Source organism: Bubalus kerabau, chromosome 14 (genome assembly GCF_029407905.1).
Source record: "Bubalus kerabau isolate K-KA32 ecotype Philippines breed swamp buffalo chromosome 14, PCC_UOA_SB_1v2, whole genome shotgun sequence".
Classification (NCBI taxonomy): domain Eukaryota; kingdom Metazoa; phylum Chordata; class Mammalia; order Artiodactyla; family Bovidae; genus Bubalus; species Bubalus kerabau.
In genome coordinates, this window is record NC_073637.1 from 72,757,522 (window position 1) to 72,901,700 (window position 144,179).

Genomic DNA, 144,179 nt, shown 5'->3' on the forward strand with positions numbered 1-144,179 from the left:
TTTTGACAATGAAAGGAAAGCAAAAGAAGGGACTGAGCTAAAACAATTTAAATTTTTTCTTAGGATAAGAAGAATATGTCTATAAGTGGAGAGGAAAGTAAAGGAGTAGTAGAAGAGAGATTCAAAATAAAGAAGGAATAATTGACTCTCTTGAGCTTCTGGGAAGTGGTCAAAGACTTAGATGTAAGACTGGGAGAAGGATCACGTAATAGGAAGAGAGTCATTCTTTCTCAGACTAGAAGAAAAGAGAAAGGTGAGTGAAGCCATCCAGAAATCTGGGACTAAGGATTAGAGAAGTTGAGTAAGATCAGTTTTTTAAGTAAAGAACATAGGTAAAAATAAGAAATTCTTTGAAAAGATAGAGTAGACAATTGGAAGGGAAATCATCTAGAGTTGAAAGTTGGCAGCAAGTCTAGATCTTACTTACCTACAAAGCTGAATCATGTCAGAGTGGGAGCAGACAGAGGGTAGGTTAGGAAGGTTCTAGGGTCAAAATGAATAGTTTATGGAGAAAATGAGTGTAGTTTGATTATGTTGAGCAAGTTGCCTACTCAGGTAGAGAGGTATAACAAAAATGGGTGTGATGGTCTCAGGCTTGATGAAGAGTTTGGAACCAGAAATGAAAATCATTTTGAGTATCCCAGACTATTGTATATTTGAATCCTTAAACAGAGTTAAGAGAGGCAGAATCACAAGGGAAGAGAGCCTGGGGTGAGAAGTCAAAAGGCAGCTCTTCTTTGGTGGAGAATTTTCCAAACATGTGTTGAGCACTTCTCGGATCCCTGAGTCAGGAAGATCTCCTGGAGGAGGAAATAGCTACTAACTCCAGTATATTTGCCTAGAAAAATTCTATGGACAGAGGAGCCTGGTGGGCTACAGTCCACAGGGTCACATAGAGTCTGGACACAACCAAGTGACTGAGCGTACACATACACGAGTAGACACTTGGGGACAAGAGCTATCCCTGGTGCTTTCACTCAGCGGCTTCATAACCTTGTACAGAAGCAGACACAGAAACAATTACTTTGAGACAAATGCTGTCTTTGAGACTGTGAAACTGGCAGATGTTATTACCCTTGCCTTACTGGGCAGGAGGGAGATCAGTGAAGATACAAAGGACAGGACAGGTCGCAGCTCCACCAGAGCAGAACCAGAGGCACCAGTGAGCAGGCACACCGGCAGATGACACGTATGTCAGCGTGCCTGAGGTGTGGGGAGTGTGTGGTCAATGGCAGGAGATGAAGCTAGAAAGGTAAGAAGAAATAAAAATGAAGGTTCTTAAATGCTTGTTATTTGTCTTCTACTGTTGATCAGATTTGCATTTTAGAAAATATCCTAGGGAAAAAGCATATGGAAACCTCTAGACGTAGAGATGCCTTGGAAGGTTAAAGCAGAAATCTAGGGTCTAAGGGCAGGGGAAGAAGGGAGAAGCAGGAGAAGATAAATGAAAGAGCTCTTTTAGGAGGAATTATTGTGAGAATTTTAGGCTTGGATGGAGGAAGTAAAGAAACAGGAACAAGTACATTCCCAGGTTTCCTGATTTAGGTGGCTGGGTGTATGGTGACATTAAAGGAACATCGAAAATACTTGGGGCAGACAAAGGCTTTTCACCAAATGAAAAAAAAAAAAAATTAAAGTAGAAATTCAATTTACAGGAATTTTCTAGTATGTTGGTGAGAGTTAGGACCATGGATAATAATCGAAATAATTGATATTCATCGCTTGCTTTCAATGTGCCAGGCACTACAATATCTCATTTAATACTAAATTGGAACCATTATCATCACCTTTAGTTTACAATGAGAAAACCAAGGCATAGAAAGATTTGTGATTTTCTAGGGTCACACTCACACCATGATTCTAACCCTGGCAATTGACACCAGAGCCCATGCTTTTAACTCTGACTCTTTACTCATGCTTCTGAATCCCTGGGTGTGCTTTCCTGGGCATTAATAAACAAAAGGAAAAAGCAAGTGAGCCCGTGAGAGGATTAATGAATTAAAATATTGCAAAGAATGTGAAGACCAAATTCAAAGTGCAAAAGTGGAGGTTGTGGTCCGAAGAGAAATTAGGTCAAGATCCTTCAGTTGGGGCATCTTGTGTGGTGAGTCCTGCACTCTTTCCCAATCTCCAGACACTTATTTATAAACAAATAGATATAAACAACTGCTGCTTTGCATTCGGTATGTTCTAAACAGAACTTGACTTCCATGATAGAACACTCTTCTGGTTTTCCTCCAGGTTATTCCTAGAACAAACTTTCTGGTTATTCCTGCTCTCTGACTCTGTTACCTAGCCATTAGATATGGAATCCCTGGGATCTCAGCCGTAGACTTTTGACTCCTCTCATTCTTTGATTTTCCCCTCCTGGGGAAAGTTATGTCCAAGATTTAAATGACTACTTTTTGCAGATGACTCACATATGTATGTAAATTCAGGACAAATAACTTTTCTGAGCTCTGATTCAGTATTTCCACTGTTTTCTTGAAAAACTCCATTTGGGTGGAATGAAGCATTTTTAAACCCAGATGTCCAAAAACAGCTCGTGATCTCCACCCCGTTCCCCAGCCCCCAAACCTTCCCTCTTCTAAGTGTACTCCATCTCAGTTGATGGCAATCATCAAACTATAAAAAAGGCCAAAAATCTAGGGGTAGTTTTTGATGCTTTTCTTTCCTTCAACTTACCATATCGGTACACTGGCAAGACTTCTTGGTTTTTATCTTCTAAATATCTCCTGAATTTATTGTTCAAATATCCTTTGGAATCTTACTTTTCTTAATCTCTATCATCACTGCCACCCTAAGTGCAACCTTCTCCTCCTCTAAATTACTGCAGCAGCCTATTTTAAACTTAATTTTTCAGCCGTAGGCATTCCCCATTGTCTGCCTTCTATGAAAGATGAAGATTTGCTTTTTATCACGTTTTCTGAACCTCTCCATCTTTCTAATATATATATTATTTATTTTACATTTTCAGTTGGAGTAGTAATCACTTTTTACACTACTGTTACTACTTAAATGCTATTCACATTTGAGTCATGTACCATACCAGGGCTTCCCTGGTGGCTCAGACAGGAAAGCCTCTGTCTGCAATGCAAGAGACCCAGGTTCAATCCCTGGGTCAGGAAGATCCCCTGGAGAAGGAAATGGCAACTCAGTCCAGTACTCTTGCCTGGAAAATCCCATGACGGAGGAGCTTGGTGGGCTACAGTCCACGGGGTCACAAAGAGTCGGACACAACTGAGCGACTTCACCTCACCCACCATACCATGATGTTTATCGTCCTCTTATTTGAATAAGTGTCTTCTTTGCTTCTTTTGGAAAAGGAAATGGCAACCCACTCCAGTATTCTTGCCTGGAGAATCCCATGGACAGAGGAGCCTAGCGGGCTATAGTCCACGGGGTCGCAAAGAGTCGGACACAACTGAGCGACTTCATCTCACCCACCATACCATGATGTTTATCATTCTCTTATTTGAATAAGTATCTTCTTTGCTTCTTTAATGATCTTTTGCTTCATTAAAAAGTCCTCAATTCTTCCTCAGGACTATGATTCTCCTTTAAGTATATTCAGTACCTTTACTATGTGCCACATTCTCCTCCAGTGGTTTTGATCTTTATTAGTAGCCCTTTGAAGCAGGTCTTGTTATCCCCAATTTACAAATGAGGAAATTTAGGAACAGAGCAAGGCAATATCCAGGCATCTATATTCTTTTTCTTTTTTTAGGAAAATAAATTTATTTTATTTATTTATTTTTATCGAGGTATAACTGACATATAGCCTTAGATTAGTTTCAGGTGTACAACATAAGGATTCAATATTTATATATATTACAAAATGATCACCATAATAAGTTTAGTTAACATCTGTCACCACACAAAGGTACAATTTTTCTCTTGTGATGAGAACTTTTAAGATCTACTCTCTTTAGCAACTTTCAAATGTACAATACAGTATTATTAATTCTATTCACAATGCTATTGGAGAAGGGAATGGCAATGCAATCCAGTGTTCTTACCTGGAGAATCCCATGGACAGAGGAGCTTGGTGGGCTGCAGTCCATGGGGTCACAAAGAGTTGGACACAACTGAGTGACTCACACACACACACACAATACTATATATTATATCCACATGACTTATTTTACAACTGAAAGTTTGTACCTTTTGAAGCCTTCCACCCATTTTTCTCACCTCCTGCCTCTGGCAACCACCTATTTGTTCTTTGTATCTATGATCTCTGTTTTTTCTTAAGATTCCACACATAAGTGAAATCATACAATTATATGGTATTCTCTGTCAGACTTATCATTTAGTATAATGCCTTCAAGATCCATTCATGTTATTGCAGGTGGCAAGATTTCAGTCTTTTTGATGGCTGAGTGATATTCCATTATGAATAAATAAATAAATATCTATCTCCCAATTTCTTTATCCATTCATCTCTTGATGAATGCTTAGGTCATTTTTTATATCTTAGCTATTGTAAATTCTACAATGAACATAGAGGTGCATACATCTTTTTGAACTAGTATTTTCATTTTCTTCAGGTAAATACCCAGAAGTACAATTGCTGGATCATGCTGCTGCTGCTGCTAAGTCGCTTCAGTCGTGTCCGACTCTGTGCGACCCCATAGATGGCAGCCCACCAGGCTCCCCCGTCCCTGGGATTCTCCAGGCAAGAACACTGGAGTGGGTTGCCATTTCCTCCTCCAGTGCATGAAAGTGAAAAGTGCAAGTGAAGTCGCTCAGTCGTGTCCAACTCTAGCGACCCCATGGACTGCAGCCTACCAGGCTCCTCTGTCCGTGGTATTTTCCAGGCAAAAGTACTGGAGTGGGGTGCCATTGCCTTCTCCAGCTGGATCATATGACAGTTCTATTTTTAATTTTTTAGAAACTTCCATGCTGCTTTCCATAACGGCTCACCAATTTACATTTCCACCAACAGTGCACAAGGGTTCTCTTTTCTCTATATGCTGGCTAATGCTTCCTTCTTCTCTTTTTGACAATAACCATTCTCACAGATATTAGATGTTATCCCATTGTGATTTTGATTTGGATTTCCTGAATAATTAGAGATGCTGAGCTCCATTTCATGTGGCTGTTGGCCACCTGTATGTCTTCTTCGGGAAAATGTCTATTCAGATCTTATACCCATTTTTAAATCAGATTATTTGGGGGGTTTTGCTATTGAATTGTATGAGTAGTTTATATATTTTAGATACTCTTATTAGATATTTGTTGCTCAGTTGCTCAGTCATGTCTGACCCTGAGACCCCACGGACTGCAGCATGCCAGGCTTCCCTGTCCTTCACCATCTCCTGGAGCTTGCCCAAACTCATGCCCATTTAGTTGGTGATGCCATCCAACCATCTCATCCTCTGTCATCCCCTTCTCCTCCTGCCTTCAGTCTTTCCCAGCATCAGGGTCTTTTCTAACGAGTCAGTTCTTTGCTTCAGATGGCCAAAGTATTGGCGCTTCTACTTCAGCATCAGTCCTTCCAATGAATATTCAGGACTGATTTCTTTTAGAATTGACTGGTTTGATCTCCTTGCTGTCCGAGGGACTCTTAAGACTCAAGACTCCCAAGAATCAACACCATAACTCAAAAGCATCAGTTCTTCAGCACTCAGCCTACTTTATAGTCCAACTCTCACACCCATACATGACTACTGGAAAAACCATAGGTTTGACTAGACAGACCTTTGTTGGCAAAGTAATGTCTCTGCTTTTTGATATGCTGTCTAGGTTTGTCATAGCTTTTCTTCCAAGGAGCAAGCTTATTAGATACATGATTTGCAAATATTTTCTCCCATTTGGTAGGTTGCCTTTTCATTTTGTTTTATTGATGGTTCCCTTTGTTGTGCAGAAGACTTTTTAGCTTTATCTAGTCTCACTAGTTTATTTTTGCTTTTAGTGTCTCAGGCATCCCATGTTCTTAACCACTGTGTTATGTGATTCCTCCTCAAGGGAATAAACCAAGACTAAAGAGAATACACAATCTATTAGGCTGGAAGAGGAAAAGAGAGATCTCAAATTTAGTGGATTATATATATCCTCTCTTTTTTGGTCCACTTCCTTGTTTGGGCAAAGTACATACTTCAGCAGCTTCCTGAGAGGGTACATAGCATGTAAATTTTAGAGAACTTGCATGTCTGAAAACATCTTTACTCTTCCCCCACACTTGGTAGTTTCCCTGCTGTGTGCTGATCGAATTCCCCAGAAATAATCTCCTCCCTGAAGGATTTATGTCTGCCTGCTAGGTTTACTGGGGAAATAGAGTGTTTCATCATTCAATTTCATCACTGACATGATATCCTTTTTTCTATATCAAGCCCCTGATCTCATCTATACTCATTGTCCCCTAGTCGTACTCTCTCCAGAGAATAAACCTTCGATCTTCTGCTATAGTCTGGAGAGAGAGACAGGTTTCTTATAGGAAAGAGCCTTAGGAGTGTGTCTTCGGTGCTTTATAAATTATGTTCAATCAGCTATCTTCACCTCCTTCCCCAGCAGAAGATATTGAAGCCTCTTAAGCCTCTGAGAACTTATTTGCTGAATATCAGGTCATATCTTAGCTTCTCCACTGTCAATTCAGAATCCTCTTGGATTCACAAAAGAAATGATAATCTATCCATCTGCTTCCAGCTTGCAAAGTTTTATTGCTGCTGTCTCCTACCCTATCTTCTTCATTCTTGTCAGAAATCCTGTAAAACTTCCTTTCCTGATGTTTTATTAGGACTTCTGAAAGGAGTGAAAGTAAATACAGTTCAAACTGTCACCTTAAACTGGAAGTCAAAATAACCTGTTAACCTCTCTCTACATGTACGTACTCTTGCCTCTGTCTAAACCATTCTCGGGAACTCAGCGGGAGTCATCTTTTGAAATGCAACTCTAACGGTGTCACCTCTCTACTGAAAATAGTTCACTGGCTTTCCAGTGGGAAGCTCAAAGTCTTTACCATGAACCACAACCCCTAGCAGGGCCTGACTTCTTCCTGCAGCCTCTCATTGTCCTGGACACTGCGCACACTGGTCTCTTTCAGTTCTCTGCAGCCACTGAGCCTGTGCACTTCTCTGCCTGCATCACCCCTCCTCCTCTCTCCTTCCCAGCGAGTTCCCTTTACCGTATTAACTCATCCTTTTCTTCCAGCTCATCTACCGCCTCTCTTCCTGCCTTCCACCACCAGGCAAGGCCTTCTTATGAAATGCTCTTAGAAGAACATGTAGTTCCCTTTCGTAACTCTTATCCCTGTTGTAAATTTACATTTAGCTGAATAATTCTTTCATTAGTTTGTCTCTCTTCTCCTGGACTTACAGGATTCACGAGAGCAATGACCATGTCCATTTTTGTTCACCATTGTCTCGTGGAATTGGAGAAGGAAATGGCAACCTACTCCAGTATTCTTGCCTAGAGAATCCTGTGGACAGAGAAGCCTGGTGGGCTGCTGTCCATAGGGTTGCACAGAGTCGGACACGACTGAAGCGACTTAGCATGCATGCATGCACGTCTTGTGGAATTGTGTGTCATACATTATAAGCATTCAAAGCATGTTTGTTGAACTGAAAAAGAATAGATCAAAACTCGCTTCTTTTCCTCAGTCTCTAGTTTATTGTCACCTTCCAAACTCTAAGGGGAGCTCTGTGCTCTCTCCTCTCCTTTCATCCCTGGGAAGAGGCCAGAGGACCGACGTGGGTTAGACCTAGACCACCAGGCCTCTGGTCACAGTCCCTAGGGATAGAATTTTTGGTGTCCACACGGCATGGTGTCAAGCAGAGCACCGTGCCCTGGTGATGGATCCTAGGGGAAATCTCCAAACACTTCAGCCCCTTGAATCTCGGTATTGACTGGACTTTCCAAAAAAAGATACAATGCAGTCAAGCCCTAGATGGGACAGCATTTTAGTTACACAGAGAAGAGGCAGAACGAGATCAGCTTTAATAGTGGGCATCTGTACCCCATAGCTAGCGGGTCTTTCCCAGCTGCCAACACAGGGCAGTTAGCCAGGCACTGCACCCATTCATGCTCCAGTGAAAGGAACCCTGTTCCCTCACCTCAGAGGACGTCATAACAGTTAGGATTGGCCAGGTACCATGTGACACATGTGTTTTAAGCAGAGACGAGAGTACTCATTGAGATTAAAACAAGGAAAGATTTTCCCACACAGGTAATAAACCAGACATAGTCTATATGAGCTCTTTAGCAGTTGATAAGGAAGTGTTCCAGACCCAAGATTCATTTTATGCAGCTGAGTGGGGGTTCCATGAGACTGCCTTTTCCATTTAAAGTTCTTCTGGATTCTCTCTCTCTCTTTTATTTTTTGGTTTTCTCCTTATGTCCTCCCTTTGGAATTTCAATATAGACTCTTAGATCTTCCTCTTGTTTCTTCCTTTTGTTTTGCATTCTTAGGTCTGGATGGAATCCAGGGGAAGGAAGCCTAAGGAGAAGGAGACATCTTGTTTCACACATGGTTTTGCCTATTTACTAGAAATAGGTTCTACATTGAGATTCAGGGTTGAAGCTTCATCAGTAAACCCCAGAGATTTTATCCAGCACCCTTACTGCATGACTCCTTGCAGAGTTAAGCTATAGCATCTACGGACTATTCAGAACTCAGTCACCTCCATATTTCTACAGTGGAGACAAGACTCTCATTTACATCAGGCAAGAGCTTATCCAAATTAGAATGCAGGGGTTCTCCTCAATTCTGATTGACCACACATCATCCGTTGATTCTGTTAAGTCTTTCGAATCTGACTTCGGTCACACACAACTGAGCCACTTCCTTCATTGAACCAGTAGTGTCTAAACAGTGCTCCAGTGATCCCTAGATGTTGTGTAGATGTGCTTCTGAGAACCACAGCAGGGGGCAAACTGGAAAGGAACATGCAGGCCACCAAAGCGACATGTAAGATTTCATGTTATATGCTTTTCTTGGTGCTTTTATTTAGACAGCTACTCTACCCATTTTTATTGCCATCTTCATTTGATGGGTGAAGAAACTAGAGAGGTTTAGCAACTTAAATGATACAGTTAGCAAGTGTTGGATTTAGGCTTTGAACTGTGGTATTCTGATTTCTGAGCCTACCTTCTTGATATGTAAGTTATAGAGTTGGCCCTTTGTATCCATGGGTTTCACATCCATTGATTCAACCAACTGCAGACTGAAATTAATTGGGGGGAAATTCCAGAAAGTTCCCAAAAGCAAAACTTTAATTTGCCACATATTGGCAACTATTTAGCTTCCCTGGTGGTTCAGTGGTAAAGAATCTGTCAGCAAGGCAGGAGATGCAGGAGACTCAGACTTGATGCCTGGGTTGGGAAGATCCCTTGGAGGAGAAAATGGCAAGTCCAATATTCTTGCCTGGAGAATCCCAGGGACAGAGGAGCCTAGTGGGCTACAGTGACATGGGGTCGCAAAGAGTGGGACATGACTGAGCTACTGAATACATATGCATGGTGACTATTTGCATAGCATTCATACTGTATTAAGTGTTTTGAATAAATATCAATAACCTTAGATATGCAGATGATACCACCCTTATGGCAGAAAGTGAAGAAGAACTAAAGAGCCTCTTGATGAAAGTGAAAGAGGAGAGTGAAAAAGTTGGCTTAAAACTCAATATTCAGAAAACTAAGGTCATGGCATTTGGTCCCATCACTTCATGGCAAATAAATGGGCAAATAATGGAAACAGTGAGAAACTTTATTTTTGGGGGCTCCAAAATCACTGCAGATGGTGACTGCAGCCATGAAATTAAAAGACACTTGCTCCTTGGAAGAAAACCTATTACAAACCTAGACAGCATATTAAAAAGCAGAGACATTACTTTGCCAACAAAGGTCCATCTAGTCAAGGATATGGTTTCTCCTGTGGTCATGTATGGATGTGAGAGTTGGACTGTGAAGAAGGCTGAGCACCGAAGAATTGATGCTTTTGAACTGTGGTGTTGGAGAAGACTCTTGAGAGTCCCTTGGACTGCAAGGAGATCCAACCAGTCCATTCTGAAGGAGATCAGCCCTGGGATTTCTTTGGAAGGAATGATGCTAAAGCTGAAACTCCAGTACTTTGGCTACCTCATGCGAAGAGTTGACTCATTGGAAAAGACTCTGATGCTGGGAGGGATTGGGGGCAGGAGGAGAAGGGGAAGACAGAGGATGAGATGGTTGGATGGAATCATTGACTCAATGGACATGAGTTTGAGTAAACTCCGGAAGTTGGTGATGGACAGGGAGGCTTGGCATGCTGCAGTCCATGGGGTTGCAAAGAGTTAGACACAACTGAGAGACTGAACTGAATAGATAATTTAAAGTATACAGAAGGATGTGCATAGGTTATATGCAAATACCATGCCATTTCATATAAGGGACTTGACTATCACTGTATTAGGGCCTGGAACTAATCCCCTGAGGATACTGAGGGACAACTGTACTAGAGTTTACTGTGTGTTAGGGACTGTTCTTGGAGAAGGCAATGGCACCCCACTCCATGGCACCCCACTCCAGTAGTCTTGCCTGGAAAATCCCATGGATGGAGGAGCCTGGTAGGCTGAGGTCCATGGGGCCACTGAGAGTCGGACAGGACTGAGTGACTTCACTTTCACTTTTCACTTTCATGCATTGGAGAAGGAAATGGCAACCCACTCCAGTGTTCTTGCCTGGAGAATCCCAGGGACGGGGGAGCCTGGTGGGCTGCCGTCTATGGGGTCGCACAGAGTTGGACACGACTGAAGTGACTTAGCATAGCATAGCATAGGAACTGTTCTCGGAGAAGGCAATGGCATCCCACTCCAGTACTCTTGCCTGGAAAATCCCATGGACAGGGGAGTCTGGTAGGCTGCGGTCCATGGGGTCGCTAAGAGTTGGACATGACTGAGCGACTTCACTTTCACTTTTCACTTTCATGCATTGGAGAAGGAAATGGCAACCCACTCCAGTGTTCTTGCCTGGAGAATCCCAGGGATGGGGGAGCCTGGTGGGCCACTGTCTACGGAGTCGCACAGAGTCAGACATGACTGATACAACTTAGCAGCAGCAGGACTGTTCTAAGTGTTGTACAGGGATTATTTCATTCATTATTTCATAATGGCCTTGCATGGTCAGTACTATTAGCTTCCTGTACAAATGGAGAAGCTGAAGAATAAGGAATTTGTCCACAGTCTTGAAGCGGCAGAGCTGAGATTTTGACTTGGATCTGCGTCATCCAAGAGCCATGGCCTTGATAGTCTTATGCTCTCCACGTCCTCCTGATGACAGGCTGCCCATGTGGGCTTCCCTCTCCTGCTACAGTAAGAGCTGCTTGAGAAAAGAGGACTATGATTTATTCAGCTTTGTCTTTCAGGAACTGTGGCAGGATTCTTGACACACAGTCCATGCTCAATAAATATCAGTTGAATTGCATGGAAGTCAGGATTTGCAAGAGGGTCCGTGGAGTGTAGAAGATGGAGGAACTCTGGAGACCAAGTGATGCAAGGCTGTTCTTGTGGATGTTGAGAGCTAGGAGGGACAATTGAAAACTGTCTGATACTAAAACCAAGCAGGAGGGTAGGGAGAGCTGTCGTGGTGGCAACATGCTTAGCAAAGCTGACTAGTTGGCCAGGCAGAGCCCCAGAATGGCCATGCCTCTGTGTGCTTCCCATGTTTCAGGGGATAATTTCTTTCATTTTGTTGTTCCAGAACCGTCTTCTCTGTTCTCAAAAATGATTAGGTTTTCATGTTGATACACTAAAGGCTCATGGAACTGTTCAATAACCAGAGTCCCATATCAGTCAGTCAGTTCAGTTGCTCAGTCATGTCCGACTCTTTGCGACCCCATGAATTGCAGCATGCCAGGCCTCCCTGTCCATCACCGACTTCCAGAGTTCACTCAAACTCGTGTCCATCGAGACAGTGATGCCATCCAGCCATTTCATCCTCTGTCATCCCCTTCTCCTCCTGCCCCCAAATCCCTCCCAGCATCAGAGTCTTTTCCAATGAGTCAACTCTTTGCATCAGGTGGCCAAAGTATTGGAGTTTTTAGCTTTAGCATCAGTCCTTCCAATGAACACCCGGGACTGATCTCCTTCAGAATGGACTGGTTGGATCTCCTTGCAGTCCAAGGGACTCTCAAGAGTCTTCTCCAACACCACAGTTCAAAAGCATCAATTCTTCGGTGCTCAGCTTTCTTCACAGTCCAACTCTCACATCCATACATGACCACAGGAAAAACCATAGCCTTGACTAGATGGACCCTTGTTGGCAAAGTAATATCTCTGCTTTTGAATATGCTATCTAGGTTGGTCATAATTTTCCTTCCAAGGAGTAAGCATATTTTAATTTCATGGCTGCAATCACCATCTGCAGTGATTTTGGAGCCCAAAAAGATGAAGTCTGACACTGTTTCTAGTGTTTCCCCATCTATTTCCCATGAAGTGATGGGACCAGATGCCATGATCTTCGTTTTCTGAATGTTGAGCTTTAAGCCAACTTTTTCACTCTCCTCTTTCACTTTCATCAAGAGGCTTTTGAGTTCCTCTTCACTTTCTGCCATAAGGGTGGTGTCATCTGCATATCTGAGGTTATTGATATTTCTCCCAGCAATCTTGATTCCAGCTTGTGTTTCTTCCAGATCAGCGTTTCTCATGATGTACTCTGCATATAAGTTAAATAAGCAGGGTGACAATATACAGCCGTGACGTACTCCTTTTCCTACTTGGAACCAGTCTGTTGTTCCATGTCCAGTTCTAACTGTTGCTTCCTGACCTGCATACAGGTTTCTCAAGAGGCAGGTCAGGTGGTCTGGTATTCCCATGTCTTTCAGAATTTTCCACAGTTTATTGTGATCCACACAGTCAAAGGCTTTGACATAGTCAATAAAGCCAAAATAGATGTTTTTCTGGAACTCTCTTGCTTTTTCCATGATCCAGCGGATGTTGGTAATTTGATCTCTGGTTCCTCTTCCTTTTCTAAAACCAGTTTGAACATTTGGAATTTCACAGTTCACATTTTGCTGAAGCCTGGCTTGGAGAATTTTAAGGATTACTAGTAATAGCGTGTGAGATGAGTGCAATTGTGTGGTAGTTTGAACATTCTTTGGCATTGCCTTTCTTTGGGATTGAAATGAAAACTGACCTTTCTCAGTCCTGTGGCCACTGCTGAGTTTTCCAAATTTGCTGGCATATTGAGTGCAGCACTTCCACAGCATCATCTTTCAGGATTTGAAAGAGCTCAACTGGAATTCCATCACCTCCACTAGCTTTGTTTGTAGTGATGCTTTCTAAGGCCCACTTGACTTCACATTCCAGGATTTCTGCCTCTAGGTGAGTGCTCACACCATTGTGATTATCTGGGTCGTGAAGATCTTTTTTGTACAATTCTTCTGTGTACTCTTGCCACCTCTTCTTAATATCTTCTGCTTCTGTTAGGTCCATACCATTTCTGTCCTTTATTAAGCCCATCTTTGCATGAAATGTTCCCTTAGTATCTCTAATTTTCTTGAAGAGATCTCTAGTCTTTCCCATTCTGTTGTTTTCCTCTATTTCTTTGCATTGATCACTGAGGAAGGCTTTCTTATCTCTTCTTGCTATTCTTTGGAACTCTGCATTCAGATGCTTATCTTTCCTTTTCTCCTTTGCTTTTCACTTCTCTTCTTTTCACAGCTATTTGTAAGGCCTCCCCAGACAGCCATTTTGCTTTTTTGCATTTCTTTTCCATGGGGATGGTCTTGATCCCTGTCTCCTGTACAATGTCACGAACCTCATTCCATAGTTCATCAGGCACTCTGTCTATCAGATCTAGGCCCTTATATCTATTTCTCACTTCCACTGTATAATCATAAGGGATTTGATTTAAGTCATACCTGAATGGTCTAGTGGTTTTCCCTACTTTCTTCAATTTAAGTCTGAATTTGGCAATAATTAGTTCATAATCTTAGTCGTAGTCAACTCCGGGTCTTATTTTTGGTAACAGTATAGAGCTTCTCCATCTTTGGTTGCAAAGAATATAATCAATCTGATTTTGGTGTTGACCATCTGGTGATGTCCATGTGTAGAGTCTTCTCTTGTGTTGTTGGAAGAGGGTGTTTGCTATGACCAGTGCGTTCTCTTGGCAAAACTATTAGCCTTTGCCCTGTTTCTTTCTGTACTCCAAGGCCAAATTTGCCTGTTACCCCAGGTATTTCTTGACTTCCTACTTTTGCATTCCAGTCCCCTATAATGAAAAGGACATCTTTTTTGGGTGTTAGTTCTAAAAGGTCTTATTAAACTCAATTACCTTAACTGGAATTTTCTTCTTTTTATGGTAATGGTGCAGTCATCAGAGAGAGGCAGAAGGCAGACTAGAAAAGACAGGCAATCACTATACTGTTCTGTTTGGAGAAAATCTGTGTGGATAGAAAGGGGACAGTATTCTCCAAAAAGCAAAGGCAGCTGGCAATACCTGCCTAAGCATCTCCAAGGGAAGGAGTCTGATCTAAGCACACTTGTTTGGATGAGCCTTATACTAAGTGCTCATTAAAGGACAGTTGTTACTTTTGTTAAGATGGCTTTCTTAGGTACACTTAACTGAAAAACACTTTTTGACATTAGGCAACTCATGTTCTATTTTCATGCTTCGTAAACAACCCTCTCATCCTTTGACTTTATATAAGAAGTGTTTTGGGCTTCTCTGGTGGCTCAGATAGTAAAGAATCTGCCTGCAATGCAGGCGACTGGGTTCCATTTCTGGGCTTGGAAGATCCCCTGGAGAAAGGAATGGTTATCTGCTCCAGTATTCTTGCCTGGAGAATTCTATTGACTGAAGTGCCTGGTGGGCTACAGGCTATACTCCATGGAGTTGCAAAGAGTCAGACACGACTGAGCAACTAACGCAGAGAGTGTTTATGGGGCTTTCCCAGTGGTTCCAGTGGTAAAGAATCTGCCTACCAATACAGGAGACATAAGAGATGTGGGTTCAATCCCAGGGTCAGGAGGATCCCCTGGAGGAGGGCATGGCAACCCATTCCAGTATTCTTGCCTGGAGAATCCCATGGACAGAGGAGCCTGGGGGGCTACAGTCCATGGGGTCGCAAAGAGTCAGACACAACTGATGTAACTCAGCATGCACGCAGAGAGTGTTTACAGCCCATAAAGTGCTGGTCAGCCTGGCATGAGCTCAGGTTCACTTTACTAGTGTTTCTATTTGTGAATCAATATTGACAATATGGACTTTTGGAGCACTGTTTCTGTGTGCTTTTTAAAGACAGTCTGCCTCAGAAGAGAGAATCCTCTCCCAGTGTGAATCAGGGCAGTGTTCTCTGGAAACAAACCACTAGAGTTCAATTCCTTGTTTATACTATCTCTGTTACCTTGGGCAAACTATGCAATCCTTTATGCCTCAGTTTCTCTTGTTTGTAAGATAGGAAAAATAATAGTACCTACCTCCAAAAGTAGTCATAAGAATAAAATGAGATAATGCACAAGGGCTGGCACATAATAAAGCCTCAATAAATGCTGGCTTTTAAGTTCAGATTCTTGAGCTTGCTGGGCTAGGACCCAACCCTGGAGTTTTGGAAATAATCAAGGTAAATGCTGCCTAGTTCTTGAGCCTAACTCTCTGAGGTGATATTTTCTGCTTGTCTATGGGATCGCCTTGACATTTAAAACGAGTCACTCAGATAGTCTCAGATATTTACATATATTTGTTCATTCCACATTTCTGGCAGCCTTAAGAGAAAGGAACTCATATTCCCATTTTACAGACGAGGAGACTGAGGTGTAGAGAGGGTAAGTAATTTGCCCAAGTAAATGGTGGCTTTCACTTAGAGAACCACCTTTCATTCACATGTTAAACTATCTCTTCTTTCTCAAAGAGAATGGCTATTTTCCAGTGAGAGAAATTTTGAAAACTCATATTTTCCTCTATGTAACAGTGTTTTATGGAGAAGGCAATGGCACCCCACTCCAGTATTCTTGCCTAGAGAATCCCAGGGACAGAGGAGCCTGGTGGGCTGCCGTCTATGGGATCGCACAGAGTCAGACAGGACTGAAGCGACTTAGCAGCAGCAGCAGCGGCAACAGTGTTTTAAAGTTACACTTTCTCAGTAAGCTTTGAATACACTTGTAAATGTGTCATGTAACTATTAAACGTGATGGGCTGCTTTGTTACTTGCAAATAGTAGGACAGGTTGTTGCCCAGTTCTTACAAAGCAGGCGCCACAGAGCATGCCTGTAACTGTGCTTCTCTCTTCCCAATTTTCAAAATTGGCCTATGTGTTCTCATGTTTCAAAAAAAAAAAACCCCAAAAGGTAGAAAGAATAACTGTATAAAGGCACTTCTTCAAAAATGTCTATAAAGTTGCATATGCACATGCTTATTAAGCCCCTTGGGTGCTGGCCTTGTACCTGGAACATCTAAGGCAGTAACATTAATATTTCTCTGGCCTTTTAAGAGTATTTACAAAGAGGCTTTCCAAAGATGCTTAGAACTAATAACTGGAGCAATGAAAAGATAAAGTGTTGCCAAAATCTCAGCTTTCTGTGTACCAATGCCAAACAGAAAAACGGAGGCGGAGTTACGGAGGAGAGAGTGGCTTTATTACTTTGGCAGGCAAAGGGGGAACACAGTAGGCTAGTGCCTCAAGAACCTGTCCCCTCTTTCTGGTCAGTAGGGAGAGGTTATATAGACAGGCAGGAGTATGTGATAAGGAACAAGGCAGTAACAGCCTTGTATTTTCTTCTGCTGCTGACGAGATGAGGGTGTATGCAGGGTCTTAGGTGGTCCCGTCTTTTAATCTTGATGAGCCTCTTTGGTCTTTTAATCTCCAGGTAGTCTAGTTGCTGTTCCTACTTTGACTAGGAACTGTTCTGCTGTTTGGAATTGAGAGAATGTCATGGAGGCTGGAGAGCCTATAAGAAGTGAAAGTGAAAGTCACTCAGTCATGCCCGACACTTTTCGACTCCTATGGACTATACAGTCCATGGAATTCTCTAGGCCAGGTACTGGAGTGGGTAGCCTTTACCTCCTCCAGGGGATCTTCCCAACCCAGGGATTGAACCCAGGTCTCTCGAACTGCAGGCAGATTCTTTACCAGCTGAGCCACCAGGGAAGCCCCTGCCTATAAGAAATGAAGGACAAAAAGGCTTCCGTGTCCAGGAGTCCCACAGGGCCCTGCTCAGCGTCAATCCTGCCTTTTGTTTTGTCACATGAGTGTATGTTGTCTTGTCACAGCAAAGATTTGGAGCAACGGACATTAAAGCCCTTGGCTCGTCGCAGCTCTCGAGTCTTGAACAAAGCATGTTATAGCTCTTAGGCAAATCAGTGTTACAGCTCTATTTTATTTAAAAGATAGCAGGAGAATCCAAGACTCGAAGAGAAGAGAGTGGAGGAGAGAGTGGAGGAGGGCGTGGGGGAGGGAGGGAAGTGGGGGAGAGAAAGAGAGAGCGAGAGAGCGAGAGAGCGCGCGCACGCATGCATGTGAGAGAGAGGAAAGAGAGCAAGCCAGCGCGCGCTTTGGCTCCTCCTTTTATATGGTTTTTTCCTCCACCTGGGCCTGCCCTATGCAAATTGGGCTTAGCCAGGAGTGCTGTTTGTTCTGCCTGAAGTCTTCACTCTGGTCCTCGGACCTTCCTTTGACCTTCCTTGTCTTTTAGCCACCACCATTTTGGACTCCTTTTCCCTATTCTACCTACCTAACAGTTTGATACTCCTCAGTCTTGAGGAGCATAGAATCTTTTCCCTTTTTCTTCAAGTTGCTGCTCACACATTGTTCTTTTCCATAATTTCTGCAGTTCCCAGTCTCCTGCTTTGAAGGGATGTTAGGGAGCATCCAGGAAAGGGGGAGACCCATTGAACACAACCTCACGCATTCAGTTCAGTTCAGTCACTCAGTCGTATCCAACTCTTTGCGACCCCATGAATCACAGCACGCCAGGCCTCCCTGTCCATCACCAACTCCTGGAGTTCACTCAGACTCACGTCCAACGAGTCAGTGATGCCATCCAGCCATCTCATCCTCTGTCGTCCCCTTCTCCTCCTGCCCCCAATCCCTCCCAGCATCAGAGTCTTTTCCAATGAGTCAACTCTTCGCATGAGGTGGCCAAAGTACTGGAGTTTCAGCTTTAGCATCATTCCTTCCAAAGAACTCATGCATAGTGGTTAACAATTGTCCAATCTGTTGGAATACGCTGCTTAATTGTACCTCCCATGTTAGAAAGGTTTCTCTTCTTTATCCTGAATTTTTTTTTTACTATTTCTGTTAGCTCTAATCACATGCTTAAATTAGAATCTTCATCTCTTAAAACCGTAAATTCTTGTGAAAACTAAGAAGTAAGCAATTATGAACTATCGTCTCTATTAGTATGTTGTAGATTGGTAAGCAAACATCAGTGATAATTTCTAAAAACACACACACACACACACACACACACAACAAACTTGCTTTCTGATGGAGAACATCTCAGAATGGCACCTAACATTAATAATTCTATTTAATAATAATCTATAGTTTCTCTGTAAGAGGAAGCCAATGTACAGTCATTTATGTTTCAGTATCTTATTTTCTTTGAGAATGACCTGGCTTTTCAATTAATTTCCTTCACTTGATTTGCAACTCAAAAATTTCAAGCTACTAATATCTGGAGAGACAGACATTTCCAAAACATAAATATTCTTAACAGTTTATCTAAAAGCTCTTATCTCATTTAGGGATTCCCTGGTAGCTCAGATGGTAAAGTGTCTGTCTGCAACACAGAAGACCCAGGTTCGATCGCTGGGTCAGGAAGATCCCCTGGAGAAGGAAATAGCAACTCACTCCAGTGCTCTTGCCTGGAAAATTCTATGGACGGAGGAGCCTGGTGGGCTACCGTCCACGGGGTCACAAAGAGTTGGACACGACTGAGTGACTTCACTTTACTCACTTTATCCTTAAAAGTTTCTTTACATCACCACTCACTGGCAGCAGGTTACTTAGCTTGCTGATCTGTTACAAAGAGCAAGGACTAGTAAACTATTTTGGACCTACTTGCTTCTAATCAGTCTATGTCATGTCCTTAGGCTATGTCATTCCTTCAAAGTTTGTGCTCTCCCCCTCTGTCTTGCTTCATTTCCCTCTGAAGATATTTAACTCCCATATTCCTATGGGAAGCAGAGGGGTGATATCTGCCTTCTGTAACTGCTGCAAGGCTGAGTAGAGGCATCGATGCTGCCTGTCAGGGAATAAAAATCTCTGGATACCTGATTTAGGAGCCTGAGGCACAAGACAGCTCTTGAAGATCATGGCATCTGGTCCCATCACTTCACAGCAAATAGATGGGGAAGCAATGGGAACAGAGACTTTATATTCTTGGGCTCCAAAATCACTACAGATGGTGACTGCAGCCATGGAATTAAAAGACTCTTGCTCCTTGGAAGAAAAGCAATGACAAACCTAGACAGCATATTAAAAAGCAGAGACAATACTTTGCTGACAAAGGTCTGTCTAGTCAAAGCTATGGTTTTTCCAGTAGTCATGTACGAATGTGAGAGTTGGATCATAAAGAAAGCTGATGCAAAGAACTGACTCACTGGAGAAGACCCTGATGCTGGGAAAGATTGAAGGCGAGAGGAGAAGGGGACGACAGACGATGAGATGGTTGGATGGCAACACCAACTCGATGGACATGAGTTCGAGCAAGCTCTGGGAGTTGGTGATGGACAGGGAAGCCTGGTGTGTTGCAGTCCATGGGGTTGCAAAGAGCTGGACACGATGGAGCGACTGAACTGTAAAAAGAGGAAGTAGTAACAGATTTTATTTCTCCCAAATCACTATGGATGGTAACTGCAGCCATGAAATTAAAAGATGATTGCTCCTTGGAAGGAAAGCTATGATGAACCTTGCCAGCATACTAAAAAGTACATCACTTTGCTGACAAATGTCCAAGCTATGGTTTTTTCCAATAGTCAAGTATGGATGTGAGAGTTGGACCATAAAGAAGGCTGAGCACTGAAGAACAGATGCTTTCAAACTGTGGTGTTGGAGAAGGCTCTTGAGAGTTGGCTGGACTGCAAGGAAACTGAACCAGTCAGTCCTAAAATAAATCAGTCTTGAATATTTATTGGGAGGACTGATGCTGAAGCTGAAACTCCAATACTTTGGCCACCTGATGCAAAGAGCTGGCTCTATAATAATTCTAGGGAGCCTTCTAAAGTATCCCAAAGTTAGCGGGAACTGAAAAGAACATTAATTAAAATTTGATATTCGGGAAGTTTGTCAAAAGTTTTAAAACACTTGATCAAGATCAGTCATTGTGTAACAATACCCATTCCTTAACCAAAGTAACCAGGGATCTCAAAAGCAAATACTAATACAAATTCCTTAAAGGCAAAGAAACTCATCTCATACAGCCGTAGTCAACATCTCAAGAATACTAGAGGAAGAAACCAAAACCAGTCTTATTGCCCATTTCTAATAAAATCTATTTACCTAACTAAACAGTCCAATTTTACAAATTCTGATAATGCATAATTCAATCTTTTATTCCTTGCATCTTCTACTGAAAACATATATATTATTTTCCTTAAATTTTTTTTTCTTGCATTGAGCTGCTTTTATTGTTAACAAATATGTAACAGATGGAATAAGGTCTTATTTGACCTCTAGCAAATCTAGATTCAACAGAAACACTATACTTAACACTGAATACTCTAATGACATGTCTATATTAATCAAACCAACAAGCCTAAGCCACCTTCAATAGCAGATATCAGTTCAGTACAGAATATTTCCCAGATCATTAGTTCTAAAATTTATCTTGGCCAGTTCTCTATAGATTTAGATTCAATTTATAAGCACTTACTTTCAAGTCAGTTAAAATAGTTCATTTACAAGTTAACTTTTACATAAAGACCAATCCAGAAATCCCAGTTTTTTCCCACTTGAGTTCAAACAATGAAAGACCCCACACGAAGCAATGAAGATCCCACATGCTACAAGACCTGACATAGCCAAATACATAAACTAAAACAAAAAGATTAGGGGATGGAGTCCCTAGGACCCTCAGTTCACTTCAGTTCAGTCGCTCAGTTGTGTCTGACTCTTTGCAACCCCATGGACTGCAGCATGCCAGGCCTCTCGTCCATCACCAACTCCCGGAGCTTACTCAAACACATGAATTGGAAGGTTGGAAGATTTCTGTGAGGTCAGGCCCTCAGGGTTCCCCTGCTGTAGGGCTGTGCCAGGGTCACACCCTGTCTGGGCTACAGAACTACAAGTTTGCTGCAGAGAACAGGGGAGAGGTCGCCCTAGCAGCTTCCCAGGCTTTCTTTGCCTTTCTCTGAAGACTTCTACTCTGAGAAGACATTAACTTTTGGAGGATTAGAAAGAGTGCTTTTGGTACATTGCAACACACCTGCCAGCAATTTGGTAAGTCTCATGTAGTGTGCACCAGGACCTCTTTGACCTTGCCTCTTCTGGGGAATTTTGGTGGCAATCTGGCAAATCTTTGATTTCAACTGGGGGAGTTCTCCCTGTGAAGGGGAACTCCTTTTGTAAGGCACACCTTGGACAAGGTCACAGGTCTAGTGGGAATGGGAAATCATGTTTGGGGCATTCATGCCATTTGGCTTTGACTTATGAGCATCTCTTTGCCGTCCTCTTGGGGCATTTTTACTATTTGGCTTTTTGATTTCTGGGTATCTCTTTGCCATTTATTTTGAGTATGACTTCCAGCTGGTGAGGTTTCACTTTTGTTTGGTTGCTTTGGTTTGAGCCTGCCGATTGGTTTGAGTGCGCAGGCATCTGGTACAAACTGCTTGAGCTAAAATAGGAAGCGCTTCCTCTAAGATTCTACCCACCCCCTTACCTGGGAACCCCTTTGGAAAAATTTTAAATGACTGGTCAACCTATAGGCTTCCCTGGTGGCTCAGACAGTAGAGAAATCTGTCAGCAATGTGGGAGACCTGGGTCCGATCCCTGGGTTGGGAAGATTCCTTGAAGAAGTGAGGTCTCTGGGTTGGGTAGATCCCCTGGAGAACGGAATGGCTACCCATTCCAATTTCTGGCCTAGAGAATTCCATGGACAGAGGAGCCTGGCAGGCTAGAGTCCATGAGGTCGCAAAGAGTCAGACACAATTGAGCGACTTTTACTCACTCAAAGCCAAAAAATGGGTCTAAAACTAACAATTAGACCTTTACTAGCACATGATGTAAAATTGGACTGAAGTTTCTCTCCCCTTGTGCCCAGGCCCTTTGGGGAAAAAGTGGGAAGCAGGAAAAAGCGTTTAGAACTCAAGCATAAAAAACTGAGATTTCTGGTTTGGCCTTTATGTAAAATTTACTTTGTAAATGAACTATTCTAATTGACTTGAAAGTTGTTCAGTTGCTCAGCCATGTTTAACTCTTTGCGATCCCATGGACTGCAGCATGCCAGGCTTCCCTGTCCTTCACTATCTCCTGAAGTTTGCTCAAACTCATGTCCATTGATTGGGGGATGCCATCCAGCCATCTCATCGTCTGTGGCCCCCTTCTCCTGCTTTCGATCTTTCCCAGCATCAGGTTCTTTTCCAATGAGCTGGCTCTTTGCTTCAGGTAGCCAAAGTATTGGAGCTTCAGCATCAGTCCTTCCAATGAATATTCAGGGCTGATTTCTTTTAAGACTGACAACAACAAGGGCATTTGCCATCTGCCTCTGTGGACACTGAACCCTGTGTTGCTGCAGCTGTTGACCTTCAACACCCTCTGAAGGAGTTCAGGGTGGAGTGAGGCCCTCTGTGCTCCAGGGAATCTGGTGGAACAGGTCTTGAGATATTTTTAGGAACTGATCTCATGATCCCAATCTTTGCACCTCTTCAAATCTAGAAAATCACTTAATCCCTTCCAGGTGACATCAGCTCCTTGTGACAAAACTTTTGTAAACTAAGCCCTTGATTGCACTCAGCTCCCCCTTCACTGAAATCTTATATATTGACCTTCCCTGACTCCCTCTTTGGAGCAATCTCTCAGAGCTGAGGTGTTGCCTCCTGGGCTGCGGTCCTCATTTCACCCCAAATAAAACTTAACTCACAAATCTCAAGTTATATGTATTTTTGGTTGACAGTGGTATCATCTCCATATCTGAGGTTGTCAATATTTCTCCCAGCAATCTTGATTCCAGCTTGTGCTTCATCCAGCCTGGCATTGTGCACAATGTACTCTGCATCAAAGTTAAATAAGCAAGGTGACGATATACAGCCTTGTCATACTCCTTTTCCAGTTTTGAACCAGTCAGTTGTTCCATGTGTGTTTCTAACTGGTGCTTCTTAACCCTCATACAGATTTCTCAGGAGGCAGATAAGGTGGTCACCTGCCGGGAGCCGGCATATTGCATATTGAGTGAATATTGCATACTGAGTGCATATTGCATATTGAGTACAGCACTTTCCACAGCATCATCTTTCAGGATCTGGAATAGCTCAACTAGAATTCTATCACTGCCGGGAGCAAGCGTGAGGCACTCCGCCTGTGGCAAAGGTCATGAGGAAGGAGGCTCGGCATACGCAAAGGTGGGATCGAGCCACCGGAGTCCCCCTGGAAATTCTCGAGCATCTACCCCCAAAACCAGAGTCTGCCTACTTTCTGCTTTGTGCTTTCACCTACACCTCTGACTTGACGGGGGGGCTGTCCCCCACTACCTCTCTCTGAAAAAAGAGTTAGCTTACAGCTCCAGTTAATAATTCCTGGGTGTGACAGTGTTTCAACCTACAAACTCCTTTGGAAATCCTCTAGCCTGCCTGAATAGGTTTTTCCGGCCACATGTGATTGTTCAGAGCCTCCCAACTGTGAGAGGCAGGAGATGTTCTAAACTGTCTAAACACAGATTCCTTCGAGTAGTTAAAAGATTGATTAGAAATTGTATTGGTGAAGGGTTTTTCACTTACTGGGCCAATGTTTGCTGCTAAGTCTCCATACTCCTTACCTACTGTGTCCTTGGCAGTGTATTGATTGATATAATGGGTGTATAGAAATGTAAGTAGTAGCCTCAATGTTTGTAACCTTGGACCCTTGAGTTAATTCTTTTCTTGATTGAGCCCACCTCACCTTTGCCCTATAGGAATGCAGCTTTGTCCAATGCTTTTTTGGAGGCTGGTGCCTGACTTTGGAATAATCACCTTTAGAGAAAAATAAGTTTCTTAAAATGTTAACAGGCCTCCTGGCCGGAAGATGATGTAAATCACCTGAACTTTTGCATATGATAAGTTTGAAAGCCTGGCTTCATTAGAACCAGGAACTGCTGTCCTTGCATGACTCCACCCCTTCCCCCATTATCCTCTATGCACAACTTAAGGTATAAAACTACTTTGGAAAATAAAGTACGCCCCCTTTTTGTTCACCGAAATTTGGTCTCCCCATGTCGTTCTTTTTCTCACCTTCTGGCTGAATTATTCAGCCTCTTTTCTCCACTGAATTTCCTCACTGAGCTATCCTTATTCTATTACTCTTTATATCCTTAATTAACATTTAATTAAGCAGTTGTTTCCTGATCCTCGCCAATGCCATCTCTCCTTAGAATACCCTGGATCAGTGGGGGCTGGACCCTGGCAGTCACCCATCTCTTTAAACATTTTCCAGTTTGTTTTGATCCACACAGTCAAAGGCTTTAGCGTAGTCAATGAAGCAGGTTTTTCTGGAATTCTCTAGCTTTTTCTATGATCCAATGGATGTTTGTAATTGCATTGGTTCTTCTGGCTCCTCTGACTTTTCTAAATCCAGCTTGTACATCTGGAAGTTCTTAGTTCACATACTGTTGAAGCCTAGCTTGGAGGATTTTGAGCATGACCTTGCTAGCATGTGAAATAAGTGCAATTGTGCAGTAGTTGGAATATTCTTTGGCATTGCCTTCTTTGAGATTGGAATAAAAACTGACTTTTTCCAGTCCCATGGCCACTGCTAAGTTTTCCAGTTTGCTGGCATATTGAGTGCAGCACTTTAACAGCATCATCTTTTAGCTTTTTAAATAGTTCAGCTGGAATTTCATCACCTCCACTAACTTTGTTAACTTTTCTGCCCACTTAACTTCACACTGTAAGATGTCTGGCTCCAGGTGAGTGACTACACCATCCTGGCTATCCAGGTCATAAAGACATTTTTTGTACTGCTCTTCTGTGTATTCTTGCCATTCTTAATCTCTACGGAGTCTGTTAGCTCTTTTCCATTTCTGTCTTTATTTTGCTCATGTTTTCATTAAATATTTCCTCGGTATCTCTAAGTTCTAAATTTTGATACTTGAAAGCAAGCACTGAGAAATTAAATCTAAATATATAGAAAATTGGCCAAGAGAAATATTAGGACCTATATTCTGGGAGCTATTCAGTACTAAATTGATATCTGCTATTGAAGGTGGCTGAAGCTTGTTGGTATGATTAACATAGACATGTCCTTAGAGTTATCTATGTTAAGTTTAATTCTGTTGTACCTAAGTTTCAGATCAGATCAGATCAGATCAGTCACTCAGTCGTGTCCGACTCTTTGTGACCCCATGAACCGCAGCACGCCAGGCCTCCCTGTCTATCACCAACTCCCGGAGTTCACTCAAACTCATGTCCATCGAGTCAGTGATGCCATCCAGCCATCTCATCCTCTGTCATCCCCTTCTCCTCTTGCCCCCAATCCCTCCCAGCATCAGAGTCTTTTCCAATGAGTCAACTCTTTGCATGAGGTGGCCAAAGTACTGGAGTTTCAGCTTTAGCATCATTCCATCCAAAGAAATCCCAGGGCTGATCTCCTTCAGAATGGACTGGTTGGATCTCCTTGCAGTCCAAGGGACTCTCAAGAGTCTTCTCCAACACCACAGTTCAAAAGCATCAATTCTTCGGTGCTCAGCCTTCTTCACAGTCCAACTCTCACATCCATACATGACCACAGGAAAAACCATAGCCTTGACTAGATGAACCTTTGTCGGCAAAGTAATGTCTCTGCTTTTGAATATGCTATCTAGGTTGGTCATAACTTTCCTCCCAAGGAGTAAGCGTCTTTTAATTTCATGGCTGAAGTCACCATCTGCAGTGATTTTGGAGCCCAGAAAAATAAAGTCTGACACTGTTTCCACTGTTTCTCCATCTATTTCCCATGAAGTGATGGGACTGGATGCCATGATCTTCGTTTTCTGAATGTTGAGCTTTAAGCCAACTTTTTCACTCTCCACTTTCACCTTCATCAAGAGGCTTTTGAGTTCCTCTTCACTTTCTGCCATAAGGGTGGTGTCATCTGCATATCTGAGGTTATTGATATTTCTCCCGGCAATCTTGATTCCAGCTTGTGTTTCTTCCAGATCAGCGTTTCTCATGATGTACTCTGCATATAAGTTAAATAAACAGGGTGACAATATACAGCCTTGACGTACTCCTTTTCCTATTTGGAACCAGTCTGTTGTTCCATGTAGAGTTCTAACTGCTGCTTCCTGACCTGCATACAGGTTTCTCAAGAGGCAGATCAGTTGGTCTGGTATATCTATCTCTTTCAGAATTTTCCAGTTTATTGTGATCCACACAGTCAAAGGCTTTGGCATAGTCAGTAAAGTAGAAATAGATGTTTTTCTGAAACTCTCTTGCTTCTTCCATGATCCAGCGGATGTTGGCAATTTGATCTCTGGTTCCTCTGCCTTTTCTAAAACCAGCTTGAACATCAGGAAGTTCACGGTTCACATATTGCTGAAGCCTGGCTTGGAGAATTTTAAGCATTACTTTACTAGCATGTGAGATGAGTGCAATGGTGCGATAGTTTGAGCATTCTTTGGCATTGCCTTTCTTTGGGATTGATTGGAATAAAAACTGACCTTTTCCAGTCCTGTGGCCACTGCTGAGTTTTCCAAATTTGCTGATATATTGAGTGCAGCACTATCACAGCATCATCTTTCAGAATTTGGAATAGCTCAACTGGAATTCTATCACCTCCACTAGCTTTGTTCGTAGTGATGCTTTCTAAGGCCCACTTGACTTCACATTCCAGAATGTCTGGCTCTAGGTCAGTGATCACACCATCGTGATTATCTGGGTCATGAAGATCTTTTTTGTACAGTTCTTCTGTGTATTCTTGCCATCTCTTCTTAATATCTTCTGCTTCTGTTAGGTCCATACCATTTCTCTCCTTTACTGAGCCCATCTTTGCATGAAATGTTCCTTTGCTATCTCTGATTTTCTTGAAGAGATCTCTAGTCTTTCCCATTCTGTTGTTTTCCTCTATTTCTTTGCATTGATCGCTGAAGAAGGCTTTCTTATCTCTTCTTGCTATTCTTTGGAACTCTGCATTCAGATGTTTATATCTTTCCTTTTCTCCTTTGCTTTTCACTTCTTTTCACAGCTATTTGTAAGGCCTCCCCAGACAGCCATTTTGCTTTTTTGCATTTCTTTTCCATGGGGATGGTCTTGATCCCTGTCTCCTGTACAATGTCACGAACCTCCGTCCATAGTTCATCAGGCACTCTATCTATCAGATCTAGACCCTTATATCTATTTCTCACTTCCACTGTATAATCATAAGGTATTTGATTTAGGTCATACCTGAATGGTCTAGTGGTTTTCCCTACTTACTTCAATTTAAGTCTGAATTTGGCAGTAAGGAGTTCATGATCTGAGCCACAGTCAGCTCCTGGTCTTGTTTTTGTTGACTGTATAGAGCTTCTCCATCTTTGGCTGCAAAGAATATAATCAATCTGATTTCTAGATGTCAAATAAGACCTTATTCCATCTGTTACAGATTTGTCAACAAGAAAAGTATCTCAACGTAAAAAAATCCACAAAACTTAAGGAAAGCAAGATATGTGTTTTTGTTGCAGTCAGTTCAGTTGCTCAGTCCTGTCTGTTTCTTTGTGACCCTATGGACTGCAGCACACCAGGCCTCCCTGTCCATCACCAACTCCTGTAGTTCACCCAAACTCATGTCCCTTGAGTTGGTGATGCCATCCAATCATCTCATCCTTTGTTGTCCCCTATTCATCCTGCCCTCAATCTTTCCCAGCATCAGGGTCTTTTCCAATGAGTCAGCTCTTCACATCAGGTGGCCAAGGTATTGGAGTTTCAGCTTCAGCATCAGTCCATCCAATGACTATTCTGGACTGATTTCCTTTAGAATGGACTGGTTGGATATCCTGACAGTCTAAGGGGCTCTCAAGAGTCTTCTCCAACACCACAGTTCAAAAGCATCAATTCTTTGGCACTCAGCTTTCTTTATAGTCCAACTCTCACATCCACACGTGACTACTGGAAAAATCATAGCTTTAACTAGATGGACCTTTGTTGGCAAAGTAATGTCTCTGCTTTTTAATATGCTGTCTAGGTTTGTAATAGGTTTTCTTCCAAGGAGCAAGCGTCTTTTAATTTCATTGCTGCAGTCACCATCTGCAGTGATTTTGAAGCCCCCCCAAAATAAAGTCTGTCACTGTTTCCATTGTTTGCCCATCTATTTGCCATGAAGTGATCGGACCAGATGCCATGATTTTAGTTTTCTGAATGTTGAGTTTTAAGCCAGCTTTTTCTCTCTCCTCTTTCATCAAGAGGCTCTTTAGTTCTTCACTTTCTGCCATAAGTGTGGTGTCTTATCTGAGGTTATTGATAGTTCTCCCGGCAATCTTGATTCCAGCTTGTGCTTCTTCCAGCCCAGCGTTTCTCATGATGTACTCTGCATACAAGTTAAATAAGCAGTGACAATATACAGCCTTGACGTACTCCTTTTCCTTTTTGGAACCAGTCTGTTGTTCCATGTCGAGTTCTAACTGTTGCTTCCTGACCGGCATATAGGTTTCTCAAGAGGCAGGTCAGGTGGTCTGGTAGTTCCATCTCTTGCAGAATTTTCCACAGTTTGTTGTGATCCACACAGTCAAAGGCTTTGGCATAGTCAATAAAACAGAAGTAGATATTTGTCTGGAACTCTCTTGCTTTTTCAATGATCCAGTGGATGTTGGCAATTTGATCTCTGGTTCCTCTGCCTTTTCTAAATCCAGCTTGGACATCTGAAATTTCATGGTTCATGTATTGCTGAAGCCTGGCTTGGGGAATTTTGAGCATTTTTTTGCTAGCATGTGAGATGAGTACAATTGTGCGGTAGTTTGAACATTCTTTGACATTGCCTTTGTGTTTGGAATGAAAATGGACATTTTCCACAGTCCTGTGGCCACTGCTCAGTTTTCCAAATTTGCTGGCATATTGAGTGTAGCACTTTCACAGCATTATGTTTTAGGATTTGAAATAGTTCAACTGGAATTCCATCACCTCCACTAGCTTTGTTCATAGTGATGCTTCCTAAGGCCCACTTGACTTCATATTCCAGGATGTCTGGCTCTAGGTGAGTTTTTGTTGTAGGAAGCCAGTTCTGACTCCATGTTGGAAACTGTTCCTTTGACTTGCTTTTATTATTATAATGATACTTAGTGACTTGCCTGGAAGACGCTGACCTACTGCTTGACTGTAAGCCTAAAGTGCCTTTGTCCAGCTGATGGATAGATAGTTTGTCCCTGCCCACGTGTGAATAGAAGAAATTAACACACCCCTTCTGAAGGCTTGCCATTCCCTTGGAGTTGTTTTGTAGAACGAAGACCCTTTCACTTTAGTTGCCCACTGCATCTCCCTCTCTGTTCTGCCTTTTGTCTTTATTTCCTCATTGCTTCTTTCTCTGATTGATAAAAGAACTTGGCATCCACACCCTGATAAAAGTTATTTTGAGGTGCTAGCTGGCCATCTTCTTGGTCTGCTGATTCCCCAGTTAAAGTGTCTTCCTTGCCTCAACACCTCATCTTTAGGATTCATTGGCCTGTTGTGTGGTGAGCAGATCAAGCTTGGATTCCTTAACATTTTCAGTGGAAGGTATAAGGAATAAAAGATACCGAATTATGCATGATCAGGATTCTCTAAGACTGGATTGAGTTTAGTTGGTTAAATGGATTTTGCTAAAAATGGGCTGGAACAAGACTGGTTTTGTTACCAAGGTCAAGCTTGTTTCTCTCTTTCTCCTTGTCCCTGTTTTTTATCTCTGTCTTTTGATTTTCTGTCTTTCTATACATTTGCTCTGTCTCTGTATCTTTTTTAGCATTAGAATCAAACTGCAGTACATATTTTACTAATATTTATTACAAACCACTTGCATTTTTTCTCTTAACCTAAAAATCAAATAAATACATTATATAATTATCTTAAAACTTGCCAAATTATGAGGAAATTTTTCTTATATAACTTATATCAATTGATTATTTTTCTCTGAGTATTGGCCCTCAGTATTAAAAAATGTCCTCTCCACTGGGTAAGACTCCAAATATAATGCTGAATATAATGCTGTTTCCTCTTTCTGGTCTTCTTTATCTGCTCATAAGCCCTTGTAGCATTTCCTTCCAGTAAGGCCAGGGTCCCAGCTGGGTTTGAAGCCACCATGTCATTCATTCAGTCTTGGCTTCAGTGATCTTTCCTGCTAACAAGGATGCTCCCCAATTTCCCTCTCAAGTCACCCGATGTATGGAACATCTCACTACCCCTGCCTGGCCCCACTTCCGCCTGGGAAAAGATAAAGTGTGAGATACTATGGTCCCTCTACTCATGATGAAGCTGCCTACTTTTCTAACTTTTCTCCTTTGAGAACGCCATCAACCCTGAATCCCTGGTTCTGTCATTCTGTTACTGAGTTCAAGCTTGCTCTGCTTGCCGCATGATAGGCCAGTAAGTTTGAGAGATGAGGGGTTAAGACAAAGGAGCCAGCTGACCAAGAAGATGGCAGGTTATTGCCTCAAAATAACCATCTTATTGGGGTCTGGATGAGAGGTTCTTTTCATAGAGCGAAAGAGAAAGAAGCCAGGAGGAACTAAAGTCAAAAGACAGAATAGAGAGGGAGAGGCAGTGGGGAAGTAAAGTGAAAGGGTCTTCAGTCTAGCAAAACATCTCCTAGGGAATGACCAGCCTTCAGAAGTGTTAATCTCTTTTCATTCACGGGTGGGCAGGGTCAGATCATCTGAGAACTGAACAAAGGCACTTCAGTTTACCCTCAGGCGAGCAACAGAGTCCTCTGAAGCAGGCCCTTAGGTATGATCATAATAACAAAAGCAAGGAAAAGCAAGTCAAAGAAACGGTTCCAACATAGTCAGAATTGGCTTCTTCTGTAAAACAGTTTTGGTTTTTTCCTCCAGTATTGTTGAAACACTGCTTTTTACTACAGACTATGTAAATATCTTTGCCTTTATGGGATTTGCATTAATATTTGCTTTTGAGATCTCTGGTTACTTTGGCTAAGCAATGAGTATTGTCTTACAATGATTTAGTTTGACCAAGTGTTTTAAACTTTTTGACAAGCTTCCCAAATATCACATTGTAATTAAATTTCTTTTGAGTTCCAGCTAACTTTGGGATACTTTCAAGTGCCCTAAAGGTCTCTTACAGAGAAATATTTAACTAGAATTATTTTGTAGGTTAAATGTAATCATTCATAATTCTGGTTACTGTAACCAAGTTTCTTTATCTATCAGATGTTTACCATATCTTTTGTTATTTACATACACTTTTGTACTCTGATGCTGTTACAAAAAGGGATTCATTACTAAGGAGATTCAAGAGGGCTAAGGAAGCAGTCACAACATTTCCACATCACAATGATGGCTAGGAGAGGTTTCCGTCACCCCTCTGCTTCCCGTAAGAATGTGGGAGTAAATTATCTGAGAGTGGAAAATAAAACAGGAGGGGAGGGGGCAGGGCACAATTTTTGAAAGAAAGACATCACCCAAGGACCAAGAAGCAAATAGATCCAAGATGGTTGAGTAGTTCTAGAGCCTCAATGTATGCTCTTTGTAACAGATCAGCAAAATAAGCAACACACCCATTAGTTCTGTTCAGTTTAGTCGCTCAGTCGTGTCCGACTCTTTGTGACCCCATCGCAGCATGTCAGGCCTCCCTGTCCATCACTAACTCCCGGAGTTCACTCAGACTCATGTCCATCGAGTCAGTGATGCCATCCAGCCATCTCATCCTCCGTCGTCCCCTTCTCCTCCTGCCCCCAATCCCTCCCAGCATCAGAGTCTTTTCCAATGAGTCAACTCTTCGCATGAGGTGGCCAAAGTACTGGAGTTTCAGCTTTAGCATCATTCCCTCCAAAGAAATCCCAGGGCTGATCTCTTTCAGAATGGACTGGTTGGATCTCCTTGCAGTCCAAGGGACTCTCAAGAGTCTTCTCCAACACCACAGTTCAAAAGCATCAATTCTTTGGCGCTCAGCCTTCTTCACAGTCCAACTCTCACATCCATGCATGACCACAGGAAAAACCTTGACTAGATGGACCTTAGTTGGCAAAGTAATGTCTCTGCTTTTGAATATGCTATCTAGGTTAGATACCCATCAGCTGGTGGTGGCTCTGCGACTGCTGCTAAGTCGCTTCAGTCGTGTCCGACTCTGTGCGACCCCATAGATGGCAGCCCACCAGGCTCCTCGTCCCTGGGATTCTCCAGGCAAGAACACTGGAGTGGGTTGCCATTTCCTTCTCCAATGCATGAAAGTGAAAAGTGAAAGTAAAGTTGCTCAGTCGTGTCAGACTCTTCGCGACCCCATGGACTTCAGCCTACCAGGCTCCTCTGTCCATGGGATGTTCTAGGCAAGAGTACTGGAGTGGGGTGCCATCACCTTATTCAATATAAAGAAACTTTTAGGGATAGAAAATGTAAATGAGATTAGAACGTTTAGATAAACTGTTAAGAATGAATATGCTTCAGAAATCTCTAAAATAGTCTTTGCAATTTTGCTCACTTAAAATTCTGGAATTGCATTAAATTAAGTGAGGAAAGTTTATTGAATAGCTGGGTCATTCCCAAATAAGGTACTGAAACATTAACTACTGAACATTGACTTACTTTTACAGAGAAACTAAAGATATTTAAAACTATTAATGAATGTGTTTGGTGCCGCCCTGCGATGTTCTCAATCTGAAAGCATTTTTTTTTTTTTTTTTAGAAATTATAACGGTATTTGTTACTAGTCTCCAAAATACTAATGCAGAGGACATTAATTGCTTACTTCTTAGTTTTCACAGGAAATGAAGGTTTTAAGAGATGAGGATTCTAATTTAAGTATGTGATTAAAGCTAACAGAAATAAAAAATTTTCAGCAAACAATAGGAAACCAGGGTGTAAGTTATCAGTCAAGATGGCATGTGGAATGGAGTTGAATTTTATCGAGGGAAAAGGAAATCGCTCTGACTTACAGCTGACTGTTTGATTGGAAAAAATAAAGTTGTTGTACAGAAAGTGGTGAACAGTTTTGAGGAAAGCAGACCCCAAGAAAACAGCTTTGTGCATGATCAGGAGTGACGCGGGGCTTCCCTGGTGGTCAGCGGCAAAGAATCTGCCTGCCAATGAAGGACGCAGGAGGCACAGGTCCGAGCCAAAATATTCGTCTCCTAATCTTGGTGAGCTTCGCTGGTCCTTAAATCCTGCCTGTGGTGATTTCGTCGCTGTTCCTCCTTTGATTAGGAACTGTTCCTGCCTTTTACAGTGCAGGAGAAAGCAATCTGCCTGCAATGCAGGAGACCTGGGTTCCACCCCTGGCTTGGGAAGATCCTCTGGAGAAGGAAATGGCACCTCACTCCAGTACTCTTGCCTGGAGAATCCCATGGACAGAGGAGCTTGGTAGGCAGCAGTCCATTGGGTTGCAGAGTCAGACTCTACTCTTAACTGTTGACGTTGACGGCTGCCTTTTGGAAGTGAGAGATCATGGAGGCTGGAGTCTTGCCTATAAGAAACAAAGTGAAGTCGCTCAGTCATGTCTGACCCTTTGCGACCCCACGGACCGTATGTAGCCTGCCAGGCTTCTCTGTCCATGGGATTCTCCAGGCAAGAGTACTGGGGTGGGTTGGCATTTCTTTCCCCAGGGGATCTTCCCGACCCAGGGATCAAACCCGAGTCTCCCACATTGCGGGCAGACGCTTTACCGTATGAGCCACCAGGAAAGCCAAATAAACAAAAAAGGGACAAAAAGGCCTCCGCGCCCAGGAGTCCCATGGGGCGCTAGTCAGCATCCAAAAGTGTTTCCTCTGCTTTTGCGACTCTTTTCGTAGCCCTTGGGAATCACGAACGTTCGTCCAGTGTACTTCGGCTGTTACACACGTTTCCCATCACAACCGTGTGCTGACCGCAAACTCCTGTTAACGGAAGCTCTCCGCCGGCCCTGTGGAGTCCCACGCAGCGCGGGCTTTGAGCATGCGCAAGAGCTCGATCCCGCTGGGTCGCGGGCAAGCGCGCGCCCTGGCGCCTCCTCCCTCCCGCTTGACAACGGGAAGTCTGCGAACGTTAGGGCGCGTGCGCAGACGGGGCCGGGGCGGCGGGAGAGGGGGTGGGGGTGGGGGGGACGCCTGCAGAGCGCATGGGCAGAGCCACCGTACGTCCGTTTGTCCGGATCGGAGGGGAGAGAGTGGGCGCCATCTTCTTCTGGGTTCGCTGAGGGCTCTCCCGGCTCTGGGAGGCTGCTGCGGACGAGGAGTGCTCCCCGCCCCCAGCCTTGGGGTTCCGACTCGGCTGCAGCGGTGTGTGTTTGATCGCCCTAGTGCGAAGCAGTTACCGCAGGGGCGTCGGGCGTGGGGAGGGCTTGGCGGCCGGGACCGAAGCACAGGGAAAGGCGGGGCCGCGCCAGCAGCGAGCTTAGCTTCTGCCGTCAGGGCACCCTCTTTTCCCCTGCTAAACGCACCCGACTTCCCCGGCAGCCTCCATGTGGTGTTGTGCGTGCCCTTGTCAGTCGGCTTGAGAGAGTGGAGATCTGGAAGAATTCCATAGGTACTTGTTTTTCTTTGCTATGTCATCGTAGTCAGTGGTGGCAGGAAAAGCGCTTGGAGGCCCGGCTAGTTTTAGGCTTGAGGGGAGCCCAAGCGTTTAGATGTAGGGACAGCTCACCCTTGGGCGAGTCGGGGTGGAATGTTTGCCCTTGAGCCGGTGTAACGGAAAGGCACGGAGGTTGGGTGGTCCAGGTTGATTTGAAGGCTGATTTGGCTGAAGGTCTGCCAAGAGCATCGGATCCCACGTAGGAACTTTGGCCTGGAGCAAAAGAAGGAAGCTCTGACCCCTGGGAGTCTGGACAAAGGCTTTTTGAGCTATAGAAGCAATGCCTTCGGATGATCCCCATTTGAGGAGGATGGATGTTAATGGGAATTCCTGTGCCGTGTGGATTCGCCTTCATTTCCAGTTTCTACTGGGGACTTGGCTCTGTGTCGTCATGCCTTTGGCTTTTGATTTTAATCATCTACGTTATAAAAGGATAAAAAGCAAATCGTCATAAAGAATCCTTATGGAGTGGGGTAGATTATTTTCTGCAGGGTTCACTCTTGCATTTTAAATGCACTTCATCATAACTTTAGGTTTTAAGAAATAGCAGTTATCTCTCTCTCACCATGTCTGGAAAATGACTTGCTATTCTCTAGTTAAGATAAATGGATCGGAGATAATACCATTTCAAGTTAGCTTTTCTCCCTTTTCCCTCTAAGCCTTGATTAGAAAATAAGCATTTCATAGGGTTTTTGTGATAATGATTAAATGGGATGAATCCTTGGATAAAATCAGCTAAGTTATTTAAAATGAGCTTGTTCATTTCAGCCACTTACCCTTAAGTGAGCTTTTAAGGATTCAGTTCCTTTTTTTAAAAAATAAGTTAGAAGTTCTAATAGCTCACTGTCTTTAAATCAACACAGCTATAAAGATGGTTTTGTTGCATTCGTAAGAAGAAGCATTTTAAGTGTAGAGTAGGGTTTTTTGCTTTTTGTGTAGCGTTCTAAGAATAGAATTTCTGGGGTAATTTGCTTAGGAAAATCACGTGGAAACCACAGGAAAGTTGCTCATTTTGATATCTGGTTTCTTACAGGTGATCTCCTAAGTGTATTTCTGTAGAGGGATAAATAGTACATTACCCTTCTATTTCAAGGGCAAAAAAGTTTAAGCAATAGTTATGTTTCACTGTGGCAAATTAGAAAAATTTTTTTATATTCTTGAATTGGAATTCATGAATTTGTACTCATGAAACTACTTAGTTAAAATATTGTTTTCAAATTAGGATAAATTATAAGACTTCTTAAAATTTGACGCTAATTATTTTGTGAAATGTTCTCGACTATTTTTGTACATATGTTTCCTTTCACATTTTTAAAAGTTTAGCAGGGATAAAATGTTTTACACTACTTTCTAAAAATAACAGGAGCTAAGTCATTTTGCATAGTAAAGAGTCTTGGAATATTAATGTGAACATCCAGAAGCCATTTGTAGTTTTTATTAAAATGTTGGTGTGGGTTTGTTGAAGAAGTGAAGCTTATACTCATTTTTGGGGTGGTTGGGGGGTACCATGCAGATACTGTCTAATAGACTAAGTTTTAGAACTATTTTTTATGTTCACAGTAATATTGAGTGGAAACTACAAAGATTTTTTATATGTCCTATGTCCGCCCCACCATTTTCATGCATTAATATTATATAGTAAACCTCACTAATCGGAGAAGGTGATGGCACCCCACTCCAGTACTCTTGCCTGGAAAATCCCATGGACAGAGGAGCCTGGTAGGCTGCAGTCCATGGGGTCGCTAGGAGTCAGACAGGACTGAGCGACTTCACTTTCACTTTTTGCTTTCATGCATTGGAGAAGGGAATGGCAACCCACTCCAGTGTTCTTGCCTGGAGAATCCCAGGGACGGGGGAGCCTGCTGGGCTGGTGTCTATAGGGTCACACAGAGTTGGACACGACTGAAGCGACTTAGCAACAAACCTCAGTAATACTTTTAATATCAATTTGGCATTGATAATTCAAATGTGTAAAAAATGCCAGTTAATTTCTTGATATCATTGTTAGTTGTAGTTTGAAAAGTAGTCAATGGATCTTTTTCAAAGGAAAATAGACCTTGCAGACCTCAAAGACCATGTTTTCAGACAGCACTTTGTGGATGAGTGGTATTTAAGTGTAAGTACTGAATTAAAACATTTGTTCATTAAAGACATAATTTATAATCATTAATAGGTCTTAAAAAACATTTGGTAAGAATACTTAGTTTGGGTATCTCTGAAAGTATTTGATGTAAGTAATCTTGAGATTTTTCAATAGTTAATACTGATATCCCCAAATATTCCAAATTAATGTATTACTATGTTTCTACCTTCTGCATAGTCATTTGGGTTTCCCCAGAAGGCAGGACAGTTATTCAAAATGGGGTAAACTTACTAGCATAATAAAATTTGAGTTTAAGATACAGAGTAGCAATAGTTGAGTATAAGTAATTGAGATTTTAGATTTTAGGGATATTTTACTATTTGTCTTAGTGGAGTCAGGAAATTGGGTTCCATGTTTGGAAGTGTGAGGTGTTTATGTAGAACTTAAAATTGTGTCCAGATGGTAGCCATTGGTTTGGATTTATTGCTTTAAAAATGGTTTTCTTCATTTATTGTATCATTTATTAATTTGATTTGCTCTTATGATTTGAAAGATTTACAGGAGAGTTGGAAATGATGAATTAGATATTGGTTTTTTCAAGTGGAAGATAGGGTTTCGGGAATTTTTGGTGTTAAATTGTCATTTTTACTTGTAGAAAAGATTTTTAAAAATTGGTTGTAAAATTCACATACAGTCAAAGGCACAGACCTTACTTAAGGATAGGTTCATTTAGCCTTGATAAATTTACACTCCCAGGTAACCAATAGTCCACTCAGAATATATAACATTTCTATCACCTTTTTCTGGGGCCACTTTCAATTAAGGACCAGTTGTTAAGTTTTCAGGTTTTTTGTTTCTAAATAATTTGCAGAGGTCTCCTTGGAATTTCTACCTTTTTGCTAAAAGATGATTATTTTCCCCTTGGAACAAAGATAACCATTTTGTAATACCCTTAGCTATGCCTTTTTATATTGCTTCACTTTTAATAGGTAATTGTGAAGTGAATATCCTAATCTGGCGTTGTTTAAGGTCAATTACAGGGTCCAAGGATTAATTATATTTCATTTTCTTTCCACAGTTAAGTTGCTTTTACAGAATTAACAGGTCTGCAAGAAATAAAAAGGTAAGATATCCAGAGCTTAAGGCTTTTCACAGAGGCTTGACAAAAAAAAAAAGTAGAATAGTACACCTGGGTATGCATGGCTTCTGTACTTTATGTCTGGCCAGTAATGCACTAGTGGTAGGCAGTTTATTATCATGAGCAGAAATTATATACTGTCCATAGATGGCTTTTCTAAGTATGTAAAATTTGTTGTGGTTGGTAAAATTCTTTAATCCACAAAGCTCTCTCTCATGTTTCACTAGCAGATATGTCTGAAAATAGTTTGGTCTTGTTGTGAAGTAGCACTTGGCAGACGTACAGAGATGTGACCTTTTTTTTCTACTCAACACTGTATAGGATAGGTGATAGGAAATGTTTCTTCAAAGTAGCTGGTTTATTTGTATGTTTAGTTGGGAGAAAATTTATTCCATTTGTTTAAAGAATTAGATACAGTCAATATCGTTGTGAACGCATATCTTGTTTTCATTTATAAATGCTGAAGAAGGTAGGGACGAGTAATTATTAAGCTTAGTTTTGGATTAGGTACTTCAAAAATAAGACTTGCTATTATGTGTACCTTTCTGTCTGCAGGTCATTATTGCTGTGGTTTGCGCTCAGCATGGCTGTAGTCATCCGTTTACTGGGGCTTCCTTTTATTGCGGGGCCTGTGGATATCCGTCACTTCTTCACGGGATTGACTATTCCTGATGGAGGAGTGCATATAATTGGAGGGGAAATTGGGGAGGCTTTTATTATTTTTGCAACAGATGAAGATGCAAGACGTGCCGTAAGTCGTTCAGGAGGGTTTATCAAGGATTCATCTGTAGAGCTCTTTCTTAGTAGTAAAGCAGAAATGCAGAAGACTATAGAAATGAAAAGAACTGACCGCATGGGAAGAGAGAGACCAGGATCTGGGGCATCAGGGGTTGGCAGCTTATCTAATTTTGTTGAGGCTATTAAAGAAGAAGGAAGTAATTCTGGATATGGTTCTCCAATTAATCAAGATGCTGGGTTTCATACTAACGGTACAGGACATGGTGATTTAAGGCCAAGAAAGACACGGCCATTGACAGCTGAGAATCCTTACTTGTTTCTACGAGGCTTGCCTTACTTAGTAAATGAAGATGATGTACGTGTCTTTTTCTCTGGTTTATGTGTGGATGGAGTAATTTTTTTAAAGCATCATGATGGCCGAAATAATGGTGATGCCATAGTAAAATTTGCCTCATGTATCGATGCTTCAGGAGGTCTTAAATGTCATAGAAGTTTTATGGGTTCAAGATTTATTGAAGTAATGCAAGGCTCAGAAAAACAGTGGATTGATTTTGGAGGTAATTTAATTAAGGAAGGTGACATTTCTATGAGGACTGAAGAACATACACCACCAAGAGGAATTAATGATAGACATTTTCGGAAACGATCTCATTCAAAATCTCCCAGAAGAACATGTTCCCGTTCTCCTCTGGGATTTTATGTTCACTTAAAAAATCTGTCTGTAAGTATTAACAAAAGAGATTTAAGAAATTTTTTTAGAGATACTGATCTGACAAATGAACAGATTAGGTTTTTATATAAAGATGAAAGAAGAACAAGATATGCCTTTGTGATGTTCAAGACTCTGAAAGACTATAACACTGCTCTGGGTTTACATAAGACTGTTTTACAATATCGTCCAGTTTATATTGATCCAGTTTCTAGGGAACAGATGCTGAAGTTCATTGAATGTTATGAAAAGAAAAGACCAGCATCAACAGAGAAAGAGAGACTTGGACAGGTCTCACAAAAACACTCTCAAGAAGGCTACTCTGGCCAGAAATTGTGCATATATATAAGAAATTTCCCATTTGATGTTACAAAAGTTGAAGTGCAGAAGTTCTTTGCTGATTTTTCTCTTGCTGAGGATGACATCTGCTTGCTTTATGATGACAAAGGAGTTGGTCTAGGAGAAGCGTTGGTGAAATTCAAATCAGAAGAGCAGGCCGTGAAAGCTGAACGTTTGAACCGACGGAGATTCTTGGGGACAGAGGTGTTGTTAAGGCTCATATCTGAGGCACAAATGCAGGAGTTCGGTGTAAATTTTTCTTCAATGTCTAGTGAAAGAATGCATGACCATTCACAGTCTTGCGATAGAGATGATCATTCCCATTCGTTTGACTCAAATGATCCACCAGTATACCCTGGTGGCCCTTCGGAAAACTTTAGGCATCAGCAAGAGGACTTGAGGCAACTGGACAATTTCAAGCATCCTCAGGGGGATTTCCGACCACCTGAAAGACGCCCTCCAGAAGACTTTAGGCATTCCCCAGAGGATTTCAGGCGGTCCCCGGAAAACTTCAGGCGCCTTCAGGAGGAACACTTCAGGCGGCCTCCTGAGGAGGACTTCAGGCGCTCTCGGGAGGAGGATTTCCGGTACCCAAGGGAGGAGGACTGGAGGCGGCCACCTGAGGAGGATTTCAGGCGACCTCCCAAGGAAGACTTCAGGAGACCCCAGGAGGAGGACTGGAGGCGCCCCCCAGAGGGAGACTTAAGGAGGCCACCTGAGGAGGATTGGAGGCGGCCTCCTGAGGAAGACTTCAGGCGGCTTCCCCCAGGGGAATGGAGGCGACAACCTGAGGAAGACTTTAGGCGGCCCCCGGAGGAGGATTTCAGGCGCCCTCCTGAGGAGGACTTCCGGCGACCCCACCAGGAGGACTTCAGGCGGTCTCCTGAGGAGGATTTCCGAGGTTCTCCCGAGGACTTCAGGCGGCCCCCCCCGGAACACTTCCGGAGGCCCCCCCCAGAGCACTTCCGTCGGCCGCCCCCAGATCACTTCCGTCGGCTGCCCCCGGAGCACTTCCGGCGACCACCTCAGGAGCATTTCCGGAGGCCACCGCAGGAGCACTTCAGGCGGCCATCCCAGGAGCATTTTAGACGACCGCCTCAGGAGCTTTTCAGGCGGCCACCCCAGGAACATTTCAGGCGCCCCCGAGAGGAAGATTTTAGGCACCCACAGGATGAAGATTTCAGGGGCCCTCCGGATGAAGACTTTAGGCACCCTTCTGAAGAGGACTTCAGGAGTTCTCAGGAGGAAGATTTTAGAAGCCCTTCTGATGAGGACTTCAGGCGGCTCCCGGAGGAAGACCTCAGGGAAGCTCCAGAGGAGGACTCCAGAGTTCCTGACAGATTTAGACTTCCTGGTGAGGAGTTTAGGAGCCCCCCTGGTTTTAGAAGTCATCGCCCTTTTGTGAATTTTGGTCGCCCAGAAGGTGGCAAATTTGATTTTGGAAAGCGTAATATGGGAAGTTTTCCTGAGGGGAGATTTATGCCTGATCCAAAATTAAATTGTAATTCAGGTAGAGTAACACCTATTAAGATAATGAATCTTCCATTTAAAGCTAATGTTAATGAGATTTTAGACTTCTTCCATGGTTATAGAATCATACCTGATTCAGTTTCAATACAGTATAATGAGCAAGGATTACCCACAGGGGAAGCCATTGTTGCCATGATAAACTACAATGAAGCTATGGCTGCTATTAAAGACCTGAATGATAGACCAGTTGGCCCCCGCAAGGTTAAGTTAATTTTGCTCTAGAGAGCATTTCTAAATTGGTAATTATCTCCCCACAGTATTGATGCAGTAAAATGCATTTTTAAGTGTTTATTTTTAATTATCTAATGAAACATTTTAATTTTGACCTGTGAACAGAAGAAATGTAAATAGAATGTGAATCTGGTTTTCTTTTGCTTGCAAATTGCCATTCACTTTTTCTAACTTAAAAATATATATGCTTTTTTTTTGATGGGGGTGGGGTGGGTTGGGTTGGGGGGAGAACTAATTCCCTGAGTGCAGTAATTTTTGTTGATGTCATGGGTAAATGTCAAGACTTGTATAAAGTAGAAAACTGTGTTTGGGGAAGACAAGTTTTATGTTTACTTTTGTTTCCATTCTGTAGTCTACATTTCTACTCCAATTGTATAAGGAAATGGTCAGTGACTGATTGTTCAGGGTTAGCATTTTTATTGCTAACTGCCTGCAGAATTAATGCCCTCTTCCTTGTCTGAGATATTACTGTGTTAAGCCTCCCCTTAATCATAAGTAGCTCAAAATTGACAGACTGTGAACTTGAAGTTTACTTATGTAAAAGGCTTAGGAAATTAACTTTCAAAGTTTTTATAAAAATAAATTGCAACTGAATAGATGAACTAATTAACTTGTATTTGTATATATAGAAAAAAGAATTACAGCTTCTTTTGTGAAGGTTTTCAACAGCTATATTAAATAATATGACAGGAGGGACCAGACATTCTATAATAGTATATGAGTTCTTTGTGTAGTTCTGTGGTTTATTCCAACATCTCATCAACCAAACTGATAAGATTTACTCAATACTTAAAAAAGTAATTACAGGTACAAGGGGACCTTCAGGTTCTTGTTGGGAAGAATCTGATAAATGGACATAGTTTGTGTTTATAGGAAGAATTTACTTATGATTTATATAACTTGTGGTGTTTATTCTTAATTTCAAAACTTTTTTTATCCGGAGATTCAGTGACTAAATGTAACAAGAATTCTGTGAGATTAAATTTTTACTTCTTTGATATTTGACACTGTAGAGATTTTGCAAATACTGGATTTGATTTTTCATACCATAATAATAATGCTAACATTGGGTACTTTCTATGCGCTAGGCAGTTTAAGTGCTTTACATGCATAATGTCAATCTTAATATGCCTTAAGAGGCTTACAAGTATTTATTTCACAAATGAGATAAATTCGGAGTTTAAGTAACTTGCCTAAAGTCATAGTTACAAATCATGAAGCCAATTTCAACCCTGACAGACTTACTCACTCCAGTTCATGCTCTTAATACTTTGGCCTACCAACTTTGTTAAATGGTAGTTTTTAATTTTAGTAAGACCATGCTGGGCTTTCTTGGTGGCTCAGTGGTAAAGAACCCGCCTGCCAGTGCAGGAGACATGGGTTCAATCCGTGGGTCCAGAAGATTCCCTCAAGAAGGAAATGGCAACTTACTCCAGGATTCTTGCCTGGGAAATGCCACAGACAGAGGAACCTGGCAGGCTACGTCCATGGGGTCACAAAAGAATCTGACACGACTTAGCAACTAAAGAAGACCATGCTAAAAATATTTTCAAGAGTAAAGGATATTTTCTTAACCTCTATTGTTGCTTTAAAAATAGCATTAAAAAAAAAGATAAAATTAATATGCCCAAACATTGTGAATAAAAGACAGAGTAACTAGAAGTTACTATATATCCAGGAATTCTTTATGAGACAGACAGTATATATTGGCTTCTAATTTAAAATTGTTAATTTTATCAAACATGATTTTATTTTGATTGGTCTTTTATAATTTACATAAAACAGTTGATTTCCCTCAATTTTGTGATAGGTACTTCCCCACACTGAGCGAATAATAAAATTTGAATTTATATACAGTACTTTGGAGGGTATTGTAGAATACTTTTTAGTATTTAGCCATTTAGTACCGCAATACTCATCTTTAGTGATTTAAAGAAGTCTAAGAAAAACCAACCGAAGTTTCTGTGTTTTTAATTATGTTGAACATCCTACTTGCAGTAAAATGAATTAACTGGTAAATTTGGTTCAAAAAAGCACATCACTATGGCACTTGAAACTAGTAAGCTCACAAGCTAGGAAAATGACAATAGGAAGAAAAGATTTTTTAAGTGCTCAGATTGTATGGTTGATTTGATCAATCTTACTGAAGTGTATTGGAAGACCTAAAAATGCTTCTCAAATACATATAAATAAATGAAAGCTATGATGAAGCTTAAGGTGAAGTATAACTTAATATGGAACTGCTTCTCAGTCTAGGCTAGGGTGGAATGGTGGTGATAATTAAAAGGCTAACAATAATAATAAGCACAGGCTTTGTATTTTGATTGTAAAATTACTGGATTGGTAAGAATTCTACTCCATGATCTTCAGTTTAGTATATTTTTTAACTTTAAGTTTGCTACACAAAACTGGCTTCTACTGCTTGGGAGCCATTTCTCCACATCTGTTCACAACTTTGCCTTCAGCGACATATTGGTAACTTAAATTGGCCATGGTAGGAGTATTTACACCATGGAAACTGGTAAGTGCAGAGTATCAGGGCGTTTTCCACCGCAGTGAGCCAGTTTACCAACACACCACCAATTTCAAACACATAAAAGAGAACAGTGCACTAAATCCTCATAAACCCATTGCCCAGCTTCAATAATTATCTCATAGCCAGTTGTGTTTCCTCTCCTAAATTTATTAGGTATTATAGTGGCATATTGGTTATCAAGTTTAATACCCAGTGGCATTTTAATTACCTTAAAGCAAAACATTTTTGATTTGAGGCATCTGAAAAATATAGATCATGCCTAGAAAGTAAGCTTAATCTCATAACCAAGAGATAGTAAGACTCCTTAGGAGTGCACACTTACACACTTAATGATAATACTGTCATGAGCATTGGCTCTTGGTCCATATATCACCTATTAAGCAGTGACCCTATCACCTCCATCTCTGCATTAAATGTTAGCTAATATTTAGTGAACTATTAATAGGTACTACATGATCTTTATATATGAATTAACTATATAGTTCCAATAACCCTAATATATCTATTTTGGAGACAAATGGAAGCCTATAACCAACTAACTAGTCAGACTGGTTGCCTGTCTTTTTATAAGGAAGCTAAAAAGAGGTTTTTATATTTTAAAATATGGTTACCTAAGTATCTATGTAATAGCCTTGATTCTGTCCCAGCTCACAAATGGTAGAAATAGTTACTTTATAACCCTTTTAAGACTTTCCCTTGTGGCTTTAGTGGTAAAGAACCCCCCTGTGAATGCACCCGTGAATGCAGGAGATACAGGTTCAATCCCTGGGCCACGCAGATTCCTTGGAGAAGGAAATGGCAATCCGTTCCAGTATTCTTGCCTGGGAAATCCCATGGACAGACAGCCCTGGTGGGCTACAGTCCATGAGTCACAAACACTGGACACAACATAGCGACTAAACAGCAACCCTTTCAGGTTGGCCAACCTATTGCTGGCCTAAAAATTAATTTACAGTTAAAGTATTACATGTAATAGTCTTTTTGTCCTTAGAATATTTTTTTTTAAATAGAGCATACATTTTATATCATAATTTGACTGCTTTAAATATCAGGCACTATTTTAATTTTACAAATAGGGCAACTGATGCTCAAGTGAGTTGCGATCATAATCTGCAAGAGAATACTACAACCTTGTTTTTTTTTGCCTAGCTACAATACCAAGATTAAATACTGAGAAAATGCAATGACATCCTCAGTTTTTTATGAATGTAAATTATTTGTGCATGCTGTGTAGTCACTTTAGTTGTGTCCGACTCTGTGATGCTGTGGACTGTAGCCCTTCAAGCTTCTCTGTCCATGGGGTTCTCCAGGCAGGAATACTGGAGTGGGTTGCCATTCCCTTCTCCAGGACATCTTCCCAACTCAGGGATCAAACCAACCTCTCAGATCTCCTGCACTGGCAGGTGGGTTCTTTACCACTAGCACCACCTGGGATATTTATTTACAGTTTTAAAATGTTTTGAGTATTTTATTAAGTAACTATCACTTAGGACTATTTTCAGGAAGCAATGCTTTGTTAAGAACAGACCATGAATAACAAAAGTCAGAAAAGCATTCTAGAAAAGTATTTTTCTGTTATGAACAACTGCTTTTTGTGGTAATCCCAGATAATATCAATTTCCTGATTTTTATATGCCAGACTTGGATCTGTGAAATAATGAGAAGTACAATTCTCCATCCAAAGAAATAAAAGCATCAGATATACTGAAAGGCTCTGATTAAATTGTTTTCTATTTTCAGGAAAGAGAGTGACTGTGTACTCTTACTGATTATATGGTAGGCTGATAAAATATATAATTTTTTACCGATTTATGATTGGCTATATTTTTTAAGGGTAACATTCCACCAAATTCTAGCTTTCCAAAAGTTGTGGTGCCATATATAGTGGTTTAGTTTGACAATGGTTTTGTTTTAAAACCAGAATCAAGCTGAATGTAGCTTTTTAAAGCTAAAATTTATGCTTATGTATAGTTGTAAAACACTGATAGTGCCCTATTATTTGAGAGTGACTGTACTACTCTTGTTGAAAAGTAAATTTATATACTGAATAATGAAACTTTAGGTTGTAGTAAAAGTGAAAAAGAAAGGAAAAAGAACACTTGTCTTTTTGATGAAAGCTTTATGGAATAAAATTTGTATTTAACCAGAATGACTACCTAGGACCCTTTTCTGATGTTGAAAGCATGGTGTCTTAATCTAAAGGAAGTGGAATTGTTAAATCTCTTTTTGTGATTTAACTAGGTTAGTGTATGTGAAATACTTCCGAAATACATTGTTTTTTAAAAACAATGGAACCTATAAAAAAGATAGTATGATGCTAGATAGAAATGTTGAAATGACGGATGTTTTTTAAAACTTCCATTTTTGGTTGGCATAAATTTCCTTTAATAATTTCTACATTTCCAATAGGATTTAATTTTGAGGTTTAACGTATCAAGCCAGTATTATGTTTTGCAATTTTAGTAATTCTGGATTCCAGGTCATTTAAGATGAAAATGGAAATGCAAAATTTACTTAAGAAATTTAATTTTCTTCTTCTGTAACATCTAAGTCTTCATCCTCTTCATCATCATCTTCTGTTTGGTGATCCTTTCTTAGTCGACAGGTCAATACCTGTTAAAAGTTAACATGTTTTAAAAATCACTAACTTAAAAATATTTTTACATGCCTGGTATCTTTTTTATGCCCTGATAAATAAGGTAAGAGTACATAGAACCAATATCAGAAAAATGTCCATAAATAATAATCTTTAGTAATGAAAATTCTAAATTATGAATTGTCCTTAAAGGTTTGAAAACAATCACAAAATTTTTTCATTCATGTTATTTTTTTGAAGAAAAGTGTGAAATTAGCTATTTGAACTCCAGTTGGATATCAGTACTTTGATAACATACTTCCAGAGAAAAGTATATTATAAATATTAAAAATATTTTAAGTTAAATAATTCTTAGGTCACAAAAACATGAGAGTCCTCAAAGGGATGGCAGAACACAAGGATATTTCAACTAGGCAAAAATATTAAACTTTGAACATAGTGTGATTTAAAATTAATGAGATGAGAATCTGAATTCATGACATGGCTTTCATTTCTGATTGTTGCCACTTGGGTCATCCTGCTTCGCACTTTTCAGAGGGTGACTGTGTCTCCCATGGGACATCTGCAGTGTCTGGAGACACCTGATTGTCACGACTCGGGGAGGGTAAGGGCATTACTGAACTGTGGGTAGAGGCTGGGAACGCTGCTTAGCATCTGTACAATGCACAGGACAAGATCCCTCACCGCGCCCCGGCCCCCCCCGCCCCCGCCCCAAATCATCTAGCTCAAAGTTAACAGTGCTGAGGTTGAGAAACCTTGGCATGTAGTCTAAAGTGTTACACAGACCTTGGCTAACTCAGGTGATACTATTAGCTCTAGTCAAAGTTCTCTATGTACCATATACTATAGATATATGGAATTTATGTGCAAGGCACTTAGTACTGGAATAATAAAGTATAATTTGGTTAGGGGGAGAGAAGTCTAAGTTAAAAGCAGTAAATAAGTGCTTAGAAGATAAATGAAAACAGCGTGCTGGGTCACATAAAACTGAATGCTCAATTTTAAATTCTGAAGGCTAGATATGCAAAAGATAATAGCTTTCTAAATCAGAAGTTGGCAAGCTAAAGCCCAGTTTGTCTTGTTGCTATAAATAAAGTTTTATTACAACATGTTGATTTGTTAATGTATTATTTGTGGCTGCTCTTGGTTGGGGCAGAGACTACGTGGTCCACATAACCTGGTATTTTCTCTGTGGCCCCTGAGAAAAAAGGGCCTACTATCTATCCTACTCTAGATACCAGGTACCTCAGGTTTTCTGGATATAGAAGAAAAGAGAAAATTGATGCTTTACCTAAGGATACGTGCTTCTGGATCTATGATAACATTCAGGAAAGGTCCTTTTTAGGTATAATTTCCAGTAAGCCATGCTAGTGGGATTCAAATCCTAGGCAGTTTGATTTCACAATCTGTGATCTTCACATTATAGCACAGAACAAATGTAAATTAGCATTCTCCTGTCCCTTCTACCTCTGCTCACAAATGTTCTGCTTCAGAGAGTCATATCTTTCGGATAAAAGAAATATCAATAATAGAGCAGAATCTAGTGCAGTTTTACATCATTTTATATAGAAGAGGGGAAGAGCAGGTTATTCAAGATCCTATGATTTAAGGGAAACATTTTTAATACTGAACAATTCAAAAGGCAGTAGCTTACATTCCTTAAAATTATGGTTTCTAGCTCACCTGTCCTGTTCCAGATACACACTTAGCAGACAATGATCTTTGAAGAGGTGACTTCGAATTTGCTCTTACAATATCTAAACGGGATGAATAATCTTGCGGATACAGAGAATGTCGGAAAACCTGTTGCAATGATAAAACAATGTTATAAATTAGATAACTGGAAATCTAGAAAGTCACATTCCCTTTAGTTCAGAATTTGTTTAAGCAACTCCCCTCCCCAATCCTGCCCCGGGGACATTATTTAATTTATTGTAAATTTAAAACAAAAATTAAAAAAATATTTTACATTGAAAAGATGTAAGCTAAAAAATTCTACTGAACCATGTAAAATGATGATGGGTCCTGAAACAGTCACTTAAGAGCTTTTACTTGTGAAATGTGAAAAGTTCCTACCTTCAAAGACCATGCAAGCCAGTGAGACAGTAAGTCACACCTTTGAGTCTTTCTGTTCTGCCTATCCTCAACTCAACAGTTTAAATTCACTACAGTGCTGTCCCAGTATATCACAGAAGAGTAAATGGAGCCATTCTATGAAATTCCAATCTCAGTAGCATCTGGAATGTCATTGCTTGTCAGTTCTTTTTCCTGAAAGTAGTAGTTCCAACTATTACTGCACTCTTAAGCTTCCTTATCTTTTATACCACTTTGTAACGTAAAACAGGCATCTATCAAATGTGAATTTCTTCATATTCCCTCATTTCCCCCTCAACTCTTCATGCTATCATTTTGCTTTTTTAAAGCAAGTGTGATTATGATTCTCCACAGTGCATTTTCCCCTTAGCTAAAACTTCAACAAACAAAAACTTGCTCTTTTTTCTGCCTTTTTTTAAACATTAAAGAAGTATAGCATATAAAAGCAATCAAGGGATGAAACTTAACAAAAGAGATTAAGACTTGTATTTTAGGGCAATTCAGGCATATTGATAATTAGGTTATTTAACAGTTTTACTGAAGACCCAATTACATTAAGGTGCTAGACATGGACCCTGCCAGCCTGGTATGATATAAAAAGTGGATGACTGAAGTCACTGGTATTTGGAAGAAATACATTTTTGTTAAAACAACATTCTTTGGATTTTCTAGCAAAGATAAAAGTGGGAAGTGGAAGATAATATACCACCCTTGGGATAAAAGTCTAAACCAGTTAAATACTAATCTATTGCAAAAACATATTTACAGGAATATTTATTGGCAATACTGCATTTTCCAATATGTGGTCCAAGATCTTTTCTAGGAGTGAGTCTCAAGATCTGAATATGCTCTGAACTGAATGTACAGAGGTGATCTTTTGAAGGGGAATATGATAGTACTTTTAATGTGAAGAACAAATCAGTTAAGATGGTTTCTGATATAACTGGATGTAAAATACCAGCTGCTATCTGAATAAATCAGCAATTCTCATGTAGTAAGGACTACTACCTAAGAATAGGAAATTATTTCTCTGTCCCTCTCTGCATCTTTTCTCTACTTGTTTCCAAGAAACTTTGTATTTAAAGGGTCCTTCCTCTCCTTAGTAGCTGATGTAATTTTACTTTGGCTTGTCCCACACAGCTCTTCCCCAGACTGCTTTCCTCTCCTTTCCACAAGTTACGGTATCATAATGCATTATACCTCAGGACCTTTGTATAACTATCTGTACTCTGCCTGAAATTGTAGACAGGGATTCGACATATCCCTCAAACTTCTGATTAAGAGATCATTCTTTGATTCTCCAGATAGGATCCTCCATCACATACACTCATTTGCACAACAGTATGTTATCTCTATGATTTTTTCCTTCATGTTATGAAACATCTTTTTTTAATGCCTGAACTCCTTTTTTAAGTTTCTGCTTTTTGACAACTTGGACCAACTCTATAGTGCTGAATCCTCAGCACTCAGAACAGTGTCTGGCATATAACAGATGCTCAGTAAACAGTTGACGAATGTACATAAGTGTCTCCATTTTAGAGATAAGCAATGAAGTGTGAAGAAATTAACTTGCTCAGTAGTGCCCCATCGGAAAAAGTGGGGAAGTTGATACTCAAAAACACATCTAGACAACACTGAGGTTTTGAGTGTTTATGGATCTCTCCTACAAGCTACCTAGCTAGCTGATGAAGAATAGTGTTAAGAGAAGTGGTAAAGGAAATGCTGTGACAAAAAAAGATACCTAGGACCTAAGGAACAAGAAAGAAAATCTTTGGGTCCAGAGGGCTTGAGGAACTTGAAAGTGCATTAAGTCAAGGGTGTTAGAAAATGGAGAATGAAAATACTTGTAATGGGAACTTTAACCTTATAGGGAAAGTGGGGGATCAATTTTAAACCTGCCACTCAATGCAGTGTTTCTTAAAGGAAATAGTTCATCTCACTCACCAAGAACCATGCTTCTGGCAGCATAGATAGGATAAAAACAGTGTCTGTAGTCAGACTACTGTTTGGCTTCCAGCTATTTTACTAGCTATGGGATCCTCTGGAAAGTTCCTTAGCCTCACTGTGCCTCAGTTTTTTCATCCGTAGAAACGAGGACAGTAAGTACTTTTATTAAAATTCATGGTAGGATTAAAATAATACAGTGAAAATGCACAGGTCAGTAGCTGGTTAAAGTAATCACTGTATAAACATTTGCTATTTTATAAATTACAGTTAAAAGCTTGATGATTATTTTTTTAAAAAGGATGTAAAAAGGAGTGAAAATTAAGAAACCTTAGCTTTAGTAGGGAATAGAAACCATTCTATTAACAAATAGAAATATGATTGTGTATGCAACAGGTACTTCATTTTGGCCAAGCTGTATAGTCTGGTTTTACTGAATTCACGTTTCTTGAAACCAGTGGAGTGGTGGGAAGTGAAGCCTTGGGGATCTCGATAGATATTTTACTTAAAAAATAAATGGATCCTTGAAAATTATGGAATTAACTTATATAATTAAAAAATTTTGGCTGTATCTTGGGAATACATGGCTGTTCTCACTTCTACTGTAGAGCTATATGGACAAAGTACATCTTGAATATTTAAGAGTTAATATTTGCATTTAACTATCAATACAAAGGAAGCCTGGAGAACCAGTATTGCCTGGAGAATCCCAAACATTGGAGCCTGGCAGGCTACAATCCACGGGGTCACAAAGAGTCGGACACAACTGAGTGAAACACACCTACCCCCAGCCTACACACACACGGCCACACACAGACACCACCTCCCCACCACCTATATACAGATCTACACATTTCATAGGTTACAGATTAAGTCTCACAAAACTAGTTAGAAGCCAGATTCTGCTCTTTTACTAGCTAAGTGGTCAAGGGCAAGTTAAGTTACTTAAAGCCTCTATACCTGCTTCTTTAGTTGTAAATGAATGAATGATCACAGCACTTGAGTTACAGGAGTGAGTGAGAAAATGCATGTAAAGCTTTCGGTGTTGTGCGTGGCATAAACACTCAAATTTTGGCTTAAATCAATAAACAGTATTTTTAACACACATAAGTGACTTACACCATTAGTCAAAACGATACCTTATTTCACATTATGGCTTTGTTTCTATGTTTTACTAGATATTAACTCTTCGAACTTAACTATGGTTAATTAGAAAAGTTAACTAGAAAGTCATAAAGGTTCAGCTATTTGGAACTGCATACAATGACATCTAAACCACAAAGTGTAATTTAAGACATTTTTACCCACACTAAAATGGTTTCTTTTAAATATTTCCATATCAATAGAAGAACTGAGCTTAGATAGACATAGTCCTACCTCTAAATCTTCTTCTTCATCAATCTTTTGTATATTTTGGTAGGCAGCAGTATAGACCTCTAAAGCTTTGCCGTGAAATAACATTTCAATAGTGATGAATTCTGAAAATATAGTCTGAAAAAACAAGGATTTGAATGTAAACAAATTGCTTTGTGACTTTAGTAGAGTTATTCTCTACTATAGTCTTGACATTTTATTAAATACAGAGGTTTTTCAACAGGGAAAATGAAGTACAAACAACAATTGGAATAAAAATAGTTGCAAATATCTTTTGCAGTAAAACTTTAAAATTACACAAAATATTTAGTATCTTATTATTTACTTCCATTTTTAAATATGTTCTTCTATTAGATATTTACGTTTAAAAAAGATGTTTGTCACTACATCACTAAATGTCACTATTAGCTAAAGAAGTTCAGTTCTGAACCTGTTTTTTTAGCAACTCCAACTGGTGTTTAAAAGAATGTCTTTAGGCAAGAATTCCATTCTAACATATTTATATGTTGCTTGTATTCTCCAGCCACAATTCCTACTCCCGAAAACAGCATGATACATTTGCATAGAGCTTTCCAGTTTACAAATATATGACATGCTCAATATTGCTCATAGCCACAATGTTAAGACTTGGGTCTGATTCTTCAAGGTCATAGCTCCTGCTCATTGTACTGTGCTGTTCTCACTGGACTCAATTATTTCCTTTGCAAATACACTGCAGGTAAACTCTTACCAGCAAGATGATGACAACTTTTGGTAGGGAAGGCTATGAGAAAAGAGAATGAATGAGGATGTGCACATTGATCTAAGCATGGGTGAGAGAACTGGTAGGCAGGGAAAATATGTAAGCCAGATACGTTTTCAATAAAATAGGATCTCATCCTTCTATCCTCTTGTCTCTTATCAAAATAAAAAAATTGGAGCATTAACGTGGCGAAGTGGACAGAATAAGAATAGGACAGAAAATACACAAGCATTGTCCTTAAAGGGCAGTATAGATGAAATGGGTTAGGCTCAAAAGCAATAGTCAAATACTCATTTTCCTTCATTTCTGCTCTCCTGTCTTAACCACCCAGATAGGAGTGGTCCTGCACCCTGGAAGATAGCCATACAGCTATCTTGTAGTATCATATTTAGAAATAATTTTCCGCAAATAAATATACCTTTCAATGATCACATGTAATCTGCTAATCAGCAATGGGTCAGTATGGTAAGAGATGGGCATTCAAGGAGTTTTGTTTCTCTGCTTTTCAATTTTATTTTGTTTGACAAGAAGGCCATTTGGGTGGGTACTTCAATTTTATTGTGGGGGGTGGGGAAGTTAATGGAATTCTCTACTCATTGGCAAGTATTCTGTAAAGCAGGTAGTACAGTAGTTAAAAATAGGGGCTCTGGATTAAGATAAACCTGATTTCAAATCAGGGGTTCCCAGATAGCATTTGTGGTAAAGAACTTGCCTGCCAATGCAGGAGACATAAAAGATGCAGGTTCAATTCCTGGGTAGGGAAGATCCCATAGAGGAGGGCATGACAATCCACTCCAGTATTCTTGCCCAAAGAATCCCATGGACAGGAACCTGGCAAGCTAGGTCCATGGGGTAGCAGAGTCGAACACGACTGAAGTGACTTAGCACGAGTTCAAATCAAGACTGAAACAAATCAGCTGTGTAATATTAAGCACTTTATCTGTTCTTTTTCCTTAATTTCAAAATCATAGGTTTTGCCATAAGGATTAAATGTAATCCAAGTAAAAGTACAGTATGGTTACTGGCTTAGAGTAAGTGCTCAGCACAAGTTAGCTAATTTTATTGCTAAATAAGTAAGCCAGATAAATGAGAAACTGTTTCTTATGTAACATTAAAACCTCCATCCTGGTTTAACTGGAAAGCAGAATATTTGACAAAAAAGTCATTAAACGTCTTGTTAACAATTTTTGCAAATAAAGGTACAATGACAGCTCTCCAGAGTAAAGGCTATTCATTGAATGATTTCAGGAGAACTTTCTATTCATTTGAAAATAATAAATTTAGACATAGCTGCCTCAGACCATATGTAAAATACAACTGCATAAGCTATTTAAATATTTAAAATACTAAAAAATCATACAAAGACTAGAAGAAAATACAGCAAATAGTTATATAATCTTGGGGATGAATACTTCTTTCTAAACATGACACCAAGGCAGAAAGAGAAGACTAATAGATCTGGCAGCAAAAATAAGACCATAAGGTGGCAAAAACATACCATAAACAACAAAATGGGAAAATATATTTCAACATATCTTCTCTTTAGTATAATGGGTTAATTTTCTCAGTCTGAAGAGTTTTTAAAAATTAACCAAAAATGCCAACACACTAAAAATATAAGCTAAGGTCAAGTGAGAGTAATTTAGTGTCATTAAATATATTAAAAAACACTCTTCCTCAACAGTACTAACTGCAAATCAAGAGGATACTGATTTTTCACTATCAGATTGGGTACTATTAAAAATACTACTACTCAACATTGTTACACTGGGTGCTCGTGTAATGTTCTGCAGAAATGTAAACTAGTCAAAAGATTTGTGGACAGAAGGTATAAATAGCTATCCAAATTGAAAGTGTGTATGCTCTTTGAACAAGAATGCTACTTCCAGTAATTTATCGCCCCCACCCCAAAACAACTGAACCAACAAAAAGGCCTATGTTTAATGATGCAATGAGATCTATAATAGCAAAAATAATCTTAGATGTCCATCAACAGCTGATGGTTAAACATGAATATATCCATATAGCTATACTATTCTCCATATAGTATAGCAAAATACTATACGGGGATATCAAAAAGGACAATATGGATCTTTTTTAGCACAAACATATCCATGATATATTACATTTTAAAAAGAGATGCTACATATAGTGTGATCCCACTTAAATATAACTGTATAGGGGTAACAATATTGCCTTTTTCGTAAGACATTGTGAGGAGGAAATGAGTTTATCCACATAAAATGCTTAGAATGTGTGGCATAGTTAAAGTCTTAAGAAATATTTGTTGTTGTCATTCTTCTTAGTATATTTCTTGTCTATGTTTCATAGAAAAAAGGTCTGGAAGGATATAAACCAAGATGCTGATTATTTCTCAGTAGGGAATTATGTTTTCTTCCATAATTTTATGAAAATTTATGGTAATTTTATATTTGTAAGAAAAATAAAGCTGATAAAAACTAAATCTTGAAGATGTTTCTTGTTCACATCAGCTACTTTACCAATACTGAACTGCTATCCCTATCTGTCCCTGGAATGACTCCTGATCAAGATCCTTTTCATAGGTCAGAAAATTCCCTTGACAACATATAACTCATGAATTTTCCTATTACATGGGAAACAAAGAACTGTGAGTTTTCTTCCACATTCTATACAACTAAGTTCATAGCGACTTCTCTCAGAAAGACAAACACTTTGCAAGGTTTGTATGAAGTCTTTTACTAAGAATTGTGCTACCTTACTAATTAACGCTGCTACTAAAATTCAGATGGACTTGTTGATAAACCCCACCTCATAATTAATACATTATGAGCAGTGTTCACTACTGTCGATCATTTCTACCCTCAGGGAGATTTAAGCACCCAGAAGTTCTGCTTCCATCTGAAACAGTTGCCTGAAAACAGGTAACAATAAGAACATTCTTTAAAAAAAAGAATGTTGTGTCTGTTTCTCCCAAAATATGAGTGGCATCAATGATTTTTTCCAAGAATTTGTCTCATAAATAGAAGTGTTTGTCAGAGATGCTAACATCAACGTAGCAGTACCTGAATACTGTTTTTATCAGAACTAAGAGTGTGGTAAAGTAACCCTTTTAATCTGATTTTTAAGGCTTTTGGGTGAAGGATTTGTGCATCCTTCTTTATCATAAAACATCTCAAATGACGCTTAACTTTGAAAAGGAACAATTTGACAGATAAGGAGGAATGATACAGAGAATGGAGATTCATAATCCTAACAGACTGGACTTGATTCCTGGAACTCATAATTCTGGGATTTTGATAGAGTTTGTATTAAAAGTGTACATTTTCACAGATGACATGATCTTATATATAGAAAATCCACAGGAATATGCAAAAAACTATCAGAGCTAATAAAAGACTTCTGGAGGGTTGTAAGATATAAGGTTAGTACACAAAAATCAATTATATTTCTGTGTATTTGCAATGCACAACTGAAATGAAATTAAGTAAACAATTCTATTTATAGTAGCATCAATAATTATGAAATACTGAGGAAAAAGCTTAAAAAAGCACAAAACATACATTATTAAAATAAATTAAGGATGCTTTAACTAAATGGAAAAACAGCCCATGTTCATGGGTTAGAAGAGTTCACCTTAAGAAGGCAGTACTCCCCAAACTGATCCACAGAGTTGACGCAATCCCTATCAGAATTTGGTGGCTCAGACGGTATCTACTTGCAATGCAGGAGATTTGGGTTCAATCCTCTGGAGAAGGGAGTGGCTATGTACTCCAGTATTCTTGCCTAGAGAATCCCATGGACAGGGGAGTCTGTCAGGCAACAGTCCATGGGATCGCAAAGAGTAGGACATGACTGAGTGACCATGCATGCACATGCGCACGCTGTCAGAATCCCAGCTGACTTGTAGAAACTGATAAGTTGATTCGCAAATTCATACCAAACTACAACAGATTCAGAATAATCAAAAGAATCTTAAAAAGGAACAAAATAGAGAATTTATACATCCTGATTTTAAAACTTACTACAAAGCACTGTTAAAACAGTATGGTACTGGAATAAGAAGAAGGAAATGGCAAACTACTCCAGTATTCTTGTCTGGGAAATCTCATGGACAGAGGAGCTTGGCAGGCTACAGTCCATGGCTCCAAGAGTCAGATATGTTAGTGACTAAACCACCACCATACATCAATAAAAGAAAATGGAAGTTCAGAAACAAAACACATCAACTAACTTTCAAGAAGAGTGCCAGGACTTAAAACAGTCTCTTCAACAAATCGTGCTGCAACAACTGCGCTGACAGATGGAAAAGAAGGGGGTTTACCTTTCAGTTCACATGATACATAAAAATTAACGGATCAAAGCCTTAATAGTGAAAACTATAACAGTGTTAGAAGAAAACCAGGATAAATCTTTATAATCTCAGATTTGGCAATGGATTCTTAGATAATGACACAGTCCACAGAATTCTCCAGAATTCTCCAGAATACTGGAGTGGGTAGCCTTTCCCTTCTCCAGGGGAACTTCCAGACCCAGGAATTGAACCATGGTCTCCTGCATTACAGGCAGATTCTTTGCCAGCTGAGCTGTCTGCTACTGCTACTGCTAAGTCGCTTCAGTTGTGTCTGACTCTGTGCGACCCCATAGACGGCAGCCCACCAGGTTCCGCCGTCCCTGGGATTCTCCAGGCAAGAACACTGGAGTGGGTTGCCATTTCCTTCTCCAATGCATGAAAGTGAAAAGTGAAAGTGAAGTTGCTCAGTCGTGTCCGACTCTTAGTGACCCCATGGACTGCAGCCCACCAGGCTCCTCCATCCATGGGGTTTTCCAGGCAAGAGTACTGGAGTGGGGTGCCATTGCCTTCTCCGAGCTGAGCTATCAGGGAAAACCAAAGATAAACTGGACTTCATCAAAATTAAAAAGCTTTGTGCTTCAAGGGATACCATCAAGATACTGAAAAGAACTCACAGAATGGAAGGAAATAACTGCAAAACATTTGATAAAAGATTTGCACACAATATAAAAAGAACTCTTAAAAATGAAATAAAAAAGAAATCCAATTAAAATAATCTGAAAAGACATTTTTTTCTCAAGGAAGATATACAAATGGCCATAAACATCAGCAGGAAAATACAAATCAAAACCACAATAAGATACCACTCTACACTCACTAGTATGGCTATAAGGAAAAAGTTTGGTGAGCAACAAGTATTGGGGAGGATGCAGAGAAATTGGAAGCCTCATATAATAGTGGTGGGAAAATACAGTGGTGTAGCCATTTTGGCAAACAGTCTGGCAGTTTCTCACACAATTAAAGACAGAGTCACCTTATGAGCCAGCAATTCAACAGGGTATATGGTTGAACTAAAGTGAAAAATGTCTAAGAAAAATGAAAATATGTCTCAACAAAAACTTGTACATGAATGTTTATATCATTAATAATGATAGCAAAAAGGTAGAATATGGTAATATCCATACAATGGAATATTATTCCACCATACAAAGGAATGAGATAGATACTGATACATGTTATACCATAGATAAACCTTGAAAGCACACTAAGTGAAAGGAACCAGTTATGAAAACCATGTACCTTATAATTTCATTCATATGAATTGTACATTCAGAACAGCCAAGTCCAACGAGACAGGAGATTAGTGATAGTTGCTTAGGCCGCGGGTGGGGGCTGTGGGAGCAGGGAGGTAAAAGCTAAAGTGTCCTATGCCTTACCCTGAGATGATAAGAATGTTCTAAAACTGAGTGGTGATGGTTGTAGGTATCTGAACATATTAGAAACTGCTGAGCTGTATGGTGAACTGTATGGTATATGAATTCTCTCTCCTTTTTTTTTGGTTTTCTCCTATTTTTTCTCTCTTTTTTTTTTTGTGACTGCCACAAGATCTCCCTCTTCTAGGAGCATGAGACCGCAGGCAGAGAGCGTGGAAGCACGTTTTTCCTCCGTACACCCTCCACTGTGCGGTACCTTACTCCCTGTCCTGTTGCTTCAGGAAATTCCAGGTTGCAGTCAGGAATTCTACACTCACTGTCTCTGCTCCAGTTTTGTAACTAGTGGTGCTCATGGGATTATAAACCGCCTGTAGAGTTGGCCAGCATGCAAGAAGAAGAACATGGAAGTGAGCCCAAAGATCCAAGATTGCCATATGTGAACGAGAAGTGTGCAGGCAAGAAGAATAGTGGTGGGGTGAGGAATCGGGCTCCCAGGTCGCTAAAGATGCCGTTAGGTGGCAATGAATCAGGTATATCTCACAAGTTTCCAATCTCCTTTTTTAGATTAAAGCTAATTATTTCAACCTTCCTTCCCTTCTCCCTCAATTTAAGAGAGGATGCCGGCAGTTACGTTACGCCCTGCCATTGCTCCCCCATGTCAGCAAAAGAGTTGTCTCAGGACAGCCTCCTACGGAGCTCTTCCTCAGTAGCGATCTACATTACACTCTGAGTGCTGAATTGACAGGCTTACTTTTTTTTTCTTTGACCTTCAGGACCAAAGTAGAGATCTTTGAGCCTGGCTATCAGAAAAAATCAAAGTTCTGGAATCCTATGAAACTATGATAGGAAATTAAAAAATATAAAAGGACAAATAAATATTTCATTGATTGCAGAGAGGAATGGTACAATTAAGTGGCAGATAATGCTGATTTTATTGATAAGGGGATTTTATTGATAAGGGCATAACTTTTGAAAGAAGGATAACTTATTAGTAAGTTATAAAAATAACAAAAAATACTTCTCTTTAAAAGCTGTTCCAGAAGAATTTGCAGTGAATGAAAAGGGATCCTTAGATGACTTGTTTTAAAGGACACAACATGGTCATAAGTAATCCTCCAAATCTTTCCAAAATATTGATGAAAAAGTCACTGAAGACCATCTTTAGGTTTGGGGATTTAGGAGGGAGGCTCTGGAGGAAGGGTATACATGTATAATTATGACTGACTTGCATTGTTGTATGGTAGAAACCAATACAACATTGTAAAGCAATTATCCTCCAATTAAAAAAATACCATCTCCAGTCCAGGAACCTGAATGTCTACTGATGTGTTACAATAAAATAAGGCTATTCTTCCTGTGACACTCAACTATGGTGGATGCAAGTTTATGTGGTTAGCTACTCTTATTTATTCGATAATGTAGGAATTAGAAAGCTACAAGCCAAAAAATTAGTAATAGTGTTAGGGGAAGCACACTGACTGAAACCGCCCACCCTGGCCAGGCACCATAGTAACCATCTGCATGAGCTGTTTTACGACAGGAGGTCCTGGTAAGGAATAATAATAAGCCACCACCAACAGGAAGAGTTCAGGAAAAGACAAAAGGAGACACCACATGTCTGACCACCTCCCAGAATCCTTCTCTCTGGCATCCATCTTGGCTGAACAAGGCATGCACCACCAGGGAGGACTCTTGAGTCCGAATAAAAAAGACAACCTGGAAACTAATCCCATCACCATGCAATGTGAGACTGCAAGCCATGTGACAGAGCTGTTCTCCTGGGTTCCCTTACCCTGCTGCTTTCCACCCGGGCGCCCTTTCCAATAAAACTTCTTGCTTTCTCAGCACATGTGTCTCCTCAGACACTTCTTTTCCGAGTGTTAGACAAGAGCCCAGTTTCAGGCCCTGGAAGGGGTCCCTCTTCCTGCAACAATACTGTATAGTCATGGAAAGCACAGGTTTTTAAAATATATAATTGGCTTATAGTTCAGACTTTGAACTGTGGGCTGTGATACTACCTTATATCTCTGCTTAATCACCTCACTTTCATGATAATATCCACACAATGGAATATTATTCTACCATTAAAAGGAATGAGATAGATACTGGTACGTAGTATACATAGATGCTCCACTATGGGGTTGCTATAAAGATTAAAAGGTAATTTATGTAAAGTGCCTGGACTAGTACCTGATACATAAAAACATAACAGACTTTATTTTTCTGTGGTTAATAGTATTTTTGATAACACCTGAATATCTGGCCTCTGGTTGGGAATGTAGTCCCTTTATATACGGTTGTTTCCATAAGAAAATAACATTTGATATATTTTGTTTATATCTTTCTCACACAGACATATGTGCTAAAGAAAATCAGTTATTTAAATTTTTCATAAATTTAAATAAAAAATTAATTTAGAATACATATTTTGGACCTTAATAGTTATTTTGTTACCTTTATATCCTTTATTTTCTGCTTTTCAAAATTGTCAATAGTTTCCTCCAGATGACGAGTTGTTCGGGTAGCATCCATTGTAGCTCTTTGTAATTCAGTTTCTGCCTACAGAAGTATTCCCCAACCAAAGATATAAAAAACAAAAATCGTCAGAATCCTTTTGATTGAGTCTTTCTGTAAATGCTACCTTTGTAAATACAGTGTTGGCTTTTTGTAAATGCAGTACTGTAAATGCATTTGTAAATGCAAGACTGGCTTTTTGCCATAACAGTGTAAATCACTCAAAAATACATATTACCACATAAAGTGATCTATATGATAAACACAGCAGAATAGAAAACTTTAAATTTATATTATATGATTCATGATCTCAAAATTCCTTCCCTTTCTTTATACAAACCATTTTTTTTCCTGCTATCACTCGTTTGATTTACTGTAAAACTATTTTCTATATTTTCTACTGCTTTCCCATATTTCCAGTCTCTGCCATTTACTATCGTCTCCTTTTCCTCTCACTCTCTCGCTCCCCTTTAACCCTTTGTCCTGCCAAAAGACCTGTGACTTTAGTATTTTCAAATACTAATTCTAGTTCAAATTCTAATTTCAAATACTAATTTTCAAATACTATTTTCAAATTCTAATTCAAATACTAATACTAGTTCTCCAAATGCATGAAATGTTTCTACTGCTGTAATATCCTAATCAGGTAGAATAGAATATACATGTAAAGAAGGTTGAGCACCAAAGAATTGATGCTTTCGAACTGTGGTGCTAGAGAAGATTCTTGAGAGTCCCTTGGACTGCAAGGAGATCAAACCAGTCAATCCTAAAGGAAATCACCCCGAATATTCATTGGAAGGACTGATGCTGAAGCTCCAATCCTTTCGCTACCTGATGTGAACAGCCTGATTGGAAAAGACCCTAACGCTGGCAAAGATTAAGGGCAAGAGGAGAGGGGGTGACAGAGGATGAGATGGTTGGATAGCATCATTGACCCAATGGACATGAGTCTAAGCAAACTTCAGCAGATAGGGAAGGACAGGGAAGCCTGGTGTGCTGCAGTCCATGGGGTCACAAAGAGTCGGACATGACTGAGTGACTGAACAACAGCAACAAAGAACATATACTACAAATGTTTATTTCAGTATGAATATTCTTCTTATAAGCTAGTAACATTGCACTATTACTACTTAGTTAATGCTTACTACAAAATATAGACATACATACACACCAGTAACTAATAAATTAGATGGAAAGTCTAATGTTCTGCTTCAAAGCACTCAAACTGTTTAGATTCACACTGTACAATCAGTATGGTAGCCACTAGCAACATGTAGCTATTTACATTTAAATTAATTGCAATTAAAAAGCTGGTTATTCTAGTTGCCATTTCATGAGCTCAACAGCCATATATATAGCTGCTAAGTCACTTCAGTCGTGTCCAACTCTGTGTGACCCCATAGACGGCAGCCCACCAGGCTCCTCTGTCCCTGGGATTCTCCAGGCAAGAACACTGGAGTGGGTTGCCATTTCCTTCTCCAATATATATAGCTAGTGGCATGTATTTCTCTTTAAAATATCTCTTCCTTAATGACAACAGTTGTCCAAAAATATTGAAAATTTTTTGTTGAATAAAACATGTTTTAAAAACATGGCGCAATTTTCTGATTAAGTTCTAATAATGTTTTGTTTCTTATGCTAGTATTATGTTCACTGAAAAGCATCACATATCATTTTAATAATTATTGCATAGAAAAAATCTGCAGTTGTAAGTAAAGTTTTGTGACACATAATATTATAACATTTACACTCTTGCTTTCTTTTTTAAGAAAATGTATAAATGGAAATAAAGTAAAAGGGTTTACTATGGGGATCCATCTCTTGACACATCACTTTATTACCCACCTGTGACTGAAATTTTTCATAAAGGAAAAATACATTTCAAATAGAACAATTTATTCCAATAAATTAAAATCATATGCTCTGACAGAATTATATCCTCTTGCAATCAGACTATATATTAATTGTAACTTATATTGATTATATACTCTTAAAACTAGGTTAATTCAGATATACAATTTCAAGAAACTAAGCTTTAAAACATATTCATATAGATCTGTGTGTGTACATTTGCTATAGAGGGTGTAAAGTTTTCCTGCATAATTTTACATGCAAACTTAATCATAACCAGTAGTCAAAAACAGTTCACTTTATTACTGGGCTTCGGATTTTTTAAAATGTAACTATCATAGGATTCATTATTATGAAAAACTTTCTAGATGTTATGATGTGTATTAACCTTTTACTAATGAAAATATTCAAGCAGAGTATTTTTCTAAGACAGTTCAATACATGTGACTCATGAAATTCTTTACCTACTACTTAATTTTGACATGTGTTTTCCTTCCCTGTTTTTTGACAGTTTCATTTTAAAATTTGGAAGGGTAGGTTGAGCTGGTTAAACTAGGGAAGAGTAGGAAGCAGAAGCCACAGCTGTGACATCTGTATCTTAATCTCCTACCACCCTCCAGCAACGGTTTTTCATTCCTTGAAGTCTCAAATCCTTTCACTCCAGCATAACTACCTGCCCAAAGTTACACAGCTATTTTTAGGAAAGTGGATACAGATCTGTATTCCTTCCTTTTGTTGAAAATTCTTCAAAATCATATAACATACTAATTTGGGTAGGAGATACTTTTGATTAAAATATTATAATGCTTTATGAATAAGGGTATCAGTGTATTTAATGAAATTGGTCTGAGTGCAAAATGGTCTATAAGAGTGAGCCAGATTGGTGTTTTTCAAACTGTGCTGCGGGAAACTTTTCAGAAGCTACCAGGGGCCTTGGGAAGGGTCCAGGCAGTGCCTCTTATACCTCTTTATTTTACATACTGAACTTTAACGTGTTCCTTTTTAATAGAAGAATTTTAAGGGTCATCCTGGTAAATATTCTCTGATGCTATGACTGAGTATTTTTATATTTATAGTGGATGTATTTATATGTAGACTGTCCTTTATTTTCTAGTATCATGTCAAAATCATGAGACATAAGAAAGCATGGGGAAAGGAGGCAGCAGGGTAAGCTGAAAGTGAAATGAAAGTCGCTCAGTCGTGTCTGACTCTTTGCGACCCCACGGACTATACAGTCCATGGAATTCTCCAGGCCAGAATACCGGAGTGGGTAGCCTTTCCTTCTCCAGGGGATCTTCCCCACCCAGGGGTCAAATCCAGGTTCCCTGGATCAAACCCAGGTCTCCCACACTGCAGGCGGATCCTTTACCAGCTGAGCCACCAGGGAAGCCCCACAGTAAGTGCTTTCTATACAGTTGTACCTATCGCAGTTGCTTACCATTAGTCAGGTGCTATTTTTCTTTTTTTGTTTAGTTTTGAATAAGCTCATTCTAAGTTTCAGAAATAATCATTCTTAACAGAAGAGCCCTGTAACAGTAGACAAGCCTATTAAGACTTGTGTCAAGCTGTGAATCTCAATACCTTGGAATATCCTAAGGGTCTTTGGCTGGAAGTTTCACAAAGTAGTTGTTTTTTTAAGACGAAGGGAATTTTACTGGGAAAAAAATAGTTTGTTCCTTTTCTCAAATGCAGGGCTGAGAAGGCATTGATATATTAGGATTAATAACAGATCTTTAAGTTACTTTTATAATTAATATTTAGTCATCAATCATTTTTAATGTAAAAGACCTTAGAATTTTGTATGTACTCTTTATAAAACATCTATATGTATGAGTGTTTTAAATTTTGAATATCTATTGTGGAAAACAACACAAGAGGACTGATTTAGGTTGTATATTCTCTTTAAAATTAACTAATTTCCATAGTAAGCATTTTAAATGTCTGTGTTTCTTTTCAAACTTTATATTCATATTCTTTGCACATTTAAAGTATAAATGCATAATTTTCATATATATTTACTTTTGTACAGCATACCTTACAAAATATTTTTTTAACGACCAAAATTCAAAGGATACAATAACATGTCGATCAGATGGGTTTCTCTGACGTGTTCTTTCTAACTGAGTTAACTGTTTAGCTTCTCGATTCCTTGCTGTTAATGTTGCTTTGAGATCATCCTGCAAAAAGGCATTTTTTTTGTTAATAAATATCTCTGACTTAAGAATAAAATACACACTTCTTTAAGAATGCAAAAACATTCCCTATTTGATCCAGGCATCATTACCACTGGAATTATTACTACATTACCAGTGTATGTCTTTGTACGTAAGACTATCTGCATGTATGTATTTAATATCCTATTAAATAATGACAGAATTGCAGTGCAAAATTATATATATATATATATACACACACACACACACACACACATATTTGTATATACACACATAAAAAATTTTGATTGTGGTGGTAGTTACATGTATATACACATTTATTAAAACATTTAAAACAGGGGAATTTTACTGCATGTAAACTATACCTCAATGAAATTGATTCTAAATATAGAACTTTTGGAATGTAATATCTACCATGGTAACTAGAATTAATAGTACTGTACTGCATTCTGAAAGTTGTTAGGAAACTAGGTCTTAAAAGTTCTCATCACAACGAAAAAATGTTTTTAACTATGTATTGTGACAGATGTGAACTAGACTTATTTAATCATTTCACAATATATACAAACATCAAATCGTTATGTTGAACTTCAAGAAAAAATTTTTTAAAAAAGCTTTGTCACATCGACTTTTAGTTTGCATGTTATTGCTTGCTTTAAAACAAAAATATAAGAATATTTAGTAAAACAATTTCTGTCCATATATTCTTCATGACTATAAATATTAAATACTTAAAGTTTCCACAATAAACAAAATAATGCTATGATGCTATAGTAGTATATAAAAATACTTCATTATTCTCAAAGTTCTAAGAAATAATGCTTCAGTGTAATAAGAATCACTGAATACTACTCTGTACCTTTTACTAAGTAAGTAGACTATGGACTGAGGTTTGTGGCATTGTACAGGAGACAGGGATCAAGACCATCCCCATGGACAAGAAATGCAAAAAAGCAAAATGGCTGTCTGGGGAGGCCTTACAAATAGCTGTGAAAAGAAGAGAAGCGAAAAGCAAAGGAGCAAAGGAAAGATATACCCATTTGAATGCAGAGTTCCAAAGAATAGCAAGAAGAGATAAGAAAGCCTTCCTCAGCGATCAATGCAAAGAAATAGAGGAAAACAACAGAATGGGAAAGACTAGAGATCTCTTCAAGAAAATCAGAGAAACCAAAGGAACATTTCATGCAAAGATGGGCTCGATAAAGGACAGAAATGGTATGGACCTAACAGAAGCAGAAAATATTAAGAAGAGGTGGCAAGAATACACAGAAGAACTGTACAAAAAAGATCTTCACGACCCAGATAATCACGATGGTGTGATCACTCAACTAGAGCCAGACATCCTGGAATGTCAAGTCAAGCAGGCCTTAGAAAGCATCACTACGAGCAAAGCTAGTGGAGGTGATGGAATTCCAGTTGAGCTATTTCAAATCCTGAAAGATGATGCTGTGAAAGTGCTGCACTCAATATGCCAGCAAATTTGGAAAACTCAGCAGTGGCCACAGGACTGGAAAAGGTCCGTTTTTCATTCCAATCCCAAAGAAAGGCAATGCCAAAGAATGCTCAAACTACCACACCATTGCACTCATCTCAAACCCTAGTAAAGTAATGCTCAAAATTCTCCAAGCTAGGCTTCAGCAATACGTGAATCGTGAACTTCCAGATGTTCAAGCTGGTTTTAGAAAAGGCAGAGGAACCAGAGATCAAATTGCCAACATCCGCTGGATCACTGAAAAAGCAAGAGAGTTCCAGAAAAACATCTATTTCTGCTTTATTGACTACGTCAAAGCCTTTGATTGTGTGGATCACAATAAACTGGAAAATTCTGAAAGAGATGGGAATACCAGACCACCTGACCTGCCTCTTGAGAAACCTATATGCAGGTCAGGAAGCAACAGTTAGAATTGGGCATGGAACAACAGGCTGGTTCCAAATAGGAAAAGGAGTACGTCACGGCTGTATATTGTCACCCTGCTTATTTAACTTATATGCAGAGTACATCATGAGAAATGCTGGGCTGGAAGAAGCACAAGCTGGAATCAAGATTGCCAGGAGAAATATCAATAACCTCAGATATGCAGATGACACCACCCTTATGGCAGAATGTGAAAAGGAACTCAAAAACCTCTTGATGAAAGTGAAAGAGGAGAGTGAAAAAGTTGGCTTAAAGCTCAACATTCAGAAAACGAAGATCATGGCATCTGGTCCCATCACTTCATAGGAAACAGATGGGGAAACAGTGTCAGACTTTATTTTTTTGGGCTCCAAAATCACCGCAGATGGTGATTGCAGCCATGAAATTAAAAGATGCTTACTCCTTGGAAGGAAAGTTATGACCACCCTAGATAGCATATTTAAAAGCAGAGACATGACTTTGCCAACAAAGGTCCATCTAGTCAAGGCTATGGTTTTTCCAGTAGTCATGTATGGATGTGAGAGTTGGACTGTGAAGAAAGATGAGTGCCAAAGAATTGATGCTTTTGAACTGTGGTGTTGGAGAAGACTCTTGAGAGTCCCTTGGACTGCAAGGAGATCCAACCAGTCCATTTTAAAGGAGATCAATCCTGGGTGTTCTTTGGAAGGAATGATGCTAAAGCTGAAACTCCAGTACTTTGGCCACCTCATGTGAAGAGTTGATTCATTGGAAAAGACTCTGATGCTGGGAGGGATTGGGGGCAAGAGGAGAAGGGGACGACAGAGGATGAGATGGCTGGATGGCATCACTGACTCAATGGATGTGAGTTTGAGTGAACTCTGGGAGTTGGTGACGGACAGGGAGGCCTGGCGTGCTGCAGTTCATGGGGTCGCAAAGAGTTGGACACGACTGAACGACTGAACTGAACTGAACTGAAGTAAGTGTTAGTTGCTCAGTCGTGCTTGACTCTTTGTGACCCCATGGATGGCAGCCCTCCAGGCTCCTCTGTCCATGAGATTTTCCAGGCTGGAGTGGGTTGCCATTTCCTTCTCCAGGGCATTTTCCCAACTAAGGGATCGAACCCGGTTCTCCTGCACTGCAGGCAGATTCTTTACCAACTGAGCTACAAGGGAAGCCCCCGCTAAAAGCACAGTTATTGGAAACCTTGTATGTTTTGCCAGAATACCTAATAATAATTGAAAAAAATGAATTTACTTACTCGCTTCATTTTTACAATGGTTCCATAAGCTTTCAAAGGTTCAACTACTTTGGCTTCAAGTCTTTCAACCTATTGAGAATTATTATAAAATATAACTGGAAAGAAACATAAACATATCAAAATTTAAATTGTGAAATAAAACCTATGCTGTCTAACTGGACCATAATCACTATACTGATTAATATTTGAAATTTTTAAAATTTCAGTAACATTTATAAGTAAAAAAATAATCTCTGGAAATTGGTAATACTCAGAATCTAAACTCAAATACATTAAAAACTGTGAAGGTGTGCAGTAGCAATCAGAGCTTTGTTAAGTTTTAAGACATCTCAAATTTTATTGCAGCTATACGTTCAGTATGTTTAACACTTGAATGGATACTTTACATACATTATATCTGAAACGTAACAGCCCAACCTTCCAGATAAGGAAATCGAAGCTAAAAAATATAGCATACCAGAAACATTTAAAACAACTGAATCCTGAAAAGAAAAAAAGCCTAGAGACCACTGTATTAACTGTAATTTTTTTTTTTTCCCTGGGAAGACATTTGTAAATTATCAAAGCTTAAAGAACAAGATAAATGGTCTCAGTGTTACTGAGCTGTCAATCTATGTGGTCAATCTCTCTTTTATGTAGAACTAAACAGTTTTCTTAAACATTGCAATATTTATGATTTTGAGTAATTTCTCCTTTTACTAATAGCACTAGTGGAAGGCACTAAAGAAATGGATTTTTTTTTTAAAGGGAAGTATATAGCTATTTATATAAATATAAGAAAAACAATTTCTGGACATTAAAATTTTCTTTTTCAGGATAGGTAATACAAGATGACATATATTTAATTTTTAAATATGAACATGTATTACTTTTCTAGCAGGAAAAAAGCTTTATTTTGCTGATACATGTTTTTGTAATTAGTGAGTATATATATCACTTTATAATGACTTTTGTTTAGTTTCTATAAACAGAATGTATATGAATACTTCTTTTTAAAAGATTTTAGGAAAATAGAGATCAAGTTCTCACTAAGCATTTAAATATTAGGAATCCTAAAAACAAATCCATGAATATTCAGGATTATTTATTCCATTTCAAATAGTCCATACACTGGTTATTCAGTGTAAAGATTAGCTAAATCTTTTTCTGTTCTCCTTTTTGTAGCCTACCTTTTTTGTTCATTGTTCTTTAGCACCTCCACCATTTGGTAAGCAAGGGAAATAAAAAGGAGAACACATGTCAATCAATTCACTTTGCTATTCGATAAATAGCATAAAGATTTTCTAGCAAGGGGCATTGAAATTATTGGCTAAAGTAGGATTTTAGGATTATCTGTGAGCGTAAACTACCTATGAAACAGTCAAGTTCCCAGTTATACGTAACTGAAAGTTTATTACACACAAAACATATGAGAAGGACCCACAATTTTCCCCCAAAGTAATTAATACTCAAATTTCTGTATCACTGGCAGTTATAGCTTCATTATCTTCTTTTTGATTTCAAGGTTTTTTTTTTGGTAATTGAAATTTGTTTTGGGCTTTTAAAAAGGACCAAAGGCACAAAAGAAGTAATACAGCTCAAAAACTGGGCAACTTCTGACAAGTTAAAAGTTAAAGTGAAAACTTCTGACCTGAGTCTTGAACCTTAAAATAAATATAGGTGAAAGTGCTAAGGAGGTGTTAAAGTCATGGGCTGGGCTTTCCTGGTGGCACAGTGGATAGACAGGTGTCCAGGCGCCAATGCAGGGGACACGGGTTCCATCCCTGGAGTGGGAAGATCCCACACACAGCCGAACTACTAAGCCCACATGCCACCAACTACTGAGGCCGCCTGCTACAACTACTGAAGCTCTTGGGCCTAGAGCCCCGTCTCCACGACAAGAGAAGCTACCGCAATAAGCCTGTCCGCTCCAAGGAAGAGTAGCCCTCCTGGCCCCAACTAGAGAAAACCCAGGGAGCAATGAAGAGCCAGCGCAGGCAAAAATAAATAAATTTTTAAAAAGTGAACGGGATTTAACAATTAAAACAATTACAACGCCATCTTTTCCCCCCTGTCCTTTCTGGGTGGAGTGGGGAACTTCACAAAATTTCACTGTTGATTGTAAAAGAAATCAGTGCACTTTTTTCCCCCCCTCCTCTCAATGAAAGAGCTCAACTTTCCAGTGCACGGAAGCAAGCAACAAAGATCTCTTGTCCAGTTACTACTTAACGATACACAGTACCACTCCCAATATCTTCCATCTCCAGATATACTACTTTAAAATACACCTACCTGCATGCAAGACACAAGAAATGCTCCTTTTATTGCCTCGGGTACTGTTTACTATCCCCTGTAAACAGCCACCCCTTTGGCTAAAAGCTGGCAAATGAGGTGGGGAAATTCAGGACTTCAAGACACCCTAGAGGTTAGTTTGAAAACGGTAAAAATTACAGGAAGCTTCCCTTAAGACTCACACAATGCTACCGACATGACAATGCACGTTTATCATCAAGTGTGTGATCGCCACTGCAGTTAGGTAGATTACACGTCTTCACGGCTCCGTCCACCACTTCAGGGCTCACTCATTAACAGGACGCTGTGACCTCATTCCATACCTCGGCTTGTCGATAATCTTGAAGTTTGGCAAACTCGTCAGCAAAGTTTTTCAGGCCCTGCTTTAAGTGCGGGGTCTCGGTAGAGGCATATACGTTGATTTCGTTCACCAGGAGGTCCGCTTTGTCTCGCAGTCGGGCTGTTTTCCGCACGTAAGCAGCAAAGATCTGGCACAGCTCTCCGAAATGTTTCTCCACATTGGTGACAGCATCTTGCAGTTGTCTGGTCTGAGCGTCCCTAGAGAGACAGGAGACACAAAAAAGGCAAATCATTCTCATCTGATGAGATGACTTCATCTTCATGTTACACATGATGACGCCATCATTCCCAGGGGGCGCAGTTTGCAGCTTCGCGGGCGCAAACCTTGAAGCAACCCCTGCGTCTCCTCCGGGCCCCCATCCCGGGCCTGGCCTGCACATCCCGCAGTGCAGGCGCCCCGAGCGGCCCCGCTGGATCAGCGGCAGAGTTGGACCGGCGCCCGTGGACCGTGTTGGGGAGGCGCCGCCGGGGCCTGCCGCGGCCCAGTGTGGTCGGCCCAGAGCGTGGCGGGCGCTGCTTGGAGCCCGATGTGAGGGCCCGAACTCGGTCCGGTGGCTCAAGGAGGAAGGCTCCGCGCCCCGACCCGAGCCCTCGCGCGCGCGCGCGCGTGTGTGTGTGTGTGTGTGTGTGTGTGTGTGTGTGTGTAATGGTCGGGGGACCCTGGGCCGCTGCGGACCCCGGCGGCGGTTACCGGTTTTCCAAGCTGCGCCTCAACATACTGCCTCGCTCACGGCCGGAGACCCCGGGCTGAGACCCAACGACAGGGTCTCGGCGCCCGGACGTGCGCCGGGGCGCGAGAGCCCGCCCCGTGCGCCACCGCCGCCTCCGCCGCCGCCGCGAGGGCCTCGGAGTTTCCACGGCAACGCGGCGCGCGCCCCCGCGGCCGGCGGCCGGAAGCGCCCGGATGCGGGCACGCGCGGGGCGCGCCCACCCGCGTCCACTGACGCCCGGCGTACCCCGCGACCCGCGCCCGGAAGCGCGGGAAGGGCCCGGATGCGGGCACGCGCGGGGCGTGCCCTCCCGCGTCCGCCCGGGCGTCCCTCGCGGGCGAAAGCCTCTGGAAGGTTGGCGAACGGTTTGTGGCGCCGGGCCTCTGCCCCTCCTGAGGCGCCCCGCCACCAAACTTCCGCCTCTGTCTCCGCACTCTGGGCCGGGAGCACAGCCGGTCACCCGGTAACGAGGAGGGAGATGAACCGAACGCCGGTGGGGCGGGTTTCGGCTGAGTCGTAGAACCTGCGCTCCGCTTGTCCACGTCTCCGTGTGGAGGCCGAAAGTCCGAAAGTGGAGGCTCTTGCAAGGAGCAGCGCTTTCCGCCCTGTTCATTTCTTCAGCAAATGTTTACTGAGCTGCTTTTGTGGAAAAGACAATGTTCCACCCTGGGAATAATAATCAATACAAAGATAAGAATCCGCCCCTCACACCCCACCTGCCCTAAAGGGCCTTAGGGTTTAATGAAGAGACAAACAGACCTTAGCAATATACCCCGAGATAACAAACTGTGGTGTTGGAGAAGACTCTTGAGAGTCACTTGGACAGCAAGGAGATCCAATTGGTCCATCCTAAAGGAAATCCGTCCTCAATATTCATTGGAAGGACTGATGCTGAAGCTGCAGCTGATGCTGAAACTCCAGTACTCTGGCGGCCACCTGATGCGAAGAACTGACTCATTAGGAAAGACCCTTGATGCTGGGAAAGATTGAAGGCGGGAGGAGAAGGGGGGGACAGAGGGTGAGATGGTTGGATGGCATCACAGACTAGATGGACATGAGTTTGAGCAAGCTCTGAAACTTGGTGATGGACAGGGAAGCCTGGCGTGCTGCAGTCCATGGGGTCTCAAAGAGTCGGACACAACTGAGTGACGGAACTGAACTGAACAAACAAAACCCCATGTCCTTGGCCTTCGCTTGTGCTCCTCGTCCAAATAAACACTAGGAGACTAAATCTCGGCTCTCTGTCTTTCAAGAACCCTCCTGTGACAACGTGGACACGTCCGTCTTGCAGGCAGCGTTAGAGCCCCTTCCAGGGCGGTATATTCCGTTGACTTTGTGCTGTCTGCTAGTTTAGACTTGGAGCTCTTGGACGCAGAGGAAAGGTAATCTTGGTCTTGTAATCCTCAGCAATATGTGCTGATAAAAGTTCGTTTTGAGCAGAGGGATGTCCCCAGTCTTTTGTTACCTTTTTTACGGAACTTTTCTTCTCTCCTGTTACGAAGTATGCCTCTCTTCTCCCCCTGCATTCATTCAGCAAGTTGTCCATTGAATACCTGATGTGTTTCAGATATTATTCCGGCTCTGAACATGGCGTGGTAACTGAAAACGGGAATAACAGAGCCCACAGTCTCCTCCAAGGGACAGACTAATCAAACAGATGCATGTATGTAAGATTGCAACTAAGATTGCACCATAACATTGTAACATGTAAGACTGCAACTGTTGTATGCAGTTTTTGTATGTAGCAACTCACTACGAAACCTAGTGGCTTACAGCAGTCCTTTGGCTAACTCAGAATACTGTGAGTAGGTTGGGTGGTTCTACTTTTGAGTCTGCTCAGCTGGGCTCTTTCATACCTTTATGGTCAGCTGGTGGGTCTGCTCATGGTTGGATAATCTAGGATGGTCTCATGCCCAAGTGTTCTGATGGGAAGGCTGTTAGTAGGGGCAATAAATACAATGTGTTAGGGGCCACTTTTGCAATGTGACACAAGAACTAAGAAAAAGTACAGGATACCAAGCAAGCATATACTGAATATAGAAGTTTGTTTTGAACGATTGGGGAAAAGGACTACATTGCTAAAATGACAAGCTGAGATCCAAAGATTGGAAAGGGGGTAACTAGTTGAAGAGAGAGAGAAAGACAGTCCAGAGAGAGGATATAGGCAAATACCCACCCCCACCCCCTTTCCCACTTCCCATTTCGACCTCAACTTCCATGTTTCAGAAAATGGTACCACCCTCCAGCTGTTCAAGTCAAAAACCCAGAAGTCATCCTTTCTTTTCCCCACTGGCAGTTCTCATCTGTTCTACCTCCAAATTGTATCCTGAACCACTCCTTCATTTCTACATCACCATTATCCAAGTTCCTGTCATCATCCACCTTTAATGCAAACCATCCCCACTGATCTCTCTGTGTCTATAGTCACACACGGCAATGCAAAATAAAAAGTGTGGGTTGGATAGTGCCAACCTCTCAAAGCCTATACTGGATGGGTCCGAATGTTTGTGTCTCCCCAAAATTCATTTGTTGAAATCCTACCCTCTAAGGTGATGATATAAGGATGTAGGGTCTTTGGAAGGTGCTTAGGTAATGAGGGCAAAGGCCTTATGAATGGGGTTAGTGCTCTGACAAAAGAGACTCTGAAGAGCTACCCTGTCTCCTTCTGTACACTGAGAAGACAGCATCCATGAGGGAGAGGCTCTTAGCAGGCACCGACTAGGCCAGTGCTTGGATTTCATAGCCTCCAGAACTTAAATTTATGTTTTTTTATATCCTACCCAGTTTGTGGCATTTTTGCTATAGCAGCTCAGTGGACTAAGACTCACTCCCAGTATGCTTAAAATAAAATTTTGAATTCTTACAGTGGCTATGAAGGCTGTATCTTGCTCTTACCCATCTCCCTCCTCTCACCACCCCATTGTGCTATCCCTAGCATATATCAAACTCATTTCAGAGTCAGTCTTGTTTTTGTTTTCTTTGCCTAGAACACTCCTTTCTTACATCTCCATATGACTAGCCCTTTTCATCATATAAAATTCTACTTAAAAGGCACCTACAGAGTGAGACTCTCTGGTCACCTACTTATTTTCATATCCTCCTTTTTTGTTTGTTTCCTTTGAGGTGCGTGCTACTCTCTGAAGTTAACCTATTTGTATGTTATTTGCCATGACTAGAATATATTCTCCATGAAACCAAGCACTTTGCTATCATGTTTATATTATGTTCCCTATGCCACCACAGGAGAAGGCAATGGCACCCCACTCCAGTACTCTTGCCTGGAAAATCCCATGGATGGAGGAGCCTGGTAGGCTGCAGTCCATGGGGTCGCTAAGAGTCAGAAACGAATGAGCGACTTCACTTTCACTTTTCACTTTCATGCATTGGAGAAGGAAATGGCAACCCACTCCAGTGTTCTTGCCTGGAGAATCCCAGGGACGGGGGAGCCTGGTGGGCTGCCGTCTATGGGGTTGCACAGAGTCGGACACGACTGAAGTGACTTAGCAGCAGCAGCAGCATGCCACCACAGCCTTTGGCTCATAGTAGGAACTCAATAACTAGTTGAGCTTGCTAATGAATAAAGGGGTGATTGAAAACCCCATGACAGAGGAAGCATGATGCATGTGAGGATGTGGGAGAAAACTAGTGAGGCTAGAGCACAGGAAGTGGGTGATGTGCCTTATGGTGGGAGAGTAGGTATGACCAGGTCTTGTAGGGCATTTGGCCATGCTAAAGAGGTTGGTCCTTGTATTAGGGTTCTCCAGAGAAAGCCATATATATGGCTCTATTATAAAGAATTGGGTCATATGTTTATGGAGACCATGTCCCAAGATACATAGTCAATAAGCTGGAGACCCAGGAGAGCTGATGGCATGAATTCCAGTATGAATGCTGTCAGGCTCAAGACCCAAGAAGAGCCAATTTTCTGGCTGGGTCTGAAGACTGGGAAAAAAAACCCCGAATCTCAGCCCATACAGTCAGGCAGGAGGAATTCCCTCTTCTTCAGCCTTTTTGTTCTAGTCAGGTCTTTAACTGGTTGGATGAGACCCACTCATGTTAGGGAAGGCAATCCATTTTACTCAGTCTACCAATTCAAATGTTAAGCCCGTCCAGGAACACCCCTACAAACTCACCCAGCATAATGTTTGGCCAAATGTGTGGGCATCCTGTAATTTAGTCATAGTGACACAGATTGATCATCATAGTCCTTTTCTTGGTATCTGTGTGAAGATATTGATGGCGGCAGGGACTATCTTATTCATCATGTAACTCAAATCTTTTGGCAGATGCCACATACATAGTATAGTAATTGTTGAACAAATATATACTGAACTGCACTTTCTCAGTCTCTACCCAACATATGTGTTCTAGGAACTCTTCCCCTGAGATCTGGACTCTTTGATCTTACTCTTCTGTCAACAGACATTTCGAAACATGCATCAGCACAATTGTTCTCAAGTCTCTTTCACTGTTTGGAGGCACTTTCTTTCTTGTAGGCTATATTTTATCCCAGGACACATTTCATAGAAGAGGAGCTGGGGACTTGGGGAGGCCAAGTGCCATAGCCAAAGTCACATGATAAGATAGTAGGGAAGTTGGAATTAAATCCTTTGTCTTCCCTCTCTTTCCACTGTACCAGGACCCACTCCTCTCATTATGCTTTTTTTTTTTTTTTTTGCAAAGTTGCTAAACAAACAAACATAAATTACTAAATAGTCAATGAATGTCTTTTCTTGTTTGGAATAAGCAGAATGTGGATCCATCATTGGGTATAGCATTCCAAAATCTCTCGGTATTATTGTTCCAGGTTACAAGCAGTATAACCTGACTTCTCATAAACTGCTATGTGATATTTGTATATTTATTGTGAAAATAGCACAATCTTTTTTTGTGTAAAGTTGAATGAATTCCAATGTGGGATGGCTTAAGAAAGGTCCAGTGAAGGCAACGAGTTACATTAACTCCATTTACTCATTTATTCAGACCTACGTACTGAGAACTCACCATGTACCAGATGCTATATTTACCAATCTTTAACCTAAGTTCTCTGCATAAGGTGGAAAGGGAAAGCTATGCACATAACTGGATCATTCAATTTTTTTTCTATTCTCATTTCTATGGAACTTTAGAGGTGATGATGCTTGAATTAGATCATTTTATTTAAATTATGTTATTTTGTTATTCTCTTCCACTAAGCTTTTGCCCCATTTTAGAAATGAAGAAAGATGTTGAGTGACCAACCATGATATATTTATTTGCTAGTATTTATGCCTAAATAAATGGGCTTCCCTGTAGCTCAGACAGTAAAGAATCTGCCTACAATGCAGGAGACCTGGGTTCAATCCCTGGATCAGGAAGATCCCCTGGAGAAGGAAATGGCAACCCACTCCAGTATTCTTGTCTGGAGAATCCCATGGACAGAGGAACCTGGTGGACAGAGGAACCAGTCTGTGGGGTTGCAAAAAGTCAGACACAACTGAGTGACTAAGCAATATAACTTAAAATGCAGCTGTCCCATGTTAAGAAGCTTAAGCAAATTGTTTTAATGATGATGCAGAGAGATAAAATCTCTCTCCAGTAAAATTTTGGGTTTTTTTTTTTGTGTGTGATTTTTTTGTTTTAAAGATTCAGTACTTATGCCTCCCAGGCGGCTCAGTGGTAAAGAACCTGTCTGCCCATGCAAGGAGACATAGGAGATGTGAGTTCAATCCGTGGGTGGGGAAGATCCCCTGGAGGTAAAGATGGCAGCCTACTCCAGTATTCTTGCCTGGAGAATCCCATGGACAGAGGAGCTTGGAAGGATACAATCTGTGGTGTCGCAGAGTTGGACACAACTGAGGAACTAGACACGCTCATACTTGAGGGGTATAGGGGCTCTCTCTAGTGGTGAACTGAGTACTTAAAATTATTTGGTCATGCAGTAGAAGCCCAGAGTACAGAATGAAACTACCCCAGAATCCTACCTCATTTAACACCAGTTTTTAAATAGAAATCACCTATAACTGATTTTCTTCTTAGCAATTAAGGGGAAAATATTATTAAGTGATAAAGCACACAGACTTGAATGGAATCTGAGTTCTAACACCTGGAATTAAATTCTGACTCCATCATTTTCTCAAGAATTGACTCACAATCACTTAGCGTGCAGAATGTGCCAAGTTGCTTCAATCTAGTTCGACTCATTTCGACCTATGGACTGTAGCCCACGAGGATCGTCTGTCCAGAGGGTATGTTAAAACACAACCTTCTAAACCCTACCCCAGAGTTTCTGATTCAGGAGGTCTGGAGTGACAGCCAAGAATATGCATTCATAACAAATTCTCAGGTGTTACTGATGCTGCTGGTACAGGAACCCCACTTTGAGAAGTGCTGTGCTTCACTCCTAGAGTGTGAATCTAAGCCTTGTATTAAATAAGGTTAATACTAATCTTATATTAAATATTCCTCAAGGTTTAGCCATAGGGTCATTGTGAGGATTAAATGGAACAGTAGATGAAGTGCTGACATAGTAAGTACTCCACAGAGGTTAGCTCTTAGTAATCTGTCAGTGTTTTCCAACGTGAAAAATTTAAAAAATAAGCTGGAATTTTAATAAAGAATATTGTTGTTGTTGAGCTATTATTGTTAGCTAAGTTCAGTTCAGTCTCTCAGTCCTGTCCGACTCTTTGCAGCTCCACGGACTGCAGCATGCCAGGCCTCCCTGTCCATCACCAGCCCCCAGAGATTGTTGAAACTCATGTCCGAGTCGGCGATGCCATCCAACCATCTCATCCTCTGTCGTCCACTTCTGTTCCTGCCTTCAATCGTTTCCAGCATCAGGGTCTTTTCCAGTGAGTCAGTTCTTCACATCAGGTGGCCAAACCAGGGTCTCCTGCATTGCAGGCAGATTCTTTACCAACTGAGCTATCAGGGAAGCTAAGTTGTATCAGTAATTTTACTTAAGTGTGCTTGACAGTGTACTATGCATTATTAATATATCTATAGCACCATTAATGTACACTAATCTTTATGCATATTGCTCTGAAAAAATTGGTACAAAACAAAAACCGCACGGTGAAGGGGCTATGTCAAAGGGACACAGGGGCCAACTGAAAGAGATTCCAATGGCCAAAGCTGGGATAATTTGAGCAATAAAGTGATTATAATTCATGTTAAGAAGTAAATATCCCCGCGTTCATGCTGATATAAATAAATGCTTGGAGGAAGGAAGGAATAAATAAATAAATGGAGAAGAGACAAATCTCCCATGCTGAGGATTCCAAATGTTTTTTTGTAGATATTCTGCCCTCAAAGATGTGGAGGATAGCTACCTACATCTTAAGTGTAAAGAGCACATGGTGACTTTCTTCCAAAGAGGGAAAAAAGGGTAACTTTACAGAGGAGAGACACGACAAACACCGCCTCAGCCCGGTGATTAAGGTCGGTATCAACAGTGGCAAGTCACGTTATTACTACGTGCTCTTTATGTGGTGTACCTTACCCTTGTGGGCTTCCTTCTCAAAACCTGTAACCCCAGTGGAATCATGATAAACCCATTGGGTAAATCCCAGTTCAGGGACACTTTGCAATATATGTGACCAGTGTTCCTAAAATTTGTCAAGGTCACACAAAATAAGGAAAGTCTGAGACACTGGCACAGCCCAGAGGACCTTAAGGAGACATGACAACTAAGTGTAATGTGGTCTAGTGCATAGGGTGGGTCCTAGAACAGGGAATGGACGTTAGGTAAAAACCAAGGAAATATGGATAAGGCATGGAAAAAAGTAAAGCAAAACTCTGACTTTTAGGGGGAAAAAAAGGTATGTATTTGTTATTAGAAGTGCCATCCAAACTTTAGAAGCATAGTAAAGAAAATAAATGCCAATACTGTATGATAAAATGTTATGTTAATTTTAGGTGAACATTTTTCTAGATTGATCTATCTACAGAGGTAGAGCATATATATGTTTATATACACACACACATATGTACACTCAGACACACACACACATATGTACACTCAGACACACACACACATACATACATATATAGTAGGCATGCAGACAAGCAATCTTATAAAAGCACGATCTTTGTATGTGTTTTAAAATTTTATTTTAGGCACAATTTGATTCTTTTACATTATGAAGTATATCAAACGTACATAAAATAATTAACTGACCCCTACCGCATATTTAGGGCTTCCCTGGTAGCTCAGTTGGTAAAGAATCTGCCTGTAATGCAGGAGACCCTGGTTTGATTCCAGGGTCAGGAAGATCCCCTAAAGAAGGGAAAGGCTGCCCACTCTAGTGTTCTTGGGTTTCCCTGGTGACTCAGATGGTAAAGAATCCACCTGCAATGTGGGAGACTTGGGTACGATCCCTGGAGGAGGGCATGGCAACCCATTTCAGTATTCTTGCCTGGAAAATCCCATGGACAGAGGAGCCTGTCTCACTATGGGGTCATAAAGAGCTGGACATGACTGAAGCAACTTGGCATGCGGATTTGTACACTATTACCACAATCAATTTTAGAACATTTTTATCATCCCCCCAAAGAAATTTCACACACATTAGTGTTCACTCTCTATTTCTCCTCAGTCCTCTCAGTCCCAGGCAATCAGCAATCTACTTTCAGGCTCTATAGATTTACTTCTTTGGAACATGTCACATAAATGAAATCATACAGTATGTTGTCTTGTGACTGACCTTTTTCACTTAGGATACTGTTTTCAAGGGTCCTTCATCTTATGATATGTATTAGAACTTTTTTTTTTTTTTTACTGCTGATTAATATTCCATCCTATGGATATACCAACTTGAATTATCCATTCATCTGTTATAGACATTTGGATTATTTTCACTTTTTGGCTATTACAAATAATGCTGCTATGAATGCTTGTATACAAGTTTTTGTGTGGGCTCACGTTTCCATTTCTCTTGGGTATATACCTAGGAGTGGAATTACTGGATCATTTGATAATACTGTGTTTAACATTTTAGGGAATTTCCAGGCAGTTTTGAAAAATGGCTGCACCATTTTATTAATACATTTGCACTAGCAGTGTGTGAGAGCTCCAATTTCTCCACATCCTCACCAACATTTGTTATTATCTGACTTTATTGATTTTAGCCTGTTCTAGTGCTTTTACTTTTCACTTTCATGCATTGGAGAAGAAAATGGCAGCCCACTCCAGTGTTCTTGCCTGGAGAATCCCAGGGACGGAGGAGCCTGATGGGCTTCCATCTATGGGGTTGCATAGAGTCAGACACGACTGAAGTGACTTAGCAGCAGCAGCAGCAGTGAGTATGAAGTGATATCTCATGATGGTTTTGATTTTCATATTCCTAATGGCTAGTAATGTTGAGTGTCTTTTCATGTTCTTATTGGTCATTTGTATATCTTCTGTGGAGAAGTAACTATTTAGCTCTTTTGTCTATTTTTAAAATGGGTTATTTGTCCCTTTTATTACTAAATTGTATGTTCTTTATGGATTCTAATTGTAAGTCCCTTATCAGACATATGGATTTGCAAACATTTTCTCCTAATATATGGATTGTTTTTTTCACTTGATAGTATTTTTTGAAGCACAAAAGATTTTAATTTTGATGAAGTTCAGTTTGTCTAATTTTTCTTTTGTTTCTACTGCTTTTGGTGCTTAAGTTAGGCAAAGCTTTCTAAGGTCATGAAGAATCACTCCCATATTTTCTTCTAAGAGTTTTAAAGTTTGGGCACTTACATTTATTGATGGTCTAATTTGAGCTCAATTTTGTGTACAGTGTGAGGAAGGGTCAAATTTCATTCTTCTGCATGTGATTATTCAGTTGTTCCAGAACATTCATAGAAGAGACTTATTTTTTTCCTCCCTGAATTGTCTTGGTACCCTTGTTGAAAATAATTGATTGTTAATGTAAGGGTTAATTTCTGGATCTTAACTTCCTGCCATTGCTGTATATGTTGATCCTTATGCAGTACTATGTGTGCTAAGTCGCTTCAGCCTTGTCCGATCTTTGCAACCCTATGGACTGTAGCCTGCCAGACTCCTGTGTCCATGGGATTCTCTAGGCAAGAATACTGGAGTGGGTTGCCATGCCCTCCTCCAGGGGATCTTCCCGACCTAGAGATGAAAACCATGTCTCTTATGTCTCCTGCATTGGCAGGTGGGTTCTTCACCACTAGTGCCACCTGAGAAGTCAGCACTGTACTGTCTTGTACTTTTGAAATTGGGAGAAAGAGAAGATATTTTTAAAGTCATTGTTTTAAACTATTAACTTTATTAAATTTAATAACAGAGAAAAATAAATAAAATACAATATAAGGATTCTTGAAATTTAGAAAATATTCTTGTTGCATAAGATGTTAATTCCTAAAATAGCTAAGATTTAAAAGTTATTAAGAATGGAAATTTTTATATTTTGAAAACATATAGTTATATTTCAGATTCTATGACTATGCTTTAAAAAATAAGCAAATTAGCATCTTCATAATTCCTATCACTTCCCTTTTCTCACATTTTATTTTTACTAATAATATTTCTATATCATATTATCAATGTTATGAGCAATATATTTAAAACTATAACCTATACAGTGGTGTGGTCTTGGTTATACATTTACATCAACTCAATACTCCCTACCAGTCCATGTTATCTAGATTGTTGACTATAAGTTCAAAGTTGGGTGTAATATTTCTTTCTTTATTGAGTTATGGTTGATGTATTCTATTGTATAAGTTGTAGGTGTATAATATAGTGGCTTACAATTTGTAAAGGTTATACTCCATTTATAGTTATTATAAAATATTGGCTACATTCCTTGTGTTGTACAATCTATCCTTGTAGCTTATGTATAATACTCTGTATTTCTTAATCACCAAATCGTATTGTCCCTCTCCCCAATGCTATTGAAAAGCTTGTTCTCTATATCTGTGAGTTTGCTCCTTTTTGTTATAATCACTAATTTGTTATATTTTTTGTATTCCACATATAAGTGATATCATACAGTATTTGTCTGTCTCTGATTTATTTCATTTAGCATAATAACTTCCAAGTTCATCCATATTGTTACAAATGGCAATATTTTCATTTTTAATGGCTGCATGGTATTCTATTGTGTGTGTGTGTGTATATCTGTGTGTGTATATATATATATATACCTCACATCTTTATTCATTCATCTGTTGATGGACACTTAGGTTGCTTTCATACATTGGCAGTTGTAAATAATACTGCTATGAACATTAAAAAACAGAGACATGACTTTGCTGACAAAGGTCTGTCTAGTCAAAGCTATAGTTTTTCCAGTAGTCATATATGGATGGACCATAAAGAGGGCTGCAGAATTGATGCTTTGGAACCATGGTGCTGGAGAAGACTCTTGAGGGTCCCTTGGACAGCAAGGAGATCTAACCAATCAGTACTAAAGAAAATCAGCCCTGAGTATTCATTGGAAGATCTGATGCTAAAGCTGAAGCTCCAATACTTTGGTCACCTGGTGTAAAGAGCCGACTCATTGTAAAAGACCCTGATGCTGGGAAAGATTGAGGGCAGGAGGAGAAGGGGTGACAGAGGATGAGATGGTTGGATGCTATCTCTGACTCAATATACATTTATTTGAGCAAACTGTGAGAGATAGTGAAGGACAGGGAAGCCTGGCATGCTGCAGTCCATGGGGTCACAAAGAGTCAGACACAACTTAGAGACTGAACAACAACAATAAAAACAATGAACACTGGAGTAAGTGTACCTTTTGATTTAGTGTTTTTGTTATGTATATATGCCCAGCAGTGGAATTGCCAGGTCATATGGCCGCTCTATTTTTAGTTTTTTGAGAAATCTCCATTCTGTTTTCCAATGTGACTGCACTAATTTATATTCTCACCAACAGTGAACAAGGCTTCCCTTTTCTCCACGTTCTCACCAGTGTTTGTCATTTGTGTTCTTTTCGATTATAGGCCATTCTGACAAGTATGAAGTAAAATCTTTTTGTGGTTTTGATTTGCATTTCCCTGATGATAGCACTGTTGAGCATCTTTTCAGTGCAGTGCCTGTTGGCTATCTGTATTTTCTTTCTGGAAAAATGTCTATGCAATTCTGCCCATTTTAAAATTGGTTGTTTTGTTTTTTGATGTTAAGTTGTATGAACTGTTTATATATGCTGGATATTAATTCCTATTGGTCATATCACTTGCAAATATCTTCTCTCATTGAGTAGATTTTCTTTTTGTTTTGTCAGTGGTTTTCTTTGCTGTGTAAAACTTTTAAGTTTAATTAGGTCTCGTTTGTTTATTTTTGCTCTTGTTTCCTTTGTTTTAGGAGACAAATCCAAAAAAGAAAACAAAAGAAAAAGAAAAACTACTATGCTGAAGTTATCCCAAAGTGTTCTGCTTATGTTTTTTCCCTCTAGGAGTTTTATAGTATCTGATCTTAGATTTAGATCTTTAATTAATTTTAGTTTATTTTTGTTTATGGCATTAGAGAATGTTCTAATTTCATTCTTTTACACGTAGCTGTCCAGTTTCCCCAGCACCACTTATTGAAGAGACTGTCTTTTCTCCTTTGTATATTCTTGCCTCCTTTGTCGTAGATTAATTGACCATGAGAGTGTTGGATTATGTCTGAGCTCTCTATTCTTTTTTTATAATTAATCTTATTTATTTATTTTAATTTTGGCTGTGCTGGGTTTTGTTGCTGTGCGGGCCTTCTGCAATGAGTGGAGGCTCCTGTAATGTGCAGGCTTCTCATTGTGGTGGCTTCTCTTGTTACTGAGCATGGGCTCTAGGGGGCACAGGCTACAGTAGTTGGAGCAGGTGGGCTTAACAGTTGCAGCTTCTGGGCTCTAGAGCACAGGCTCGGTAGTTGTGGCACGCAGGCTTAGTTGCTCCATGGCATGTGGGATCTTCCCAGATCAGGGATCAAGACTGTGTCCCCTGCACCGGCAGATAGATTCTTTATCTCTGGACTCTATTATGTTCTATTGATCTTTGTGTCTGTTTCTGTGCCAGTACTGTACTGTTTTGATTACTGTAGCTTTGTAGAATAGCTTGAAGTCAGGGAGAATAATTTCTCCAGCCCTGTTCTTTTTTCTTCAAATTGTTTTGGCTACCAGGAGTCTTGTTTTGACTACCAGGAGTCTTGTTTTTCCATACAAATTTTAAAATTATTTGTTCTATTTCTGTGAAAAATGCCATTGGTATTTTGATAGGGATGGCATTGAATTTGTTGATTGCCTTGGGTATTATGCTCATTTTAGCCATATTAATTCTTCCAATCCATGATTATGATATATCTTTCCATCTTTCTGTGTCATCTTCAATTTCTTTCATTGATGTCTGTTTTTTGGCTGTGCTCCATGGCATGCAGGATGTCAGTTTTCTGACCAGGAATCAAACCTGTGCCCCCTGCCTGGGAAGTGTGAAATCTTAACCACTGGACCACCAGGGAATTCACAATCAATGTCTTATAGTTTTCAAAGTACAGGTCTTTTACCTCCATAAGTAGGTTTGTTCATAGGTATTTTATTCTTTATGATGTGATGGTTCCTTAATAGGATTGTTCCTTAATTTCTCTTTCTGATAATTTGTTGTTGGTTCATAGAAGTGCAACATATTTCTATATATTAATTTTGTATCTTGATGCTTTAATGAATTCATTGACGAGCTCTAGTAGTTTTCTGGTGGAGTCTTTAGAATTTTCTATGTGTAGTGTCATGTCGGAGAAGGCAACGGCACCCTACTCCAGTACTCTTGCCTGGAAAATCCCATGGACGGAGGAGCCTGGTGGGCTGTGGTCCATGGGGTCGCTAAGAGTCAGACATGACTGAGCGACTTCACTTTCACTTTTCACTTTCATGCATTGGAGAAGGAAATGGCAACCCACTCCAGTGCTCTTGCCTGGAGAATCCCAGGGACGGGGGAGCCTGGTGGGCTGCCGTCTATGGGGTGCATGGAGTCGGACACGACTGAAGCGACTTAGCAGCAGCAGTGTCATGTCATCTGCAAACAGGTACAGTTTTTACATCTTCCTTTCCAATTTGAGCTCCTTGTATTTCTTTTTCTTTTCTGTTTTCTGTAGCTAGAACTTCCAAAACTATGTTGAAGAGAAGTGGTGAGAATTGGCCTTCTTGTCTTGCTCCTGATCTTAGAAGAGATATTTTCAGCTTTTCACCACTGAGATATGGGTTTGTCATATATGGTCTTTATTTGAGGTATGTTCCCTGTGGGCTCTCTGGTGGCTCAGCAGAGAAGATTCTGCCTGCCAAATCAGGAGACATGGGTTTGATTTTTGGGTTGGGAAGATCCCCTGGAGAAGGAAATGACAACCCATTTCATTATTCTTGCTGGGAAATCCCATGGACAAAGGAACCTGGTGGGCTACCTGTCATGGGGTCACAAAGAATCAGATGTTACTTAGCAACTAAACAATAATAACATCATCAACAACAACATTATCTCTATGCCCACTCTCTGGAGATTTTTTAAAAATAATAAATGATGGAGTTGAACTTTACCAAAAGCCCTTTCTGCATCTGTTGATATGGTCATATATATGCGTATCTATATGTCTTCTTTTGAAAAAGTGTACTCAGGTATTCTCATTTAAAAAAATTGGAATTGCTTTACAATATTTTGTTAGTTTCTGCTGTACAACAACACAAATCAGCCATAGGATACATATATCCTCTCCTTTTTGAGCCTCCCTCCCACCCCCTTATTCCACCCCTCTAGAAAGCAGCAAGCTGAGCTGCCTGTGCTATATAGCAGCTTCCTGCTAGCTATCTACTTTACACATGGTAGTGTTTATATGTTAATGCTCTCGATTTGTCCCACCCTCTTCTTCCCTCTCTGTTCTACAAGTCCATTCTCTACATCTGTACCTCTGTTCTTGCCCTACAAATAGGCTCATTAGTACTATTTTTCTAGATTCCATATATGTGCTTTAATATATCATATTTGTTTTTCTCTTTCTGACTTACTCCACTCTGTATGACAGGCTCTAGGTTCATCCACATTGCTACACTGATTCAGTTTCATTCCTTTTTTTATGGCTGAGTAATAATATTCCATTGTATATATATATACCACATCTTCTTTATCTATTCATCTGTTGGTAGACATCTAGGTTATTTACATGTCCTGGCTATTGTAAATAGTGCTGCAATGAACACTGGGGTGCATGTGTCTTTTGAGTTATGGTTTTCTCAGGGTATATGCCCAGTAGTGAGATTTCTGGGTTGTTTGGTAGTTCTACCTTTAGTTTTTTGAGGAACCTCCATATTGTTCTGCACAGTGGCTAAACCAATTTACACTCCCACCAACAGTGTAAGAGGGAACCCTTTTCTTCACACCCTCTCCAGCATTTACTGTTTGCACATTTTTTTATGATGGTCATTCTGACTGGTGTGAGGTGATACTTCATTGTAATTTTTATTTGCCTTTCTCTAATAGTGTAGTTGAGGATATTTTCATGTGCCCCTTGGCCATATTTATTTAAGTCTTCTGCCCAGTTTTTGATTGGATTGTTTGTTTTTTTGATATTGAGTTGCATGAGCTGTTTGTATATTTTGGAGATTAATCCTTTGTTGCTTTGTTTGCAGATATTTTCTCTCATTTTGAGGGTTATCTTTTCCTCTTGTTTACAGTTTCCTTTGTTATGCAGGGGCTTTTAAGTTTAATGACATCCCATTTGTTTAGTTTTGTTTTAATTTTCATTACTCTAGCAAGATCCAAAAAGATCTTGCTGTGGTTTATTTCAATGTTTTTCCTATGTTTTACTCCAAGAGTTTTGTAGTGTCTGATCTTACATTTAGGTCTTTAATCCATTTTGAATTTATTTTTGTGTGTGATGTTAGGTAGTGTTCTAATTTCATTCTTTTACATGTACTGTCCAGTTTTCCTAGCACCTCTTATTGAAGAGATTGTCTTTTTTACACTGTATATTCTTGCTTCCTTTGTCATAGATTAGGTGACCATAGGTGCATGGATTCATCTCTGGGCTTGCTATCTTGTACCATTGGTCCATATTTCTGTTTTTGTGTGAGAACCATACTGTCTTGTTTACTGTAGATTTGTAGTATAGTTTGAAGTTGAGGGCATGCTCCTCCAGGTCTGTTTTCCTTTCTCAAGATTACTTTGGCTATTTGGAGTCTTTCGTGTTTCCATACAAATTGTAAAATTTTTAGTTCTGCTTCTGTGAAGAATATCATTGTAATTTGATAGAAATTGTAGAAGATTGCATTGGATAGTATATTTATTTTTCTAATCCAATAACATGGTATATTTCTCCATTTGCCTATATCCTTTTTGATTTATTTCATCAGTGTTTTATAGTTTTCTGAGTATAGGTCCTTTACTTCCTTAGGTAGGTTTATTCCTGGGTATTTTATTCTTTTTGTTGCAGTTGTACATGGAATTATTTTCTTAATTTCTCCTTCTGCTTTTTTTCATTATTAGTGTATAGGAATGCAAGACATTTCTGTCATTAATTTTGTATCTGACAACTTTACCAAATTCATTGATTAGGTCTAATAATTTTCTGGTGTCTTCTTTAGGATTTTCTATGCATAGCAACATGTCATCTGTAAACAGTGACAGTTTGACTTCTTTTCCAACTTGTATTTCTTTTACTTTTTTTCTTGTCTGATTGCTGTAGTGAGGACTTTCAAAACTATGTTGAGTAAGAATGGTGAGAGTGAACATCCTTGTTTTGTTCCTGTTCTTAGGGGAAATGATTTCAGTTTTTCATCATTGAGTATGATGTTTGATGTAGGTTTGTCATATATGATATTTATTATGTTGAAGTAGGTTCCCTTTATGCCCATTTTCTGGAGAGTCTTTGTCATAAATGGATATTGAATTTTGTCAAAAAGATTTTTCTGCATCTATTGAGAGGATCATATGGTTTTTATTCTTTAATTTGTTAATATGGTGTATCACATTGATTGATTTGCATGTGTTGAAGAATCTTTGCATTCTTGAGATAAACATGACTTGATCATGGTGTATGATCCTTCTAATGTGTTGTTAGAGTCTGAATGCTAGTGTTTTGTTGAGGATTTTTACATCTATATTCATCAGTGATATTGGTCTGTGATTTTCTTTTTTATGTTGGCTTTGGTCTTGGTATCAGGATGATGGTGACCTTATAGAAAGAATTCGAGAGTGTTCCACCCTCTGCAATTTTTTGAAAGAGTTTGAGAAGGATAAGTGTTAGTTCTTCCCTAAATGTTTGATAGAATAGTACATGAGGTATATGGTCCTGGACTTTTGTTTGTTGGAAGATTTTTATTCACAGTTTCAATTTCTTTACTTCTGATTGGTATGTTTATATTTTCTAATTCTTCCTGGTTTGGTCTTGGAAGAATTTGTTCATTTCTGGGAATGTGTTCATTTCTTCCAGGTTGTCTGTTTTATTGGCATATAGTTGCTGTGGTAGTCTCTCACGATCCTTAATATTTCTATGGTGTCAATTGTGATGTCTCCTTTTTTATTTCTAGTTTTATTAATTTGAGTCCTCTCCCTGTTTTTTCTTGAGAAGTCTGGCAAAAAGTTTATGAATTTTCTTTATCTTCTCAAAGAACCAACTTTTATTTTATTGATCTTTGCTATTGTTTTCTTCATTTCTATTTCACTTATTTCTTCTCTGATCTTAGTGATTTCTTTCCTTCTACTGACTTTGGGTTTTGTTTGTTCTTCTTTCTCTGGTTGCTTTCGGTGTAAGGTTAGATTGTTTATGTGAGATTTTTCTTGTTTCTTGAGATGAGATTGAATTGCTATAAACTTCCCTCTTTGAACTACTTTTTCTGCATTCCATAGGTTTTGGTTATCAAGTATTCATTGTCATTTGTTTCTATGTATTTTTAAATTTCTTTCTCAATTTCTATAGTGATCTCTTGGTTATTTAGCAGTGCACTATTTAGCTTCCATGTATTTGTGGTTTTTACCGTTTTTAATCCTGTAATTTATTTCTAATCTCATAGCATTGTGGTTGGAAAAGATGCTTGATACGATTTCATTTTCTTAAATTTTTCAAGGCTTGATTTGTGTTCCAAGATGTCATCTATCCTGGAGAATGTTCCTTGTGCACTTGAGAAGAATGTATTCTGCTGCTTTTGGATGGAAAGTCCTGCTGCTGCTAAGTCACTTCAGTCGTGTCCGACTCTGTGCAACCCCATAGATGGCAGCCCACCAGGTTCCCCCGTCCCTGGGATTCTCCAGGCAAGGACACTGGGGTGGGTTGCCATTTCCTTCTCCAATGCATGAAAGTGAAAAGTGGAAGTGAAGTCGCTCAGTTGTGTCTGACTCTTTGCAACCCCATGGACTGCAGCCCACCAGGCTCCTCTGTCCATAGGGTTTTCCAGGCAAGAGTACTGGAGTGGGGTGCCATTGTCCTAAGAATATCAATTAAATCTATCTGGTCTATTGTGTCATCTAAAGCTTGTGTTTCCATATTGGTTTTCTTTCAGATGATCTGTCCATTGGTGTAAGTGAGGTGTTCAAGTCCCTTGCTGTTATTGTGTTACTGTCAATTTCTCCTTGGTCATTAGCATTTGTCTTATGTATTGAGGTGCTCCTATGTTGAGTGCATATTTATAATTGTTATATCTTCTTCTTGGATTAATACCTTAATTATTATGTAATGTCCTTTCTTATCTCTTGTGACAGTTTTTATTTTAAGGTCTATTTTGTCTGATATGAGTACTCCTACTCCAGCTTTTTTTTTTTAATTTCCATTTTCATGGTATAACTTTTTCCATTCCCTCACTTTCAGTCTGTATATGTCTCTAGGGTTGAAGTGCATCTCTTGTAGGGAGCATAAACATGGATCTTATTTTTGTATCCATTCAGTCAGTCTGTGTCTTGGTTGGGGCATTTAATCCATTTACATTTAAGATAATTGTTGATATGTATGTTCCTATGAGGGGCTTCCCAGGTGGGGCTAGTGGTGAAGATCCTGCCTGCCAATGCAGGAGACATAAATGATGCAGGTTCCTTCCCTGGTTCAGGACAATCGCCTGGAGGAGGGCAGGGCAACCCACTCCAGTATTCTTGCCTGGAGAATCCCATGGAGAGAGAAGCATGGTGGGCTACAATCTCAGGGGTCACAAAAAAGTTGGACACAACAGAAGTGACTTAACATATATTTCTATTACCATTTTCTTAACTGGTAGTTTTCTTAATTGTTTTGAGTTTGTTTTTGTTGGTTTATCTCTTTGTGTTTCCTGTCTAGAGCAGTTCTTTTAGCATTTGTTATAATGCTGGTTTGGAGATGTTGAATTCTCTTAGCTTTTGCTTGTCTGTAAAGCTTCTGATTTCTCCATCAAGTCTGAATGAAATCCTTGCTTTCAGCACTTTCACTGTTTGTGCCTGGGCTTGATTCCTGGTCAGGGATCTAAGATCCTGCAAGGTATGTGGCACAGCCAGATTTTTTTTTTTTTTTTAAAAGCAACAGATTTGTGCACATTAACCTTGTATTCTGCAACTTTATTGAATTTGTTTATTGGTTCTAATAGTTTCTTAGTGGATAGTTTAGAGTTTCCTATATGCAATATCGTGTCATTTGCAAATAGTGACAGTTTTGCTTCTTCCCTTCCAGTTCGGATGCATTTTGTTTATTTTTCTTGATTATTACTGTGACTAGGAGTTTCAGTACTATGTTGAGTAAAAGTGGTGAGAGTGGCCATCCTTGTCTTATTCCTGAACTTCAAGGAAATTCTTTCTGCTTTTCTTCCTTGAATATTGTGTTAGCTGTGGTCTAGTTATATATAGCCTTTATTGTGTTGAGGTATGGAGAAGGCACTGGCAACCCACTCCAGTACTCTTGCCTGGAAACTCCCATGGACAGAGGAGCCTGGTGGGCTGCAGTCCATGGGTCACTAAGAGTCGGACACGACTGAGCAACTTCCCTTTCACTTTCCACTTTCATGCATTGGAGAAGGAAATGGCAACCCACTCCAGTGTTCTTGCCTTGAGAATCCCAGGGACAGAGGAGCCTGGTGGGCTGCCGTCTATGGGGTCGCACAGAGTCGGACACGACTGAAGCGACTTAGCAGCAGCAGCAGCAGCATTGTTCCCTTTACACCTTATTTTGTTGAGCATTTTTATCATGAATGGGTGTTGAGTTTTGTCAGATACTTTTTCTGTATCTATTGAGATGATCATGCATTTTCTTATCCCTCCTTTTGTTAATGTGAAGTATCACAGCAATTTATTTGCAGATATTGAATCATTCTTATATCCATGGAAGAAATCAAACTTGATCATGGTGTATGGACCTATTTATATGTTGTTGATTTTGATTTGCTTTTATTTTGTTGAGAGTTTTTGTATTTGTATTCATCAGGGATATTGGCCTGTAATTTTCTTTCCTTTTTTATAGTATCTGATTTTAGTATCAGAAGAAATTTAGGAATTTTCTCGCCTATTCATTTTTCTGGAATAGTTTGAGAGATGTATATAATAACTATTCCTTTTATGTTTGGTAGAATTCCCCTGAATGGTCCTGGACTTTTAATTCTTGGGAGTTTTTGATCACTGACTCAATTCCAATACTAGTAATTGATCCTTTCAGATTAGCTAGTTCTTCCTGATTCAGTCTCAGAAGATTGCATGTTTCTAGGAATCTATCCATTTCTTCTAGATTGTCCAGTTTGTTGACATATTTTGTCCAGTTTGTTTACAGTTCTCTTATGATTATTTGTATTTCCTTGATACATTTGTAACCCCTCCTTTTTCATTTCTTATTTTGTTCATTTTGTTCCTTCTCCCCCCTCCCCCCCTTTTTAAATGAGTTTGGGTAATGGCTTATCAGTTTTTTTTATCTTTTCAAAAAACCAGTTCTTGGTTTCATTGATCTGTTCTATATCATTTTCTTGTCTCTATTTTATTTTCTCTTTGATCTTTATTATTTCCTTCCTTCTGCTGACTTTGGTATTTTCTTGTTCTTCTTTTTCTAATTCCTTTAGATGATAGGTTAAATGGTTTGTTTGAAATATTTCTTGTTTCATGAGATAGCCTGTATTGGTATAAACTTCTCTCTTAGAATTCATTTTGCTGCTTCCCATAGATTTTTTTGAAGGTTATGGCTTTATTCTAATTGGTCTCAAGGTATTTATTGATTTCTTTTTGATTTCTTCATTGACCTATTGGTTTTTTATTGACTTTTATTGACTTCATCGGTTTTTTATTAGTATGTTATTATTCCCATTTTTCTTCCTGTAATTTATTTCTAACTTCACACCATTGTGGTCAAAAAGATGCCTTAAATAATTTCCCTCTTAAATTTGTTGAGACTTGTTTTGAAACATTCCATGTGCATTTGAAAAAAATATGTATTCTGCTCATATTAGATGGAATGTCCTGTGTTAGGGAATGTTTAACAGGAGGATTCCTATGTGCTGTTTCTCATAAATTCTCTGTTCCTTATCAGTTCTTAGAATGAGTAGTGCTGCATGCAGCTCTTAGGACTGAGATCATGAGAAACGGTATCTGCTTGGATTCCTTTCAGTAACTCCCTTCAGTGACTCTTTTCAGTGTCAGCGACCTTGTATGTATTAGACTATCCATATTGTGACTATTGATAAAATTTCATCCTGTGTAATAGCTGAGTAATCATCTTACTAAAGATATATAAGCCTGCATTTCTGCTAATAAAATACCTTTGCTCCATCAAAGCTTAGGTCCCTGTGTCTTTTTTGTTTCTCTCTCTCCCCCGCCCCCTCCGGCTAATTCTCTGGAGCTTAGAAACCCGTTGTGCTCACTCTCCTGCCCGGGCTTCTAAGACCCCCTCAAGAAGGTGCCCTGTGCCTTCATGAACAATGCAAGCCCTATGTTAAGGGCTTTATTGGTTCTCTGCGTAAACCAGGGAATATCAGCCTCTTTCTCTCTTTCACTTTCTTATTGTTGACTCCAGATGACCAGGTTCCAGTCCATTAAAGGACCCTAGCAGTCCTGTAGATATCTACTAAGTCTAACTGGTATAATATGTCTTTTAAGGGCAGTGGTTTTTTTTTTTTTTTAATTGATTTTCTTTCAGATAATGTGTCCATTGATATAAGTAAGGTGTTAAAGTCCCCTATTATTATTGTGTTATTGTTAATTTCTCCCTTCATGTCTATTAATATTTGTGCATATGTTTATAAATATTATGTCCTCTTCTTGTATTGTTCTCTTTATCATTATATAATGCCCTTTGTCTTTTATTATAGACTTTGTTTTAAAATCTGTTTTGTTTGATATGAGTATTGCCACTCAGCTTTCTCTTTGTTTCCATTTGGGTGGAATATTTTTTTCCATTCCCTCACTTTTGATCTGTGTGTATCTTGTATGTGATGTATAGATGAATCCTAGATTTTCATCCAGTCAGCCACCCCATTTCCTTTCATTAGGCGTTTAGTCCACTGACACTTAAAGTGGTTATTGATAGGTATGCACAGACTGGTTCCAAATAGGAAAAGGAGTTCATCAAGGCTGTATATTGTCACCGTGTTTATTTAACTTATATGCAGAGTACATCATGAGAAACGCTGAACTGGAGGAAGCACAAGCTGGAGTCAAGATTGCCGGGAGAAATATCAATAACCTCAGATATGTAGATGACACCACCCTTATGGCAGAAAGTGAAGAGGAACTAAAAAGCCGCTTGATGTAAGTGAAAGAGGAGACTGAAAAAGTTGGCTTAAAGCTCAACATTCAGAAAACGAAGATCATGGCATCCGGTCCCATCACTTCATGGGAAATAGATGGGGAAACAGTGGAAACAGTGTCAGACTTCATTTTTCTGGGCTCCAAAATCACTGCAGATGGTGACTTCAGCCATGAAATTAAAAGACGCTTACTCCTTGGGAGGAAAGTTATGACCAACCTAGATAGCATATTCAAAAGCAGAGACATTACTTTGCCAACAAAGGTCCATCTAGTCAAGGCTATGGTTTTTCCTGTGGTCATGTATGGATGTGAGAGTTGGACTGTGAAGAAGGCTGAACGCCGAAGAATTGATGCTTTTGAACTGTGGTGTTGGAGAAGACCCTTGAGAGTCCCTTGGACTGCAAGGAGATCCAACCAGTCCATTCTGAAGGAGATCAGCCCTGGGATTTCTTTGGAAGGAATGATGCTAAAGCTGAAACTCCAGTACTTTGGCCACCTCATGCGAAGAGTTGACTCATTGGAAAAGACTCTGATGCTGGGAGGGACTGGGGGCAAGAGGAGAAGGGGATGACAGAGGATGAGATGGCTGGATGGCATCACTGACTTGATGGACGTGAGTCTGAGTGAACTCCAGGAGTTGGTGATGGACAAGGAGGCCTGGCGTGCTGCGATTCATGGGGTCGCAAAGAGTTGGACATGACTGAGCGACTGATCTGATCTGATCTGATGCACTTATTGCCATTTTGCTATGTGTGTTCTGATTGTTAATAGTTCTTCTCCTTTCTTTTTTCTTCTTTTAGTCCCTTGTTTTGTGATTTACTGCTTTTCTTTATGTTACATTTGTATTCCTTTCTTTCTAGTTTTGTATATCTATTGTAGGTTTTATGATTTGTGTTTACATGTTGATCTATAACTATTTCTATTTAATATTGGTGGTCATTTAAGTTCAAACACATTCTAAAAGCTCTACATTTCAGTTCCCACACAATGTTTTATGTTTTTAATGTCATATTTTACATCTTTATGTCTATCCCTTAACTGTTTATTGCTGTTATAGTTGATTGATCAGCTTTTGTCTTTGAACCTTTGTACTAGCTAATTTAAATGGTTGATCCACAGTCTTTATCAGCAGGATTTTCCCTTTTCTATAATTTCTTATACCTTGTTGTAGCTTTTTCTTTCCTCTTAAAAGAACAACCCTTAACACTTCTTTTAAGACTTGTTTACTATTGATGGACTCTCTTAGTTTTTGCTTCTTTGATAAGTTCTTTATCTCCTCTTTAATTCTGAATGATGACCTTGCTGGATAGAGTATCCTAGGTTTCAGGTTTACTTCTGCTTTTAAGCACTTATATAATGCCACCCCTTTCTGTCCTGCAAAGATTCTCCTGAAAAAGTTAGCTGATAGCCTTTGGGGTTCCCTTGTATATAACTCTTTTCTTTTTCCTTTTGCTGCCTTTGTACTTCTTTTTTTAATTTTTAGTTTTGCCGTTTCAATTATGATATGTCTTGGTATGATTCTCTTTTTGTTCATCTTGTTTGGGACTCTGTGCTTAGTGGACCTGGATATCTGTTTCCTTCTTCAGGTTCAGGAAGTTTTAAGCCATAATTTCATCCAATACCTTTTTAAACCATTTTTCTCTCTCTTCTTTTTTTCTGGGGTTCCTATGGTGTGACTGTTAGTATGCTTGATATTTTCTCAGAGGTCCCTTAAACTATCTTCATTTTTGAAAATGTGTTTTTCTTCTTGTGCTCTGATTGGGTGATTTCTTTATTTTGTCTTTCAGATTGTTTATGTGTTCTTCTCTATCACCTAATCTGCTGTTAATTCCCTTTAGTTGTATTTTTCATTTCAGTTATTGCATTCTTTAGTTCTGACTGGTTCTTAAAAAATTTTTTTCTTCTAGTTCTTTGTTCAAATTCTCTCTGTGTTCATCTGTTATTTTCCCCAGTTCAGCTTATTATTACTTTGAGCTCTTTTTTTGTTGTTGTTGTAGTAAATTATTTCTGTTTCATCAGAATTTTTTCAGGTTTTTTTTTCATTTTCTTTAATTTTAAACGTATCCCTCTGTCTTCTTATTTTGTTTAACTTTATCTCTATGAAATTAGGTGACTCAGTTGCCTTCCTTGATCTTGAAGCCATGTCCTTGTATGGGAACATTCCTATGCAGTCCATCTGTGCCCAGTAGCTTTGGTCAGTGAACTGGAACTGGAGTAAGCAGGAGTCATGTCTTGCCCAGGATGTGCTGGCAGCCACCACTTCGGTGGGAAGTAGGACTGGAGATGGAGTGGTTAGAGCCAGATGCAGGTGCTTCAACCTGATATGGCTGTCACTGCCATATCAGGGCTTGGGGCAGGGCCCACAGGGCTGGAGTAGGAGTTTTGAAGGAGCTGGATTTCTCTCAGATGTGATAGTAGTCTTTGGTTTGGGATGTGGTCTGAGCCTGAGAACTTGGGGTGCACTTCTGTGTTGATTTCACTTTTCTTTTTGGTGTGAGAGCCCTGGTTAGTTTCTCTGTGTGAGCTGGAGGGGTTGGTGTCAACACTGAGCTAGACTTATCCTACCCCAAGTGTACACAGGGATGTGTGCTATGGTGATGGTGGTCTCTGCTCTGGAGTTAGCCTCATTCCCTTTCAGTAGCATGTGATCAGAAGGCACGTGCTGGCAATGGCTGTCTCCATGCTGATTAGAGGCAGGGCCAGTGTGCAAGTTGGCTCCATTTCCTCCAAGTTTGCGCACTTTTGTTGGCTATGGCCTTCTCCCTCTTAGTAGGGAGCAGTGTTGGACAAGAGGGACTGCAGCAGGAGCCCAGTGTGGGTAGGGGGAGTGCTCTGGGGTGGCCTTGGCATGGGGAGAGCCCCAGGCAATTTTCAATCTAATGCCTCAGCACTGTGATTGCGAGTAAGCAAGTCTGTAGGCATGCTCTTTAAGAGTGGAGTCTCAGTTTCTTACAGCCCTCTGATAAGCTCCAGTGGTTTTTAGACCAGCTAAGGGGCTTCACCTTCATGGGGTCAGACCCCAGGGTTGGCATGTCTAACATGTCAACTGCTGCTGCTGCTAAGTCGCTTCAGTCATGTCTGACTCTGTGCGACTCCATAGATGGCAGCCCACCAGGCTCCCCAGTCCCTGGGATTCTCCAGACAAGAATACTGGAGTGGGTTGCCATTTCCTTCACCAATGCACGAAAATGAAAAGTCAGTGAAGTCGCTCAGTCATGTCTGACTCTTAGCGACCCCATGGTCTGCAGCCTACCAGGCTCCTCCATCCATGGGATTTTCCAGGCAAGAGTACTGGAGTGGGGTGCCACTGCCTTCTCTGCTAACATGTAGCTCAAACCCCTTATTCCCCCAGGGAGGATCCCTGAGTCTGGAATATCCTCTCCTCTCTGTCCCCTGCTAGGGGTGCAGGTTCTGACCAGATTGCTTCTCCTCCCTTCCTAGCAGACTACATGTGGGTCTTTCTTTATAACCTTGGTTGTAGAAGAGTTGTTCTGCTAGTTTTCAGGTCAATTTCAGCAAGAGTAATTCTATATATAGTAGTGGTTTTGATGTGTTCATGAGGGAAGGTGAGTCCAGCATTATCCTGATCTGCTAGCTTGATCTCTCTCTTTTGGAAAATGCTATGCTATGCTATGCTAAGTCACATCAGTCGTGTCCAACTCTGTGTGACCCCATAGACGGCAGCCACCAGGCTCCCCCGTCCCTGGGAGTCTCCAGGCAAGAACACTGGAGTGGGTTGCCATTTCCTTCTCCAATGCATGAAAGTGAAAAGTGAAAGCAAAGTCGCTCAGTCATGTCTGACTCTTAGCGACCCCATGGACTGCAGCCTACCAGGCTCCTCCATCCATGGGATTTTCCAGGCAAAAGTACTGGAGTGGGGTGCCAAAGAGTGTTAGATGGTATATATATATGTATATGAATGTGTGTGTTTATGGTAATTATTTTATATAAAACTCCAGCCAATAAGAAAGAAATATATATTTATTTCTATTACTATAAAAATACAATAAGTCCATTTTTAATGGGATTGTACTATATAGGTTATTTTGTAAATTGTTTAAAAAATATTGACAATGTACTTGAAAATTTTTTTTATAACAGAATGTACACCTAGCTCATCCTATCTAGTGGTTTTATAGTACTCCATGGTGTGAATGTTTCAGTATGCATTAACTATTAACCTATTGTTGGATATTTAGGTTCAGTTCGGTTCAGTTCAGTTGCTCAGTCGTGTCCAACTCTTTGCCACCCCATGAATTGCAGCATGCCAGGCCTCTCTGTTCATCACCAACTCCCAGAGTTTACTCAAACTCATGTCCATTGAGTTGGTGATGCCATCCAACCATCTCATCCTCTGTCATCCTCTTCTCCTCCCACCTTAAACCTTTCCCAGTATCAGGGTCTTTTCAAATGAGTCAGCTCTTTGCATCAGGTGGCCTGTCAGGGAATGTTTAATTTTAAGGAATCCTATATGTTGTTTTCTGTTTCTTAAGGGCCCTCTGTAGCTTATCAGTTCCTGGAAAACAGGAACGAGCAGAGGTGCCTGCAATTCTCGGGACTGAGGTCATGAGGCAGAATGCATACATGGATTCCTTTCAGTAACCTTTTACTTTTCTGTAAAACTACTTAGTCATGTTCCTATTTGCAAAACATAGATTGTCTTCTGGCCCTGTGATGATTGTTATTCCCCTAGTTACTGTTGTTATGGCCCAATGACTGTTGTTATTCCCTTAGTCACTGTTGTTATGTATCTGGTTTCGGTGTTTTTTACTCAACTTTATTTTTCTGCCTAAAGCTTCCTTGTATAACAATATATAAGCACACACTGCCATGAATAAAGTACCCTTGTTCCACTAGAGACTTGGGTCCCCCGCATCCTTTTTTTCTTTGCCTTCTTTTCATTGACTCCTGTCCCCAGGTCCTGGTCTATCAAGAAGACCATAATAAGTGGCACCCGAACAGGGACCTGGAGTACGCCCTTGGCAAGCGGATGGAGTGACTGTGGACCTACTGAGGTTGGTAAGTGTGGGGTTATGGGACAAATGGCTGGAAAGCCCCACCACTTTTCTGCTTTGCTTCCATATTTATTTAAAGTTCAAGGACTTTTGGTTTCGCGTCAGCAAATAGAGGCTTGTCTCCAAACGGTAGTTGAACATAATCCCTGGTTCCCTGATGAAAGCAATTTTGATTTAAAGATTTGGAACCGGGTTAGAGAGAATGTTAAATGAGCCACAAGAAGGCAAAAAAGTATTTCAATAGATTTCTGGTCCTTATGGGCCCTCATTAAAGCCGTGATTTTGCCTTTTCAAGGAAATTCTAGCCCCCCTGATATTTGACAACAGGCAGAACACTTGTTACATGAATATGAATTAGATGATAAAACTTTATAAAAGGCCCAATTAAAACAACATAAAATATTTCAAAATTATCCCACCATCTCTGTTCCAGCTACTCCAAGTGCTCCTCCTCCTCTTGCAATGGATGCCAAGCTGAAAGTCTTCTTAACTCAAGGACAAAATGACTCTGACAATGACTTTCCTGAGGTCTTTTTTGACACTAAAGCTGACTTTTTAAAATGACAATGATAAGCCTTTAACACACACATTTGTAAGAAAAAACTTTCTACTCATTCTCCTTTACAACAAAAGCTTTATGGATTACTAGACTGGGACATGGAAAATGAGTTCTTTCTAGCCTTCACCACGTCACACCTGCCCTTAGCTGAACAAAACCTTGCCAAATATAAACTCCTAATAATTGAGCCACCCGACTCTGACAAAGATGGTCCATATTTTGAGCCCAACCTATGGATGTGGATAAACCCCAACATCGTATTTCCCTCTGGAAAGTAAGAAGTCAATAAAACCTGAAGACAAGCACACAAAAATATTTCAAGGACCTAATGAAGCCTATGCTGATTTTTTAGCTAGATTGGAAGTTGCTATTTCCTGTAATGTTATAGGAGAAGAGGCCAAAATGCAGCTAGAAAAACTGCTTGCTTATAAAAATGAAAACCAAAAATGTTAAAGAGCTATCACTCCAATTCATGAGACTGAGACTAGTATTGATTATTTGAGGCTTGTAGCAATTTAGGATCAGAACTTCAAAAAATGCAAATGTTAGCTGAAACAATGGTTGCTGCCTTTAAAAAAGGAAATGAAGGATGTTTTGCATGTGGGGATAAGACCCATTTTAAAAAGGGATTGTCCTAAAAAACACACAGAAAAAATTAAAACTATTAAAAAACCTCCAGGAATTTGCCCTCGTTGCCATAAGGGGATACATTGTGCCAGAGAATGTCAATCTAAATACGATATTGAAGGGAAGCTGATTTTGGGAAACTCCAAGCTGAGGACTCCCCAGGTCCCCATCAACAAAAACCAGGGGCAAACTCCATCTTTTCCCTCAAACCCTCAACATCTGGCCAGTGCTGCTGTCGATACACCAGCCCTAAATGATTTTCTCCTTTTTCCTAAAGTAGTCCCTTCTAGAATACCTACCAGACTTTTTGGACCCCTACCTCCACAAACCTTCAGTCTTTTACTTGGCTGATCTAGTTTGACTTCTAAAGGAATTGTTGTTCACCCTGGAGTAATTGATTCAGATTATAAGGGAAAACATTCAAATTATGATGTCATCTCAGATACTATGGCAATTCAAAAAGGGGAACAAAATTGCTCAATTACTTCTTTTACCTTACATTTCTATTAACTCCTCTGATAACATACAGACAGGTGGATTTGACAATACAGATAAAAGACAATCCTTATGGACATCAATAGTATCTGAATATGCATGACCAAATATAAATATCAAAATTAATGGCAAAAAATTTTCTGGTCTTCTTGATACTGGATCCGACATTACTATTATCCACAAATATTTTTGGCCCATATCTTGGCCTATACAGAGAATTTCTTGCCAAATTGCAGGAGTTTCTCAAACCAAAGTACAAGAGGTTTATCAAAGTGTCCAAATATATCCATGTGAAGGACCAGAAGGTCAGCATGCAGCATTATGACCTTATGTGACAGATGCACCCCTTAATTTAATAGGAAGAGATTTACTTATGCAATGGCAAGCTCAAATATGTATTCCACAATTTTCCTAGGGGCCACTGCTCACTTAACAAACGGTGCAATTATTAAAATAATTTGGAAAAGTGACGAGCCTATTTGGACAGAGAAATGGCCCCTTACAAAAGACAAACTAGAGGCTACTAAGGAACTTGTCGATACACAATTGAAATGAAAACATATTGAGGAATCTTATTGCCCTTGGAATTCTCCCATTTTTGTAATAAAAAAAATCTGACAAATGGCATCTCTTAACAGACCTCTGAAGAATTGATGCTTTTGAACTGTGGTGTTGGAGAAGACTCTTTAGAGTCCCTTGGACTACAAGAAGATCCAACCAGTCCATTCTAAAGGAGATCAGCCCTGGGTGTTCTTTGGAAGGAATAATGCTAAAGCTGAAACTCCAATACTTTGACCACCTCATGCGAAGAGTTGACTCATTGGAAAAGACTCTGATGCTGGGAGGGATTAGGGGCAGGAGGAAAAGGGGACGACAGAGGATGAGATGGCTGGATGGCATCACCGACTCGATGGACATGAGTTTGAATGAACTCCGGGAGATGGTGATGGACAGGGAGGCCTGGCATGCTGCAATTCATGGGGTTGCAAAGAGTCGGACATGACTGAGCAACTGAACTGAACTGCAGTGAACTGAACAGACCTTCAAAAAGTTAATGCTTGTATGAAACCTATGGGTACATTGTAACCAGGAATTCCATTTTCTACCACTATTCCTCAAAACTGGCATATTATTATAGATTTACAGTATTGCTTTTTTACTATACCTTTACACCCTCTAGACTGAAAAAGATTTTCCTTTTCTCTTCCTTTTCCTAATCATATTGGGCCTCATAAACGATATCAATGGACTGTATTGCCTCAAGGAATGATGAATTCTCCCACCATGTGTCAATATTATGTAGCCAAAGCCCTTGAACCTGTGAGAAAACAATTTCCTGACTTTCTTGTTATTCATTATATGGATGATATATTGTTTTCAGCTCCATCTGTTTTAGAAACTCAACATATGTTTGACATAGCTCAACGATGTTTAAAAGACTCTGGATTAATTATTGCCCCTGAAAAAATTCAAACCTCTACACCTTACCATTGCTAATGCTAATGCTAAGTCGCTTCAGTCATGTCCGACTCCATGTGACCCCATAGACAGCAGCCCACCAGTCTCCCCTGTCCTTGAGATTCTCCAGGCAAGAACACTGGAGTGGGTTGCCATTTTCTTCTCCAATGCATGAAAGTGAAAAGTGAAAGTGAAGTTGCTCAGTTGTGTCCGACTCTAGCAACCCCATGGACTGCAGCCCACCAGGCTCTTCCGTCCATGGGATTTTTCCAGGCAAAAGTACTGGAGTGGGGTGCCATTGCCTTCTCTGATATTACTCCCTAACTAACACAAATTCGTGTTGATAAATTATCAACCTTGAATGATTTTCAAAAACTTTTAGGTGTTATAAACTGGAGTAGACCCTCTTGAGGCATTACAAATTATCAACTGACTATTTAATACTTTGAAAGGAGATCCTGATTTAAATAGCCCTCGTTCACTTTCACAAGAGGCACAGGAGGAACTCTGTTTAGTACAAAATAAATTACAAAAACAGTTTCTTACTCGTCTTAGACTTGAATTACCTCTAGAGTTGTTTGTACTTCCTTGTCTCCATTCCCCCACAGGACTTCTTGCCCAACAAGAACACCCAATAGAATGGATCTATACCCATTTTAGAGAGACAAAGTCACTTACACCCTGTCTTGATTTGATTGCTCTAATAACTATCAGTGGGAGAAATAGAACTAAGACTTTATTTTTTTTAAATATAAATTTGTTTATTTTAATTGGAGGCTAATTACTTTACAATATTGTGTTGGTTTTGCCATACATCAACATGAATCCACCATGGGTGTACATGTATTCCCCATCCTGAATCCTGCTCCCATCTCCCTCCACATACAATCCCTCTGGGTCATCCCAGTGCACCAGCCCCAAGCATCCTGTATCCTTCATCGAACCTGGACTGGTGATTCATTTCATATATGATATTATACATGTTTCAATGCCATTCTCCCAAATCATCCCACCCTCTCCCTCTTCCACAGAGTCCAAAAGACTGTTCTATACATCTGTGTCTCTTTTGCTGTCTCGCATACAGGGTTATTGTTACCATCTTTCTAAATTCCATATATATGTGTCAGTATACTGTATTGGTGTTTTTCTTTCTGGCTTACTTCACTCTGTATAATAGGCCCCAGTTTCATCCACCTCATTAGAACTGATTCAAATGAATTCTTTTTAATGGCTGAGTAATACTCCATTGTGTATATGTATCACAGCTTTCTTATCAGAAATAGAACTAAGACTTTAATTGGCTCCGATCCTCACGAAATTATATTACCTATTAATAAAGCTCAATTTGAAAATGCATTAGAAACTTCTACCGATTTTCAAATAGCCTTCTTAGACTATTTTGGAGAGATTTCATTTCATTATCCTTCTAATAAACTTTGAAATTTCTTCAAAAATACTAAATTTATTATCTCTTGCATTGTTACATCACAACCTATACCTCAAGCTGATGCTTTCTATATAGATGGGATAAAAATGCTAAAGCCTCATTTTGGTCTCTCAAAGAATATAAAGTCTTTTATACTAAATTTCATTCTGCTCAACAAAATGAATTATATGCTCTTATTCAGGTTATTCACCTACATCCTTACCCTATTAATATAATTTATGACTCCTCATATTCAGTTTTTGTATTAAAAAATATAGAAACTTCTACCATAAAGTCTAATCAGTCTATTATTCAACAGCTTTTTCTTGAATTACAGTCTATTATTAGGGACCACACTTCCCCCATTTCACACACTGAAACTACAAATAAAAAAATTTAAAAAGGAGGACTACACAAGAACAATTCTATCTTCCCTATTCAGAGCAGACTTTACTAGATTCCAACGTTAGATATTCTTTAATCCTATAACTATTGTTAATACAGCTTTATTTGTTTTAAAATTTTTAAACTTACCACAAGGAGTTATCTTGACATAAGCAGAAAAACATTTCTAGGAATTGAAAGATACTTCTCTTCCTCTGCCCATTTGATATCAAGATGGACTAACTAAACAATGGAAATCTGGGAAATTAATCTTACAGGGAAAAGGGTATGCTTATATTTCTCCAGATAGATCCAATGAAAATCAATTGGCTCCCCCTTTGGAAGATCCACCTCGGAAGATCCTCTGGCGTTCAAAATAAAAAAGAAATGACAAAATTCCCGGAAAGAAAAAATTCCAATACAAGCCATGGTGACTCTAAAAATCTCCAAGAAACACCGCCCTTAATGTCATCGACCTTATGATCTCCTTGCTGCTGCTGCTGCTGCTAAGTTGCTTCAGTCGTGTCCGACTCTGTGTGACCCCATAGACGGCAGCCCACCAGGCTCCCCCGTTCCTGGGATTCTCCAGGCAAGAATACTGGAATGGGTTGCCATTTCCTTCTCCAATGCATGAAAGTGAAAAGTGAAAGTGAAGTCACTCAGTCGTGTTAGACTCTTAGTGACCCCATGGACTGCAGCCTACCAGGCTCTTCTGCCCATGGGATTTTCCAGGCAAGAGTACTGGAGTGGGTTGCCATTGCCTTCTCCTACCTAGGGACAAACAAAAACCCTTACTAATCAAGCTAAAAATCTGGTTTCTCAACAGAGAATGCCTCTGAATCTGGAAAATATTTTTGTTGCTATGCTTGCTTTGCTTGCTTCTGCTTTCCCCACTGAAGCTGAATTAATTACTCATACTTATTGGACCTATATACCTAACCCCCTTTTCCACTACAGGTATTTTAGACAACAGACTGGTGGAACCCTTCCTTATTATAAAAATGTCTCAGAGCAACTGAGAACTAGTGGTGGACTTATTCTCTTACAAGCTTTTCCAGAAAGGATACAGCAATGCCATCAATGGCAACCCATCCTGGCACCTGGAGGATAGCCCTGTGGTGAATGGAGCCCCTGGCCACAGCAGAAGCTTGGACGCCCGGGAAGTGATCCCCATGGCAGCAGTAAAGCAAGCCCTGAGGGAGGCAGGCAATGAGTTTGAACTGAGGTACCACCAGACATTCAGCGACCTGATGTCCCAGCTCCACATCACCCCAGGGACAGCATATCAGAGCTTTGAACAGGTAGTGTATGAACTCTTCTGGGACGGGGTGAACTGGGGTCACATTGTTGCCTTTTTTTCCCTTCGGTGCGACACTATGCATAGAAAGCATAGACAAGGAGATGCAGGTATTGGTGAGTCAGATCACAACTTGGATGGCCACTTACCTAAATGACCACCTAGAGCCTTGGATCCAGGATAACGGCAGCTGGGACACTTTTGTGGAATTCTATGGAAACAATACAGCAACCAAGAGCCGAAAGGGCCAAGAGTGCTTCAACCGCTGGTCCCTGACGGGGATGACTGTGACTGGTATGGTTCTGCTGGGCTTGCTCTTCAACTCATAGTAACTATTCCTTTCGTTATAGTCATTCATATTTTATACAAGCTTACGTTCCTCTTCCTTTTGTTATAGCTATAGAGAACTTACAATTTAATAAGACTCTACATTTTGTGACTTGTATAGATTACAAATTATAATTATAATAAATTAAAATTAATTCCTCTGTTTCTTTGAAAAATGAATCCCTGGGAAGAGGGTCCCATGGCAGGACTTGCCTCCCGGATACTCACTAAATTACTCCAGTGATCTAAACGATTCACTGGATGGTTAATTCTTGGCATTTTGGGATTAATAGCCATTTGCACCACTGCTGCTATCGCAGACATTGCTTTACAAACCTCAGTTCAAACACATGATTTTATTCAAAATTAGACCAAAGATGCTCATACTATGTGGGCCGTTCAGGCTCAGCTAGATGAGGAAGTTCAAGATGAAATACAGAAACTAAAAACAGCCATCAAATGGGTCGGTGATCAATTAATAGATTTGCAGAAGCAAATAATACTAAAATGTGATTGGAATTCTGCTCAATTTTGTATTACCCCTGTTCAATTCAACTATAGTGCCTACAACTGGGCACAAATCAAATTTCATTTGCAAGACACACATGATAATGCTTCCCTAAATGTACAGTTACTACAAAAAGAAATCTTTGAAACCTTCTCTAAAAGTCTGCCCTCTTCGAATAATTTGGAAACTTTAGCTGAACAGCTAGCTGATCAATTAATTATCTGGGCTAGACCCTCGAGGATGGTTCCAAAGTATTACTCATAGTATTGGGTCTGGTGCTGTAACGTTGGTAATTGTCCTGGTAATTATATTTGTTGTATACCGATGCCTTTCAACAAAAATTGTTCAAACTAAACAAACTCAATTGGTCAGGGCCTTTTTGACAAAAATAATAAAAAAGGGGGGATTTTCAGGGAACGTTTAATTTTAAGGAATCCTATATGTTGTTTTCTGTTTCTTAAGGGCCCTCTGTTCCTTATCAGTTCCTGGAAAACAGGAACAAGCAGAGCTGCCCGCAGTTCTCAGGACTGAGGTCATGAGGCAGAATGCATACATGGATTTGTTTTAGTAACATTTTACTTTTCTGTAAAACTGCTTAGTCATGTTCCTATTCGCACTACATGGATTGTCTTCTGTCCCTGTGACTATTGTTATTCCCCTAGTTACTGTTGTTATGCATCTGGTTTCAATGTTTTTTACTCAACTTTATTTTTCTGCCTAAAGCTTCCTTGTATAACAATATATAAGCACACACTGCCATGAATAAAGTACCCTTGTTCCACTAGCGACTTGGGTCCCCCGCACACTTCTTTTCTTTGCCTTCTTTTCATTGACTCCTGTCCCCAGGTCCCGGTATGTCAAGAATACCATAACAGTGCCCAAAGTATTGGAGTTTCAGCTTCAACATCAGTCCTTCTAATGAATATTCAGGACTTATTTCCTTTAGGATGGACTGGTTGATCTCCTTGCTGTCCAAGGGGCTCTCAAGAGTCTTCTCCAACACCATAGTTCAAAAGCATCAATTCTTCGGTGCTCAGCTTTTTTGTAGTTCAACTCTCACATCCATACATGACCACTGGAAAAACCATAGCCTTGACTAGACAGACTTTTGTTCGCAAAGTAATGTTTCTGCTTTTTAATATGCTGTCTAGGTTGGTCATAACTTTTCTTCCAAGGAGTAAGCATCTTTTAATTTCATGGCTGCAGTCACCATCTGCAGTGATTTTGGAGCCCAAGAAAATAAAGTCTGCCACTGTTTCCACTGTTTCCCCATCTATTTTCCATGAAGTGATGGGACCAGATGCCTTGATCTTAGTTTTCTGAATGTTGAGCTTTAAGCCAACTTTTTCAGTCTCCTCTTTCACTTACATCAAGAGGCTCTTTAGTGCTTCTTCACTTTCTGCCATAAGGGTGGTGTCATCTGCATATCTGAGGTTATTGATACTTCTCCCGGCAATCTTGATTCCAGCTTGTGCTTATCCAGCCCAGCATTTCTCATGATGTACTCTGCGTATCAGTTAAATAGGCAGGGTGACAATATACAGCCTTGACATACTCTTTTTCCTATATGGAACCAATCTGTTGTTCCATGTCCAGTTCTAACTGTTACTTCTTGACCTGCCTACGGATTTCTCAAGAGGCAGGTCAGGTGGTCTGGTATTCCCATCTCTTTCAGCATTTTCCACAGTTTGTTGTGATTCACACAGTCAAAGGCTTTGGCATAGTCAATAAAGCAGAAGTAGATGTTTTTCTGGAACTCTCTTGCTTTTTTGATGGTCCAGCAGATGTTGGCAATTTGATCTCTGGTTCCTCTGCCTTTTCTAAAACCAGCTTGAATATCTGATAGTTCAAGGTTCATGTATTATTAAAGCCTGGCTTGGAGAATTTTGAGCATTACTTTACTAGCCTGTGATATGAGTACAATTGTGTGGTAGTTTGAGCATTCTTTGGCATTGCTTTGAGCATTTCTTTGGGACTGGAATGAAAACTGACCTTTTCCAGTCCTGTGGCCACTGCTGAGTTTTCCACATTTACTGGCATATTGAGTGCAACATTTTCACAGCATCGTCTTTTAGGATTTGAAATAGCTCAACTGGAATTCCATCACCTCCACTAGCTTTGTTTGTAATGATGCTTCCTAAAGCTCACTTGACTTCACATTCAAGGATTTCTGGCTCTAGGTGAGTGATCACACCATCATGATTATCTGGGTCATGAATATCTTTTTTGTACAGTTCTTCTGTGTATTCTTCCCTGGAGAAGGAAATGGCAATCCATTCCAGTACTATTGCCTGGTAAATCCCATGGACAGAGGAGCCTGGTAGGCGACAGCCCACGGGGTCACAAAGAGTCGGACACGACTGAGTGACTTCACTTTCACTTTCTGTGTTTTCTTGCCACTTCTTCTTATTTAGGTTATGTACCATTTTTTGCTATTACAAACAATACTGAAGTGACCACCTTATATTGCCTTGTCAATATGCATACTGTATGCAATTTTAAAGGAAAATTCCTAGAAGTGAACTTCTGGGTTTAAAAGGTTAAAGGGTTAATAGATTAAAGTGCTAAATTATCCTCTAAAAGGATTTGTCAATTTTTGTTCCTTTGAACATTATGTGAAAACAGTATTACTTTCTCTACACCCTTGCCTTTACTGAATACTATCCATCCTTTAAATTTATGCTAATAGTGAATAATGTTTTCTCATTGGTTTAATTTGCATTTCTGTGAACAGCAGTGAAGCTGAGCATCATATATATATATATTTGTACTTTTAAAAACATTTCATTTGGAAGTAATTTCAAAACTGCAAGCACAAAAACAGTACAAGGAATGTATGCACACACTCTTTACCAGGTTCATTTTGCTTTATTATTTGCTCTCTCCATGTATGTTTACATGGGTATTTACATGTGTGGTGCATGTATGTTCATGTATGTGTGTGGACATAATTTTTTTGCTGACCTATTTGAAGGTTGCATATATTGTAATACTTTAAGGTATCTCCATGTATATCCTAAAAATAGGAATACTTTTTTACATAACTATAATGAAGTTATCAAATTCATAAATTAGCATTAATACAATACCTTAATCTATCATTCATATTCCAGTTTTGTCCATTGACCTAATAATATCCCTGATAGGAGTCTTTCCACTCCAGTAAAAGATCCAGTCCAGGATAAGGTATGGCATTTAATTGTCATGTTTCTTTAGCTTTCTTTGATATAGAACATTTCCACAACCTTTCTTTGTCTTTTATGACATTAATATTTTGTAAGAATGTAAGCCCCTGTGCCCCACTTTCTTAGTAGAATGTTTACCACTTTGTGCTTGTCAGATGTTTCCTGATAACAGACTGAGGTTATGCATTCTTGGCAAAAATACTGCATAGCTGATGGTGTGCTCTTCTCAGGGTATCACGTCTAGGGCACGGCTTGTCCATCTCTTCCTTATTGGCTATGATAATAGCCACATGTCAAGTGTTCAACATGCATCCCTTGTTTGTTAAGTACTGGATTCAAAGATGAATAAGATAATCCCTTTGCCAAGGAGATTACAGTCTAGGCAGGAAGCAGAAATATAAACAGACAAAATGTGTTGAATGTAATAGAGACATGAACAATGGAGTAATTAAATCTACCTTTAGGAATAACTCTGGCCAGGGAAGCTTCACAGAGATGAGTTACTTAAGAACAGGAACTATCCCTATGAACGTTTGTTTCCTCGATAGCACCTTTCCTTAAACTCATTATATAAATATTGAATAAGTTAATGGAAAAAATCTATGTACCTCAAAATAAAACTGTCAGAATTTGGTGCAAAATATGATTTTATTTCTCTTTGTAGTTCACTATCCATTATAGAATTGAATGTTTTACACACTGAATAAATTTATTTACATGCTGAGAGAAAATGTTCATAGTAAATAATGTGTAAAAAATGTGGTTTATAAATTTACGATATAAGTTTTTCTAATATAGTTTTATAGCCAGTTAGAGACTTTGATTACAAACTTGAAATATGTACAGAATCATAGATCTTGATGCAGAAAAGAATTTCAAGAGTGCATTCATTCCGATCTCTTCTCTTGAGGCAAGGTCAATTACACACATGAAGCCATGGTGCTCAGAGAAATTTAATGCTTTGACAAGGTTAAAGTTGTACAGTTATCAAGGCTCTGTATAGTCCAGATCTAATGCCAGGCATGTTCCTGGCAATAATTGGTGCTTAATCCATATTTGCAGAATGAATAATTCTTTCTTCCCAGTGTATTGCGTAATCTACTGTTCATACTGAACTTTTAGGAATCCCTATGATTGCAGCTTTTATGTGTGGTCTCCAAAAGTCAGAGCTAATCCTTCAGGTCATGTCCTAAAGTTACAAGTTCTATTGCTGTGAACTGATACTATGGTCTAATAGAAATACAAAATGAGACATGTTTGTAATTATGAGTCTTGCAGTAGCCACATTAAAGAAGTAAAAGAGAGAATAAAGTAAATTTTCATAATATATTTTATTTAATGAATATACACAAAGTTTAACATTTTGATGTGTAAATAATATAAAAATTATTGAGATATCTTACATTCTTTCTTTATAATTTCTTAGAAAAGCAGTGTATATTTTGCAACCCAATCTTATTTTGGACTGTCTACATTTCAGGTGCTTGAGAGCCATGTGTGGCTCGGGATTACTGTATAGTCCAATACCAACGGTATGGAGTGTGTGTTGGACAATGCAGATCTAAAACATGACCTTTGGTAATCTACTTTATGCTTTGCGTTGCTTAATGACAGACGCCAAAGGACAAATGTCCCAGTTAAGGGTTTCTTCTCCCACTAGACCTGACTGTGACATAGTCTCAGGATTGTGAGTACAGATCTTTATATAGTTCTTTCATAGCACTGCAGAATTTTAGGAAGGGACAACACAGTATAGCAGGACTTTGATAAAAAACACACACAGGACCATTTGTTTCTCATGCTTATGGGAGCAGCAGCGAGTTGTGATGCTTTCAGAATTAGACCATGAATAATGTGTTTATCTAAATTGTTCTCCATGTTCCTTTTATAGATTGATACATCACAGCATCAAGATAAAATTGCTTACTCCTAGATTTGAGGGGAGGAAAACAAGGTGGCTTTGATGAAAATTTGACACTCAGATTTTAAATGCTTTATTTTATATGTTGATAGTGAACATTTTTCTTTGCTATTATTAGAGACAGAAACCTTTGTAGAAGATAATATTTCAAATTTGTGGGTAAAGATAAATGGACTTAATACACGATCTTGAGATAACTGAGCACACATCTGTAGAACTGTAAAATAACAAAGCCGGGTCCCAACTTTGCCTCTATGTCAATCAGATGTTTTGGCTGATGCTGTTGGTGGAGTGCAAGATTGGAGGGCAATTTGGCAATGTCAATTTATTTATTTATTGTTTTTAAATAAATTATTTGCTTTTATTTTTGGCTGCTCTGGGTCTTCGCTGTGTGCATGCCAGGATTTCTCTAGTTGCGGTTAGCAGTCGTATGAGGTAGGCATTGTTATTCTCATTAGCTTCTTTAACATGGATTAGGACACTTCAGAGAGAGGTTTGACTAAGATCACACAGCTAGTACATGGTAGGCAGTCTGATCTAAAAATGTAGGTTCTTTTTCAGTATTAATTAGTACCTTGATATATTTGGGAGGTCATAAATTTTATTTCTTTTTTTAATCTTTTGGCTGTGCTGTGCAGTATATGGGATCTTATTTCTCCAACCAGGGATTGAACCCACACCCTGTGCATTGGAAGAGTGGAGTCTTAACTCTTGGACTTCCAGAGACATTCCAGATTTTATATATCCTCCCCTTTTCAACATAGAATAATTTTTTCTTTTAAAGAAAATAATTTTATTCAAAGATAAAGAATCTCTTTACAGCCAGGGGGCAGCAAATGATTGCTTTTGAACCATGTGTAGGGCAAGTGAAAAAATGCAGATAGATTTTTAAACTGCTTAACTGTAGTTAATAAGCCCCAAAATAAGAAAATGAAAGTCTTCCCTGGGCTTTTCTTTATGCTTTTAGAAAAAGTTACTTTCACGTTAAAGGAATATTTAAAAATATTACTTTGAGGTCATAAATTTATACAAAGACTATCATCATCTTGATCTGAATCTTGATCTAAATATCAGTATCTCTAATATTTTTCCACTTTGATTTTATATTTTAAATGCCAGAATATGTCTATTCATTACAAATATTGTAATTGCTGTTTTCATAAGAGAGTGTAATAAAATTAGAAATGGAATTTCAATTTATGTATACAAGATATTTTTTAAAGATTCAAGAAGGAGGAAAGTGATAGGGAAACATGAGCATCAACTGAAATATTAACTTAGGTTTTCCGTGTTGTAAAAAGGTACAAGTGTTAGACGCTGTAAATGAAGATTTGAGGGTGCTTTTAGATCTTTTTAAAGGGATAATACAGAGAATAGCAGAATGGGACATTTACTAATAAATAACAACTCAATAATCTTTGATAATCTAATGGGAAAACTGATACTTAAATGTTGTTTCTCCAAATCCATGGAAAGAACTGGAATTGGGACGCAGGATTCTTAACATTCTGATGGACATGAGTTCTAAAACTGAGGGGAATTCATATTTAATTTATTTACCATCAGGCAGATACCAATCCAAAATGAAGAATGCAAGCGTTCCCTTTGGAATGACTGTGGGGTGAGAAGAGACGGCAGGAGGCAGGTGGCCCGTGCCCAGCAGGGGTCAGGACAGGACTCAGGTGAATTTTGCTCCCTAGACTGCTGGATATTACTTCAGCTCCTCCTTGGACTGGCTTGCCCGCCTGAGGCCTAACCCCCCAGGCTTACTGCTGGGAAGGGCTCCAAAGACCTCTCTCCAAGAGCCTCTGCTCAGCAAGCCATCACCCGAGGTCCGTTCCTTTTATTTAAAGCAGCCTCTTAAAAATAGTAGGTGTGCTTGAGGGAAAACACATTATACTACCAGACATTACTAGCGCTTTTGGATGACTGATTTCCTTGGCTAATTTCCTTTAGGATAGGGAGCAGGATTCAGCCTTTCCCCCAGGGCTCAGCCTCCTGGTCTTGTTTTGTAAACCCTTCCTCCTGGGGCCTGCTCTAATCTCCCCACATGGAAGCCAGCGACTTGCCTTTTTAAACATTTTTTTTAAACTTTTTATTGTACATTGGCGTATAACTGATTGACAACATTGTGATGATTTCAGGTGCACAGCAGAGCAACTCAGCTGCACATGTACATGTATCCTATATATATACATGTATCCATGTACATGTATCCTATACATATACATGTATCCATGTACATGTATCCTATACATATACATGTATCCATGTACATGTATCCTATACATATACATGTATCCATGTACATGTATCCTATACATATACATGTATCCATGTACATGTACCCCAAACTCCCCTCCCATTCAGGCTACCACGTAACATCGAGCAGAGTTCCCTGTGCTCCTTGGTAGGATCTTGTTGCTTATCCATTTTAAATGCAGCAGTGTGTACAGGGACACGTCTTGCTCTTGTTTGACTCCTTCTGACCCTGGCATAGACTGAGCCTAGAAGAGAGGGGGGTGGGTGTGGGCATGTCGGGAGGAAGATGTTCCCAGAGAGGGCCTGTGGCCAGCAGGCAGGGCTTAGACCCCGGGAAGGAGGAGGGCGTGGCTGAGGCCTGCAGCTGGAGGCAGGGCCAGGAAATGTGTACATTTCATGATAGCACTGCTGAATGGTTGTCCTTTGCAGAGGTGAGAGAAAATAATCATCTGAACTCCTCTGGGTTCTAAATTAATGCTGGATCCCACATCCATTAATAAGGCTTTGCATTTGACAAAGAATTTTCTACTTCTTTGTCTCAAACAACAAACATAAGAAGAGGCCCTTTTGATATATACATCTGAGGAATCGAGGCAAGTTCTATGCATAGGGAAACATTATATTTTTAGTGTTGTGTCCAAACATAGTTTGCATATAATATAAACATTGTGTAACTTTTATAAATTTGTATCATATTCATATACTTACATATCTATGTAATATTCATATTTCCCCTTGCTATGGTCCTAACTCTAGTTGGCACCATGCGTGCTGTGTCACTGGCCCACATTTTTTGAACAGAACTCCTCTCAGATTTGAGCTCATTTAGGGACACCTTGTCCACCATCTATAACTCCAGCCCCTCCTCCCACTGCCTGCTGAGCTTTCTTCCCAACTATATTGTTTTTATGGAATCTAAACTGCTGTGGATCATGTTTGCATCGCTCTTCCAGCTCTTCCCTGGTGGCTCAGCTGGTAAAGAATCTGCCTGCAAAGTGGGAGACCTGGGTTCGATTCCTGGGTTGGGAAGATGCCCTGGAGAAGGGAATGGCTGCCCAGTCTGGTATTCTGGCCTGGAGAATTCCGTGGACTGTAGAGACCATGGGGTTGCAAAGAGTCGGACACGACTGAGCACCTTTCACTTTCACTTTTCACTTTCCAGTTCTTAAAGAGTTGATTTGCTATTAGCTTTAGTACATCTGTATCCCCTGCTTCCTTACATGATTTCTGCATCTTCACAAGGTCTGTAGCGCTTAGCACTGCAGTACATGTGTCAGTGTTCCTGCTTCCAGGCCTTTGCACTTGCCACCCCTTTGCGAGGAGCATTCTTCCCCCAGATAGTCACTTGGCATTTCCTTCACTTCCTTGAGACTCAAATATACCGGTCAGTGCCTGAAATCCTCCTCCCTGCCCCATGGCATTTTGTAGCTCCCTTTCCTGCTTTGTTTTTCTGAGTACAAAATACACCTAGTCTTCTATAGATTATATTTTACTCATTAATGTGGTTTGTTTTCTGTCTAAATTATGTGTTCCAGGAGGACAGAGACTTTGGTCTATTTTGTTCAGAATCGTATCCTCAGTGCTAGCACACAGTAGGTGTTAATTAGTAGTAACACATAAAGGAATGAATAAATAGCATCATTAAATAAATGCAGTAGAAATGAATCAGAGTACCCAGGCATTGGATCTGAGCCTAGAACTGATGTCAAGGGAAATGAATGATTTTTTCCCCCAACATGTGTAGAAGGGCACTAGCTAAATTAATTCAGTTACCTGGATCTGCTAAGTTTGTGAAATGCCAACCAGTCATTTCACTGTTTCATATATGTGTGTATATATATATGAAATTAAAAAATAAAGAGTGGGAATCTATAAAGATTTCCAAGTGATTTTTACAGACCAAAGGGAAACATAGATCTTTGTCTCCTGGATTGTCAGAGACATCATTATGCTGCTAAGACATCTGTTCATCTCATCATTTTTGTTTCCTCCTGTGGTTTGTACAATTGAGCCTATTGGTACGTGTTTGTTTACATAATATGGCATATGGTATTGGTCAGTTCTGACCATAGAAATATCCTGAAGATTTGCGGTGGCACTGGGCCTCACAATGTATGGTTTTGTCATTTTAAAAATTAGATTTTTACTCTGGTAAACAAAATGAGTACTGAGCAATTTGACAGGAATTTTGAATAAAGCTATTTAGATTTCTCATCCCACTATACAATACTGAATTGCAAGATTTAGTGAGCTAATACTGAATAAGTAATTTTTTTTTTCACTTATTAAATGTAAGCTTGGATCTGGGCAAATTGGGACAACTTGATATTCCAGAATGAACTTGGAAAATATTGGGACTTTTAGTATAATTTGTGAAAAGATTTCACTAGTCTTGTGAATGCAGATATTTTCCAGAAAGCACTGCCCTTGAAAAGTTGTGAAACTTTATCTGAGCAAAGAAAAAAATATGAGAAATATGTTTACCCTCATGAACATTGTATGATTTTGCTTCTAGAGCCAGAAGATTTTATCATCCTGGTTTGCTTTATTTAGTAGTCAATGTCCCTCAGCTTTAATTAGAATTCTTGATTTTATCAAACAAAAAATGGACTTAATAAGGAGAGACTTTAATTGCAAAAGGGGGAAGGGGCTGTTACAGTGTTGTAAGGGGGCTATTGCTGTAGAGAGAATAGTGACCATGGGACTTGAAGTGTCTTTAAGAGTTAGGCAAAAGGGCTTTTATAAGAGGAGTCATTGTTCAGTCGCTAAGTTGTGTACGACTCTTGGTGACCCCATGAACTGCAGCACGCCGGGCTCCCCTGTCCTTCACTGTCTCCCTGAGCTTGTTCAAACGCATATCCACTGAGCCAGCGATGCCACCCAGCCATCTGCAGTGTCTTAAGAGTTAGGCAAAAGGGCTTTTATGAGAGATGTAGACAAAGCGAGAAGGAGCCTCGTGTGGGGAAGTGGAATGAAAGGATGCCATATAGGACAGCAGATGAGAGAATGGTTTGTCTTGACATCATCCAGGAAGGACCCACAGATAGGGGCTGTACGCTGTCTCAGGCTGAGAGAAGGCACAAGGCCAGGGACCTGAGAAAAGGAGAGGGGTTTAACCAGTGTTCAGTTACCAGACATTTTGTTCTGCTTTGTCAGTGGAAACAAGGGCTTGGGCTGATCATTTATGAAGCCAAGGCTGACTCTGCCATAGGTAAACACAGGAGCATCTACGAGTCTCGTCTATGTCGAGTCACTTGGGAAAGCTGGTTCTTCACAGGAAGCTGTTTTCCAGAACACAAAGAATGGGGGAACTCCTGTAACCTCCTCTGTTTGCCAGGAGCGCAGGGCTCAGTTCAAATTCAACATCATCGGCTTCTTTCCTTCAATGATTTTGGACAATATTCTGGCTTTATTTTCTTTATAAAAAGATTACAATGAATTTTCCGTTGGTGAGAAGTAACTGATGGTTACTAATTTTAACATTTGAGAGTCCCTCTCCAAGATGTTCTTGGGGGTGGGATGTGAATATGTAAAATATCTCATTAAAAAAGAAAAAGGTGTTTTTGAAGCTTTTTACTTGCAGATATAGTAATATGTATTAAAGGATGTGATTTCCTGGTTTATATGGTGGCTGACTTCCAGAGGCATTGCATATTTAACTGTTACAAATGAGAATTGTAGGAAATATAAATCTTTAAAATATTGATTAATCAAACTTAATATTTAAAAACTTTACCATAAAGGTAAACATCTAGGTCACCCTAAGCTACTTCCTTTACAAAAATTTAAAGACTACTTCCTGACACTCTAGGAAGTTTCATGATATTATGGCAAAAAGTTGCATACAAATAGAAGGAATTAAAGATAAAAAAAAGTTGTGTTTCATTTGTTGTACCATGTTAAAAAAGACCATAGAAACACAGAATTTATATTTAAATCAGTTCATTCTTTTCTGAAACAGATTGGATACATGAACTTAGAGATAACTGCCCATTTTATTTTTTCTTGTAGCTATGCATTTATACTAAATTCTGATTTTCTTCAAGGTATCTCAAAGAAAATGAGGAAAATATATAATTTTATTAAGCCTCTGAAATTCCAAACATATGCAAAACAAAAATAGGCTAGAGGTGGGAAAACTTTTGAGGAACATTTTGTAGGTGTGCCCACCTGGCAGGAAAATTCCTTCCCATTGGGCCCGGTCCATGAGGAAAGCTTGTATTCAGTCTGAGTTCTGTCACTCACCACCTGGGTGACTCCAAGGACACCTAAATTTTCCTAGCCTCAGTTTCTTGCATTCCTTAAATACAGACTAGATGGTCCATAAAGGAAAAGTGTAGTTTTAAAAGTTTGTTGTATTGTCTTAAAGCCAGAAATTCCTTAATTTATGAGGCAATTTAAAAAATCTTGTATCATCAACAGATTTCCAGCCCTAAAAGATTTGTCCATGGGATCACAAAGAGTCGGACACGATTGAGCGATTCAACTGAACTGACTGAAAAGATTTGTAGAAGGTGCGATTAGGCAAAAGGGTAAGAAAGAAGAAAGGAAGATATATACAGTAAAAGGCACAGGAGAGAGAGCTTCCCTGAAAAGGGCTGAGTGCTCAGGGTAAAAGTTCTGTTTGCTGGTAACATCCAGGATCTTGCATTTTTCCTCATCTCATCCTGGCCATGAATTTTTACAGGGTCACCACCTATGCCAAAACAACCCCCCTCTTTGTTTTTCTTCTCCCTCCTCAGTCTCTGCAGAATACTCACCCTCATATCCTGGTTTCCATCACTTTTTCCCCGCAGCCTTCTGCTAATCGCGTATAAAATAGCTTCTGTTGCTATTTCCATTTTCAGGCACTAGATGGCACTAGTTTACCACTATGGAGGTCTCAGCCCGTTGTCATCAGTGTTCCCAGGTCTTCTATATCAAGTTATGTGTTTAACTACCTTAGAGTAAGAAATATTTTATTTTCACTTGTTTGTAATCATATCTTCTAGGCAGTAATTTTATACATTTATGTAAAATTCGCAAACAGTGCTTCCTCATTTTGGATATTTCTGTAGAAGAGTTATTTTCTCATTGTGATGCTGGAGGATGGGGAAAACCAGCTTCGTATCTTAGAGATCTCATGAAATCATGCCATCTTCCATGAGGTGTTGAGATGTTGCCTTTTGGAAAAAACATAAAAAAAAATCTTGTGTAGTTGACAATATCTTCCAGCTAAATATTTGAAGTTCTATTTCTAAAAAAAAAAACAAAAACTTTTCAAATTGTATCACCCATTTGATTTTTATGCCTTTTGTATATTTCTTTTTCTTTAAGCCAAAGACATTTAGTCTTAAAAGATGCAGTTCAGAATCAGTTTTCTGGAGACGGATTGTCATTTTTCTCTCAATGCTGTGCCAATAAGCTAAAGGGAGCAGTATAGAGCGGATATATACATCATCATGACAGACATCTAAAATATACTTATGGTCTTCAGGAAGATATGCCTATCATTTGTAAAAATTTCAAAAATGACTTCATGAGAGATGTCTTAAGAATTTCCATGGAAAACAAAGTTATGGAGAATCTGAATAAAATTTATCTATTAATTAATACATTTATAATTTTTGTAACTCTGGTGATTAATGTTACCAGCATACAATTCTATTTATTTCATTGAACGGATATTTAAAAATGTAAATTCTTTCTTTCTTTTCTTCTTGGTATTTGACCAGATGCCATATAAGACCAAAACTGTAAATGTATAAAATAAAATAGAACAAAACTATAAATGTATAAAATAAAATAATTTTAATTTCCAATGAAAAGGTCTCTAAAACTCAGTTTTTCTGCAAAATCTTGATTCATATAGATTTTTTGCAAAATGTCTTTTTAATTAAAAAATTAATCAGTTCTTGGTGCTGTTGTTTAAGAGGGTAACCTAAATATTTTTAGGGCTTCCAAGTGGTGCCAATGCAGGAGACACAAGAGACTTGGGTTCAATCCCTGGGTTGGGAAGATCCCCTGGAGTAGGAAATGGCAACCCTCTGCAGTATTCTTGCCTAGAAAATTCCATGGACAGAGGAGCCTGGCGAGCTACAGTCTATGGAGTTGCAATGAATTGAACATAGCTGAGCATACATGCACACACAACCTAAATATTTTAGGAGTTGAATTACATTTTTGATGAGCCCCCTGATTAGCATTAAAAATAATTAAATATCTTCTATGTACTCTCAAATATGAGGATTTTTTAGCAGATTATAATTTAAAAATGATCTCTGATATCTTTCGCAACAGTGGAGCTCTGTCATTTCACAGTTCCCCTCTTAACTATCCAATTACCTGAATGCCTACACTGTGGACGCAGTCCTTCCCGACTTGATGGTGTCTTTGTGTAGCTGTCAATTCTAGATTTATTGCTTAGTTTGGGAAAGAGCTGTTTCAACAGTGCATGCCCTGTAGATCTCTCTGAACTAGCAAAAACGGTTTGCCTAAAGCAAAATATTAGTTGATACCTCACATGTCTGTAATTCTGAAATTATGTAGTTTATTTTTTTTTCCGAATAAAGTTAAAAATCTAAAATGACAACAAAAATTTCTTAACTTTATCGTAACTCTGTGATACTGCTGTCTGGCAATAGCCACGGCCAGACCCACAATTTAAATTTCAAACTTAGTAAGTGTGAAATCATCTTTGCGAGCCAGAGTACACAAAGCAGCAGTTGCAACAATATCCTTCTACAACACGTGTTAGAAAGAACATCACAAAACACGTTGCCAAAATTATTAATTTTCTAGAAGAAAAACACACGAAGCATATGTTCTTATAGAACTAATATGGTTCATGCCTTGAAAACTGCTTTAACTAGCAATAATATATCGCTGTTGAATTGTATGTTCAAGACATTGGAATTCTTGTTAATTCATACTTTGTTTCATAACTACACATACTTGAGAAAGCTGGATATCTTTAAAAGCTGAAGTTTTGAGGACTCAAGACAGTTTTCTGGGACCCAATCCCAGTCTTTTTATAAGTACGAATAAAAAAATGAACGGTAAAGGCAGGGCCCACTGCTTCTTGCTCCTTCCTCTCCTCATGTCTCCTAACCTGTCCTGATTTGATAAAATAACTTCACTCATGTGGTCTGTGCTCAAGTTCAATATTCCAACCAACCTTTCTCTCTTCCAAATGGTAGTATTTTTAACCCCCTTGTTTTTGTCTCTTCCTTCAGGGTCAGAAACCACGGGCCATTGAAATCTTCTCCCTCTTTCTTGTTTCTCTTCTAAATTCTTGTGGTCGCTGGGTTCTTTCTCTGAAGCATTTCCTCTTCTCAATTATTGAAATATTTTCATTCTCTCCTCATCACATCTGGATTTGATGGGTCAAAATTCAAATTAGCCTATTTTCAACCTTGATTTTTACATTTCTCTCTCATCTTCCCCAGAACTTAAGAGTTTAGACTCTGCTTCCCAGGGGGTGCTAGTGGTAAAGAACCCACCTGCCAATGTAGGAGCCATATGGGATGTGGGTTTGATCCTTGGGACTGGAAGATCCCCTGGAGGAGGGCATGGAAACCCACTCTAGTATTCTTGCCTGGAGAACCCCTTGGACAGAGGAGCCTGGTGGGTTACAGTCCATAGGGTCACAAAGAGTCAGACACGACTGAAGCAACATAGCAGGCACATGCATGCTGGTAAGAGCAAAGACAGACTTTGCTGGTAGATTATAACAGATGCTGCCTTACTGGCACGATCCTTGTTACCAACCCCACAATGACAGCGCTTCTTGCTGCCTCTGCACTCCTTTCCTTCATCATTTCACCTCTTGCTCTTCTTCTTTGATCCAGCTTTGTTTTGCTACTCAAATTCAGCATATTCTTCATTCAAAATGTGGAACAAATCCCAGGAAAGCTGCACCCATGTGGCCCTCTCCCTCCTGCAAGTTTTTTTTGCTGGCATTTCTAATGGATAGCCCATGACTTTCCTTGTGTTCTTACTATGGCCTCATGTGACCACTGCAATGTCCCAAGAATATTTCAGATTCCTGAGGCTGGGAATATTATCATTTTTGTCAAATTATCCACCATATGTTCTTTGTTGTTATTGTTGACAATTGCATTTGTTCTCTCCCTCAGGATTCTGATGACTGCTCCTCCAAGTGATCTTTGCCCCTGAAACTATGGTTGTTATTCATTTGGCAATCTCTCATTTCTTCAGAGAGGACTGGTGTGTAATTTCAAATGCTGCTTCCTCTTTTGGCTTTAAAATAAAACAGTTTTATTTAGATATAATTTGCATACTATAAAGTGCACCTGTTTTAAGTATACAAATCCATAAATTTTAGTATACCTACAGAGTTATGTAACTTCCACCACCATCTAACTTTAGAATATTTTCATCACCTCCAAAAGAAACCCTGTACCATTTTCAGCCACTCCACTAGTGGTTGGCATTTAACCCACCAGTGTTTTAAAATACTGAATGCATTAGGACATCTCTATTCAACAGTGTGGTTATTATTGAGGAAAAGTTATCAACTAATTTTTAATGGATTTAAAAAATGCATTTTCCTGGCACTCACTTATGATTAAAGATCCTTGATTAGGCACTCATTTGAAATTTTTGTTTGTTTTTTGGTGCATCGAACTCCAATGCAAAAGAACATTTGGCTTTTGTGCAATGGCAGATCATTTTTTATTTTGAAAGAAACTGTGTCAACAGAACAACTAATTCATTCATCTTGATTGAATTGATGAGTCAATTTAGTTTTTCCAACACTGTTAAAAGCGATTATTTGATCAAGAACATTTGTTATTTTATTCAAGTTTGTCAAATAATTTGAGTGTGTGGATAGTCTTATATTTACATTAATTAATCTAAAAATGGGTGGGAAAGGAATAAGACCTAATGCAAAAAGAATTTCAATGGAGCACCACTTTGGAATCTAGCTATGTGTCTAGTTCCAAAGCCCCATGTGCTTGTTAAAAATTGACAATAGAAATTTAAAATATTTTATTAAACAGATGTTCCTGGTGTAGAGAGTAATAACTACATTGATTTGTAGATCACATATCAGGAGCTACAGTTAATATGGGTTCCTTTTGTCCTTGTGACCATTTTCAGTATTTGGAAAATGGTAGTCAAAGTCTGAGTGTTCCCAGGTGGTGCTAGTGGTAAAGAACATGCTTGCCAGTACAGGAGACACAAGAGACATGGGTTCGATCCCTGGGTCGGAAAGATCCCCTGGTGGAGGGCATGGCAACCCACTCCAGTATTCTTGCCTGGAGAATCACCATGGACAGAGGAGCCTAGCTGTCTATAGTCCACAGGGTCACAAAGAGTCAGACATGACAGAAGTGACTTAGCATGCACTCACACACACACACACACAGTCTGACATTTTGATATTTGCTTTTACCTTTATTATTTCTTCAAGGTTTTACGTGTACCTTGTCGGTTTTGCTTTCTAAATATTCCGGGAACCCACTTGTAACGTCTCTCAGGTGAAGAACTGGGACTCTCTCTTGGAGTTTCGCTGTCCATACCCGGCTTGTATTTCTGCTCCCCTTGCAGGCTCTTTCCCTGTCACCCCATCCTCAAGCCTGTGTCTTCACTCTGAAGCCAGCATGATCCCTCAAGACCAAACCCAGTTGTGCAGGCCCCTGCGACGTGCCTCTGTCCCAGGGAGAACCAAGGGCAGGCTGCTCCGCAGGCCCTGCTTCCTCACTGTCTCCCGCCCCTCGGATGTTCCAACACCTTGCTGGAAGCTTCTCCACACGTGCTGTAACGCTTCCTGCCTCCCTTCAGCAGTTTGCTCTGCCTGCAGTGGTTGCCCTCCTATCCTTCTTCACATAAGTCACTTGGATTCATTTTTAAAGACAGTTCAGGTGTCGACTTTTCTGGAAAGCCTTTCCTTGACCACAGATTAGGGGAAAGGTCCCTCCTCTTTGCTCCCTGAAGCATGTTGCTCATTCTGTCATTTTCTGAAGCAGTTAGGTATGTGTCCCTCACTGGTGTGCAGATTCCTCGAGGGCAGGGAGCGTGTTTTAATTCTCTCTCTATTCCCGGTGTTTGGCAGATTCTTTATGAAAGTTGGCTGACCTGAAGTGAATTTTGCTGAATAAATGGCTACATTTCTTGGATATTGGAACACTTCTGCTCTTTTTTTGTGCCTTTTTCTAAACACTTGTTCATCTCAATATTGTTGCTCTGATTTACAACCAAGTTTTTCTAGAACTTTATGAGTATAAAACATTTTTTTTCCATCGTGTTTTTGTGAATGACTCAAGTCTGACCTTAGGATGAAAAATGCAAAGTAAAGTTTCTAAAACATTATTCTGTATTAACTCTTCATATGTTTACATTTATTTGTTGATCATTTTCTAAAGTGAAAGTTAGATTAAAAATGCTAAGTATTATTATAGCTACCACCTTTATTTATCAAGTGCTTACTGTATGCAGGGGACTTCTCTGGTGGCTCAGATGGTAAAGTGTCTGCCTACAGTGTGGGAAACCTGGGCTCAATCCCTGGGTTGGGAAGATCTCCTGGAGAAGGAAATGGCAACCCACTCCAGTATTCTTGCCTGAAACATCCCATGGATGGAGGAGCCTGGTAGGCCACAGTCCATGGGGTCACAAAGAGTCGGACACAACTGAGCGACTTCAATTCACTCACTTACTGAATGCCAGCCTCTATAAAATATCCCTTCACAGTAAGTTTATTATACTAAAGCATCCTAAAAACAGATGCAGAAGAAATTATTATCCCCACTTTTATATCCAGGGAAACTGGGTCTCAGAGAGGGTAAGTAAGTTGCCCAAAGTCACACAGCTATAACTTGCACAGCTAGGATTCAAACTCAGAGGTGTTAACTCCAAAGTCTACTTTTCTACTGAGTTGCAGTGCCTTCCAGAAAGGCAATTTCTGGAAGAATGAGACACAAGGTCAGTAAATTATGAAAATAAGGAGGTAGAGAGGAGGTAACTGTCAGACACTGCTTTGAGAGGCTAAGCACTGTAATACTAGGCAAAGCAAAGTTAGAATGGGAGAGTGGTGTCTACAGGGGGAAGGCAAGCCTCTGACATCTGGAAGGAGGATGTGGAAAGGTGGGGAGGGCTGCCGAAGACACAGTGTGCCCAGGCCCCCATTTTTCAAGTGACTGTTCTTGACAGGAAATGTTTTGGTGCTTACAACTCATCACATGAAAAGCTATGGATGGAGGAATCCTTCCCTCGCTCTAAGTCTTTCTTTCCTTTTCTTCTTGTTCCCTTCTTCCTCCTTCTTATTTTTTGCAAAGCAATGAACAAGAGGAGAAAGAAATTAAAGGAAAAAGAGAAAAGTATTTATTAAGTGGTAAATAAATAAAGAGAAAGGGTTAAGAAATAAAATATAACAGTGCTGGGGTTGGTCATCAGATAGTTTTCTATGTAAACACCATTATCCTCAGATAAATGATTTCTTTCTTTTGGGAGTTTAAATTATATCTGTCACAAATTATTTTTCAAGAAAATCCATTTGGCTTGATTTTAACTTCAGTATTTAAAAGACCTACAATCATCATTCTTTTTTCACAGTTTATGATTCTTTTGAGGTCCCATTTTCTCAACATTTGACCAAATTATTGAAACAGAAATGGAAAAACATGGATTTCTTCCAAATAGTGTGAACATCGCTTTATAATTTTGTTAGCATGTAGAGGTGACAGAATGCTCAGTAATTTTGTCTGCAAAATCTGAGCATGGACATTCCATTTTAAAATGAATATCAAAATAAAACGAATGTCATTTGTGAATGTTATTATATCACATTCTTTTAAAATTATGACAATAAATCGGTTTTTCTCTCTTTGTGGTATTGAGTTAAAACTTTCTAGTAGCTGAGCGACTTCATACTTTCTTCCCAGTATGAAGACAGATTTGAATTAACAGTCTCTTTGAAATGGAAAAAAATGGTAAGTTGTATTGATAAACTGTGTGATAAATGGTTGTGTAGAAACCACTGACATTGTATGGTGGATCAGAATTTAAAATGACTTAATATATATATATATATATATGCATGTATACATAGTCATTCTTGTAAATTAGTCTCAATCACATGGCTTTGCTTTTATCCATATATCTATGTAAAATAGTACATTTAAAAATATTTAATTTTACAACGAGACAAAATAAAAAAAAAATTGACTCAGAGGAAAACTGAACAACAGGGATGATGAACTTCCTCTGACCTGGCATAACTGAAAAAGTGATTTCAATCAAAAATAACTTTTTTCCCTGCAGAGCGGGAGGGTAGTATATGGAGATAACTTTGCAGTACCCAGACCTGTGATTTCAGGGTTCTGCCAGATATTGTATGTATGCCAAGAGACCTCACAGAATTGGGTAGGAAGCATGGACCTTGCTGCCTGAGTGACATGCAAGGAGGACCATGGGCCAGTAAGGAAAGGCTGCTGCCCAAACCAGGACCCCAAGAGCTGTTGGGGGAAGGGCTCAATCTGGTGCTTGCCTTGTTTTGTCCCCATCAAACAGGAGGCAAGGCAGGCTGGGGTGGGGAGAACCAGATCCAAGACTTGCTTCTAATCCCTTTCATTGTCCTCTTCCCCTAAAATGTAGGAGGAAAGAGCATGCAAAGAAACTTCAGATTATGCAGAATTCCCTTCAATTTAAATTTCAGGCTGTAATGTCCTGAGTGCAGTGGTGAAGCCTACCTATTGTACATGTTCTCCTTTTATGCCTTGTTACAAATGGACCGATGAAGTTATTTAATCTCTCATTTCTTCCTTTCTTCATTTGCTTATATTTTTTTAAATTGAGGGGTAATTGCCTTATAGTATTGTGTTTGTTTCTACCAAATATCAGTATGAATCAGCCATAGATTTCTTCCTTCCGTCATTTAGCTACAACCATTAATTGTGTTATCATTTTGCTGAAACCTAATGGTGAAATAAGGCAGGTTCATGGCCCACAAGGAACCTGTGAACAGGCATTAGCATCTCTGCTAATGGAGCTCAGTCTCGTTGGGGTACAGTCAGTAAAATCAGTAAGTGGAATAAATCACTTTGTGTTGGCTGCTGTGAAAGAGATGAACAGGATACAGTGACAGCGAACAATGCTGGGGGAAAAACTACTTGGTAGGGTGGTCAGGGACAGGTTTTTGAGGAGGGGGCATGGAGGCTCAAACTTAAGATGATGAAGGGCCAGCTCTGCAAAGACAGTGAGTTGCATGTGCAAAGGCCCCGAGGTTTGCACTCCTGTGGTAAGAAGGAGCTGGTGTTTTCAAGGCACAGAAGGGCAAGTATTTTCTTTCTCAGCTGCAGCTTTTGTGAGTCAGAGAGAGAGGCACAAACTGGAGAATGGATTTTGCAGAGTTTTTTAAGGCAAGGAGCTTCATATTTCTTTGAAATAAAATGTGAAGTCCTTGAAAGGGCTTAGACAGGGAAGAAATATAAGCTAGTCTATGTTTTAAAAGGAATTCTGGGGCTTCCATGTGAAAAACAGATGGAAGTGGGCAGGGGAAGAAGCAAGGGCATCTGTAAGGCTTGTGCACTGGTCTGGGTGAAAGGACAGTGCTGGTACCCGTGGTGACAGAGGTGACGGATGGGATGGGGAAGATGGGTAGGTAGAGTGGGCCGGGCTGAGGGTGAGAGAGCTCTGCTCGTCCTCTGGAGTTCTGCGGCTCTGAGAACACAGCTTGAAAATCACTAATCCGTACAGTGTGAAGATGAATTTGACTGACGTTTTCATGAACATAAAAATGATTTGACTGAACCGACCAGATTCCCTAGTGGTTGAAGCTTTAGTTCTTCTAAAGCTAAGATTCTAGTTCATTTTATTCAAAAGCTCCAAGATGGCTTTTGATGATGGAAATGTATTTATTGAGGTGTATAAAAACTGTTTACCACACATGTTTTATTTAAAATGTTCTGTGGAGGAAATAATTTCTAAATCCTTGACTTTCAATCTTATGATTGAAATCTCATGATTGAAAGTCAAGATTGAGCGGGTAGCATAAACAAGGGACGAGGCCATCAGGAGGAAGAAACAGCAAAGATGAATGGAGTCAATGACTTAAATGCATACAAAAAAAAAAATCAACCTAAGACTGCTGTGCTCAATCTTAAATTTTTTTTTTTTTTTTTAATGATACCCCTTCTTTCAGTGAACAGTGTTTGGAAGGTTAAGACAATGGTTTTGTGATTTTGAGGCTTCAGGCAGGTTGTGCTTCTGTATTTAATTTTGCTGCAGTAACACACACCCTGACGGAGCTCTGGCTTGATTATTGTAATTCCCTTTTAGTAGGACTTCCAGCAGGGCTGTGCCGTCACTCGCAGCTCATGCAGTAGCAGCGGCGTTATCTGCGGGCTGATTTGAGAACGGGCAATCATATTACCCCATCCTGTATAATTTGATCTGTGCGGGTCACTGAGGACGCTGGCAACGTTTCTTTGTTTCTCACTCGCTCTCCCTCTTTCTTTTTAAAGGATGAAAATTACATTCCTCTGTATCCACGCCTGTCTTTTTTCACCATCGTTTATCTTTTCTTGGGGAGAATTGTGTGCTATTTTACCTACTCTCAAGTCACATGTCATTTTAGGTAGCCATGCTGCTTATGATATGAGTGACAAGGGAAAACAACAACAACAACAATGAGATAAGATTATATGAGGTCCTGTTTTCATACATTTTGTTTTTACTTAATCAAAGAGGCTTATATCCCCTGGAAGGATAAAGAGCGATTCGATTTGATTCGATTCCGTTCCATCCTTCTACTCACACCTTCTTGAACCTGGCAGCAGCCTGGAAGACAGAGGCAGCTTCTGCTCACGCTGCAGCTTTGTCTGTGGTTGGTAAGGTAGGTTTTGACGCATGTGGTCAGTAAATGTGAGAAAAGCTGTGGACGCAGAGGTCAGGTCAGGAGCCATGACGCTGGATTGCCAGGTACCCCTGTTTGTTGACACTTCTCTGGATTGCCAGGTACCCCTGTTTGTTGTCCAGTGAGTATCCTAGTTTAAGGTTGTTCAGAATGGTGGGAAATTGGATTGGAAAAAAGATCATCCATGTGTGTGCATGACTCGGGACTCCTACCCAGAGGGGATGTAAGCCAAGGTACAAAGGTAGGGGATACACATCCTGCTGTCAAGGCCAGGTGAGCACCGGGCCTTCCTTCCTTCCAAATAGAACAAATAATCAAAGCAGATGGACACAAAGACATTCTTTTATAATTGGTGTAAAGATCAGATTAGTGATTATGTGGCTATTGTCAATGGATCAAATTCCATGAGAAATCTGTTCATTTTGACACCGTTTTGTCTTTTAAAACATCAAGTACTGCATCTGAAGATTTATTGTGTACAAACACAGTGGAAGCAATATGTGTAAGAAATTAAAGCCTCTCTCCTTCAGAGTGAGGTCTAAGAAAAGTCAAAGAAGAAGGAATCTAACCAACAAGCATTTTAATAGATGTATAGTCCTGCTGGGAACAGAGAGTGGTTTGTAGAAAGAAGTCAGATGACTATAATTAGTGCTGGATGCAAATGGTTAAACAAGGAAGTCTGCCTTCATACAGCAGTGAAAGCCATTCTGGCTGTGAAATAGCTTCCCTTCTGCTGAAATAAACTGCACGGTGTTAGTCTCAGGCTGGTGATTGGAGAACCTAATTCTTGTGACACTTCTCAATCAAGGAGTACTAAAGCTTTTGAGATAGTGCAGATGTTCAAGGTTGCCCTTGGCTTTACAGACTCGCAGTGATACATAGCTGGGCTCTGTTAGGTCATAGAATTGGTTACCGGCTTTCAGAGGGATTTCAGTTTAAGTTTGAAATCTCCAAGTCAAGAGTGGGATGCTTTTCCTGCTAGTCATTATAAAATAAACAAGTCTTCAATTAAGCCATGTCCTTTGACAGGACATATGGGACAGGGTGAAGTCAGTGAAGGCTTTGTTTCTTGTGGATGAAGGACAGGTAACTCTAGGACACTACTCTACAATATTTTTAAACAGGTGAAATTATCCTATGACTTGTATTTGGAAGTAACAAATTATAAATATTTTGGGTGCATACACTGGAATCGGTTACTTCACGAATCAGAGTGTGAACAAAGAGTTGTGCTCTAACCTGTGGCTTCGGCTGTGGACAAATCCAAAGGGGGAAACGGACAGACACCGTCAGTGTCACTGACGTATCTAAAGGAGGCATTTTCTAAAGCCAACCTTGAGAACAGAAAGCAAAATGCAAGTGGTGGTGGGACTTGAGAAAAATGCTTTCTCTTGGGATCTGGGAAGGAAATGCCAGAGAAGATAGGACCCAAGCCTTGGAAAAATGGTGTGAGCTAAGAGGCATCCTGGATAATTTTCGACATTGTTTGCTTAAAATGTTCTGTGCATTATTATTATTTTTAACAAAAACTCCTCTGAGGACCCCTAAGGGGATCCCTAAATGTAATGTACATCACATTAAAAATTTGCCTATTAAATTGTTCTTCAATTTGTGATACCCTAGGTGAATCAAGTCCACATGACCTTTCAAGTGATCAACATAACCTTAGAGAAATAGCTAGATTCATGGGGAGTTTTTATTTTGATTTTGATATTTAATGAGCCAGGTTTTAAAAGTGTGCACATGAGTATTTTCTATTAGGGAAATGGCCAAAAACCTTGTTGAAAAATAGAGAGTACAAGATGGCTTATACATTCTTCTGACCGTGGGGAAGTAACTATGCTTTTTTGGTCCTCAATGACTTCATTCATAAAATGAGAGAACTGCTGTAGGTTCTTGGAAGTGTATAGATACTTATAAAATACATGATAATGCTTGTGTGTAAATACTCTTTTAATGCACATTGACTGTTGCTGATCTTTTTTGCTAACTATTATGAAGTGGGCTTAGCTGGAGGAGTGGAGGAGGAATATAAACAGGGATGAGGAGAGGCTCCTCGTGTGGATTGATGATGCCAGTACTCCATGGGCTGAGGGATCATCCATGGCCCGAAAGACTAAAGCAAAGAAAGGAAGCTGGATCAGAGGGCAGTTCCCAATCTATTTAATCTCATAAGCCAGGAATATTTCAAAGACAATGTTTGGAGATTGACCATTATATTTTATAAGGATGTTAATAAATCTAATATGATGTGTTACCTTCATTTTATAAATAAAATGACATTCATATCTGTAAAATGCAGGAAGCATATGAGAAAAAACCCTTTTCTTTAACAAATTTGTCTTTTGGAAAACTTATCCTATGGGCCTTATTTTCCTCATTTTTCATTGGACTGGTAAGAAAGGGTCACAGGTCCTAGGAGTGGCATTTAGAAATCAGTCTTTCCAGAATTCATTCTATGATTCTTTTTTTTTTTTTTTTTTCTGAAAGAGAGCTAATAAATGAGTGCTCTCCTAGGCTCAAAGTCCCCAGAGCCTCTGTTTAGTGGTGCTCGTGATGCAGGGCTTGGAGGGAAGACCAACTCTTTGTCATCTTCTTAGGGGACCAGTGAGCTGCTGTGTGTGTGAGGAGGGCTTGCAGGAGTGTGCGGTGCATTTGGAAACAGTGGGGAGCGCTGAGACGGAACCTTGGAAACCCTGCTGGGATGATCATCTTTAAGATCGAGTTTTACAATTAGCATGGTACGAATAACATAAATAAACTGATGGTGATTTACCTTGCTTTTTTATTTCGTTTCCTGGAGTTTTATGACTTGAGTTTTGTGAAAATCTCAAATATCAGTCAGCGGGTATTCCACCCATCTAAAATTATTTGTTGATTGTCTGAGAAATAATTTTCCCCCAAGAAAGTCCAGCACCGGCAGTCTTAATTATTACACAATTCTGCTTACCTTTCCAGCGCCTTTTGGTGTTCTGAGGGTGCTCCTAGCACTGCAATGGTGCTGTCTGCATCCATCAGTCTACACTTGATAGGAAAACCTGTTTTCAGGGGACCCGGTTTCCCCCTTTGTGTGGGGGATGATAATAGTGAGACTGTCATCTCCTGGAGGCAGAGATAACAGCATCTATCCATCCACCTGTCGTGATTTCCTGATGTAACTGCCCTCGACATCCATGTATCTTTAGACTAGGAGCTTCCCACTACCTATAGCCCAAATTCCTCCATGCGAAGCTGCACTATATATACTGGCAAATAATCAGTGTTCCTTAAGAGGACACTGTTAATGGAAAGCCCTTTGGAGTATTTCTATTAGAGCGTGTAAGACCTCTAAGCTTTGGCAGCTTTCTGATCAGTCCTCTCGTCAGGCAGGAGACCGAAAGCAGCATTGGCCCAGAAGCTACTAAAGTCGGAAAGGGTAAGTAGAGGATGTGTCTCCCTTGTTTAGAGTCACTCAGGGCCCTTCAAAGAAATTCCTCTGGTGTTTAGAACAGGCTCGGAAAAGAGGAACCTGGTCGACTCGTCCCCTACTGAATGTTGTATATAAAGCTTTTTTATTTAAGTTCTGGTAATGGAGTAGCTTTGAAGATGAGCTTTTCTGTTTTGTGAAGACACAGCCCTCTAGATGGTATAGCAAAGAAAGGGGCCTGGGATAGGGTGAAGAGGTGGTAGCCTGGAGAGTGATGTGTGAATAACTCTCATGTCGGTGGGACGTCTCGTCATCTTCCTCTTCCTGGAAACACAGTGGCCCAGCTTCACTGGAAACCGGAACTCTGCCCATAAAGCGTCTTCGTTCCGCCATTCTGTAGGTCTCAATCAATGAAACCATTTAATTGCAGGCATCCGCAGTAAAAATTTTAGCCCATTAAAAAACTTTATCAATGCTCTTGACTTTTCATATTCAATCAGTTGCTAGGGGGAGGGTAATTTTTTCCCTAAATAGTTCTCTCCCTCCTCATCGTAATTACTTAATCCAGGGCCCCCACGTTCCTGCCTGGACTTGGACATGGTCCTCCTCTCTGCTTCCTTGGACTCTGTCTCTTAGCCCTTCCGGTCTGTTCTCTGTGCCTGTTTGAGGACTTATCTTTCCTTTACCCCCACTCAGACCATCACCTCCACCCAGTGCATCCAGTCTCAGCTCTACTGCCTGAATTTCTCCAGGATTCACCTGCTCCACATGCATTTATTGAGCACCAACAATGCACTAGGCAAGTGCTAGGACCTGGGCATAAGGAAAAGATAAAAGCCTTATTGTTGAGGAACAGTGGTTCTTGTCAAGGAGAGAAAGTGTGGGGGAAGTTCTGGAGTCAGGGAAGGCTTTGCCAAGGAGGTGACCTTGGAACCTGGTCTTGAGGGAATGGAATTCATCACACAAAAGGGATTTCCAAGGAAGAGGAACTGCGAAGAGAGATGAAAGGGCACCGATTTGTGAGGTGGCATGAATTCTGAAGTTAGCTCTGGACGGCCTGAGGGTAGGTGAGCCTGGAGGGGTAGGGCGGAGACAGAGGCTGCAGCCAGGCCTCATCGCAGTGGTCCTGCTCTCCCCAGCAGACAGCCTGGACTCCGAATGGGCCGTCTCATGCCCTTTTGGTCCTTTCCCCACCCAGGCCCCCACCCAGGCCCTCACTCGGGTGCTCCCCTCACTTGGAACATGCCATTTCCCCAGATCTTCCTGTCTTCTAAGACGCAATTATTGTGCCACTTGTTCTAAGGAGACACCCTAGACTTCTTTAACCCTCTTTACGTGCCGTCTGTTTCTAAACTTTTTTGTGTGGTAAAATTACAGGCTATAAAATTTACCATTTTAACCACATTTCAATGTACAGTGTGACATTAAGTACATTTGCGTTGTGTCTATCACCACCATCCATCTTCAGAACTTTTTCACCTTCCCCAGAGACTCTATACCGCATCCCTCCAGCTTCTGGAAGCCACTGAATTACTTTCTGTTTCTGTAAATATTACTTCTCTCGATAACCTCATGTAAGTGAGGTATATTCAATATTTGCCCCACTGTAAATGGCTTCTTTCACATAGCATAAAGTCTTCAGCTTTCATCCATGTTGTAGCATGTGTCAGAATTTCCTTTCTTTTTAAGGCTGAGTAACACTCCATTATATGTACGTACCACCTTTGTTTATCTATTCACCTGTAGATGGACACCTGGGTTCCTTCTATCTTTTGACTATTGTGAATAATACTGCTATTAACATAGACGTATAGGTTTGAGTCCCTGTGTTCTGTCCTTTGGGAGTGTTTCTTTAAAAAAATTATTTTAGACTATGTAACATAATTTGATATGAAATAGTTTCTTATTTATTACTGATATTATTTTATACTACCTTGAATATCTACTAAATGGTATGATATAGGCACTTTATGTAGAGAAACAACCTGAGCCACTAACATCAGTTGAGCTCTTATGATGTATCAAGCACTCTTCTGTGTGTTTTACACTTAATAACACATTTAATCTTCAGAATAACATGAGAAGAACACTTACAATCCCCATTTTGCAGATTGAGGAAATGGAGACACTGAGTGGTTATGTAATTTACCCAAGGGCATATAGCAAGTAAGAGGTATATGTTACTAACTCTCAGCTACTCAGAAAGGCACATATTATCATCTTCACCTATTCAGATGAGAAGATGATTGTTCTGAGAAATTAAGTGTCATACCTAATACCACACAGTTAAGAAGCAGCAGAGTTCAAACATAACCCTGGTTTACTTGCCTCCTGGGTTCCCTGGGTTGGGAAGATCTCCTGGAGAAGGGAAAGGCTACCCATTCCAGTATTCTGGCCTAGAGAATTCCAGGGACTGTATGGTCCATGGGGTTGCAAAGAGTCGGACATGACTGAGCGACTTTCACTTTCACTTTCTTTTACCTGACTCCAATTCTCATGCTCTGCAGTGTATTTTTATTTTACTTTAAAACCAGATTGCACATTCTCGAGAGAGGAAAACATCCTAAGTATGACACATTTCCAGGTATATAATCAGTGATCACTAAATATTTGATTTCTCATTGTTAGGTTAATGAGTGGATGAATACACAGGATTTAAGGAAAGGACATCACATTTTTGAATGGAGACAAGGCATTTGAGGACAGGGGATTGGGAAGACATCATTTAAAACAATACTTTCATGAAGACGTTAGTGCTCAATAGCTGTTGTTTTTCCAAATCTGTAAGTAAGTCATAATACATGGAATGCAGTGTTTCAAATGCTGCATCCCATGAAAAAAAGTTATTGATGATTCACAGAGTTACACTGCTCTCGTGAATTATTAATGTCTGCTAGTGGGATGAGAAGCCCCAAACTCCCACCAGGCTGCTGCTTCTGCTCCTGCCATGGAGGGGGGCCTTTTCTGTGAAGAGGGGAGACCTTGGGGGAAGCCAGGCTGGGAGGGGATGGCTGACAGAGAGTCAGTGTGAGGATGGACGGCCCCAGTGGGAGGAGGGCATGCGTGAATTGACAAGTAGGATCCATCCATTATATAAAAATAAACAATAAGCAACTTTTGAATCACGGTGCTGTATTTCCTTCTGGGATTCAAATGACTACACAAACCACTTGAGCTTCATTTTTATGGTTTATGAAGCTCAAGGGAATTATATGCTCATAATTTATAGCTGCTGGTTCCACGTAGTGTTTATGGCTCCGTATGCTATGTATGATGATATCGTGTGCATGCCTGTACACAGGCTTTAATTAATGACCTAGAGATTATCCTTGGCTTGACTTATTGATGTCTCTGTGTTGGAAAACATGTGCTCACATGCTGAAAAATAAGAGCCGCTCAGGGCCATGAGCAGTAGCCTTGACATTTGGAGTGAAATTTCACGCCACTCTATGCTTATCCCAGCTGCAGATTCAATATTTGGAATTCTTCATAGGTTGTGCACCTTTCAAGCTTGTCCTCTAAGCTTCTACAACAAGTGAATCAATTGAAATTTGAATTAGGTTCTAAGTCCCTTTGAGTCTGTTCTTTCCTATATATTTTGGAGAGTGCAATGGACATAAAAGTTGCTATTGCTTTCTTAGTTATTCTTTCTTTGAGAAGCAGAGAGTCTTCTTCATTCTCTGCAGTTGGAGGGATGGTGTCCTGCTGTGGAATTTGCAGAGATGTCTTTAGGGTTCCATGTGTAAAGAGAAGAGGGAAGATGAGGGATACAATTTTACTTTCTCCTTTAGAGTAGCTCTGCTAAAGCTATATTTTAGACTGTTGAAGTGACTTAATTAGATCTAGTTCCACGATTTTCAAACTTTAAAAAACTTAGAGACCCCCCTCTTTAAAGAAAAGCAAGTATAGATACCAAAATATAAAACAGATAAATGAGCAACTGCCTTTGTCCCTTTGGCCAGGTGACAGGCAGTGTGTATAGCGGTTCAAGTATGAACAGTGGCATTGGACGACTTGAGTTCAGGTCCTGGCTCGTCACTCTTACTTAGAAGGACAAGTTATTTAATCTTCTTGTGTCTCAATTTCTCCATCTATAAAATGGGGAAGATAAGAATAAAACTTCTCTTATGGGATTGTTGATATAAGTTACATTTTTAGGCCATGCCTTGAAAATGAAATTCACCCAGTCGTGTCTGACTCTTTGTGACCCCATGGACTATACAGTCCATGGAATTCTCCAGGCCAGAATACTGGAGTGGGTAGCCTTTCCCTTTTCCAGGGGATCTTTCCAACTCAGGGATTGAACCCAGGTCTTCCTCATTGCAGGCAGATTCTTTACCAGCTGAGCCACCAGGGAAACCCAAGAATACTGGAGTGGGTAGCCTATCTTTTCTCCAGTGGATCTTCCCCACCCAGGAATCGAACTGGGATCTCCAGCATTGCAGGCGGATTATTTACCAACTGAGCTATGAGAGAAGACCCCAGGCCATGTCTTACAAGTGGTATTAATACTATCAGCTACTGTTATTTTTATGTAAACTGCTCAAGCCTTGGTGAAACAGCCTGAAAACTTTGAGTTCTTCAAATATATATTGGACATCTGCCTTGTGGCCAGGTCTAAGTACTGGAGGGAGAGTGGTGAACTAAGCAAAGTCTGCTTTACTGGCTCTTATATTCAGGTGGTCTAGCCCAGGGGTTGGCAAATTTTTTCTGAAAAGGGTTGGGAATGTAAACGTTTTAGGCTCAAAGACTGTTCTGTCTCCACCACGGCTGAGCTGTGCAGTTGCAACACTAAGCAGCCCTAGACAATATGCTAAGAACAAGAAGTGGGCTGGCTCTGGCCTCAGGGCAGAGATTTGCCTCTTCCTGGTCTAATCTAACCTCTCCTTTTATAAGAAAACTGAAGCCCAGGTCACACAGAAGTGGCCAAATCAAAACTAGAATCCTGTTTCAGACAACCTAAACTGTACTCTGAGACATTACTTTGCCAACAAAGCAGAGACATTACTTTGCCAACAAAGGTCCATCTAGTCAAGGCTATGGTTTTTCCAGTGGTCATGTATGGATGTGAGAGTTGGACTATAAAGCAAGCTGAGCACCGATGAATTGATGCTTTTGAACTGTGGTGTTGGAGAAGACTCTTGAGAGTCCCTTGACTGCAAGGAGATCCAACCAGTCCATCTTAAAGGAAACCAGTCCTGAATGTTCATTGGAAGGACTGATGCTGAAGCTGAAACTCCAACACTTTGGCCACCTGATGCGAAGAACTGACTCATTTGAAAAGACCCTGATGCTGGGAAAGATTGAAGACGGGAGGAGAAGGGGATGATGGAGAATGAGATGGTTGGGTGGCATCACCAGTTGGTGATGAATGTGAGTTTGGGTAAGCTCTGGGAGTTTGTGATGGACAGGGAGGCCTGGCGTGCTGCAGTCCATAGGGTCGCAGAGTTGGAGACGACTGAGCGACTGAATGAAGCAAAGCTGTTCTCTTCCACTCTGCCATGCTCTCTGGTGCACTGGCTCTGTAAGGGTCCTGTCTTCTTCCCTCCTATCTTCTATTAAGCACAGAGAGCTGGATGAAGAAGAAGGTGACCAAGAGCCTTACCAGCAGATCCTATGATTTACTAGCTTTTGTATCTGTTTTCAGATTGGTGTATTCGCTCACTCAACAAATAATTTATCAAGTGTTTATTGTGTCCTAGATAAGTAGTTAGCAAAGCAGGCAAAGATCCCTGCCCTCAAATAGAGACACAGACATAGAGAGCAGACTTGTGGACACAGTGAGGGAAGGGGAAGGTGGGATGAACTGAGAGTGGCATTGATATATAAACACTACCATGTGTAAAATTGGAGAAGGAAATGGCAACCCAGTCCAGTATTCTTGCCTGGAGAATCCCACGGACAGAGGAGCCTGGCGGGCTACTGTCCATGGGGTCGCAAGAGTCAGACACGACTTCACAACTAAACCACCACAACCATGTGTGAAATAGATCCCTAGAGCAAAGCTGCTGAATAACACAGGGAGCTTAGCTCGGTGTTCTGCAATGACCTAGAGGGGAAGGATGGGGGTTTGGGAGGGCGGCTCACAAGGAAGGGAATGTATGTTGGATGGCTGATTCATGCAGTTGTATGGCAGAAACTAACACAGCATTGTAAAGCAGTTTTCCTCAAATTGAAAAAAAAAAAAAAAAGATCCCTGCCGTCTTGGAGCTTCCATTCTAGGGAGACAGTAAACAATACACACAACAGATAAGTAATTAGGTGATGAGGATCAGGAATGTAGGGATAGACTGTAGGGCTTCCTGGTTGGTTAGAGTAGACCTTACAGAGAAGGTGAAATTGTTACCCAATCAAACTTGGATCTTCTCCCCTGCACACAGTAAAGCCAATTTACGGACACTACGTTGTGGTGAAGGAAACTGCAGTGTTTATTGCAGGTCCGAGGCAAGGACCTGCAAGGAGCCCAAGGCAGCTAGTGCCCCAAACACCTAAACTCCTTGATGGGTTTTAGTATCGAATTTTTAAAGGCAGGATGGGAGGGGCATCCCAACCAGCTCATGCACGGTTCTCCAGTTGGTTGAAGGTGAAGTAACAAGGGAAGTGACATTATCAGTCCTCAGGCTCCATGATTTCCAGCAAGGAGGTCCAACCAGTCCATCCTAAAAGAAATCAGTCCTGAATATTCATTGGGGGGACTGATGTTGAAGCTGGAACTCCAATACTATGGCCACCTGATGCGAAGAGCTGATTCATTTGAAAAGACCCTGATGCTGGGAAAGACTGAAGGCCGGAGGAGAAGGGGACGACAGAGGATGAAATGGTCGGATGGTATCACCTACTCAATGGACATGAGTTTGAGCAAACTCTGGAAGTTGGTGATGGACAGGGAGGCCTGGTGTGCTGCAGTCCATGGGGTCCCAAAGAGTCGGACACAACTGAGCAACTCAACTGAATTGAACTGAGGCTCCAGGAAGCCTGGGGGCTATGTGCTCATGGTCATCAAGTGGTTAACATTTTCCATTTGGTGAAAGTTTTTGAATCAACTCAGAAAACATGCATCAGATGCTATTGTCTAAGTCCTTCAGAGAGGACCTAAAGCAGAGGATATGGAGGAGGGGTCTGTCCCAGGAAGGCCCTGTAAGTTCTTGCTCAGTGACAAAATTTGAGAAAAACCTTGAGGGAGTCAAGAATATCACCAGAATGAAACCAGGGCAAGGGCCTTTCTGGCAGAGGGAACTGCTGGAGAAGAGAGAGGGTATCCAGGCAAGAGAGTTGGAAGAATGGCAAATAGGCCAGAAGTTCTGGAGAGGAGCATGTGAGGAGGCATAAGGGTAGTGGAGGTGACGTGGAACAGAGGCCATGTGGCGTCTGTGAGCCCGAGGGCAGTGGGGAGGCACCACAGCATTCTGAACAGAGGACGGCCATGCTCCTGGATCATGGACTCACTCGTTTCTCTTGAGGCTGCCGTGTGAGAAGCAGCCTGGTGAGGAGGCTGTAGCATCAAGGCAGACAAGAGGGGACGTTGGCTCAGCCCCAGGGATGGCTGTGGGTGCAGAGAGCGAGAGGAGGTCAGGGTCTGGATGTCTATTTTGAATGACAGGCGTTTCCAGCATTTTGAAGGTGGAGTGTGAAGAATGAGAGGAGTTAAAGACGCCCCTCTCCTTACAGGATTGCCAGGATTCCCGAGCTAATTACACAGCCCAAGACACTTCTCTGATGCCTGGGACAACTGAGGTCCAGAGAGTTGTCCCTCTGGTCAGGGCAACTCTACCTCCCTCTTCTGTTCCCCATCGCCTCCGCGTATTTGTCTTCTTCCTGCTTCCCTGATGCTGCAGAGCTAGGTGCCCTTTCTCTGTCCTTTCACGGTCATTCTGTTTTTACTTCCTCCTGCCACGAAAGCAATGGCACCCCACTCCAGTACTCTTGCCTGGAAAATCCCATGGATGGGGAAGCCTGGAAGGCTGCAGTCAGTGGGGTCGCTGAGGGTCGGACACGACTGAGTGACTTCACTTTCACTTTTCACTTTCATGCATTGGAGAAGGAAATGGCAACCCACTCCAGTGTTCTTGCCCGGAGAATCCCAGGGACGGCGAAGTCTGGTGGGTGGCCGTCTATGGGGTCGCACAGAGTCAGACACGACTGAAGCGACTTAGCAGCAGCAGCAGCCACGAAGTGTCCATCTCTGTTTAAGGACTGCCCGTGTAGGTTAGCTCTCTGAGGCTCCTACCATAGTGCTTGATACACTGTAGGTGGCTAGTTAATGCCTGTTGTGTGGATATGAGTTTGGGCAAACGCCGGGAGATAGGGAAGGACAGGGAAGCCTGGCATGCTGCAGTCCATGGGGTCGCAGAGTCAGACACGACTTAGCGACCTACCAACAACAATGAAGAAGTAAATTTTTTCAAATAGTCTCCAAATTTCTGGCCATTCTAAAGTCTCCTTTATAAGTTATCCTTTTATAGTTTTTTCACTGACTTTCCCTTCAGTGTTGTCTTTCTTTCATTTCTCACGGAATCTTTACTTGGATTTGCTTCATATTTTCTACTTTAAGAGTTTCCCCTGGGCCTGTCACATTGAAAGGAAAAGTCCTTTGATTTTCATTTTAAATTACATCCGTTAAACAGTAACACATCAGGCAGTAAGGCATTTGATATTTTAAATCTCTCTTTTTACTTTCTTTTGGTTCCTCAACAGGTCTCTCGGGGGACATTCAAGCTCAGAGCGTCTTGAAATTCTGCCAGGACTGGGGCACGGTTGCTGTGGTGTATGTAATCCTTGCATGTGTGAAGTGCAGCTGGAGAATGCAGCGCTTACTCACGCCCAGAGTGTAATACATCTGTCTACGCCCGGCCCTCTCCTTTGCCATTACTCTTAGTTGAGCACGTGCTATAAAAACCACCAGGTGTTAACCGTCTAGGCAACCGAGCCCTGACTAAATCTTCTCAGGATGAAGATGCACCTGCTGGAAGCATCTTCCAGAACTGCAAATTCATACAACCCTTTGCTTTTAGCTGAATTATTGCTCCAAATCCTGCAAGCTACAAAAAGACAGCACCAGAGTAGAATACACAATGGGTAAAACACCCATTATCTGCAGTGACTTGAAAGAATTTTATTCTTATTGCATATTTTTATTTTTTGAAGGATGCGTGAGTCTTTTTATTGCCTTAAAAGGGCTGTGAGGTAGCAATAGATTATTGGTTGCCATACTTTTGGCTTTATGACTCACTGATCATAGTCTCATTCTTTTGAGTCCAATGATAAAGTAATAGATAATATTTTTTGACTGGTACCATGCTGAGTGTTCTACATGTGTGTTTAATTCTCACAACCCTAAGATGGGTGCTATTATTATTATTATTATTCCCATTTTACATCTGAAGCATGAAGTTAAGTAACTGACCCCATGACACTATCTGTGGAGTCCAAGACACACTTGTTCTCACCAAATGGTATTTGCATATCTACAGGCTCTCTGGTCTCGTGCAGGCTCATATTCAGTTTTTCCTCATTTATATTTTAAATTCTGATCCTTTGAGGATACAGAGTAAACCTCGATAAACCCTAAAGTTAATTTGTGTTTTATTTGGTGTATGATATTTGATAAAAACTTCCAACTTTTATGTATCACTATAGCACTTACAAAATATTTTAAACATAATATCTCCCTTACTTTTAGTGTTCTTTGGACACTTACTCTTCTATAATCAGAGTCATACTGATCATCTTAAGTGCAGAGAAAAGCTTCCTTGTCCTTCTTTTTCCTTTTAATTCTCCCCAAGTCCCACCTCTCCTCACATCTGTTGCTTCACAGTATTCAAAATAATTTCATATCTATTATTGCATTTAATCCTCAAATCAGTCATCTGAGGTAGATGCTATTTTCCTTATTTTTCTGTTGAAAAAATTGAGTCTCAGTGACTGATTTGACTTGTCAGAGAGATGAGGCAGAAGGGAAATCAGAGAGATTTGAAATCTGGGAAAGATTCAGCCTACCATCTCTGGCTTTGAAGGTGAATGGCCCCAAGCCTGGGAAGATGAGCAGCCTCTAGAAGCTGAGATCAATCCCTGGTCAAGAGTTGGCAAGGAAACAGGGATCTTAGTCCTACAACCTCAGGGACCTGACTTCACCCCTAGCACTTCCAGAGAGGAAAGCAGTACCTTGATCTCAGCCTTGTGAGACACCTAGAGAGAACCAACTGAGCTTTGCTGTGTCTGGACTTCTGACTCATGGAGCTCATTGGAAAATAAATATGCAGTTTTAAGCTGCTAAATTTGTGATAATCAGTTATAATGATGATAGAATACAAATACTGTCCCATATTGTTTGCCAACAAAGGTCCATCTAGTCAAGGCTATGGTTTTTCCAGTAGTCATGTACGGACGTGAGAGTTGGACTATAAAGAAAGCTGAGCACTGAAGTATTGATGCTTTTGAACTGTGGTGTTGGAGAAGACTCTTGAGAGTCCCTTGGACTGCAAGGAGATCTAACCAGTCCATCCTAAAGGAAATCAGTCCTGAATGTTCATTGGAAGGACTGATGCTGAAACTGAAACTCCAATACTTTGGCCACCTGATATGAAGAATGGACTCACTGGAAAAGACCTTGATCCTGGGAAAGATTGAAGGCAAGAGGAGAAGGGGACGACAGAGGATGAGATGGTTGGATGGCATCACTGACTCAATGGACATGAGTTTGAGTAAACTCTGGGAGTTGGTGCTGGACAGGGAAGCCTGGCATGCTGCAGTTCATGGGGTCGCAAAGAGTCAGACATGACTGAGTGACTGAACTGAACTGAACTGATTGCTTCCATGGGCTTCCTGGATAGCACACAGCACTGTGGTCTCTGAAAGTGAGAATATTATCTGCCCTGGGTGTGCTCAAGATAATCCACTTGGGTCACAAAGAAAGCTCAACTCTTACATTTATAATTTTGTGTCATTTTTATAGTGTAATTAATGTATTGGTGTAGTAGAATATTTATAATGCATATATGTGTTGTCTGCTCAATTGTTTTTTATTGATAGGGTAACATGATCAAAGAAGGATGTTGAATGGTGGCCTAGGAGAGAGGCAAATGGAATGTCAAGTTAGCATGTTTTAGTGGAAAGCTCCCTGTGTTTGGAGTTAGAGAGATGGATTTCTTTTCCACCTGTGATGGGATCAGCCTGGTGGCTTTGGCTCAGCCACTTCACATCTGTGGCTTACACTTCCCCATGGAACCTGAGGGAGATTTCTTGAACTTCCTTGAGAGTATAGTGATGCCATGTTGATGTCCAAATTAGTAACTACAATTTTTGAACCATGTCTTTGTTCTGATTGACAAAAAAAAAACATAGACCAAAAATCAGGTTTTACTGAGTTGGCTGATTGTTCGAACAAATTGATCACTATGTTTGACTGAGTTTACTTAATACAGTAAGCTACTTCTGGATAGGTATTTTTCTGATTCACTTCCTAAGTTTACCAACCTCTAATCTGATACTTCACACCAGATTAATAAGATTTTGCAGAATCAATGGATGGACTTAATTAGGTAGAAAAAAATTTAACAAGAAGCATTAATAATGTAATTTTAGTGACGTATCTTTACTTATTACCAGGGCCCAGTAATAATAATAGCCTGCTGGCTTCTGTTAGACCCCAGAATCTCAAGGAGATTGGCAGTAAAATTGATATCTCTAGGCATATTCTAACAGGACTGTCAGTTTCATAATATGGTTCCATGTATATAGTACATATCCTGTGCCAGATGTTACTCTAAGTACTTTCTTTTTCTATATTAGCTCAATGTTCACGATAACAATATTGCTTTAGTGCAATATTACTCCTTTATTACAAGGGGGTAAAGCAAAGGACAGGGAGGTTAAAAAACCTACCACAGGTCACACAACTAGTTGAGAGGGCAGGGATGGAAATGCAGGAGGCTGACTTCAGGGTCTGTGCCCATCACCACTATGCGCTGTTGCTTCTCCATGGCAGGAGGTTAAGAGGTAGGCTCAGGAGGACTCTTCTCCTGAGTTCTTTGAGCACAAGTATTTCTTAAACTTCTAATCAGGAAAAATTGAGGACCGCCTTTCTTCCCCAAGGACTCAGAGCATGAGACTAGAGTGGGAGAACCCAGAGTGGGGTGTCTAGGGTTGCTATAGAGACAAATAGTGAGGAGAGCATGGCACAAAGAAGTCTCTGGCCTTGGGAAAATTAATTAAGCTTTCTGAGCCAGTTTCCTCATATGTCAACATGGGGCTGACAAGCCTACAGGATGAGGCTGTAGAGGATGAAGTGAAATAATGAATGTTTAGCATTGCTTCAGGCATGGAACAC

At 40.1% G+C, this 144,179-nt stretch overlaps 2 protein-coding genes, 1 long non-coding RNA gene and 1 pseudogene across 4 annotated transcripts; 2 read left to right on the forward strand and 2 right to left on the reverse strand.

Annotated features, from left to right (window-relative positions):
* Nucleotides 1-33,072: 33,072 nt before the first annotated feature.
* LOC129627331 (uncharacterized) lies at nt 33,073-34,122 on the reverse strand. The gene is made up of 2 exons (XR_008702564.1): nt 33,854-34,122; nt 33,073-33,654 (listed from the first exon to the last, which is right to left on the reverse strand). It is a non-coding gene; the product is annotated as an uncharacterized LOC129627331 (long non-coding RNA).
* A 156-nt stretch (nt 34,123-34,278) lies between these two features.
* RBM12B (RNA binding motif protein 12B) lies at nt 34,279-46,189 on the forward strand. Of its 2 annotated transcripts, XM_055546673.1 has the most exons (4): nt 34,279-34,444; nt 34,622-34,691; nt 37,898-37,942; nt 38,513-46,189. In XM_055546673.1, exon 4 carries the CDS (start codon nt 38,541-38,543, stop codon nt 41,493-41,495), a length of 2,955 nt encoding a protein of 984 aa, XP_055402648.1. In that variant the 5' UTR covers nt 34,279-34,444; nt 34,622-34,691; nt 37,898-37,942; nt 38,513-38,540; the 3' UTR covers nt 41,496-46,189. The 2 variants fall into 2 exon arrangements, with proteins under 2 accessions (XP_055402648.1, XP_055402647.1); XM_055546672.1 differs by lacking the exon at nt 34,622-34,691.
* Nucleotides 46,190-46,477: 288 nt separating this feature from the next.
* CIBAR1 (CBY1 interacting BAR domain containing 1) lies at nt 46,478-71,686 on the reverse strand. The gene is made up of 8 exons (XM_055546674.1): nt 71,492-71,686; nt 70,764-70,998; nt 68,170-68,238; nt 64,937-65,038; nt 60,951-61,055; nt 52,052-52,165; nt 48,320-48,439; nt 46,478-46,653 (listed from the first exon to the last, which is right to left on the reverse strand). Exons 1-8 carry the CDS (start codon nt 71,515-71,517, stop codon nt 46,564-46,566), a joined length of 861 nt encoding a protein of 286 aa, XP_055402649.1. The 5' UTR covers nt 71,518-71,686; the 3' UTR covers nt 46,478-46,563.
* A 33,406-nt stretch (nt 71,687-105,092) lies between these two features.
* On the forward strand, nt 105,093-105,781 carry LOC129627332 (bcl-2-like protein 1; annotated as a pseudogene).
* The last annotated feature ends 38,398 nt before the right edge of the window (nt 105,782-144,179 follow it).

Excerpts from the sequence above, each read along its gene's own strand:
- RBM12B (XM_055546673.1), top strand. The coding sequence starts at position 38,541 with ATGGCTGTAGTCATCCGTTTACTGGGGCTTCCTTTTATTGCGGGGCCT.
- CIBAR1 (XM_055546674.1), bottom strand. The coding sequence starts at position 71,517 with ATGTTGAGGCGCAGCTTGGAAAACCG. Across the intron at positions 68,239-70,763 it reads AAGATTATCGACAAGCCGAG|GTTGAAAGACTTGAAGCCAA; the intron begins GTATGGAATGAG and ends AATTCTCAATAG. Across the intron at positions 65,039-68,169 it reads CCATTGTAAAAATGAAGCGA|GATGATCTCAAAGCAACATT; the intron begins GTAAGTAAATTC and ends GCCTTTTTGCAG.